Here is a 144,179-nt window from a genome sequence, read left to right on the forward strand (position 1 = left end):
ACAGACCAACTAACCAACCAACCAACCAACCAACCAACCAACCCAATTTCTGCTTCTATTTAAAAGTTTAATTTTTTTTTAAAGCAAAATATATTTCCACGAACAGCGAGTGTGCTGGCTTGTGTCAGCGCCTCCCTCGCCTCCCCCGCCTGCCCCCCGGGCGCAGGCAGCCCCGACACACCCCTTACGCCTCTCTTTATTCTCAATTGTATGAAACTTTGGCCATCTTCACCACTTAAAAAAGCTTTTTATTAAAAATAAAACAGAAACCTGCTCAATGCTAAGTTTAAAATCTTTTCCTCGTGCCCTGCCCGGCCCCGCTCTGACACCCGTTAGAAAGGCCACGCATGGGCTCGAGGGATCGCACAGAGGCTCCCAAGTGCCGATGTCGCTCCCACAGCGTCCCTGGGGCGGCCGGGCGGGCTGTGGGGCGCGGGCAGCCGCCGACGCGGCGCTGCGGGGCACGAGGCCGGGGCTGGTGGGGCCGGGGGTCCCAGCGGGTCCGGGGGGGCCCCCAGCCCAGCCCAGCGCGGCCGGTGGGGCCGGGTGGCTGGGGGCACGGGTCCCAGCACTGGCCCCGGGGCAGCTGGGCTGCAAGAGGAGGAGGCAACCTCGCACTGAAAGTCTCTAGAAACATTTAGAAAAAAATACAAGGAAATTAATTTATAAAACCTTTTAGTGGGTGGGAAGGAGGAGGGGGGAAGAAGGAGAGAGAAATTGCACTATGACCAAGCAATATAATTAAAAAACCGAAACAAAACAAGACAAAACAAAAGGATTTCCAAAAGAGACCTTGCGGAATTTGACAGATAAAGCTAGTGTTAAATTGTTAACTTGTATCACATAGAGAATCAAAAACAAAACAAACAAAAAAATTTCTATATGATACAGACAGAGTAACATACAACAGTTAAATGGCAAAAAATATATATATATATATTTCATAGAATTACAAACAAGATAAAATAATGGAAAACAAAAACTGTACAACTTTAGAATTTAAAAAATGTTCATCTCAAACACGGGGAGAAATACAAGAACTTTTGTTAAAAGAAAACAGTTTGTTAAAACAGCAAACGCTTTTTGTGTACTTGTTTCCATTTTTGACACCTTATGCTACAACTGGGTACTGGTAGGAATATTAGATGGTACTCTCTTTAGTATCGTCTACTTAAAAAACAATTAAAAAAGGAATTTGCACTGTGCATTAGCCTAGTTAGAAATATGTACAACAGTTCAGGATCTAGTCTTTCATTGAACTAAAAACAAAAATCCGTAAAAACAAAAGCGTCCCGCTAGAAAATGAACCCCACGTTCGTCTCTCGAATGCTCCAGTCTCTTGCAGAGTCGACGAGCGGCTTCAGCACGGGGAGGAGAAGCCCAGAGGTGGCGGGAGGAACCTGCGTTCACAGTCTTCGAAGTTCCCTTTCGAAGCAGGAGGAGGATGAAGATGATGGGGAGAAGGCTCTCACACTTTCAGGGCAGAGGAAACGGGGGTGGGGGGTGGGGGGGGAGGAGATTGTTTCTGTTGACATTTGGCTACGGAAGTGAAACAGCAAGCATCTATTTGTCTCCAAAATCTACGTTTTAGCAGCACAAAGTTTTCCTTTCAAAGTCCGGACCGTAAGAGATGCGTGCGTGCGTGCGTCTGCGTGTTCCCACAAGCAGGGGTAGGGAGCTGGACGGGGACACCAGTGCCTGGCAGGCTCCTCGCCTGCCCACACGTGGCTCTGAGCCTCGCCGCTCCGCCTGCCTACCACGGGAGAGAACTTGGAAAGAGAAACCTGCCTTTTGGTGCGCTGGGTTTTCGCTAAGAGTTGTCTCTCTGCTTGCAGAAGAAGCACAGATAACAACCTGGGTACTTTTTTTATTCTTTATTTAAACTTAGACTTGTTTGTTTAAATCAGAAACAAATTCTCAAGTAAAAAGAATCCTTTTTGCTCATTCTGCACCAGTGGTGAAAGGGTATGTCTTTGGATTTTATTTAAAGCATGACTTTTCTTTAGAGAAAAAAAATGTAACAAAAACTTTTTTTAAAAGAAGGAACAGAGTGCAGCCTAATTACACAAACAGAAACAAATGCTTATAGTTTAGGAACAGAGTCTTTGAAGCATTTACAAAATGAGGAAAAGAAGAGGGCAAGAAAAAAAAAAGGAAAAATGGAAATTAAGAAAGAGATAAGTGCACAAGGGTAACAGACATAGGTAAATCGTATGTATACGCCTTAAAAAGTTTCAAACCCCCAACAAAAAATATTCTGCAAGGGATCCTACTGACCCCCCAAACCCTTTGAACTTCTTTCTTTAGTTTTTATAAAATAATTATGCAACCACCCTCTAAGAAATGAAGGTAGCGACCATAAGTGGAAGATTACAGGATGGGGGAATGGGGAGTAAAGGTACAAAGGGGAGAAAAGCTTAGGCGAGTCAATGGATTGCAATCTATCTGGCTAGGAATGAACAAGACAACATCAAATGAGAAGCCGTCAGCTGGACCATACAAAAGCTAAATGTACACAAAAGGGTTTTTTCTTTTAAATCTACCATACTGCTTCAGTTCATTTCCAATGCAACAATCTACTCAACACCAAAAATGGTCATATCTATCATAAATACAGAAAGTCAGTTGTTTTAAAACTTATTTTTTAAGCTCCGAGTCCTCAACACTCTTTGTGTGGGTTTTTTTTTTTCTGAAAAGTGGGAGTGCTTAACTTTTCCCCTTGAAATTGGCTTCAGCAGAAAAGCTACCCTTAAAATCCCCGAAAAGCTAAAGCAGTTCACATTGTTTTTCTCTTGAATACTTTCTGCCCATTTTAAATTAAAAAAAAAAAAAAAAAAAAAAAAATCCTTTTCTGGAACGAAAACGAAACAAAACAAAACAAAAACCCCAAAACAAATGAAAGAAATTATATATATATATATATATATATAAAACAATGATTCTGAAAACAGAACAAAGTGTGAGCGATTGACCTGAGAATAAAAAGACATTACATTTCTTTTTTCTTTTAGCAAGCCATTGGTATCTGAATGCTAAGATAGCAAGAAATTTAAAACTGTAACAAGGTGGGCTGCTTTCCCATACAGTGCATGCCGGCCTCTGCTGTGCTATCGACGTGGGGCGTTATTGAAAAGGGGCAATATACAAGGGGCTCAAGCTCCGAAGACAGTAAGGAGGCAGCACGGGCTTTCGTCTCCCAGACCAACAGTACCTTCGAAAGGACAAATGTAACAGATTTTTTTTTTTCTTTTTTAAGTTTTATTTTATTAAAAGGAAAGGAAAAAAGAAATGTAAAACCCACCGGCATCGTTATATGGGAAAACAACCCACGCTTTTTCTTTTTTCTTTTTTCTTTTTTTGGTTAGAAGCTTTGGAATTGCAGTTAGTCTATTTTTGAAATTGGTTTGTTATTAACTTTTTTATTTAAATTCATTTTCATTGTTCATCTTCAAAGCTTACAATCTGAAGGTGTCCATTCCTACGCTAGCTAGACCACTGTCCTTAGGGCAGCCGGGGTCCCGGGGCCCCTCCGCCGGGCTCGCCGGTCCATCTGACTTTTGGCTAAGATCCGTGTCAGACTCCTCCGAATAGTCGTCTGTTGGCATCGAGGGCTGAACCCCTGAGGTGCTGCATGAACTTGAGGTAACCGTTGAAGATGAGGAGAGAGGAGGGAAAGGCGGCGGTGGCGGCTTCCCCGGCGGGGCACGGGGGGCCGCCGGGGGCCAGGGCTTTCTGGAGGCGTGGGGGGAAGCCGGGGGGGGCCGGGGGGGCGGGGGGCTGTCGTTTGAGTGAGCGGCCGACTGCGAGGTAGATGCGGTGCTGGGGTCGGGGGGGCAGGCAGAGTGAGGTAATAGACTGGGGTGCTCTTTGGCGTTTCTTGCTGCTCTTGTGATTGTTCGGTGTTTGTGCGGGGCTGACTCGAGATGCTGACTGAGGGCTTCGTCCCCACACACCGTGCTCTCGCACGCCACGCACTGGTACGAGCCGCTGCCCTGGCCGCTGCCGGTGGGCACATGAAGCACCATCTCTTGCAGGTTCGCCACGGACTGGCCGAAGAAGCAGAGGGACTTCAGGTGGTCGCTGGCCGCCTCCTGGTCGCCGAAGCCCGCCTGGCACTTGCGGCAAACCAGCTTGTACTGCACCTTGGGGACGATGAAGGGGTCGCAGAGGGAGTCCGCGCCCTTGCCTTCCGCTTCGGGCTCTTCTTGGGATTTGGGCAGGAGGGGGGACACCTCGTGGGGTGCGTTCTTCTGCTCTTCTTGCTTGGGGGGTTCTTTGGCAGGGTCTTTGTCCGGGGTGGCAGCCCCCGCAGGGACGGGGGTTTGGCTTCCTTTGGGCTGCTGCGCTTTCTGCTGCTGCTGCTGCTGCTGCTGCTGCTGCTGCTGCTGCGCCTGCCGCTGCTGCTGCTGCTGCAATGCCTCTTGCAGACTCTGCTGGTATTGCTGGTACTGCTGCAGCAGGGAGCCGGGGGACAGCCCCAGCAGTGCCTGCGACAGCGCGGGGCTGTAGGGGAAGAGCCCCTCCATGCCGTACATGGGCTGCAGGTACCCGCTCTGCAGGGCGCCAGGGATCTGCGGGGCGTAGTAGGGGGAAAAGCCGGGGACGAAGTAGGGAAGGAACTGGCTCGTCAGCAAGGTGGTGGGGTCCGAATTCAGGGCGGCCTGCAGCGCCTGGAGCTGGGCAGGCTCCACCGCATACTCCATGGTGGGCAGCGGGGCCGAGAGGGCGCCCGCCGGCGCCTCCCCCTTCTCCTTCTTGGGCCCTGGCAGGGGGTCCCCCTTCCCCTTGGGTGCCTTCTCCTTCTCTTTTGCCTTCTCGCTCTCCTTCTCCTTGCGCTGTGGCGGGGGCGGCTGCTGCGGCTGCGGCTGCGGCTGCGGGGTTGTTGCCGGCGGCTGCTGCGGGGCCACGGCCGCTGTGGCTTGTGCCGGGGTGGGTGAGCTCAGCGCGGCCGGGGGCTGCTTATTTGGTAATCCAGAGGTGGGGAGGCCGGGCGAAGGGACGCTTGTGCTGGGCAGGCCCATCAGGTTGGGTTTGGGAGAAGTTAAAGCTGCAAGAGGGAGGAGAGAGAGGTGAGGAGTCACTCAGTGCTGGGCAGGCAGAAATCACAAGGTGGGGTGACCCCGGGCCACCCTGCAACTGCCCCTGCACTGCCATCTCCTCTGCACAAGGGCAGCGACCGGCCTGAGCTCACGTGCCATGGCAGCGCAGGTCGGAAAGCCTGTCTGCCGCTCCTGCTTCCTCTGGGACAACCGCTCCTCTCCCCGTTCCCCGAGGCCCTGTGCTATGGGGACGTGCCTCGTCAGCCCCTGTCACCCGCGGCTGGCTTGGCCACGCTGCCTGGCAGCACCGAACGTGGTGTCTCTGCTGGGGACACATACCAGCCACCTGGGATGCTCAGCATAGCTGTTGTTTTACTGAACCCTCTGAAATTCCCGAATGATTAACAGTTGATGTCAGGGACAGGCACTTTTCCTATGTCTGCGCTAACTGGTCCTTTGGCCAAAGGACTCCAGCAGAAGGAAAGTGCTATGCCAAATGGCTGTAACGCTAAATACTGTCAATCTCGTTAAAATCTCCACAGATTAGAAAGCCCTGGTCATGGCAACTGAAGAGCACTGAACAGGCTAAATCTAAGTTATTTTGTCCTAATTAGGCTGATGTTACGAATCCACAAACCTCTGATGCAACCCCTTCCTTCCTTCCAATGTAAGAGGCTTTGGGTGCACAGCTTCTGAGTAGTTTCAGAGTTTATACGGTATTCAGACATGCCCCCAGGGCACGAACGTCGTGTTTTGGGTGGAATTAAAAGCGTCGTGATGCTTCCTCACAAAGGAGATGGATTAATGGTGGAATGTGAAGTCTGCCCATCTTCCCAACAGCAGGAATAGCCAGTAACAACACAGTCCCCCGGTGCCGATTTCTACTCTCACAGCTGATAGTAGTTGGGGGCAAGAGGAGTGTGGCTCCCGGAGTCACATCCATTACTCAGGTCCACTGCAGTTGGCAAACGTGCTCCTAAAAAGGAACGTTTTGCTTGGGAAGTCCCTCAGTGCCATTTGGGGAAAATAAAAATGAAACAAAGCTCTAACATTCTGCCGGCACAGCCCCGTACACTCCATGGCTCTGGAACCAGGAACCTGCTGCAGGATCCACCCCTGCCGCAAAACCGTTCAACAAAATCTAACCTTTCATTAACAAAGCCTGAGTTCTTACAGCTGCAACAGTAACTGCTCAAAGGCGGTCTGAGTATGAACAGTCGCAGAACTAGGAATCAGCCATGGAGGCACAGTAACTTTTATTTTAGGTTGTACCTCTTCTGTGATACATCCAGTGGGAGAGGAGAGGAGAAACTGCCCCTTTTGGGGATGATTTGGGACACAGTGGCAGCTTAAAGTCTTTTCCAGGAGGAAGCACGCCAGCAGGGAAATCGCTATGCGCAGGGCAGGTGGTGATTCCTGGCAGGGAAATCCAGCTGCTACAGGGCTCCTTTGCCTCGTGAAGGCAATGTAAAAGGGACTCAAACACAGCTAGGGGCTAGGGCCAACAGCTCTGTCTGAGCTGCAGCTGCCCCATTTATCCTGGTGAGGTCTTAAATCATCATAATCGATCCTGAGGAACAAGTGTAGGCATCCTCAACCATCTCATCCCTGCCGCTAGCAGGCAGCCCAATACACACCAGGTCCTTGGCCAGAGCAGATGGCAGGACCTGGGGCAGAGGCTGATGGAGGGAGCACAAGATGCAAATTCTGTGCAAAGACACACATGCTCCTCAGGCTTCCGGACACCAAGCCCCAGACTGCTGCCTGCACAGTTGCATCACAAGAGCCCGTCACTTAACCGTGCCCTGTGAAGTTGGTGTAGCCCAGAAGGAATCCATACTTCTCAACATACAGCACAGGAACCGCTTTCTTACAGCATCATGCTCTGAGTAGTAGCTGGCAGCTAAGGGGAGCAAAGCATTCTCCAAAACCTGGCTACGCTACACCCTGGTATAAACAGCTCATTTGTCTACAGTGCTGCATTCATCCACTGACGCTGGAAACCTGCACCCGGTGCTGGCCTCCCGAGCGAAGGGCAGGAGGCAGAGCCACCATGGATCTGCAGAGGCCAGCCTGGCAAAGAAGCCCCACAGGAGGGCTGGGAGGAGGGCAGCCAAGAGCTGGGAGAATTCAGTGATGGCTGATGCAAAGCCCTTCTGAAACCTGCATCTGCTCCTGATGCAGTATTGAGACAATAGTGATTTGTGAAGGTATGAAGTGAGCCGCCACGCAGCAGCCTTATAGATTTCAGATAAGGGCATATTATGGATAGATGCCATTGAAACCGATGTTCCCTAGTTGAACAGTCCCTGAGAGGTTCAAGCGCAGGAGCAGCGGCTAATTCATAACATTCCTGGATGCACAGCCTTATCTGCTTCGACAGGCTTTGAGCTGAGATGGCCTGACCTTTGGAGCTTTATCTAAAGGCCACAAATAGTCTGTTTGACTTTCTAAATAGCTTAGTCCTGTCTAGGCAGTCACTGATTGCTTTTAACATTCATGGTATGTAGCCCCATCTCCCCAGGACACACACTGGTCTTTGGAGGAAAATGAAAGCAACAATATAGATTGAAGTGCAAAAAAGTAATTTTAGATCTTGTTATAAATTTGGGGTACTAAGTAAACAGCACAGAGCTATCTGCGATAGGCTGACAATATAATTCGCCAAAGAGATCCTCTTGGCCTAGTTCTGGCCTCTGAAATGAGATCTTTGGTAAGAACAGAAGTATCGCATGAAAAAGTCCTGGCATGCAAAGATGCCCTTCAGGCAGGTAGCTAGGACTAGACTCAAGAGGCAGGAATGGGCAGCAGCCCCGAATGGAAGAATTTCTAACAGCAACTGTTTTTAAAAATGGCTTAATTACAATGACCTATCCTACAACTATAGTCAAGAACGATTGGCCTCAAGTTGCGCCAGGGGAGGTTTAGATTGGACGTGAGGAAAAATTTCTTTACTGAAAGAGTGGTGAAACATTGGAACAGGCTGCCCAGGGAAGTGGTTGAGTCACCATCCCTGGAGGTATTTAAAAGACGAGTAGATGAGGCACTTAGGGACATGGTTTAGTGGGTGGTGGTGTTGGGTCGACGGTTGGACTCGATGATCTTAGAGGTCTTTTCCAACCTCAATGATTCTATGATTCTATGATTTTACTTTCACTTTGGGGTCATGGGAATTGTTCTGTAACTATGCAAAAAAAGGCTTGCAGAGGCCCTAACTCCCAGCAGAAAGCTTTTCCAGATTCCAGGAAAACTTACTCTGATCTCTTCTGCTCTCTGACAGGACCTTCTGACATGGACATCAGCAACCATGCTACAAGTGATCCCCTCTGCTGCTCTCGTGGAAAAAAGGATCTTGACTCCAAGAGAGTGGATCATCTTTGGAAAGGCCAGAACCCAACAAATGCAGTGAGATTCAACTCTTTTTGTCAACAGAAGATATTTCAGAGACGAGCAGTAATGGAAAAAAAGGTGAACGCAGCCACTTCCAAGGGGAGAGAAAGATGCCTGTTTTGAGTCATGGGTCTCTAATGCTCTCTTTAGGGTGTTATATCCAATGTCACTCCAACCACACACAAACTTCAGGCGCTAGTGATGTGATTTACAGTGAGCAGCTCTGCAGCCAGCCCCCCCTGCGACTGTCAGATGAGCTGTTCAAGTTCCACATAGCTGCTCACACCAACTACTCTTTTTGTCTAAGGCTTTGATTTGCTTATCCAAAGATTTACCTCCCAGATGACAAAAGAAGATGGCAATTTTATTAACATGACACAACCATGTCACCTGGCAGCATCTGCACTGAGTTTTTCAATCTGTTGAAAGAGGAACTTCAGAGTCAGCCTGCTGAATAAAAGCATCAGAAAGTCTTTTTGGAGACTGACAGCACTCTGGTTTCGGATTAAGAAGCCAGGAAGATGCTCAGATCCTATCTAGGCTTCACACCATGGATTATAACTCATCATTAGCCAATTAGTTCAGTACAATAAGAGAAAGTTATCATTTCTGGGCACTGTCTAATAGCTGTAGACCTGTATTGCCACAGTGTAGAAAACAAAGGTGCACAGTGGCATATGGTGTAACTGTACCAGGCGTTACAGTGTCATGGGCTTTCCAGCCTCAGACAAACTCAGCCAGTTGCCGAGACAAGACACTGGAATCAGTTCTCGGGATATCTGTAGGTGTAGAGCAGCCCTGGTGAAAGTAACTTGAAGAGGGATCATCAGAAGTAGAGAAGTCTGCCAAGTGAAAGCAAGTCTCCTAGAGAACATCAATTACTCTGTCATGAGTGGCAGTTCAGACACAGGCACATCTCTGGGGTGCCATGGATGTAGCAGCAGTGAAATAAGGCCCTTAGAACAAGTTTTCTAGGTCACTGCTAGTCTACTGAGCAGTATCTTCCACTGCCAGTGTTTGCTACATATCTTATACTTTCCAGCTGTCCACCAGGTACAAGGGAAAGGAGCATCCTCAAAAAATGAAGTCCAATACCTGGGATTAGGCCACCCAAAGGACTGCCAAATTTCATTTTTATGTTAGGAAAAATCTTATTAAAATACAAAGTAGATTTGTCCCATGACTACACTGTTGTTTGTTGAGAAGGTATTTTCAGGTCGTGCCCAGCTATTGCTCAAAAACCAATCCACAGCTTCATCGGGATTTGTCCTGGAGGTCACCATAAGGACGTTACATAAAGGTGCTCCAGGTTTTTGTCACCAGTGCTACCAGGCACATCACACTTTTCCCTAGAAACAGTTCAGAATTATTGAAAACTTGGGATGGCATTACATAAACTGAATTTAATAACAAAAGGAGAGGTATAATGAACAATGCATTCAGCACATTAGTTCTCTTCCTGTTCCATTTGATAAATCCTCTATTTTCCATTTCCTTGAAGGTGCTTCAGAATTTTTAGTCTGTGCTAATGAAACAGAGGTATGCAGTGTGTCTAGACCTTGCCCTATTTCAGACTTTGCTAGAAAACCCGAGTTCAGGAATTAAAGATAAAAGACCTATTGCTTATTCACTGTCAAGTAAACATGCTCGACTGAAGGGCCGGGTATCCTATTATCATTCATTCTCAAGGGAACATCCGCTTGTGCTAAAGATGCGTCAAGTTAAGATGTGTCTCTGAGCAGTGTGATAATATCCATACCCACCTGTGTTGGATGGAGTGAAGCCTGGTAAGGATGGGCTGTTGAGGCCTGGGAGCAAGACTGGAGGGATGCCCTGTAGTGCTGGGTATGCAGCAGGAAGGTTAAGAGCTTGCAGAGGGGTGTTATCAAACATGCCCTGCTGTTGAGCTGCCAGACCAAGAACCTCATTAGCTTTTTTGATCCGGTCCAGCTCCTGCTGAGCCATCAACTGACGTACAGTAGCTGGGTCAAAATACTCCTTTTCCTTATCCAACTGGCTTCCAATGGTTTCTTTAACTTTGGAGATATGCTGTTGAGAGAAGATATGGTCACGTACAGACAGTCGAGCGCTGTACTTGATGCCACACAAAGTGCACTCTGTTTTGGGTCCCTCATAACTTGTTTGGTTTATACCAAAATGCTTGGCCATGCTGAGTTTGGACTTCTTCTCCTTTGCCCTAGCATTCTGGAACCAGACCTGAACAACTCTCTTTGGCAGTCCAATGTCATTGCCCAGGACCTCACACTCCAGCATGGTAGGTGTCCTGTAGTCATTAAAGCATGACTTAAGAACTTTTAGCTGGAGATTAGTCATCTGAGTGCGAAAGCGTTTCTGTCCGGGCCGATCCCCGCTCTCTCCAGACTTGCTGGCTGAACCACTTGCACCAGGGCTGGGTGAGCAGGGGTCTGCAAGGCTGGATGTTTCACTATAGTCCACAGTACCTTCATTATCGTACTCTTTGCTGTAAAAGCTGGGAGCTGGGCTGACCAGGCCAGAAGACAGCCGATCTTCATATTCAGACATTGCTATCATGGCAGCTTTTGTCAGACCTTCACTGGGTCCCGATGCTGATTTGGTTTCGGTTGCAATCCCTGTTGCACTATCGTTGTCTGCATTCCCTTCATCTCCTGTTGTAGTGTCTGTGATCGCAGTGTTGACAGAAGAGCAGTCATCATTGTCCAGCTTTGTTTGGTCAAAGCTCAGGTTAACCGAGGACATGGAGGGACTCTCGAAGTCTTCTATCCCTTCCACCTTAATGGAGGATGGACTCAGCAGAGTTCGAGGTGACAGTTCCATGCTCTTGTTCACTGGGGAAAGAGGAACACTCTGTCCATCACTGCTAGTTGGTGGCATGTGGGAAAAGCTTGCTCCATCAAAGATGTCTCCCTTCATTTGGAGTCCCCCATCACAATCTAAGAGCATTGCAGACAACGTCAAGTTGTATCCAGCTCTCTTGGCCTCATGCCAGTGACGGGATCGGATATGAGCTTCAAGAGCTGTCTTTGCTTTAAAGAGAGCTCGGCAGAAGGGGCACCGTCTATGGGCTTGGGCAGGCCCTACAGCTCTGAACTGCCCCTTCCTTTCCCGTGCACGGGTGTTCTGAAACCAAACTTGCACCACGCGTTTCTTCAAGCCCACTTCATGTGCAATGTGATCCAACATTTTCCGTGTTGGGTTGGAGTCAAGCAAGTATTTCTGGTAAAGAATTTCCAGCTGCTCTGGGGTAATGGTTGTCCTTAGACGTTTATCCCTTTGTGGTTCTTCTCCTCCAGTCCCACTGTCATTTTCTCCAGGGCTTGCACTGGCCTTTTCCTCCAGCTTTCTCTTCAGTGTGTTCATTGTGGATGTTGGAGTTGATGGTGAAGTGGCTGAGCTTGCTGGAATCTGTGGTAATGTTCCAGATAGCAGCTGGCTCGCAAGTAGTGGATTACTGGGATCAAAAAGCATGAACGGCATATCCAGCGTTCTGTCCAGGAATGGGGGGTGGATAAACTGGTTCTGTGCACTCAGAAAATGAAGCTGCTGATGCTCCTGCCAATGCTCAAAGGAAGGAAATGCCAGCTTACACTGGTCACACTGGTATGGGATTAGCTGAGGAGGTAGGTTTGCCAGCTGTTGAGGGGTGGATGTGTGAATGGGTTTGAGGGAGAGATGTGACAGCTGAGATGGACTTGGGCTTGACTGTGACAAGGAGCACTGAGGGGGCTGAGGAGGGGGAGGTGGCTGTTGCAGTGAAGAGGGGGAGGATAACTGTGAAATCTTTTGGTGTGCTGAACTTGTCTTTTGTTCTCCTTGGTCCTGTTGCTGCTGAGACTCTTGCTTTGGTTGCACTTGCTTCTCTTGCGTTTGGTTTTGCTGTGTACTTGGAGGTTCAGACTGCTTTGGTTTCTCATCTGTAGCTTCTACTTTAGAACTATAGGTGGAGGAATCATCTGCCTCTGCTGTGAGTTGCAGAAAAGCTGAGGAGGTTGCATTGGCTGAAGACGTAGGTGTGCTGTAAGCTTGCGAGGGCATTGGTGTGCTGCAGGAGGAACTGGTTGGAGTCAAGAGCTCCATTGCATCCATAGAGTCTTCATTCTGGCTATCATCCTGTCCATCCTCATCCTCATCTTTGTAACAAAGCTTTTTCTGGTGTTTAATGAGATCAAAAATGCGCTGAAAGACTAGACTGCACTTTTTGCATTGGTAGTTCAAGTTGCTTGTTCTAATATACCTGTCATTTGTAAGCTCCCGTCGTTCCCCGTCTTTGCCTTCTCCCTGATTCTCATAGTTTTTCCTAGCTTTTTGACGGGCATTCTGGAACCACACCACTATAACACGCGTTGGGAGGTTCAGCAAGTTAGAAAGCTGCTCAAATTCATCATCCTTTGGATAAGCATTGGCATCAAAGAAGTCCTGCAGGACTCTGAGTTGGTAGTCAGTAAAGCGTGTCCGGGAGGACCGCTTGCTTCCCCAGTACTCCTGCTTTTGAGGTTCTGGAGAAGGAGGCCGTGAGTCTATCTTCAGTTCTTCCAGGCTGGTAATGGGAGGATTACTAAAGTTGTATGGGGAATCCTTGTTGCGCTGGCGTTCTTTGAAAAGAGTGTTTCTGAACCAGTGCTTGATCACTTTCTGAGGCAATCCAGATTTGTCCGCCATCTCTTTGATCTGTTCCTCACTTGGGGAATTGTTAATGTCAAAATACTGCCGAAGGACTCTGAGTTGGTCGTCGGTGATTCGCGTCCGTGGCCTCTTGTTCTGCTGCTGCTGGAGAAGGCTAGGGTTGAGCTGATGCTGGTACAACTGGGCCAAGTCGGCAGGCAGAGGGTCTACGGGACCAAGCTGGGGCGGCAGCTGAGCAGGTAATGTTTGTAGTGGCATGGTTTGCATCATAAGTGGTGAAAAGATGGGGAGCTCCATTGGCATGGAGAGCTGGGTGAGTGGCACAGACGGCTGGGCTGGTGCGATTGTAGGAGAGGTAATTGGTGGGGCTGAAGTAGGAATGGTAGGAGTAGAAGCCGGCTGAGGAGGTGCTGGAGGGAGCGGAGGTGGGGGAGGTGGAGGTGGTGGCGGTGGCTCTGGGGTCTGAGGCCGTAGTGGGTACAGTTTGTCATAGTGTTCTCTGTATTGTTTGGCAAATCTCTCTAACTGCTTAAAGGGAAAGTAATGTTGGTGAACATGCTCTTGGTGGCTCTTCAGGATGAGGATGTTTGAAAAGAACTTGCCACATGTATCACACTCAAGCTTTTCCAAGTTCTCACCTTGCTCTGTCTTCCCATTTTTCTTCTGCACCTTCTGCTTGTTCTCGTTATACTGAATGACAAGCTCAAAGCCAAAGTTTTCCAGCAAGGCTTTTGTGGCATTCCCTCTTGCATCAGAGGCAATACGCGGAGGCAGTAAGGAGGGCTCCGAACTACTGCCTGGTACAAAGTCCTTCTTCTCTTTGGGCTTTAAGTTATCAGGCAGAGACTCCTTAGATGCTACATTATTGTCTCCCCTCTCTGCACTTTCCCTTTCCCGTGGGGTTTCTTTTTCTTTCTCCTTCACTACGGGTTTATTCTTCTTCTCAGGGTGCTGGCTCTGCTGTATAAGGACGGAGTGAGGTTGTGACAAGGACAGCTGACCTTGCTGCTGCTGTAAGAGCTGGGGATGGCTCTGTTGAGGGAGCTGAACTTGAGCCTTCAGGTCCTCCAGCAAACTTGGACCTGTACCAGTCAATGTCAACGCACCACTGGTGACAGGCAAGCTAACTTCTGGATTGAGCTGGAACTCGGCACTGGGGATGTAGAAAGGAAACAAAAGATGCTGCTGTTGCTGAAGCTGCAGAAGGGTCTCCGTGGTCATCGGAAAGTGCGGCAAAAGTGCTGGGTTGAACAGCTGAGACTGCAGGAGAGCAGCTTGCTGCTGCAGTTCTTGTTGCAGATGGGCCTGGACTTGGGCCTGTGCCTGTGCCAAGGTTTGAGCTTGCTGCTGCTGCTGTTGCTGCTGCTGTTGCTGCTGCTGCTGCTGCCTGGATGCAATCATGTCTGCCAGCTTCTTTCGGTTTACCTCTTTGGGCTCTGAAGGGGAGGAGATATTAGTGCTTACAGGGTTACCTAAAGGAGGAATTCCCACATTGTCACTGGATACCTGGTTGAGCAGGCTGGGAATGGGAGTTGTGCCTGAATTACTTGTGTTGGTGGTTGTAAAAGTATTACTGTTGCTAGTGCTCACTGGACTTGGCGTGGATGAACCCAAAGAGAGACTGCTGCTGCTGCTGTTGCCAGCTCCGTTACTACTGCTGCTGCCCCCAGCCGCCTCCAGCTTGGCAGCGCGAGCCTTGGTTTGGTGCAGGACAGACCTCATGTGGATCTCCAAGGTTGAGCTCTGACTGTAGGCCACGTTGCAGGTGTTACACTTAAAAGGTTTGTTGTCTGGGCTGCTGGTAGGTTCGGGCTGCCCAGTAGCAGACTCTTGGAGGGCTCTTTTCAGTTTATGCAGATGAGAAACTGAATTGTAATGGACCAGGAGAATGTTCTTTTGCGTGAAAGACTCCTTGCAGACTGTGCACTTGTAAGGGCGAGACGGATCTAGGAATTTCTCCATAGTGAAGTTAGGGCCCTTCCTGAAGGGTAAGGCCCTTTTCGGTTCTGAGCCAGAGTCCTCTTGCACCGACCCTGAATCGCTACCTGTTGGGCTCTGCTTATCTTCCAAGTCGCTCTCCTCCTCCTTATCTTCCTCGACTATTATAGTGTGGTCTTCTGCAAGCGAAGGATCGCCCATAGCGAGGAGGTCCCCGTTGACCAAGAGACCACCATACAGCTGCTGAATGTCGGCCTCGCTCAGCTCCAGATGGCTGGTTTCCAGGTGCTTCTTCAGGGCCTGGAAGGTTCGGAAGCTGCGCTGGCAGAGGCAGCACATTGTGGCCGCTCGGATGACATGGTACTGGGAATGGAGCTGCAGCTTCTCAATGGTTTTGAATGCCAGGCTGCACTGGTTACAACGGTACTTGTAGACGTGGCGATCGGATACCGGCAGTTGAGGCCGCTTTGCATGAACTTCATTGAAGTGTGTCTGCAGGGCTGCCGAGCTCTTGAACACCTGGTTGCAGCCCTTCTTCCAGCAGAGGAAGCCGGAGTCCTCCCTGGCAGAGCTCTGATCAGCCGGAACAGGCTTGGGATCTCCACTGTGCTCTGCAGTTTCCGATGGCAAAAGACTCTTTCCTGAGTCCTCAGAGATCTCTGTGAAAACAAAATTAGAGCAAACCTGAAAATTACACCAGCACGCAAGAGCAGATCAACACCCTCTTTTTGTCCCTAATACACCTGTGTTTTTTTTCTCTGCAAGATGATAGGTATTTATAACATTTCTCCTCTATCTTAATTCATTTATTTTAATAGCAGCCCATTACCCTCATCATGGCCCATTGCATAAACCTACACAATTTACTTTCTTGCCCACTTTGAATATCTGGAAATTATTCACACACACACGTTCCCTTAGTGCATTTACCACCTTTAATTCTTCCTTTTAAGTGAAGGCCATTCAGCCACCTGTCTGTCTTTGCTGTTTTTCTTTGATGTCCTGCCTATTTTCCAGTAAGAAGGTTCATCAAACTAAACGTAGTATTTGAGTCTTGGTCCTATCAAAGCTAGAAGCAACAGGAACGAAATTCAGGTCCTGCTGGCAGCAGCTCAAAGGGTGCTGTTTGAGGGAGGATGGGAGAAGAAGGAACAAGCACTCAGTGCACTGCCACTTTTCCAAGGTCTAAGAGCACAGTCCTGCCGGAAAAGACAGCGTGATATCGGTAGAGGCCAAAAAAAGGGATCCCGTTGCCCAGGGCAGCATTAGCTACCCTGACTGTGCCAGTGCTGCCCCACCAGCATCACTGCCTTGGGGCCATCTGCCTGAAAGGAAACGATGGCTGTCTTCATTCCCAGATTCCTTACAGATCTTCCAGGAGGGCACAGAAGAAAGACTGGCATTGCTTCCCTGCCAGGTTTGAGATCAGACACTTCTGCCCATGCAGAACGATTCTTGGGATGCTCTCACATCACACGACAAAGCCAGGACCAAACAGCCATGGCTTTACAGCCATGCCTTCATAACACAGCATGGCAATGAAAAAGGTTGAGGAGATTTGGGCCGGATAAGGACCACAGCAGCTCAAAGCTCCCCGAACTGTATGCCCAGTGTCTGTACTTGAGCTATGATGGCAGCAGAGCAAGTACAGCAGAGGTGGCAGCACAGTCTGAGGACAGCAGCTGCAACCTTTGGCATTTCTCTACCAACCCCCTCAGCCCTATACCACCTCTGCTTTCACCGCTCACATCTGGTCTTCTCCTTTGCAAGGATTCAACACCATTTCCACATGAACCACCACACTGGTGAGCTGTGCTCCTCAGCTCTAGCTGCCCTGCTCTGCCCTGCCATGGGCACACCCGGGGCACCAGCCTGTTTGTGGCACAGATGAAGGCAGACGGCCCTGCTGAGCACCATCCGACTGTGGTTCTCAGGAGACAGCTGGGCACATGGAGCTCACCCGGGCAGAGATGTCCCCAGACACAGTCCCTGACCAGGTGATGGGAGCTTGGGGAGTGGTGGGACCTGTGGACCTCATTGACCCTCACTCACCAGGCTGCTTCCCCAGCTCCTCTGTGACAGAGTTTCCGTCTTTCTCTGGAGCGGCTGCCGGGAGAAACATGCTGCTGGGCATCATCACCTCAGGTGTTGTCACCTGGAGACAGAGAGGGAAGGACGTGGGGAGAAGAAAAACACAGGAAAATATTTTAAACATCTTCAGTGGCAAAATTAGACACCAGTATTGTAAAGTCAGGGGCGTCACTTTTCATAGCTCACTGAAGACTCATGTTTATTAGACAAAGCTCACATCAGTCAAAAGTGTTTCTACAGTTACATTCTGGACATAATTAGCAGTGCACACTTGAAGAATAATCTTATTATTAATATTTTTCCTTTATGTAGAATTCAGACTTTGATCACTGACAATGTTTTGTCATGGGCTGTGAAACTTCTTGTGCAACCAATTAGGTAGATAAGTTGAAAGGCCCACCTTAAGCTGCTGAAAACATAATAAGGCCCCTAATTAAATCATACCTCGTAAAGTACACTGTAATCTTGAACTAGGGAGCATTGCAGCACTGTTTTCAAAGTGTATCGATGCAGGAAAAGGAGGGGCATGAGAAAGAAAAGTACAAATAAGGAGAGAGGTGATAAAGGAAAGGATGAATAAGGAAAGACTAAAAAGACAGCAAATTGTCTGTGAAATGAAAAGCTTTTGGTAACCCTTTCCTTGCTCTGACTAATGTGTTCCTTCGCCTCTCTTCAAGTGTTTGTCTAGACCCTGTACCATCATAACCAGTGCAGTGCTTGAACACCAACATTTTTAAAGAGCTGGAGAGTTTGCGTGCTTCAACTAGAGATGGTCTTTGAAATAGTCACATGCATATGCTCATCTTTTTCTGGAAAACCGTGTTTCTTTGGATGTATCTGGTCACACACAGAACATACAAACTACCTCACTAGCAGTTTGCACGTGGTTGGCATCAGACGCAGGACAACAAATACCCTTCTGAAAGTCCAGAGTCAGTATCTCACACCACCTGAATAGCTGCCCCACAGCCCTTCTCCGCAGAGCAGCAACTGGAAAGACAGACCCGTATTACCATCACCATCTCTGCTGTATTCCAGTGCATGGCTGCCAGCCCTGGCTAGATGCCTGTGGCAAGCGAAGACACCTCTACAGCTCCAAGCACCTGCACGCTTCATCCCACTGATGCTCAGGAAGCATTTCCCTTTCACCAGGGCCGTGGTACTTGAAGGAACAGAAACCACCACTGACTTGCAATGCTTGTGGTGCTCCCAGCCTCTGACTGCTGAGAAAGTGAGGCATAAATAAACACTCCTAGACAGGTATGTTTCCTAGCAAAACAAGTCTCTCCATCCTTCTGTCAGATACGAAGAGGGCATTTGAACCTTGGATTTCAGAAGAGAGTGAGTGAGGCTGTTATCTGCATGCAGTGTAGCTTGCTTTCTGCAAAGTCAAAGACTGCAAGGCTCTGATTGAACCACATGAGATATTAGCAAATCCGTAGTGAAGCTGAAGGTAAACCTATGTGCAGGACATGAAATCTTCCTTATCTACACACATGTCAAATCCAAGCAAACACAGACTAGGCATTGGCTTTACTAAATGAATGGAAGCAAAAACAGTCCATGAAAAACCTCAGAAACAAATGTTCGCATTGGAGTGGCTGCAGACATCTGAACCGCGCCGGGGAGGGATGCTGAGCTCCCTCCCTTTACTGGGACGGCCGGTGCATGGAGGTGAGCGCTGGGTCCCACAGACGTCTGCAGGAAAGGCAGCTGACACTGATAAATCACCAGGAGGGAAGCTGAGCACACCAAATTCATTCCACTTTTTACTCTAAGCGGGAGCATCTGACGGCTGTGGGTGGCAGGTCAGAAGACGTGAAAGGTCACTGGTTAATTCCTGGTAGCTGGACTTGGAGGAGGGGGATGAGCAGGGACGTGGAGGAGGGAAGGCAAGAAGGAGCCGTCCCTCTCAGCTTTATCAGCAGGGAGAGCGCTTTCCTAGGATCTTTAGGAATTATGAAAAATAAATCATGAGAAATTAAAAAAAACCCCAACAGAGTAGAAAAAGAATAAAATTATCTAACACCTCAGCTGCACATCATTATAGAAAACTGTGAGCTTTTTATACGCATTACAGTAAGGCAGCCATCCCCACTACCACACTCAGTACGACGGATCAGTAATTGTTTTCATACACTTTAATTAGAAAAACTCAGATGGCTATGAATAATAATGGAAAAGAGAGACTTTTGCACTTGAAAGGTTGAAGTCAATCAAGTGTGAATGACGGCAAAAAAGAAAAAAAAAAGACACCAATTCATCAGGCCTCTGTTGTCTCGCCGCGTCTTTAATCATAATTCCTGATTGGGATTCAAGAAGGCAGTAAGCAGCGGTTCTTTGTCTGCCTTCACCTTCCGTCAATTAACTCTCCCCGAAATATAATCATCAACCTCACATGCTCCTCTGCATCTTAATCTGGGTCTCCAAATGAGTAAGTCCTGCCCTATATGTGTTTAAGTAATTACCTTTATCTACCTGCATCTCCATAGCCACAGTTCTCACCCTACTTCTACCTCTCCCTCCGCAATAAAAAAAAAAGAAAAAAAAAAGGGGGGGGGGGGGAGAAAAAAAAAAGGCTGTGGTACATTAAATTGCTACAGGCACAAAATCCCAAAAGGCAAACAGAAAAAAGCTTGGAGAAAAGTGCAGGAAACTAGAAATTCTGGATATGGATGTGGGGCAGCTGCAGGCAGTCCAGAGAGCCACACAGGGCTGGTCCTGGGAAGCAAAACCTTGAAAATAAGGCACTAGTCTTGCTTCAGCAACTGGACCCGCTTTAGTCCTCTACCTGTTTAGCACCATTCAGGCTTCTCCGGAAAGCGCCACCCGTTTCCTATGCCATTTTCCAGGGCAGGACTACTCTGTCTCTTCATCCCCATGGACTACCCCCTGAGCAGGTAGCAAAGATAAAAATAGTGAAAATAGACTGCACCTCTCAAATAATTTTGCATTTACACTGAATTCCAGACTGCCCATTTTGAGCTATTTGTCCTTTTACACTGCAGACCCGTCCGAGGATATACCATTTCCTTGTACGTGCAGAAAATGCCTCACACATTGCGGTTCCTTTTAGTATAAACAAATAGTGGTAGTACCAAGGGGGCAGGAAGGTTTAGCGGGCCACGGCCACCCGACAGATAAACAAGGAGCAGTGCTCTACGACACAGCATTTTCTACTTCAGATGTATTTAAATGGCATTAACTGTTCTGGTGATAGAGAAGAATGTGTTTATCTTGAGCACAGCCTGTGTTAGTGCGTGCAGTCGTTAAATGCTCTCTACCTCCCTCTCACCTGAGCAGGCAACACCTGGCATGTAATCCTGGCATCCACCCTCAGCTCTGCTCAATGCCTCTATCTCCCTGTTTAAATGCCTCTTCAACACCAGCTGTTTCACAATGGCAACAAGTCAGTCAATTTGAACCGTTATTAAAAACACAACCCTACAGATGTAAGCCCGACAAACATGATTTGTCTTCTCCCTTTCCTTCTGTACATACTTGTTTTGCTCTGTCTAACATTAAACTGTATCCCCTTCGCAGCTGCAGCTGTGATCTTCTGGCCCACAAGCCACCAGCAAAGCCTTCCAGCTTGGAAACACCACTCTGTCACACCAGATCCACCTCTGCTCACAGCCCTGAGAGCGCCCGTCCCCCCGCTGCTCCTACGTCCAAGGTCTCCTCCAGGTTGCTCTCCCAACGTTATTGCACAGAAGGCAAACAGTCTGCTTGACCCGTGTCGCTCTTGACCTTTCTGTCCAAACAAAACCGGGAGGTGGGGAAGGATCAGCAGCTCACTCCTACCCGCTCCTTCCGACAGCCTGGCATTCGGGTACCAATACATGGATCAGGTTCTGTTTATCGGTACTTCAATGACTAGAGTCAGTGTCTCCAAGAAAACCCCTAATGCTGGGGCAGGCACTCAGGGCGCACCCTTCGCTCTGACTGCCCCGTCCCGCTCAGTGGGGCACGGAACTTGCTTGGGTAAAGAGTGAAGGAGGGGGAAGTTTGGGCCAGAGACTGTGGCAGACCCTCCTGCGCTCCACTTTGAAACATCTCCCCTGTGGTCTGTACTGGAGATGGGAACACCGTCCGGAGAACTTCCCTCTAGAGCAGACTGCAGAGAAGCCAGTTATCTGCCTTAGAAGACAGAAAGTTGTTGGGACAAGCCTCTCTGCTTCCAAAGACCCTCCCTTTCGGATGACATTCAGATCCCCTTAAGCAGATAAAATTTCTTTATGATGACGAGATCCACTGACATGCATGGGCACCCCAATTCGATGGCTATTTCTATAGACAATGTGGTCCAGTGAGTGACTGGTACAAAAAACCCATGGGCTGACATGTCACGTCTCCTGCCTCCCTGCCCTATGAGTATCCTCAGCAAATCGCACATGCCCTGACACCTACAGACCTGCCACTGGTGTGGAGAACAACCTGCACGTCCACTCCTCACCGGTGACAACGTTACAGCAGTGACAAGTGTGGCTCCTGCCACTACTGGATCTACTGGATTTTTAAGACGATGAACTGCAGAGCCGCTTATCAGCACAGGCCGGAGGCTCAGAGCTGCAACACCCCTCCTGCGCTGGCCCTGGCAGTGTGACACAAGCATATTCTTGGCACGTCCAAAAAATTAATCTTGGATAGCATGAATAGCCAGCTCCGCTTGTGCACTGGATCTGCCTGCTCTGACTTTCCTCCGGACCAAGTGACCAAACGTGTGGACAGTCTATGAAGTTCCTCCCTAAATGCCCCAAAATGCTGAAATCATGCGGCTTTGAAAAGAAAATCTCTACAAGGCGTCTGAGGAGATACATTACTATCCCTATGTCCATGCAACCAGGGGGAAATACACATGCAATGCAAGGTTCCCGAACCAGACAAAGGAGGTAATTTCCATTACAAAGAGAGAGAGAGGGTGCTGGAGTGAAAAGCTTCATTAGACTCAGAGAGGCAAAGCGATGGCAGTATACCAAGGTCACTTCTAATTTAGACCATCTAATTGGCAAACATGGCTCCAAATGGCTATCATCTCACAGGGCTCAGAATTAATGAAGCCCGATTATTTTCATTACCTTCATCCGAGATGGAGAATGAGACACAGAGTGCAAGGGAAAGGGGGGAGTGAGAGGGGGCAAGAAGGAGGGAAGAGAGAAAAATTGAATGACAGCAGAAGGGAGAGAGCAATAAGAAAAGACAATAGGAAAGAGGGGAAAAAATGTAAAGATAGCAAAAAGGAGAAGTGAGGATAGCAGGGACAGGCAAGAATTGCTCTTAGAGCAAGGGAGAAAAGAAAAAGATGGAAAGACGGCTGAAACACCGGGAAGGCGCCCTAAACCAAGGAAGAGAAAACTGACAACAGAAATGACGGGAGAGGAATGTGCAGAAGGATAAAGCCGGCCGCAGGAGGAGGGAGAGCTGCCCGCTCCCGGAGGCTCTCGGGAAGCCGTCCCTTCTCCCGGCTTGAGCCCATCAGTCTTGTCAATCGACTGTGCAGGCGAACTGCACTTCACCCTCATTAAGGGGCTCTCTGCTGAAGCGGTGCAGGCCCAAGATTAGCAAAGAGGCTGTTACGTGGAAAGATGGCGATTAGACCCGCTTAGAGCGGCTGAAATGCCATGTAAAATGAACTTGGCCACATTTGTTCACCAGCCTTGTGGAAGGGAAGCCTCAGGAGATGGGGGGGTGGTGGGAGCCCCTGCCCCTGCCCCACGGGGGCTTCCTCGGCCCCCATGCCGCGCGGGGATGCGGTGCGCGCTCCTCTCCGCTCAGCCTGTGGCTGCAGCCCTGCCAGCCCCTGTCCCAGAGCCTGGGCCGGTGGGGAGGACCTGGGTGTCCCGTGGGACAGCCAGCCAGGCTGCTCGCTGATATGAAAAGGAGGGGGCATGAAACAGCCAGCTCTGAGATGCTAAGCACAAGCAAGCAGCCGTTACTATGGCAACAGACATATTAGACACTGCAGGTTCCTGAAAGGCGTCTGATAAGGTATTATTAACTGGAGCCTCCTCCAAACGCTGAGCGCAAAGACACTGTGTCAAAAGGGACCTGGCTCCCATTTACTGGACTGCAATTCCCTCGCGGTGGCACCAAGACTCAATTCACGCGTCAGACTGAGACGGGAATCTTAGCTAGAATGAGCAAAATTAGGAACCTTTGATGCTGCCACATTCTGCACAAGCCATACTGATTTCTCAAAATATTTGTCATTTAATGCAAAAAAAGAACTGCCTTCTTGACCCACATGCTATTTGACTTGAAGCAGGAGAGGCAATCTTCCTCCCCAGACATATCTCTGGGTACCAAAGGAAACAGCTGCCCAGGGTCAGTGGCAATGGCAAGGTGGAAAAACCAGAAACAAGCAAGAGGGTGTGCTTCACGGCTAAGCCAGTCTCCACGGTTCTCAGCAGAAGTCCTGTGCTCTGCAGCAGAGGGATGAGGCCCTGCTCCAGCACAGCAGATGCGCTCACCTAAGGGGACTGTCCTCCACAGTACTGCAGTTGCTTTGGCCACGTCCTGTGCAGGGTGTCCCAAGATCCTTAATGAGTGGCTTCTGCCAGTCTCCCTGTATCCTGGAGGACACAGACCTGCTCAGGCCAAGAGGATGGACCAGCCCAACTGCACCTGTTCCAGACTGCGTGTTCTGCCGACAGCCCAGCTCAGAAATGAACCACTTCACATCAGTGTAACAGATACCCTTAGCAAACTGGTAACGGTTGCTGGCTTAAGAAAGGGGTTCAGCTTCTGCTCACTGCTCTTATAAAGTCAAAATGTCTTCCATCAGTTTAGTTAGAAGCTAACAAGATTGGTTCAAGTCCTCAGAAGGTATTTACACACTTAAGCACCATCAATCAAAATGTATGCCGGTCGCAGAGACCGAGGTCTTTGTGACGGGACAGCTCCTCAACCCAGGTGCACGAGTGGTCGGCAGAGCAGAGCTACGCCCTGCTAGAGCCTGCAGGCACGGCCAGCTTCGCAGCCTTAGTGAACCGCTGGTGCTCCTTTTCCCTTCCTCTCTATATTTTGTTATTCAGAGATTGCTGGGACCTTCAGCCTGGTGGGATTTTTAATGGGTTTTACAATGCGGCGCCTACTTGGGGCAGATGTGGTTCTCATGGGCGGTCAGAAGCATTGGTCCGAGAATGGCCACCGCGAGCCTTTGCAGCCTGCCAGGGCGGAGGACGCACCTTCGGCTCCTGCGGAGCCCAACGGGGCCAAGAGAGAGGGCAGAAAAATGAGAGGACAGGTAGCTGGTAAAGCAAAGAGGGAAGATAAAAAGCATAAAGGCGTTTGAGAAGGAGCCACAAGAGGACTGGAAGGGTGATAGAAAGAGAAGATGAGAGAACTGTAAGAGAAAAGCTGGGCAACGCTGCATGTGCTTGCTCAGATGATGTCACAGGAGGGGAGTTGATAAAGAACATGAGTATTACGACAAACACCATATTATTCGCCTCCATTGTCAGGAATCGGCAAATAAGGGAGAAAACAAGCAGAAATGGGGTGCAAGAAAAAAAAATCACGAAGAACTGACAGGAATCAAAATAAACACTTGTTTTATATACTTGGCGACAAGTTCTTAAATGCAGACACAACCTTGCCTTGAAGATTATACGAAAGAAATAACAGTGTAGAAATCTGATGATACATCCCATTCGTGAATTTAGAAGGGTTTTTGAAAATGTGCCTTATTAATTCTACCTGTATCTTAAACTGACACTAGCAAATGGAAAGGCGCACTCATGTGAAACCTATGAAAAGGGAATTCATGAAAGAATCATTCTGGGACTCAAAATGTTATTTACTGAAGCAGGTGCCTGAGTGCTGGGGAGTGGGGTAAGCCTTTATGAGCATTTTTGCGCCGCAACAGCATGTACAAGTCCCGCAGAAGAGGTCCAGCAGCTGCACACACGACCATGTGTATGCCAGCAGCAGAGAGAGACTCTGGGTCAGCAGCTCTGGGGTAAAGCAAGCCAGAGCACAAACCCAGGTCTCACAAATGAGAACTTGAACACTGCGCTGTTAATTTACTACTTCTCACCAAGCACTAGCTCTCCAGTTAAGACGAATTTCAATTCCTCGGAGATGGTGTTGGAGGAGGATTCCCATGCTAGGTGCTAAAGCAAGGATACAGGGCAGAACAAAAGCCTGGTGCAAATGTGTGTGCTGAACCACAATCTGCTGTCTGAATTTTCTGCTCCCAATCAGAATATTGCAATAGCAATCACAACCCATACACAGGCACGATGTCATTTGACAAACAGCTGGAGAAGCGGAGTCATTACAAGTTTTGAGCTCTACGTGAAGACAGTTGACTTTATCTAGCAAACTTTCACTCCACACTTCAGTGGCTAACTTCCTATTTCAGAGAATTTTAACTGCCTATGCTTAAATTTTAATTTAAAACCAGGCATTTCAAAACATCTTAAAAACAGCACTTGAAACAGTAGTTCTAGTTTTCAACGTTCCCATAAGGTTCCACCTCCCTTGGGCTAACAGCAGTGCACCCCTTGCTTGTTCAGGTTACCCTGAAAAAAGGGAATTGTTGCACAACAAAAGCATTGTAATTTTGAATGGAGCGACTCCTCACAGAAGTAACAGATACAACTTATCTCATACAACCACAACAATGATCCTCATTAAGTGAACGAAGCGCAGAACATGGGCAGCACAATAGGACTGTCTCCTCTCCACGAGATGAGACCGCCAAGGGAAGTTACGCTATTGGTTCTTAAAATCATATTTTAAGCAGAAACCTGATATCTAATTTCCCGTAATGTTACCTTAATCACCATGGCTGTCCTTCTTGGGAAGTGCTCATCAACACACGAGCACTTTCTCTCTGCAACAGGAGCAGCACAGCACATCAGCTACTGTATCTTCCAGAAGCTTCTGTGCAAAATACGATCCCATGCAATGACCTCAGCAGGTAAAGGAAATCGTATTTATTCTAATCTCTTCACAGGGAAATTACTCAATGCTGCAACATTGCCAGTTTCCACAGTGCTCAAGCATGACCAAGATAGTCTCTGCAGACAAACCATGCAGGGATGGGAAAAACCTAAATGACAGAGCCCCGACAGATGAAGGAGCTGTCCACTACAGCAAAGTTAGCCCGCGCAGGTCAGGCCATCCCTTTACTCTTCATCTTTGCTAGGAAGGCAGCAGACGTGCTTGACTACGCAGCCACTTACCGTCATGATGAGTTTCTCAACACAGTCAGGTGACACACTGTGCAGATGGGTGAGGTGCAGCTGCAAATGGATCTTGTTGTTCAGCATGTCCTGGCAGAGCGGGCAGCGGAGCATAGGCTGCACTGAGTGCTGGGTCATGGCGTGCACCCGCAGTCGATTCACGTCTGTGTTACTGTACTTGCAATATGGACACTGATACATCTGCAGAGCAAGACAAATGAATCATGCAATTGTTACAGCTGCTGCTTTCCTCTTTCCTTACAGCTAGACTTTAATAATTTGATGCCTTCTCCTACCACCAGTTATCGCCTTTCATCCTCCTTCTCCTATTTTATTTTTTGCTTTTGGCACATATGAAACAAATTACCTGCTTGTAGATGCACAAAAAGCTGGGTTCTTCCTCTTCCTTACCTGCTCTGATTTGGTCTCCTCTGAAGTTTTTGACCATTTAAAGGAGAGAGGTGACTCAGAGCTGCTGGGAAACGATATTCGTTTAGAGGATGCTGGAGGCTCTGTCAGCTCCTTCTCTGCCTGGCTGGCTGGTGCTGCAACAGAAAGAGATTTATATCAGGACATCCCCAAAGACGCTTAAATTGGACAAAGACAGTATTTCCATTTCCACTGCTGCTGTTTCTTGAAACACATGCCAAGGCGTTGGAGGAGGATGAGTTTGTGGACTAACTTACATCCTACAAAGCCTGGCCAAAAAAAGTTCATTCTTGATTATCTTCCATAGTAAGGGAGCTGTGTCATTTACAGTTAGAAGCAGAGAAATCTCAGCTATTTCTGTGGGCTGCTTACAACCTCTTAGGTGCAGGAGAGTCTTGTCCTGTGTTTATGCCGGACACACAAATGCTCGGCCAGACGTGAAGGCCAATGTGTCATCTCCGCGAGCGGTTGGACTGACTCGACAAAGCAGAACTCATACTCCTAGCTCACCGAGGACGTTTTGCATATGAACACTCTGGAATACGTTTGCCTTGGAGACGGCTGGAAGCTGTGGTCCTCAACCCAACTGACTTGCACTCTGTGCTGGAAGCAACGGCACACTGCCAGGACGGCACCGGCCACCTCAGCCTATGCGCCTCAGCGAAGAGCATCTGAGGGTACTTCCCAGCAAGCGGTCCCACCAAAATTACGATGGCAGACCGGCAGCAGGACCCAGCCTACAGTCAGTGCTGGGACGGGACCCGGACAATCTCACACTGTAACAAGCTGAGGAAAGGTGATCTTATTTCAGCAAAACAGAAAAAGGCAAATGAGCCCAGAAGTCAACAGCAAAACACTCCGCAAGTTGAGGCACTCCAAGAAGCATATCCCTGACCTTTACCCCTCCCCCGAACCCTGGCAGCCTGCAGTACATAAATTTGTGGGACATCTATTATTTAAAAACTGTAAGGACAAGTATATTATACACAGCCCCCGTCTCCTCCTCCCCGAACACACATTCATAACAGTACTTTAATCTGTCTCGAATCGACTTCAAACCCATTTCGCCCTTAATGGGAGTTATTCATTTTCACTTGAAAGGTAATATATGACAGCTGGATATTTAATATGATGGATCGGCTGCCGATTAACAAGGCACTGTAGCATTCTTAGACTGGTCCCCCCATACTCTTCCCCTTGTCTCTGATTCTCTTTGTGAACCCGCTGTTATCTGCTCCTTGTTTCAGAAGATGCTGTTAGAGTATGATCCAGGTAAACTGCTTCCTTCTCAAAGATCCTTCCATCCACTGACATGAGCAGTATTTCGAAAGGTACCACATCACAGTAAGAAATACAATCCCCATTTCTAATCGCCTTCCCTGCCAGACCCCACCTCTAAGCGTTCAGCTAAACAGAGGCAAAGTAACTTCCAGGAGAGGGAAAACAGGTATTGCAAACAGATTACAATACTGCCAGAGGGAGGCAGGGATCAGAAGAGCTCTGGTGCTACTAAATTTCTCCTGGTAGACTTGGCCATGCTAAAGCCTGCTTAGAAGTGATTTCCTTCCCTGTAGCGCTGCCCTGCCGCACGCCTGGTATTTCAGTCCTGGCTGGTTGCACAGCCTCCATGCATGGATGTAAAGGCCAGGCTGTATCTGAAACCAAAACCATAGGACCTCACTGTGCTGCCAGCTCTGTTACAACGTCCAAACCTAGAGTTTCTTTGTTTAAAACAAGCCTGCAGTGTCAGGGCTGACTTACGGACACCAACGCAGATCCCACTCTGCCCCCTGCGCAGAACAATGGGCTGCTTTTCAGGTCAATCTGCTGGCTGAACCCGAGACTCTCCCTGGGGTTCAGAACTGGAAAGTCATGAAAGATGTCTACAGGACCAAAGCTGGTCTCCTTTACTTCCTACTAATAAAATGTGCTTGGAGCATGAGAAACACGGCACCACCCCAGACCCGCCTGCGCTGCTCCTCTGCTGAGGAAAGCGGTCCCTCCTGGTGGGTTTGGGGAGGCAGAGACCACCACTGAGAGCCAGTACCGTGGTGGGTGGAGGACCACCCTGCCTTAAAATGCCCTGCCCGAGCTTTGTGTGATGTGAGTGGCCCCAATAAGGAGGCTAATTGCTGTTGACATTGTCCACTCCTCGGTGTGACCTCGGACATTGAAGCATCAGCCCCAATCAGGCAGTCAAGCATTGGGACCACCGTCCTGAGACCCCAGGTCTGCCAGCACGTTCACGCAGCCATGCGAGCTCTGCTCCAGCCCTGTCCTGGGCTAGGACAACAACGCCAGCCATGACTTTGGGTCCCCTTAGACTTCTCTGCCCTGGATGGTGACTGTGTCTCCTGCGTGGTCCGGGCAGGGTCTCTCAAGGCTCTGTACCTGTCAACTGCCGCTTCAAACCTTTGGGTGTCATCTGCTCTGCAAAACTACCAACAAGCGCTGCCACGAACCGTGCTGGCACCACGAGCCTGCAAGAGGGGCAGGGGACACGAGGGACGAAAAGGGATGACTGGAGAAACCTCTGCTCATGTATATGGGTCACCTTTCCAAATAAAGGATGACAATGCTTTCAGTTTTGGCAACAGAGTGAGAACCATGAAATACCTACCGAATTGCATTAATAAACCCAGGTGAGCTCTGGACACTTACAAAACCCCTGGTGTCCCCGCCGGCGATGGGATCTGCACTGGCACAGCAAGGCACGAGGAGCTCGGGGAGCCCCTGGTCCTCACCCTCTGCCACCGACTTCACTGTGTACCGCTTCTAGCAGCTCACCAATGTGATGTTTTTCAGATGCAGTGACTAAATTCAGCAACCCAACTGTCAACTACCCCGCAGCTGCTGAACACTAGCTGTAACCTTTGGAGTCACGACAGGGTATTTTCTCATTTCCTTTCTACTGGGAAGCAGCCTGCTTAGAATTAGGGAAAAGTAAAAGGTAATTAAAATTTACTTTTACTTACCATCTCCAAAGTGCCCAATTTTATTAAATGGACTTGATCCAACCCATAACTTTAATCCTTCAAAACCAGAACTATTTATGATTGTCCAGACCCCAGAATAACTGGTTTGTTGCAGAATTCTGAAAAACACATACTGAATGTTTGTTCTAAGTAGTATTTTTTGAGTTGACAGCTCACGTGCGAATTTTAACACCGAGACCGAAGTTTATTGTTGATAAACAGCCAAACACACATAGTGACACATTCAGTCCACATCACAGATCAGAGGAATTAAGAACTCTCTTCTGCCTGGAGAAATGAGGACACGCAGCTTGGTGCCTGCCTGCAGAGCTCTCCAGCAGCTGCGCGGGACCTTCGTGTCTGCGCGGAGTCTGCGAAATGACAAAAGGGCCTCGGCCCCAAACGGCAGCTCGGCACCAGAGAAGGTGGAGCACAACATCTGTGCCCTAACCACGTCCAAGACCATGCTCTAGAGGTATGGGCCTTGCAGAAAAGAAAAGGAATCTGGGTTTAAAGTACGATGTACAACTATGTATCATTAGTATTTTTATTATTTTGACTCTTCAGATGGATTTAGTTCAGATTTGCCGACCTTAGAGAAAAATCTGCATTTCTCAACAAATGTACCTGAAAGCCAAGTGCAACGGTACGGTGTTGCTGCAGGTGTGCTGGCCCACCACAGCACTTCTCAGAGACCTACTTGTCTTCTTGCTCTTCCTTGGCAGCTTCTGCTTTTCAGAGGAGGAGGAGAAATCCTCCCAGGCGTTACTTCAGAGGTGAGATGGGATGCTTCCTCGGAAGTGGGGATCCTTTCCTTTGCTAGGTCCAGGGGCAAAACCAGCAAGGGTCCCCAAAGCTGCCTGCTCTCCATCCCGGTGGGAAAGGAGTCGCCACACCGCCTCCCAGCCATCAGATTCTTTTAGCTAAAGTACCACTGACAGCCCCTTCATCTAAACTTCCATCTCCCAACCCAGCAACATAATGGAGAAGCCAATTAAATGATTATTAATTCATGCTGCTTTCCGTAAGCCAGAGGTTCTCATCTCCCTGCATTCCGTAAACCAGCTTGCCACTTGCCCTAGAAATTTACAGTGGGGTTTCTGCTATCTCCATTGATTTAAAAAACAACACCCACCCTGCCCCCCAGCCTACTGAAAAAAATCCCTTCCTACTAAGTTCAGCAGCCCGCCTGGGAAAAAGTTTTCAGTGGGACCAGGGAACTGTGTTTTCACTGCCCGATGGAAAATAAAATTCCATATTTGGTGGTGCCTCCCTCCTTAAACCTCCCCTGACGTTTTCTTGGAGCAATTACTCAGCATCACGAGCCCTTGGACCAGACCGACCTGCCTGCTGTGCTTGCACAGCCCTGCGGCTGGAAACGCCCACGATGGCAGCCGCCACTCCTGCAAGGGTCTCGCAGAGGAGCATCCTTAAAACGGCTGTGGTTTTCCTCCTGAAATTCTGAGACTGGAGCTGACTGTTTTATCTGTTTTCGTGCTCACGCAGCCTTCACTGCGGGTGATGGGCAAGGCCAGGCCCTGTGGTCCAGACCTACCTGCGCAGTTCCATCAACAGCAACTCAGGAGCCCAAAAAAACGGCGCACAAAGTTTCGGTCTCGGCCTCTCTGGCAGACCGTTGCTATCGCGCATAAACACACAATTTGTATTAATACAGCAAGAATAACTCTGAGAAGGTAACTCCACCGAGAGACTGCGGTGACACAAAAGCGGTGAGAGCCCCGCTCAGGCCTCCCCAAAAGGGCACCTGGGCGTTCAACCCTGTTACAGCGCTGCCCGTTTGTTACCTCGTGTCTTAATAACGTATGGTTGAATGTTTCCTTCTGAAACACTGTCTGTTTACATTCCTTATTCCCTGAAGGTACCATTCGTTCTAATAAGATGTTGTAGCCATACTAACAGGCCTGTATATTGCCTGTTGCTCTACAGTATTTTTTCAACTCTGTATTTGATAAATAATGGGATCGCATGATAGACAGAAGTAAATACACAGAGATTTGCAAGCACACTTTTGTACCCAGACCTTTATTGCTGCCTTTCAGAAATGTGGCCCTGAAAATGGTCAAATAATTTGTTTTTCTAATGCTGTGTCATACTTTCCAGCCTGCAGTGAGTATGAACAACTGAATTACTATTAAATATTCATATTACAGTACCCAAAAGCCCCAGCCGCCACCAGACTTTTCTGCCACGCTCTGTACAAACACCCAGAAAATGTTACAGAGATACGCCAGGCAGATCAAGGGGCACGTGGAGGCAGCGCTTTGCTTGCCATCATGAGCACCACAGATCTTCCCCGCGGCCCTGCAGATCAGCTCATCTCCTGTCGGCTCCTGAAGGAGGCCCTGTGACCTGCCGGGAGCCGTGCTGCTCCCTGCGCAGTGCTCTAAGGCGGTGCTGCGCTGTGGACCAAGAGCAAAGGCACCGGGGGGAGAGAAAATGACCCGCGCAGGCTGGGTGAGAGATCCTGGAGCAATGGCACAAAGTTATGGATCAGTCCCAAAGGTTATGAGAATCCCGACTCTGACCCAGGGAGCAGGAAAGTTGGCGAGCAACGCGGCCACAGGCAGCCCTGCCACACCGGCACGCTGGGATGAGGGTCCAGGTGCTCACAGACACGTACGTGGCAGCGACAGTAGCAGAAGCTGACACTGGCACACGAGTAGCAAAACACTCCAGCAAACGTACCCGAAAGAAAAGGCCTGGACCGAAGCCAGGAGGCTTCCCTGCCCTGGGAGCGACAGCTCCCTCTTTGCCCCTCTGAGTTAAATGGAGACCTGCGCCAGGCAGAAGGAAAGACAGGGTACGTAGAAAATCGTCCCATCTTGTGCCCAGCATGACCCACGTTTGCGAAGTGGTACCCTAAAGCACTGCACCTTTTCTTCCAGCAATGATGTCTAAGATTATATCTTCAGAACTGTGGGAAATCTTGGGGTTTTTTAAATTACAAAGTGGCTGAAAGGAAACAAGCAATAATCTTTTATATTTGCCTATTTCATATGGTTCTTGAACCAGCTATTTATTCAAGTGAATAAATATTTCAACTAACCTATGATGAGAGTCCATATCAACTAATTTATTAAATCAGCGTGTTGAGCTTGGGAGATGGTCTAAACAACAGTAATTCTGCTAACTCCTCAAAACCAGCAAGGAGAGATCACCACCACTGCCGGGCAGCACATAGCTACCTGGTGAGCAGAAAGTACCGGTGAGGAAAGAGCGAACACAGAGAGTGGAGATAGCAGAGACGTCAGCAGAGACCCACTTGCCGAAGAACATGCATTAAAAGTATCTGAAAACAGCAAAGCAGCTGTTGGACAGGCTCCGCTGCAGCACAGCAGCTTCAGACACCAGCAAAGCAATTCACCCAGCAGTGCCACCGAGACGGCCCCTCTGCGCTCCCGCACATCCTAGAAAGCAGGGGCTGCCGCACGGGCGGGTTTTAGTATGTGTTATCACTGCTGGGGAGGGAGCAACTGGGTTTTACGGTGGTGAACACGACATGCACGTGCTTTCAAGATCAGCAACTGGCAAAGGCAGCCGAGAGCCGGCAGGGAGCCGTGCAGGCAGGGAGGGCCGGCTCCGTTTTGGGGGCGTGCAGGACCATTTCTCCCAGCTAGAAGTCAACAATTGTTCAACTTGGGCCAGATCGGTAATTTTGCTGCTTTTTATTTTTTAGTAGCCATACTTCACTAGTATAAACAGAAAAAGAAAGTTCAAAAAAGAGTCATAAAAACAATCAAGCCGATCGCAAGGAAGAATCAAATACACTGTGCACATGACTGGGCTCAACAGCCCCACCAGAGCGGAGAGGGCCAGGACGGGGCGAGCATGGCAGAACCAGGCCAGGACGCTGCGCAGAGGGTGACCGGGGATGCTCTGGGGCCACGGCTTGGAGCAGCGCCCTCGGCCGGCCAGCTCCAGCCAACAGGCAGAGCTCAGGAAGAATCCCACGGCCTGCCCCGGGGAAGGGCCGATGGGCCTTTGGGGTCCTCCCAGAGCCACTGCTGGGCCATCGCCTCCCCTTCGCCCCCAGAGACCAGAAACCCAGCACCTGCGGATGCCGCCCGGAAGCCAGGCGCACGCCCCGCTCTGAGCTCAGCCTCCCCGGCGAGCCGTGGCACGGAGGCACCCGACCTGGCTGTTTTCCTGGGCTTGAGCTGGCGCCCGGGAGCCTTTTGTGCTTCGTAAATCCTCAGGAAAAAAGCACAATTACAGCCAGCCTTCCCATCCCCTCTCTGAGCTTTCTTTCACACAGAAGCCAGGGTCGAGAGCCGCTCCATCGCGCCCCTTGTCCCCTTCCTCCCAGCCCACTCCCGCCCTCGTCTTTACTCTGGTCCACAGAATATCCCAGCCATTAAGCGCTCAACAAATGCCATATATTAAGAAAAACAGAAAAAAGCGGCAGCGGGGGGAGGGGCAGTAATAGATTTCCGTCAGGATGTGCCTGACCTGTTTTTTTCAATTTCAGTAATTAGAAAGGCAGTGGGCCTGTAGGAATTATTCATAAACTGCAGGAGCTGTGCAGTATACATTTATGTTAAACATGTCAAATCCGATTGAAATCATGCCTGCCAGCACCATACTCCATAAACACACTTTTCTGCAACAATTTCCCAGCTCTCGGCAGCCCATTAATACCTCCTTTAATAGCAATCTACCACGGATTCGAATCAGGGACGCTCCATTGCACTAATTGCTCTGTGTTAGGTGAGCATCATGGATTTAAAAAAAAAAAAAATCATTAAAAAAAATAAAAGCCCTTCAGGCTAGTCCTCTAGAAATATTTCATTTCAATCTATATTTTAAGTAGAGTTTGTTTCTTGTTTTTGTGGAAAAAAATCTGATATTCTGTATCTATACAACCGACAGTGCATTAAGAAAGTCTCTTTCATAGCTGGGTCACTGCAGATGAAGTGCTTCTCTCTGGTCAGAAAATACATATAAGCCCCACCCCAAATCTCAAAAGTCTCGTACTGATCTACCCTGCTCCGATTCAGGCTTTAGCTGGAAACCAATGTGTTGAATATTAATCATTTACATCCTGCCTTAAAAGTGGAGTTGGGAATAGCCATGATTTCTTTCCTCCTTGCTGGTATGCTTGTGATAAATCTCACGTTAGTCATGATGAGATAATTTCTAAAGCTCAGCCATCAGGCAAAGAGCATCTCCCTTCTCCAGCACGGAGGTGGACAACTCTGGAGCAGGAGGGGAGCAGGCAGGGCAGAGGTAGCTCCGGTGCGAGGGGGCTGCACTGAACGGCGCTTGGGAGCTGCTTAATCCCACTGCCGGAGAGAGGGGAAAAAGCGAAAACCAACAGGTCCCATCTAGAAACAGGGAACATCAGCCCTTTTCTCTCCACGCAGTATTTTAGGAGTCACACAACAGTGTTAGTGCCTATGAAGCACCGCTGCCTGTTAGGAGTTGAGGGGAACAGAGGCAGTGCGAGCACTGCTGAAAGCAGACGGCGCTGCCGCTTTCCAGAAATCTTTTAGGAGCCACAAAGCCGTATGAGAAAATCAAGGTAAAATGAATCCTTATTTGGGATGGAGTTTTCCACATGTATATTTTAATTGAAAGTATTACCTAAAAAATGTTTCTGCTTTAAGATTATTCTGTTTTAAAATAAATAAAAACCCCAAATCAATAAATTTACTTTGCAGCTGAGACATTTTGACAAATTTACAATGAAAGCAGAGAGCTTTTTCCTTTCAGTGCTAACACCGACACCGGTGCAGCCTGCCACATGCGGACGCATGTACCGTAGAGCAGTCGAACAACCCTGACTCATCACTCGCGTGTCTGTGCAGAGGGAGCTTGGCAGACATACTCGACATTTTTTTAGAGATCTCACAAATCTTGAAGAAAGGGGAAGAAATAATCACCCAGTGCGCGGTTAAGAAACTGAGGCACAAAAAGTGAGTAAATTGCTAAGGAATGTAATGATCAAATTGCAGCATGATGAACAGAAAACAGGTCTATCAACCTCCACTTCAACACACTATTTATTGGCTTTGAGCCTGCACTTCTTTCTCACCTATCTCCCACTTTCACAGAATTGCAGGCCTCAGAGGCACCTCCGAAGGTCAGCGGGTCCATCCAAAGCAGGATAAACTGTGCCTACTTCATTCCCGACAGAAGCTCATCTTCTTGAAAGACCTCTGAGGAACCTTCCCAGAAAATCTACTCCAGTACTTCAAAAGCTGTACCAGGATAATTTTTTATTTATTTATTATCTAACCTCAATCTTTCTCCCTTCAATTTAAACCCATTACTTCTTGTTGTCTATATCCTGAACATGGAAAACAAATTATTTCCTTCCTTTCAGAAGCATTTTATGCACAAGAAGACTTATCTTGTCCTCCCCTTTGGTCTTCTCTTTTTGGGTCAAATAAGTCCTTTCATTCCATTTTCTCCTCACAGCTGACGCTATGCAGACCATGCTCTCTTCTGGGTTGTTCATGCTGTTTGGGCTTTCTGAAATTGCTCCTCAACTTTCTTGACACCCCAAGCTCAGAAATGGACACAATCTTCCAGAGGAAGCTTTCCAGCACTGCAGAAACGCACCCATTCCATAATATCTTCACCTACACCATAATGCTTGAGCTTCATTTTGAGACTGTCCTGAAAAGCAGCATCAAAAGTCTTCCTAAGGAGATGATACGAGATACTGACTGCAAGCAAGACCTTCTTCACACAGAAGGAAATTGGGTCGTGTTGACATGATTTGTTCCTGACAAATCTGTGTCGACTGTTGCTCATCTCATTATCTTCCCGTCAGTACTTACAAACAGTTGTTTGGTCAATTCCCAGGAAAATCTGGGGCAAACAGAGCTGGCAGGTGTGCGGTTCCCCAGCTACTCCTTTAGTCAAAGATAAGCACCATGTCTGTCCCCTCATGGTACCTCCCCCGTTTTCTGTAAATTCACAAGAGATGGCAGCTGACAGGTCTGAGGATGCTCCAGTCACTTTCTCAAAGCACCCAGGTATGAAGCAGCAGGTCATGGATGTGACAACATTTAGCTTAACTAAGTACTCTGCAGCCTGTTCCTTCACAGTCGGAGGACGAGCTCTCCCCATAGCGCCGCTGACATGGGCTGCTCTGGTCTCGCATGCAGTCAATCTGTTTAGTGAAGACGAATGCAAAGAAGGCTTTATGCTCTTTAGCTTTCTTGACATCGTGGCTGATAGCCTTCCCACTGGGCTGAGCTGCAGACCAGCTTTTTTCTTGCAGTCTTCTCTTACAGCAAGTGAGTGCTTCTTTGATATCACCCGTTTCCCTCCCTGGTAACACCTGAATTTGTACCGTGGTGTTTTGATATTCCTGTACGTGCAGACACTGCTCTTCTGTGGTTGTCATGAATAACCTCACCTAGTTTCCATTCCTTTCCATGTCTGTGGTCCAGAAGGACATGGCAACGTAGCCATGTTCCTCAAGGGAGCTTGAAAGCAGAAACAATACAAGACCGAGGTGTGGTACCTGTTTTACATATCCACTCTACATAAACAGTGGATAACATTTTTTTTTGCTTTAAAGTTCAGGGGTAATGTTGTTACATGTTTGAAAGCAGGACCTGAATTCAACAACAGCACATGCATACATCTTGCTGAGGCTGTACTCTTCAGCCTTGCAGCGGCTCTGGACAAGGCTCGTCCAGAGCTCTGTGGGCTTATGTACATATTCTGCATTTTCCTTTGTGTGTTTTCCTTTGAAGACTCAATGAAGATGTCCATTTCTTATCTGCTGTTTGACTGACAAACATCAAAAATGGGTTAGGAATTTCACTGGCAGGATGAAGAAATAAAGCCACCCAAATTTAGAGTTTCTAGATAGTAAAAGTTTTAAAAAGTAGGTTCTTCATTTTTCCTTACATGTTTTAACATATAAAAATAATCTTTTCACATAGATCAGCTTTTGTAAGTGCTTCAGGTTTGGACAAAGGGCCCTACTTACTCTTTAAGAGATTTAGTAAATATACAATACTTACATCTTTCTGTGACACTTCATGAAGTGTGCTTTTGCTTAGGATCACACAATCCCACGCAACAAGAGACTAAAAATTACCTACAGCCAAGCAAAATCTGCATCTCTGGGTTGAAGAATGGGTCTGTGATGGGGAATGACATACAGAGCAACCTCAGCAAGTGCAGTCTAGACTGAGAACATGAGCTTCAACAAGCATTGAAGCGCAGCTTGCTTTCTTCACCAGTTTGGACACATCTTCCAATGGTTGAGATTAAAACTGTATTGAGGTGAAAGACCACATTTCATCCTTTTGAAGACTGTGTAACCCGAAATATCTCTTTGGCTGTGGCTCACTAAGAGGCAACCACAAACACAGCAGGAGAAGGCTGCCTGGAAGAAGGATCTCTGCAGACTGAGAGAGGCATCGTACCAAGCAACCATCAGTCTGCAAACTGACTGGGCTACCGTTCAGAAACAGAAACGGGGAGTCAGAACTGCTCTGTCCTGTGTCAAGGAAAATTAGTACCGCCTCCAGTGCCTCCATTTCCACACCTACGCTGAAGCGGTCAGCAAGTGCCAGCTGAGGAGGGGAACGGCCCTCTCCAGAGGACGACAATCTTGCAGCTGCTTTCTGCTCAAAGGCAAGGAATATTTAAAAGATTCCTCCCACTCACCTCTGCAAGATAGCAACCATCTTCTGGGAAAGACAGAGTAACCTAATACCTTCATAATTAATCCATCTAAGGATTTTGCAAAGAGAAACCTTTCAGATTCCACTGCAACAATGTAAGTATTGTTGCACATCTGCAGTTTCTGTTTCAGGATGTCATGGCTCCAGCAGAAACTGAGCAGTTAACAGAGCGCAAGCACAGGGTCTGCCTCTCTGCTCTGCCTTTCTGTGTCAAAACCTTGCTACCAGAGCCAGGACCATGATGAAAAAGCAGGCTAACAGTCTCTCAAGCCTTAACAACATAGGGTGGGGTTTCACGATACGCTTAATCCACCCTAAGTGCTGGCTGCTGCCAGAAGAGGCAGTCCCCTTCTCCCTCCTCCCCTCGCAGCTGCCGATTCCCGCCTGGGTCAGGTCCAGTACCACTGAGCACAGGGGAGCTCCGACCCACTGCCCCAGTGCGAGCCCAGGGCTGGGAGGGGGGACGCATGACCGATCACGGCTCAAACTATGCGAGTGTGTCATGAAGCTACACCCAAAGACTTCACAGAGGACGACACTTATGTCGTGCTGACAGTGCTGCGTGGCGCAGTCATTTAAGGAAAGAGTTTTGCAGACCGCTGCTCTGCAACTTCCCACTTTCCTTTCATGGATTTAAAGAAAAAGAGGGACCAAAACCCACCTGTCCATTTACTCTGGTCCTTGTCCCCTCCACTCTCTTGCTCCTTGGCAGGCTCTTCAGCATCACCGGCCGTTTCATTGGGCCCTTCCACATCCTCAATGGATTCTTCTGAAACAAGAGAAGCAGAAAGTGTAACATAAAAACAGAAGTCAAAACAGAAAAGCAAGTAACTGCCATTGAGCAAGAGCAACAGCCAACGCTGAAGCACAAGTGTTGAGTGGCGGATATCAATGTCACCCACCGTTCTCCCAACACTACCTGCTAGCTGGTCACGAAAGAAACTACAGAGGAAAAAAGTGAGAGATGAAGACAAAATGAAGAATCTTGCCCACTTCTACCACTTAGAGCTATTGATGTCCCCTGCGGTGTAATGTACAGTAAAACATTTGCCTGGTATGAGAAGGTTCTACTCAACCACGCCATAGTTTAGAGAAGCGTCAGGGACTGACCGGAGCCTCCAGCACCTTCAGCCTCAGCCTTCCTCCTCATCCCCATCTCAAGTTCTTCGGACCGAATGGCACCGTGTAATACTGACCCTGGTCACTGAGACCCCCAAGTTCACCGCAGAAACACCACCACTCGCTTCTGCTCAGACAAAGCAAGGAGCAAGCAGCACTGTCTTCTAAGGACATGGCCCTGACACAAGGGATGGGAGGAAGCTGCTGGGGGTCTTATTTTCATCCCAGTCATGGGAAGAGTTTGAGTGCACAGGCAGTATCATACAGGTGCAAAAGCATAAAGGGGAAAAAAATACTCAGTGAAGTGAAGCGTTGAAAGCTCAGAACAAAACACAAAGTGTCACTGCCCCACCCGTTAACCAAAACACTGGCGTGCGGGGGCCAGCGGCACGGAGCGTGTCGACACAGTGCAGTGCAGCTCCACGCAGAGGCACCCTTGTCAGGTGGGATACTGCGAGCAAGATAGCTGCAGCTGCCAGACCGCTTACACCAGGGTGCAACAGCTACATTACCATCTGATATCTTAGGTATTTATATATAGTGCGTGCAGGTCGACAGCTACCATGTAATTGACGGGGGCTACATCAACACTGGGAAGAAAGGGTACTTTTAAGCCATTATATCCTGTTTTAGGCAGGATAGTTCATAATTTTAACTTGCATTATATGGCCATGGTAAATCCTAGGCTATCCCAAGGTTTTATCTGAACTACCTAACCAGTTAAAGCACCACCCCCCATCCTCCCCCTAACAAAGACAGGGCTAGAAATCAGGGTTAAAAATATATATTAGGAGATTGCAGATACTCAGCAGTGCCCTTTGAGAATGTGACAACTTAAATTGGGGAGGAACTTGTAAAAGCATCCAGAGATCAGCACTGAGATTAAGTGCAAGCTCTACCCCTTTTTCACTCCTTTAAAAGCTGGAAACTCTTGAGAGCTGCAGGGATCCCAGTGGTCTTTGCCTGGGAAAACAGGACCCCAGAGCAAGAGGTGTGATGGGTGGCATCGCTAGGCAAAGGCACCTAACACGTGGGAAGACACAAATTACTGATGCAGGGGTGAGACGAGCAGTCTGTCATGTGAGATGAGTGCTGAAGTTTGCTGGAGAGAAGGGCTGTGAACTCAGCAGCTGGATTCACGTTTCAGAAATCAAAATTCCACAATTTTTCCCACTGTGGGGAAAAAACAACAAACCACCCCCAGCCCCCAGACCAGCTTGCTGCCTTCAAAATGCTGCTACGCAGGGCGAGACAGCTAGCAGACTTTAGCCGGTTTTGCTGAAAACCTTCGTTGAGGGGCTTCTATTATTCTACTCAAACTTTCATTTTAACCTCCCTCTGGGCACCCGGCTCGCTCTCTCGGCTCAGGCGCTCCCTCGGCGCCGGCTCCCCGGGCCCCCCGGACAGCCCGCGCCGGCAGAGGCGGGCGGGGAGCCGGCCCCCACCGCAGCCCACCGCCCGCCGCCCCGGCCGGGCTCGGGAGCGGGCGCCGCTCCGGCCTGGGGGCGGCCCCCCCGGCCCCGCTCAGGGGGGCGGCCCCGGGCCTCTCCGTCCCGGCCCGGCCGAACAACAAAGGGTGCGCGGCGCGCCGGCACTCCCGGCTGCGACCCGGAGGTGTCAGCATCGGCATGGGAGGAAGAGGAAGGACGAGCCGGCTGCCGGGCTCAGACGCTGTCTGGGCTCTAACCTGAGCATGTGGAAATAATACACGTCTTCAAGTGCACTGTCTGGTTCGAGGGGAATAAAATAGGACATTCATAAGCAGTTACACCATCTGTCTTTATACCATCATCATCATCAACAAGGGAAAAAATAGCTCTTTAAAATGGATGAAAGCCCAGGCTGACAGTAACCGGAAAAATGTGAGCTATGAATACCAATAACGGTCAAAAATGATTAAAAAACAAGGCTACAAATGGCAAATCCTCCTGCCCCGCCGGGCCTGCAGCCCCTCGCGCTCGCAGGCACAAGCCTGTCCCACCGCCAGCCCCGGCCGAGCCCCCGGCAGACCCTTGCACCAAGCATCCACTGAACCCCGACCCTGGAAATGGCTTCTCTCTGAGGACAAGATCTGCCTCCTTGGCTCAAACACCTCTGCGCCGGGCAGGCAGGCTGCAAAAAGCATATGCATGCTTCAAACCCTTCTCCTCCCCCCTCTGGTCTGAGCTGATTTTTTCTGAAGAGTTTTTTTTTAAAGCAGGATGGGAAGGGAGCAGAGTACAAGACGCATCTGCCCAAGGAGGCTCTGAATCAGCTGGGAAAGCCCCTGGTACCGTCCTGACTTGGCTCCTTGCTCCCGGGGCCTTTGCTGAAGACAATCCTCCTGCTCCCCTCCTGGGCACACCCTGGGAGCCCCCTGCACCTGCGGACCCCAGGGACGCAGCCACCTGGCGTGGAGACTGGAGGAAAGGGAAGTGTTAACTCTTGGCTGCCTTGTGATCCTCTTCCAGCAGACTTTTTTGGAAGGCTGGATGCAACTCTGCTCACTACACTCAGCCTAAATTGTCTCGCAGCCGTCAGTGTTTAAGCTGACCCCAGGGATGGTCGGGAGAGCGTCCTCAGCCACATCACTCCTCAGCTGGCTACATGCACTGCAGAGGGCTTTGAACCACTGAGAACCAGCCTCCAACAGACTGCACGCAGGGCACAAGCATGTGATCTGACCCAGCTTCTAACAATGAGATCCTCCAACACTGAAAATAAAATGCAGCAGAGCTCCTGTTCCCGAAAGATTTACACCCACACTCTCTGATGACAGCTCTGCAGCTTCTGAGTGGCACTGGCAGCTCCGAGGTGCGATGGCAGGTCTGGGTAGCAAACACATGTGAATGGCACCCAACCATCTATCCTCCTGCATTTCTTTGGGGCATCCTTCTGAGAGGACAGGGCCAGCATCACATCTGGTATGGAAAGGTCTGCTTTTCTCCTCAATCCGCTGCACACCCAACAAGGAGCTTTTGAGCTTCCATTTTAATTGTCTGCAAATCCTGGTGTCATGTTGTTTCCATGCTGTGTTCAAGCAGAGCTGAGCACTGTCTTTTACTTAATGTCCAAAGAGTCCCATAGGACAGACCTGCAGCTGAGTGTGAAAACTACCTCGTGTGACCAGCTCCCAAAGGCTGAATGAGCAAGATGTAGGGAATTTACTTCCAAGCCACCATGGCCCTTTTGTTACTGTTTGACCATACCTCCTTGAGGCTGTACACACTGTTTGTTAGGACTCATTCACCTAACGGCTTGACTGTATTTTTCTTAAGGAGATTGATAAAAACTCCACCAGTCGTTTTGTACTTAAAAAGGTACTCAGCTTAAAACCATACATCCTAAGAAGTGTCCCAGTTGGGGCTGATATCCAGAGGGTGAGAAGTACCTGTAGTATTTCAGCAGTATACTGGGAGTCTCTGCAGGCCAAGGACTCTGACCAGGACTTTCAGAGAGCGTGGTGGGGGTGCTGAACCCAGAGGTGTGGAGATCTGCCATAGAGGATGTTTTGTAAGAGGCAATGGGGTTGACTCCCGACCTAGGAACCTTAGTAAGGCGGTCTGGAAGGCCAGAGATGCTATTGCAGCCCATGCCCAGAGGATGTAGGTGCTCGACTGGTGTCTTTGGTTTCCAGAAAGTCCAAGTACACAGGGTTTATGAGCTCACAAAGGTGCAAGAGCTGTTGCTGTGGGATTTGCATGGAGGGGATCGTGTCCCATTCAAATACAAACAACACAACCTGCCCATGGGTCCCCGTGCCAGAGTGCCATCCACGAGGCCATGATGCTTTATTAATGAATTTTCTTAAAGGAATTTTCCAACTGCCAGGGTTCAGGTCGATACCAAGAGCGAGCAAGTGTAACTGCGGGGCACCTGGAGTCCAAGGAGCCTGCTCTTCCATCGTACAAAATCTGCCCCATGCAAAATCCTAGGAAGAGTCTTTTCTTCCTTCACGAATAAATAATTTTAGACAGTGGCATTTCCTTTTAATTTAAAATTAAAACATTCACTATTGGGGGGGGGGGAAGAGAGGGAGAAGAGTCTGGAAAATCATGAGTATCTGACATCTGCAGATGTCAGGGAATTTCTGACTCAGTTACACACTGAAAAATGTGCCTGAATCCCCGCACTCCGTCGCACAGGACCACGCTGCCACATTTCTGCCCCTCTCAAAACCCAGAAAGTTTGAGGGTTGGAGAAGTCAGCAAATCCCAGCTGGATCCAGGCCAGCTTAAACAGCCCAAGACCTCTCACCTCTCCTTCTCTCAGTTGGATTTTCCTTAACAACCCCAGATCTCTTATCCGAAGGGATAAGAGACATTTCAGGGGTGGCAGAAATGTAGGGATGGGAGAGAAAGAGCGTGCACTTGCCTCCCCACCCTCCGGCAGGCTCAAGAGCTGAGAAACATTAGCTGTCATGAACCACAATCAAATCAGGTTTGAAATATTTAGCAGTGGCTTGGAAAATGCGGTGGTGCAGCTCTGACAGGCGAGATGTGCAGACACCCATTTTCCATTATAATGGAAATATCAAGCCTGTTCTGAATATGTATAACCTAGAAAAATGTATTGATTTTTCATTCGGCATTAAAAAAATGAAATACCCTGCAGCTGTCAAAAGCCTTTTGTTAAAAGCTCATCTTTCCTGGAATGAGGTTTACCAGAAACAAGTTTTAATTGTACACAGGGTCTCTCCTTTGAAACAAAAAGAATCCCTGATGCTCCCTTTTTCACGTTAAGTAGCCAAAAAAGCCCACAGAAAGACAGGATTGAGACCTGGCTGACTTCTGCAATCTGACGCTGTCAGGAGAGGTGACAGCGATGGCCTGTGTGCAGTCAGCTGCATGGCTGCACACGCACAGACACGCGTGCCAGCACTGCCATGCCGGCTCCCTGCGAGCTGCTGGCTGGCGAGGGGCAGCTTCCCCTGCTGACGCAGGGGTCACACCACCGGCCTGCGGCCCAGCGTGTTTCAGAAGTTCAACTGCTTTAAACTAGTTTAAAAGTGAGGTCCCAGGGCCCTGGGAGGAGATATGCCGTGATCTGGGTCCTTATTGAAGCAGAAGGGGCTTCAGGTGGTCCACGGGGGGTTGATGCCCTCCTGGACCCCGGGAAACCCATGAGGAGCTCAGCTGCTCCCAAGCTGTGCCAGGGCCCCTGGGCATAGTCTGGTGCTGCTTGTCCTAACAGCAGCTTTTGTTCAGCTGTCCCCAAAACTGCGCCCACGTGGGATTATGATGCTGACTCAGAAAGGGTCGCTCACCCCCAGCTCACCCTGACGGGGAAGAGGCATGGGGAGGGTGGTCCCACCTTGCACCATGCCCACAGGCCAGGCCCACTTGGCTGTGGGAACAGAGCAAACGCAGAGCCTGGGAAGGAGGTCTAACATCAACCGGTGCCCCCGGTGCAGAAGGAAACGTGCTTCCCCGGAGCCTGGCCGACCTGCTGCTGCTGCAGCACCGCGCGCGAGGTGGCGTCTCCCCACAGGGCTCAAAGCGGGCACCCTTACCGGGCATCCCGCAGAAGCTGTAGCAGGAGGCAGTGCACTACCCCCAGCCACAGCCAAACCTTTGCTGCAGCAGCAGCGTACATCTATCCCCGTTCCCACTGGGCGCCGCTCAAAAGGCTGCGGCGTCTCCAAACTGTTGGCGATGGTCGTTGAGTGCTGTTGGGCTCCAGTCCCACAGCCAGGGGTACTGTTCTTGTTTGGGGCATGCAAAGCTTCCCAAGCCAGAGGAGCAAACGGTGGTTTGTCTTCTGTTTTTTTCTCCCCCACTTGCATTTCTGAACACTCACTCTGCCAGGGTATGTGTTTAGCACACACGGCTGCAGGTGAGCAGCCACGTGTGCTGCTGAGGCTGTCGGTAGCCCACAACGGAACGGAGCGATGGCAAACCCCACCACTGCCTGCCCTTCAAGTTGCTGAAATCTGAGTGAGAGCACAGCCTTGGAACAGTTTTGTGGAAGAAGAGAAGCTGGCAAGGGTCAGGACACAAAGCAACACCCTGGAAACAATTCGACTGTTTGTTTGTGACCAGCCCAACAGAAAAATATGTTTTCCACCTCTCCCTGACTTGCAGACTATTTGCATTTGAAGGTGAGACAATCCATCCACATGGAAATGTAGGTAAATCCATTTTCAGAGTTTTTTTTGCCGTCCTGTATTTCTCACCCAGCTCAAGCTTGTCTGGGGCACATCTCCTAAGGTAACCTTGGCTACCAGGCAGTCACTGCCCTTGCAGCTCAGATTCAGGATGCATATATATGCACAAATACACTCTGTGCTAGCTCCTAACTGGATTATTCTACATAAACTTGTTTATTCCTATTGTTTTCCTGAAAGGAAAAGCAGGACTTCAAGCAGTGAAAAGAAAGCACCAGGCACAGGTTATGAGAGGAATGCCATGGAGCTCCAGCCCTGATGCAAAAGCTAGTGAGGAGTCCCGTCATCTGACAAAAAGCTGCAGAAAAACAATAATAATCCTACATATATCTTGGATTAATGACACTTATTTCCAAGATGGCCCTGTTTCAGAGCATGGTCAGAGCATATCTGTGCTGCTGCTTTCATTGACAAAAAAGAAAATGCTGACTATGAACATGCCCCCAGCTGATAAAGCCATCCTCAGTTGCCTATCTTCTCAAGGCAGGGAAAGTTTATCTCGTGTTTGTGCAGTTAACTATAGAGGCAAGTGTTCAGATAAATAAAACAAGAAATTCAACAGCAAAAGAACTGTTTGTGAACTTTTAGCTTCCATTCCTTTGCTTTCTGCTCCAAAGAAAAAATTCAGAATTTTTGGCCAGTTTCCCTGAACAGATCTGAAAATCCTACAACAGTATCCAGGTCTCTGGTTATCTCCAAACAAGCTTCTTGCTCAACAAAAACAAGATGACCCTCTACCAGACGTTAGCATCTTTTCTTCTTAAATATGAATGCTTTTACTAATACGGTTATTATTTTTGCATTCAGTCACTTTATCTGATTTACCAGCTCCAGCCAGAGGCCCCACTTCTGGGCCCCACACGGCTGAGGAGCACCCACGGTCAGGGGGCAGGCGGGGAGGACTGATAAAATCATGAAACCTTTGACTTTGTGCTTTTGGTAACAAAATGTAGCAGCACTAGGAAAGAGAATAATGTTATCAAAACCAGATAATTAGAAGAAAAAACAATTTCTGTCTTAAAAAAATAGAAGCCAGTGATGGTGAAACCTTCCACTGTCTTTTTTAAAGAAGAGAAGAGTAAGACACCAAGCAGAAAGTCGAAGCCTGTCTGTGCGGCAGCACGCAGTCACTGCTGTCAGCTTTATGGGTGCAGAAGTCCCATCTGCTTTAATGGGTCCGGATCTCAGACATGCAGGGAACGAGCTTGGGAAAGGCCCCGAATGCTCTGGAGACCTTCACCTCCCTGGAAAGTTGGGCAGAGCCTTGCCCCACAGAAAATGCCGTTATCAGAAAACAGCTCTGCATGAACAAGCCAGCTATGAGCTGGTCCCATCTCACAGTTGCTGACCAAGGGCCAGGTTGATCCGGCAAATGAAGATGGAGCCGGGGATTTGGGCAGCGCGTTACATGTGCTCAGGGCTCCTCGCAGTGTCATAGAATCATAGAATCATTAAGGTTGGAAAAGACCTCTAAGATCATCGAGTCCAACCATCAACCCAACACCACCATGCCCACTAAACCATGTCCCTACGCGCCTCATCTACACGTCTTTTAAATACTTCCAGGGATGGGGACTCCACCACTTCCCTGGGCAGCCTGGTCCAATGTTTCACCACTCTTTCAGTACAGAAATTTTTCCTCACGTCCAATCTAAACCTCCCCTGGCGCAACTTGAAGCCGTTTCCTCTCGTCCTATCGCTTGTTACTTGGGAGAAGAGACCGACCCCCACCTCGCTACAACCTCCTTTCAGGTAGTTGTAGAGAGCCATGAGGTCTCCCCTCAGCCTCCTCTTCTCCAGGCTAAACAACCCCAGTTCCCTCAGCTGCTCCTCATAAGACTTGTTCTCCAGACCCCTCACCAGCCTCGTTGCCCTTCTCTGGACATGCTCCAGCACCTCGACGTCCTTCTTGTAGTGAGGGGCCCAAAACTGAACACAGTATTCGAGGTGCGGCCTCACCAGGGCCGAGTACAGGGGCATGATCACTGCCCTGCTCCTGCTGGCCACACTATTTCTGATACAGGCCAGGATGCCATTGGCCTTCTTGGCCACCTGGGCACACTGCCGGCTCATGTTCAGCCGGCTGTCAACCAGCACCCCCAGGTCCTTTTCCGACAGGCAGCTTTCCAGCCACTCTTCCCCAAGCCTGTAGTGTTGCATGGGGTTGTTGTGGCCGAAGTGCAGGACCCGGCAGTGTCGGTTCCTCATGCACCTTCCAAGGGGCTCGGCAGCACCGTGGCTTTCACTAGAGATACCTCCGGATGATGCTGGTATCTCCACGCAAAGAGATGAAGTCCAACAACCCCTTCCCTGAGATGGCACCGACTTCTCCCTGTCCCTGGGGACAAGGCTGTCCATTGTTTTTGTAAACTGGGCTAAATTTTAAGTCAATGGAACCCAACAGGGATTTGCCCCCTTGAATTTCAGCAGAACTAGAAAGGTTGCTGTTATTTTCACACATGAAATGTAAAAAAAAAGGCAAATTCCTTGAGCATGTTTGTAGTGGAGCGTGATGTGATTGTGTTGTCATTTATGGGAAATAATCGCAAGCCCATCTCTCCCTTTCTCCCCATTTTCCAGTCCAAATAACCATGAAAAATTACACTTCAATGTCAGGAGGACAACAAAGGAGGGGCTTTCTCCTGCGGCTTGACGGCTTTTCAGCCCCCCCTTCTTTGGACAAAAACTACCTTCAATTCTATTTCATTTTAAACGTGATCTAACAAATGCATCTTGACAAGTTCCTTTCTTTTTTTCTTTTAAACAGTATTTTGCACAGTTTAACCTAGCTCCAAACCGGAATCAGCTGGAAAGGAGACTCATGCAAAAACACAAACACAGATCGAACGGCAAAACAAAAGAAAACCCATCTCCAGCTTCAGGTCTGCAGGGAGAGGACAGCACGGTCTCCAACGTGGAGACCCGCAGGAGGAGGGTTAGGAGGCAAAGAGGACCAGCGGGGAGGAAGAGGCTGGAGGAGATGGGGTGGCAGAGGTGACAAGGCAGGAGCGCAGCAAAGGCTGTTGGGGGACGGGGAGCACGGTGCCCAGCCCAAGTTTTGTGAATGGGCCCTGGCCCAGTGCAGATGACTCTCCACCCCACAGGTGCCCTTTCAGGGACAGATGCCCCGGGTGCTGCTAGGGAGCCTCGGGACAGCTTCTTCCGCGGCCACCTCCCCAGCCAGCCCGCAGCCGGTACTTCAACACTGCGCTATTCTCATCAGTTATTTGCCCCTCTGAAGAGGTCTGCTCCCCACAAGCCACCCTGCCCCACTGCCCACTTCTCATCCTCCCTGGTCTCACCCCTCCTCTCCGCCCGCTCACCTCCCTCCTCGCACCTCCTCCCCAGCAGCCGCCCCCTCCCCTGGCTCAGTTTCCCTTAGCTAAAAACACACAGTAAAACCGCTGAAGCAGAAAACAGCGGGTTTTTAGAGACGTGACAGGAGGATGCCAATGGTGCTGACCTGTCCCAGGCACCCTGCAAACTCAGCGGCGCAGCATCGCCTGGGCCAGGCTTGGCCGTGCTGGGAAGCAGCTTTGGTGACCTGCTGCAACACAAGTGCGCGTTTTCAGAGAGGCCAAGACGCTTCAGGAAATCCACATTCCACCTTTCAGAAAATGCACCGGTGCCATGCATCCGCACGTCCTCAGCCGGCAACGCAAGCGGAGCGAGGTGTTCAAAGTAAGAGGTGCTTTGTGCTGAGTATGAATAAGCTCACTCCGGAGAAACTTTTTGGATTCACAAACAAAACCAGTGCTAAAGCCAAGCTGAAGTTAAAGCTAACTTCAGCAACTCTGGGACAAGGTACATCTCGAGAATATCGTAACTATAACAAAAATGAGCTATAATTAATTCATGCTTAGCCTTAAGGGTTGGATATGCACAGGAGTGCTCCCAACAACCTTAACTCTGCCCTGTAACATCATCATAAACCATACTTAAATCAAACACTAAAATGTTCCTTTTCTGGTTAGTTTTTTTAATATACAACTCCTACAGCTCCTACTCTGTTCTCACTCTCCATGGTATCGCTTCCAGGAAAAGTTAATTAATGTGTTGCTGACCCTCTTTCTCCCCCTTCCCAAGCATTTCCCAACCTCAGCATGTTTGGAGTTCTTTTAAGCTTAGCTAAAAACTTAGGAAAGCCATAATTATAGTGCCCTGGTTTAGGGACAATTAAAATATTCTTGCAACACATTGCACCATAAGGTACAGACACAGAGAAAGGGCAGCTAAGGAAGACTGGTGGGGCTGACACGGCAGCAGGGGAGCACAACCAGCTTGCAGCTTGGCGGCTGTGGTGTGGGGGTCTGCGGCAGATCAGCATTCCTTGTCCCTGGTGAGGAAAGTTTTTTGTTACGAATTAATGGGAAAAAATGATCAATGGTTCTAAGCAAATGTCTCTGAGGACAGTCTGCACACGCAGTGAGTCCAAATGGGTCTGAAGTATGCGCCCTGGTCGGTCCATTCTTGACTAGATTGCAGTAATGTCGGCTGAGGTGTCACGTTGCCGGGCTCCTCCTGGAGCTTATTTCTAGGAGCTAACAATATATATGAACATGGGAAATCATAAATGGCCATAAATAATATGTATAATAAAAAATAAAAGAGGATCACCCCGGGGCGTGCTGCTGCCTGCGAGGCAGAGCAGGTCGTGGAAGCAAGGGAGGGAGTTGGCAGGGCTGCTTGGACCACCGGAGTCAGGGCACAAAAGGGGTTACTTTCTGCTGAAGCAGCTGAGAAGTGCAACTGTGCTGCAGAGGTGAGACATGCAGCTGGTGCTTGCCAAAGACATTTCTGCAGAGAGCCTTGCGGGCTTTTAAGGGGACTTCAAAGCAAAAAGTTGAGGAGCATCCCCTGGGACCCCTGAGAAGGATAGAGCAGATATACCCAGCAGGTCTAGATAGAGACAACACTGACTCCAGCCAGCTGAGGGGTTCTCGACACTTTGGTCACGAGAAGTGCGCTACCTCCACAGGTTAACCAGACATAAAAATCAGCCTAATATGAAATTGCAATACCAAAGCTTCTTGGTGCGAATGGCTGTGGTCTCACCTCTCTGTTGAAGGACAGAGGTCATGGCAGCAAGGCAGCCCCTCAAATGCAGAGCTTTGTTTTCAGCCGTGCCAGTTGACAGCCCTCGAGCCATCCTCTCCATGCCTTCACCCCTCCGCTGTCCCCCTACACCAGCCACCATTCAGCCACAAGCAGACCTCTCTGATACCAAACACAATTTGGGTTGGTACAGAAGAGGGAGTAGATAACATTTGCGAGCTCTCGTATGTACAGCAAACACCTGCTGACGAGAACAGGCAGCGGAGACACAGAAAACTCACAGTTCTACAGCCTTGGAGCTGTCCTTGAGGACACACTTGAGGAGCCCCACATCACCCACCAAGGCAGAAATGGCCACATCGTAGAGCTGAGCTGCCCCTTCCCCGGGTTTGGGTTAGTGGCACTGGCAGAATGTCAGTAATTGCTTTTCCCCTTGTACTAACAAGCTTTCAGCAGCAGATTTCAGCTTCCTGGAGCCAACAGGCCCTTTTTCTCCACCTCTCTTGGCTTCGAGTAATTGAAAGCGACTGCAATCTCAGCCCTGGCTCTCCGGTGTTCAGCTGCACCAGGGAGGTCAGAGAATGTCAAGTGAAGCCTTTCCATTCACCTCCCCACCACCGGCGCTGCATTAACGGAGGCAGCCTGCTCCACAGCCCAGAGGAACGGGCAAAATTACGGGGGCTGCTAACAGCCAAGGAAATCCGAACACAGTTTCTCTGCAGCAGGGAGGGAGGGCTACCCGTCACGTCTCTGCACTGCATCTGAACTGCAGCGCCCTGCTGACCCCTGGACTTTTTTTTTTTCTTTTCATTTAAAACAGGAGATGGGTTTCTTTTCAAAGAAACTATATATTCATCCTTAATTTTTTTGCAGCAAGACAAAACACTTTCCCCTATGATGCCCATGTCCCCTGTCATACATCAGGGAAGGATCTTTCACTCGCCATCAAATCTAAGATAAAGATGGAGGGTGCTGAATGGCTGCTCTAACTCCTGAGTGAAACGCAGAGGACCAAGGAAAAGAGAAGAGCACAGAGCGGCTCCTAAGGAGACACTGAAGGTACTCGTGGCTAACAAGCTGCCTGGCCTGCCGCCAAGCAGTTAGGCAGCACTGGGCCAGTAATGGCCGGTGGGCTGGGAGGACGGAGCCTTTTGGTCACCCTGGGACACTCCTCAGTGCCTGCAGTCCCCGTGCTCGGCTTCCTCAAATGCTAACGAGGGCGCACCGAGTGCTCCAGGGATTCGAAATGCTCCTGAAACCTGGACCAAGACGCACGCACAGGTGGCGGCTCCAGCAGAGGCCTGTGATAAGAATTTATTTCTCTCAATTACGAGCGCTTGTCCCCAGTCTCAGTTCATCAGCTCAGCGCAGCCGAGTCAATGAAAGCTCAGTAATGCGCTAATCAGATGCACAGCGACTTCCCGGAGCCGCTGGCTGCGCACGAGTGGCCGGCGCCACTCTGAAAACAAGCGGCAACTTTGGGAAGCAGGTTCCCAGCCCTGCCCACCCCTCCGCTCCTGAACCGTGTGCGACTCCGGGTTTATGGCCAATTCAGACACAGTTTCCCTGCAGGGTCTGAGGTGTCGCCTCTACTCCCCACCACTGGCACACGTGCTCAGGAGCGGGCAGACGAAGCAGCGCCATCCATACACTTTGTTTCTACTGCCCACGCACATCCCTCTTTAAAGAAAGGCTTCCAAGGGTGCTTTATATATTTTCAGATTAAGTTTTTGGTTTTTTATTTGAGCTTGACCTGAAATATTTGTTCCCTTCAACCCAAGACCATTCTGAAGTAACTGTGAATGTCCCAAGTAGACAGAGAAGGAATCTAAATATTGCCCTCAAAAAGCAAATATAGGACAAAAATGCCAGAAAAAAATCACTGATGAGATCTCTTCTGGTGTCCCCCCCAAAAAACCAACACTCCTGCTTTTAGAAGCCCACATTTAAAGTAAGTGCAACAGGCTGCACATCACAGAGGAGGAGGGATGGAGGGACGAAGTTGGACGCGGCTGTGAACTCCCCCAGGCCCAAGTGCCCGGGAGGCATGGCTGCTTCGCCATCACTGCGGGGTGCCGCTGCCCCTGGACTTCGTTTGCTTGGTTTAAAATAAACAAATAAACAAAAGCACTTACCCTAGTTCCCCTTCCAAAGTGAACCATAGGAAAAGGCTGTTAATTTGATGCTATGACCCCAGTCTGGCACATGCTGCCCCCACCCCGGCATCGCCGGCACAGCTGCCACCACAACCGCAAGCACGAAGCAGTTACCGAACTTCCCAAGCATTAACCCCTCCCAGAGAGCGGCGCGGGAGGATGCTCTCCCACTGCAGCCTGCTCAAGAGCTCTATTGATCCAACACACACTTGGTGCTTTCGAAGTTGTTTATGATCAATATGCAAATTGCCCATGGCATTGATCTGGTATTAATTTTCAATTAGGGAATCCACAAGGGGTCTCCCAGGGTCAATATCTAACAGTGCAAGGTAACTCCACAGCGGAATAGTGGGACCGATGCTGCCCAGCGCCTCTGGGGCTGCTCCTGCACCTCCTGCCCAGATCCCTCTGGACACCCTGGACACTGCTGCCTCCTGGAGAGGGGCCAGCGCCCGTGCAGCCTCCTGAGGCCCCTCTCCCACCCTCAGTCTCGCAGGGGCACGTCCCCCCACCCACCCTCTGCCACAGGTGTTTTGCCTCCCTGCACACAGGTCAGTACCTCGCAACCTCTGAGATACTGAAGGCAGCACCGCAGGCAGGGCTGCCCTCAAAAACCCCTGGCTGGAGGAGTTTTGTCTTACAGCAATTCGTGGCCCTTTACCGATGAGGCAGCCCAGCTCCAAATTGCGTGCTGCCCTCCCTAGGGCGCTGCTGTCCCCTGGCTGCGGAAGGGGACGGCCCGAGCAGCTGGCAGCAGCTGCTGGAACCCTGCTCACAGCACTGCGCCTCTGCGGGGGATCCTGCTGCAAACCAGGTCACTTCACAAGCGCTAGTGACACCAGCAGCAATGCAGACAAACAGCTGGCGGTTAGCAACTTAAGGCAACCCCGTTGCAACTGGTTTTAGACAACAGCCGTCAACACACACACCGTGTTTTCTGCACTAGCGCAATTATTAATACAGATGGTGCGGAGAAAGTGTAACACAGCAGCGTGCACAACAGCTCCTGCAAGCTGGACGGAAGAGTTCAGTGTCTAGGCAGAGCATGCAAGCAGCTTTCCAACAACACAGAGCAGGGAACCAAACGCTGCATTCTGCCATCTGGACACAAGCTATGTAAACCCGCACATCTCCAGAAAACATGTTAGAAGTGGAAAAGATCCTCATACGTACTACGCGAAGGTTAAAAAAGAAAAGAAAGAAATCATTGAAAGTGCCTCATAAATCTAGAGAAATGCATCCCTTCCCAGAAAAAGGGACCCATCCCATCAGCCATCCTCCCAACTTTCTTCCTCCCAACTTTCTTCCTCTCAGGGAGGCCCAGAGGGAGCAGTTTGTTTCTCTGAACGCCACGGTCACACCGGAGACGCGATGCCCTCTTTGCACCGGATGGCCGGTCTGCGCACACCCACGGCTCTGCCACTCACTGTGCTAACCAGCACATTAGCTACCCAGGCTAATTGGTTTATGGATAACATTAATTACCATGTTGCTCATTAATGGATGAAATCTTTATTGGTTCCATTGATCAGCGGGACTTGTTAGCTGGCCTCCTAACCAATGGCGGATGTAACAAGCTCTCTTATTGGCATATCAATTAATGCAATCAATTTCTGGCCAGCGGCTGCCATTCGCTTCCCTGCTTGTTAGACTGTGGAAGACAGAGTCATGTCAAGTAAGCATTTATTTAAAGGGTTTCTAATTCTTCTTGAGCTGACTTCCCAGCAGGCTTTCTGCCACACAAGGGTTTTCTGCCTCCAGAGACCTTCCCCTTTCCTCCCGTTGCAGAATCAGATCTATAACAGTCACTGCAAACTAAATAATTTCTGTAAAAATATTTATCGAGTTATGCAAGTAGGACAGCTAAAGGTGTCAGATTACGAAGTCAGACTGTACGACTACCCCAATTTAACACATCGGAGAGACGGGCAAGAGTACGAACCCACTCCCAAAGGACCGGCAGGGGCTCAAGAGCCATGCCAGAAAGCCTCCCTGCACATGGATTAATTTTAATTACAGGGTCAGTTCCCCACAATTAGCATGGTTTTGTCAGAGAACAATAAGCCCTTAATATTTCTGCCCTACCCCACCTTCCAGAGCGAAGCTGGACCATTTCACATCTTTATGCAGTCTTGTCACATGGTCTGCAGGCATCCACATCCCAGCTGGCGCCTGCCTCCGTTTTGTCAACCTCAACCTGGAAAAGGAGAGCAGGACTTGCGCTGCTCAAGTGCAGAATTAGCTGATGCTGGGAAATAGATGGAGGGTATTATGTGGTCTTGCATGAGTTCGGCAGTCTTGGCTGCAATGCTACATGCAGTACTGGGGGTAATACAACACGCCCCCCTGCCCAAATCTTTGGGGGAAGAAAGGCATATAAAGAACACAGGATATGAACCTCCCCTGGACAGAAACTGAAGAGATCAGCCCTGCTTTCCTGAGAAAGGTGTCAAAGGGGACAACCCGATATAAGAGTACAAAACTGGTTGTGGTCTGAAGACGACTTGAGAGAGATCTGCCGAGCCATTTCTCCCATGAGCAAGAAGGGACTTTCAGCTAACTTTACAGGAGGCAAATGATGTTCACAAGGAGTAAGAGCCCCTACTCTAACTTACAGAGACTTTGTCCTCTCCGTTTTCCATTTGGTCTATTCGCCAAACAGATTTCAACAGCGGAACACATTCAGAAAGAGCTCAAACCCCATCCTACCTGGATTTAGTTTTCCTTTGCCTGTGAGAGGCCATGCTTGGCAGTGACTGATTTCAGCATCCAGCTGCTGAATTTCCAGCTGATGCGACTGGACAGCTAGGGGTTATCCTGTACGCCCACCACATGACGGGATCCTGTAGCCCAGGAGGATGATGGTGCTTTCAGACATCAGCTCGCTGCCAGAGAGGATAACAGGGGGCTCGAAGATGTGCCACATCAACTGCCTTGATGCAGTAGGTTTTGTTTTCCTTTGGAGCAGCATTTGCACTGTACCAGTAAGCCTCGTAACATTCCTGCAGCCAGATGGAAATATCAGCATGCTGCTCAATGCTCCTGACCTCCGTCCCTCTCCCCAGCTGCTGACCTCCTCGGTTCTGCCTGTGCAGCTGTGTAAACGCAGGAAACCCAACGGCTAATGGATCCGCAAGACCTCGCAGGTGAAACAAACACTTTTTCCTATAGAATTAGACTTGGTAATTAGATTGTGGAAATCACTGTCACAGGATGTTGCTGTGGCCAAGAATTCAGCAATATTCACAAAAGGGATTAGATAATTAAGGTTAATGAGAATATCTAGAGATATAATTGCTAAATCTAACAAAAGAATTTAGAAAAAATATAAACCTACAAGCTTTAAAAGGGCACACACAAACTGCCTTCTTGCGGCGAGGGTTTACATGGGCACTCGCCCTGGCAGCAGGCGAGCTTGTAGCTGATGGCTAGGGGCTCTTCTCTCTCCTTGGTTCTCCAGCACGCCATCACCTCCCGGTCCCTCTCAGGCCAGCTGTGCACACACCCCCGACCTGCTCTAGGTGTCTTGGAGCCTCCACAGCTCTGGGGACACCACTGGGTGACAGCTCACAGCCTAAGGGGTGAGGCCATGGCGCTGCAGCACGTCTCTAGCAGGGTCCCCGGCCGCCATGCCACCAGCAGCCCCACACTCCCCACCTGTGCAGCTCAGCACCCTGCCTGCACTCCCCGCAGCAGGGCCCACGGGCAGGGCGCACGTCAGGCAGGCAGGACTGTGGGAGGAGCGGCACGGGACCACGCGAGACATGGTCACCATGGCAGGGAAGCATGAGGACGACGAGCAGCCACAGAGGAGACACGGCAAGTCAAGAAACAAAACCCGAGCATGCAGCTGCATGAACGCATGAGATGTGCAGGAGCTGCTCGCTGCGGGCACGGTGCTGTTCTGCTGTGCGAATCCTATCCACCCGTCACACCACCCGCGGGAGTAGTGCTGGCAGGACATGAGGGGTGCGATGCAGTGTGCCAGGCTGGCAGCTCCACCGGGTTGCTGGGACGATCCACCAGCACGTGGTAGCCCTGCATGCCCACGGCAATCCTTCCCGGACTAATCCCCACTCCGGATCTTCACCCAGGTGATTATGTAGCAAGGATCTTCCCCGCCAAACACAATAATAAATCAAACCTTATCAGAGCTGAACTATAAATCTGTGAAGACTCCGATAATTTCTAGCCATGGGAATAACACCACAAAAGTACTTTTTAAACTAATTACTCAGATTCCGAAGTGCTGCCCTAATGAGCCTTCCTTCTGCCCAGAACTTACTAAGAGAAAAAAATCTACCTTCAGTGCAGTAATTGCTGCTTTCCCCTTCAAACTTCTAACTGGAGATCAATGCTGCATTTTAAGACTCATTGATTTACAATTAGCCTGGCTTTCCTGCTAAAGTGTTTTTAAAGCAGAGTTTACTTTTATTTTATTTTGAAATCTCAAAGATCTGGTTCTTGGATTTTACATCCTCGTGAGAGGTGTGCTGGAAAATAAAAGACGAAGGAAGGCACACATCTGAACGAAGAAAGGAAAACGGGGTTTTTGTTAGGCTGAGACTAGAAGAAAGAAAAGAGACTCTTAAATATTTAAGGGATAAACATGAAAAAAGGAAAGATGGAGGGACGGAACCAAAGCTAAATGAAAGGTAGAGAAAGTGGAAACACGGAAATGTAAATGCAAAGAGAAGGAAAAATGAATTGCAGGCTAAGAAAGCAGAGTCACTGTCAGCAGATCAGAAAGCTCTTACTGCCCTGCTGTTTATTAGCATCCTTGGGAAAAAAAAGCAGCAGCTTTGTGCATCTTTGCAAAACAAAGTGCTAGTTAAAAATAGTGTGTACAGCAGGGACAGTGCGCTAACATGAGGGTCCTGGCAGCTCTTGCATTTGTACAATCTGTCCCACGAGGAGAGCAGAAGTAAGTGAAGCAATTAAGAATTCCATGCTGATTGCTTCAAACGTGTTTTTCTATGCCATAAAGATAATAGCATCCCGGATACATCTGCCTCCTCTCTCCTGCCTCTTCCCGTCCCAACATCAGCTACTTTGCATCCCTTCCCCTGGAATCCTGGCTCTTGAGGAGCTGGAACACTGGAACAGGCTCACAGAGGCTGGGGAGTCTCCATCCTTGGGAGATACTTCAGACCCCAGTGGAGACGGTCCTGGCCAACCACTGTAGCTGGCCTGGCTTTGAGTGAGGGGTTGGACTAGGCGACCTCCAGAGGTCCCTGCCAACCTCCGCTGCTCTAGGAGTCTCCGACTGTTTCAGAGCTTCACAGCAGCACTCGGTTCTGAATCATTTTTGTGTCATTTCTGCAGGAAATGAGCTACGCCGGACAAACCACTTCAGCGCTCCTCGTCCCTCCTTCGCCTCCTACTTCTTCCTCCAAAATAAACATTTGAAAGGTCTTCTAGGATTAGCATGAGCAGCGACACGACAGGAGCCAGACTGAGGAGCAGGGAGGCAAAGAAAATTGCCTGCAAGGGTTTACAATTTTGGAGCTGCCATAGAGGTCTAGCCTGCCATTTCGTTTGCTGCTCTCATAAATTTTGTTCTTTACTACTCTTGGGTCCCAGGAGTCAGTGGCAGATGATGATCCTAGAGCGATGAAAGCAAATAAAGAAAATAGGAAAGCCAGTAACATCTCTCCTTTTTATATTGTATTTTACAGAAAGCTGCTTAGCCCCATTTCAAAGACTAATATGAAAAAAGTGCAATTAAATCCTCGAAAAACTGACAGATCAGCAAAACAAAACCACCCGGAGGAGAGCACGATTGAGCCTCATTAAGAAAGAGTTCAGTCTGTTTTTAAAACCTTTCTTAACACTTAGCTGGGTACCTCTCAGCAGCAACTGCTCCCAATGCGCCTGGCATAATTAGTGTCAGAACGGAAAGGAAAAAATCAACCTAGGAAACAGAAATTAAAACACCAGATTCAAGTGAGAGAAAAAGGTTCAGCTGTAGTGAAACCATCTAAAGAATTTAGAAACAATAACCCCTCCTCTCAGTCTGCAGCAAAGAGCTACAGTTCCACTCTATGCATAGACAAATACATGCCAATTAAAGAGAAAAGTGGCTGGGGCAAATTTGTGCTGTAAAATTTCTATCGCTAACCACTCCCAGTCCCCAAACAATATCTGCATGGCAGTCACATCCACCCGTGAGGTCAGGTTAATGACAGATGGACAGTAAATTACACTGACCTCGACAGCAATTATAACTATCACAGTTGACAATAAGGAAATTGAGATACAGGGACAAATTCTGTGCACTTTCAGTGGCCGGACCCTTTCGCAGGCTGTGCATGCAGACGCTTACACACGTACCCTACATGTTAAACTGCCAGCCTATAACAGGACACTATACAGCCAGATCTATTATTTTGCTGTGGGGGTGGGGATGAAACGCATGGGAGAGAGAAAAGATGGCAGAGAGATGAAGCCATTTTATTAAATCAGGCAAATTCTAATTTATTCTGGGGAGATGGAGGAGAGAAAATGGATTCACTCTCAGCATGCTCACTCTGTATCGTCTGATCCAATCCCTACCGCCTCGCTGGAGGGGGAGGGGGCCTTGGCATTCTGCAATTCTCCCACAATCTGAGAAAAAGATTAAAAAATAAGATGATTCTCATTTCAGGTTTTGCAGCAGCCATGGGGAAAAAGCTTTCCTGGGAATGCAAGATGCCAACCCCTGCTGTCAGCCGTGCCGGGCAGCGCACAGGGGTTCGCTTCTTGGTGACGTTAAATCGGCAGCACAAGGTCCAAGGCTCACCACAGCGCTTGCACCACGCAAGCAAACGCGTAGACAGAGATACACGCGTGGGAAGAACACCCTGTGGTGGTCCTGCTCTCTTTACCATTTTTGGTGTACACCAAAGCAGGCACCCTCAACAGTTTGTAGGATTATCACCATCGTTCTTCTTCGCCGGGTAAGAGACATTGAAATAAAAGTGTCATGTGGGCAGCACTGCAGAGGTTGGTGGAACCTCAGCTACCCATGGGCTCACATGCTAGTGCAGAGCACCACCCTAACACCACCACCAAGCACCACCACTGTGACACCACCACCAGCCTCAGCCAGCCGGTGCATCTGAGCACAGACGCTTTGTGCTTCGTGCTGCAGCATCAGCACTGCACTTCCACAGCCCTCAGCAGAAACTGGGGTCTGACACAACTGTGGACCTGGGAGCTGAGTCCCTCCGCTGCTCCAGCCAGTGCTTCGGGAGCCAAGGGAGGTCACCAGCACGAACGTGCAGCTGAGCGGGAAGCCACGGGCTTCTGCACCACTTGTGGCCGAGTGGCTCAGGTTATCTGAAATGACACACAGAACCTGGGGGCCGTCACGATGCTCACACACTGGGGAGGCTATCTGTCGTGACAGCCAGGTGGGGACAGCTCATGCAGAGATGTTTCCAAGTGGGGCTGATATCCGAGCTTTGTGTTTCATGGACGAGGGTGATGCGCACAGCTGCCTGACATGCAAAACAAAGCCAATAAAACTCTCTGCTCAAGAGAAGAAATGATACCAACCCACAGAAAAACAGAATGGTCCTTCACAGGTTTTGGAACAGGGACCAAGTGAAAACACGTAAGTTTGGTTAGAGTTTAACACCACTACCAAAAAGCAACACAGCTCCTGCTGCGGAGAACAGCAATCACTCGGATTCACGTTCCCCAGACGTTGTCCCAAAAGGAACAGATAACTGCAACACCCTTACTGCATTCACTCGGGGAGAGGATAATTTGGGACAGACAATGCAGATGCACCCTGGAGATATAAAGGTGAGATATTGTTGCACAAAGCTCCACAGGCACAAGAATATCTCCCATTTCAGAATTAACCAGAAAGAAACGAGAACAACATATAATTAATTACCAGTGGCCAAAGAAGTCCAGAAAAACAAACAGGACTTAAGGTGAATTAGAAGAATGCTAAAACTAGACAGGGCAGAATGTCCTGGGTCATCACGAGGCTATCTTTCCACATAGAAATCATTCTAGTTAAGCTTGCAATGATTAAATCAATATTCTATACAAAATCCTTCAGAAAACACCCCCTGCAGGAATCCCCCTCCCCCGAAACCTTCAACATTTGTCCAAGTTCAGAACAGAACAAGTACCGCACTCGCACATCACGCGGTGTCCTGGGGGTGAGAACACGGTCCCAGCACCCGAGCGGCCAAGGTAGCTACAAGGATGCTGCCACTGCAAAAGCAGTCAAACCCCGCCAGGCTCAGGGCTCCACTGAGCCCAGGCTCTAACCCACGAGGCTGAAGCCTTGCCCCTGGTGCTGGCAGGGCCCCGTCAGAGCTCCAGCCCCTGTCCCGTCACCATGCCCACCCGACCATCCCCAGGGCCAGGGCTCACGGGCAGCCAGGCGGCGCGAGCGAAGCGGCATCGGCTCAGAACTAATCTCTGTGCTGAGGTGAATTCCCACCCTGTGCCGCCCGAGAGGCCCCAGAGGTGCCGCGGGGCAGCCCCGGAGCCCGTCCTGGTGCCCCTGGAAGAGGGAGCAGCCGGGCAGGGAGGGAGAGCACTTGCACCGGCAGAGGGGAGAAGTGGGGCTGGCCGGGGGGCTCAGGAGGAAGCAGCTTTGCAGGAGGGAAAAGGCCTAAAGCATGGGGGAGAGGGGCTGAGCAGCAGCACCTGGAGCACAAATTCCTAACAGAAGAAATTCCTGTTTTGCATCCAACTCCAGCGCGGGCAGTGAAGCTGATTTTATGACTTATTTATTTATTTCGTCTTTGATGAACAGAAGGTTAATATAAGAACAACTCCTTGGCAAACCTTTAAGGGTAATTCAAGCGACACTGATGTGAATCAATGTTCCCTTTGTGAACGCATTACTTGGCAGAAACTGGCTTTTTGTAACCCCCTTAAACCTAGCTGGCAAAACAAAAAGAGAAAAAAAAACGTCCTTCAAACAAAAGGATGAGGTGAAAATAAAGAGAGAGTCGACTGCACTTTATTCTCTTTCATAGAAGCAAATGGATTTGGTGCTTTTTATACATTAATCAATCAATATCACTGACTGTACATCAGTGGTGCAGCCAAGTTATGAATGACCTTTCTGGCAAAGAGGACACTTTTAATGCTCATAAGACTGCTCATAGCTTAGCAACTTTCCGAATTTATGCCTGCATGATTACCCCTTGGAGGCAGGCGCCCGTTAGCGCTGCACTAGATATGACAAGGTTAGTCCTTGCCAATTTGTGCAGAAGAAAGGAAACTGTTGACTGTGCGCGCGCGCTTTGTTGATGCAGTTGGCTGCTGCCTTCCGGACGGCGGTGGACAGGCTCGCCCGACGCCAGGCAGCCACCTCGCCTGCCACGCTCCTTCGGACCAGGAGACTCAGCCAGGGTCCAAAGCTGGCTGTGGGCCAGCAGGTGAGAGCTGTCTTGTGCAAAAATTTCAGCGAAGAGAGGAAGAGACCTGAGCCCAAAGCAGCTTGCCCAAGGGCTGAAAGCAGCCGTGGGACCTGGAGAGCATTTCTGCCAGCGTACCGACAGGAGCCCGGAGGCAGCAAGAGGCACACGCGCACGTGCCAGGGCTGGATGGAGAACATCCTCCTTTCATCACTTCGCTGGCCATATAGAGCTGGAACTGCAACTTGCACCACTGGGAACAGCCTTCCATCTGATGTGTGCTTAACATGCCTCTTATTTCGGATTAATTACTTTTTGGGGCTAGAAGTAGATTTTTCTTCCTTGCCATAGCTCTCAATCCTTCCTCTCTAATGGTACCCAGTTTTGGAGGGCTTGACGCTCTACACCAGTGAGAGGCACCGCAAAGCCCCACTGCATCTTTCAAACAGCACATCCTTGATGTATGGATGTTTCCTGCCTTTTCAGCATTTTCCTATTTCTGCCATTTTAGAAGAACCCTGGTGATTCTGGTGAAAGCTCTTTTCCTTCCTTCCCTTTCACCAGTGCTGCCCCCTTGTGCGAGACAGTCTGAAACCGGCACCGTCCCTGGCCCCACAGCCCTGGGCACTGCACCCCATGCCACTGCTCTCCTCCTTGCACCTGCCAAGTGGCCATGGGGAATGGGGTGGCATGCTGCACCCCTCAGCGGCTGGCACCACAATAGCACGAGTGTAAACAGAAAGCTTAACACTGACCAAAAAACTCCAGGGAGGTGAGTCAGTCACTGCCATAACCTATTCATAACCGGTGGCTGGGGTTGTCACCTGGAGGTCTGGGCTGGCTGTTTGGGATTGCTTCCACCAGGGCACCCCACAAGTGGGGAAAGCGAGGGGTCCCTCATGCTCCCCAAGCACACAGCTAGGAGGAAGAGGATGGCATGGTGGGAGGCTGGTGCTCGGTGACCCTGGGGAGCTGCTGCTGTGCTCCTGACCTTGCACACACGTCCTCCCTTGCCATCAATCAGTGGGAAAAGTGAAATCCAGAGCAAAGCCAGCAGTGGCTGCTTGCTGCCAAGTGCCTCCAGGATCCGGCAGGAGTGCACCTGACACCTGGCTGCCCGGCAGCCATCCTCTTCTTCAGCCACCTTTGTAAGTGTAGGCAAAGACAACCTGGAAGCGATGCCTGGGGGGGCAGGGGCCCGCAGAGCGCTGGCAGGGCACAGACAGCACCTGGTGCCTTGCACCCAGCCCATGGCCACCCACGGGGACCTCTCTGAGCTGAGGTGGCCCAGGGCTCCTGCTGCTTCTGGGGGCATGGCAGAGGAGAGCAGCCGGACCCCCTTTCCCCTGCTGCTGGCCGCGGCCCCGCTCTGCCGTGGCTGATGCTGCACGGGGCTGCTGCGTGCTCGGGATCCCCCAACGGGTCTATGCCAGCGCCCTCCGCAGCTCACGCCCGCACTCCCATTGTTACAGGGCATTGTTGGTACCCCTCTGTCCCCTAACCAGGGGCTCGCCATCCTCCCCACATCACTGCCTTCTCACCACACTGCTTGAGGCCATGGAAGAGGGACTGTCTGGTGAAGGGGTTACGGGGGGGCACAACCCGTCTCCTACTCCCCGAATCTCATCAGACCCATGACGGCTGGTAAGGTGCTGGCTCAGGGAATGAGGCACAGCAGGGAAAGGTCTGCTTACTCCGTATCGCCCACATGCCTGCTTCCCTTCGCTCGGCATCCAGGCTGCGACCTCTAACCCCTTCCAGACTGGAACAAAATAAACTCCAAGCAATCCTCCACACCACACACACACACATGCATGCACAAAAGGGGAGGAAAAAAAAAGAATAGGAGGAGAAAAGTGAGTAGGTGATGTGGAAAGGAGAGGTGGCTGCACAAGTGAAGTGGAACGGACAGGCACTGTGCGCTGCCAGATTGCCTGCCTGCCTGCAAAGGCCAAAATTAATGCCATTGTTTTGCCACAAAGGAGGCAGCAAAGTAGCAGCGGAGGCCAGAGAACAATCCTAAACACCAAGCCCTAATTCACCCTTCATAACAATAAAAAGGAGGATGGAAAAGGCCAGAATGCTTCAGCTTAATTGGTAACCAAATGAGAGCGCAGTTCCCAGAAAAGGAGCAGAAGCGTCTGCCTTGCATGAATACCAGCAAATCAGAAAAGCAAAGAAAAACGCTCGCAAGTCACGCTCAGTCCATCTTCACTTTCTGTCCCTTTGAGCCTGAGGGTGAGCAATAGCAGGGGCAGCGCAGGGGCCCCGCACGCACCATTCCAGAAGAAAGGCGAGATTTAAGGGCTCGGGGTCCAACACAGGACCAGGGAGGGCATTAAGTGGGGATGTACGTGGTGCATCGTGCCAGCTTTGGGAAAGGCCAGGACATCCCTGCAGGCAGACCAAAGGAAACCTACATCTGACACACTGTATGGGAAAGAAACAACACCTTAGGACACGTGTGGAACAGGACAAAAAAATTAAACACTATCATTCATTTAATAAAGTGGCCACAGATGAATGAAAAGGCTGAAAAGAGGGGTAGGAAGAGGTATCTACACAGAAAAGGAGGAGATTAGGGCTGCTTGGTCTGAAAAGAAATAAGGTGGCCTTGACAGGAGCATCCAAATGAAGGTTGGTTCAAGGGAGTTGGACCAATACTGCTCCTCTCATCCTCCAGTCTCTGGAGGACTGACAATGAACATGGAAAAAAATGCAAATTTGAAGCAAATACGGATAATACTTTCTCATACAGCTCCCAATTAACCTTTGGAACTTGTGGCCTCAAGAAATCATTGAGGTCAAAACAAAATATATGGCAAGGGCATCAAGATGTACAACTTAGAAAAGCAAACTGACTATTTGGAAGAAATAGAAACCCTCTTGCTTAAGGGCATGAACTAAATTTTAGTAGGAATAAGGATGAGACCTTTATATGAGGTAGGTTATTATTTGTTTACGGGTCCCCAAATTTCCTTCTGAAGCAGCTAGAGCAAGACATTGGCGTTGGCAGGCATGTTATTAAACAATCTCAAGTTTTTAGTGGAAAAATAAATGCGTGTGGTAGCTCCTTCTTAGGCAGTTCTGAGCACTTTAATGCCATCACTAGAGGATCAATAGGCCTTACAGAAAGAAAAGGAAGCAAGTATATTTGAGAAATACAGGCAAATACCTGACCACTAGCAAGTACACAGGAGAGTGTTCTCCTGACGTGCACGTCGAAGTACACTTAACGGCAGTGAAAACGCTGGAGTGGGTCAGGCCAGGGGCTACTTCTAGCCCTGTGCCAGCTGCTGTAAAACCTTGTTTCACAAATCATCCCGTTGATAATATACAATCTCATTTTGCCTATGGCTCTTAAAGAAAAACAAAATCAATTTCAGAAACCAAGCTCTGTATCTCTTGCAATAAGTCTATAATCCTAACAAACGAGCTGCAGGATGAGAATACTTTCCGTTTTCATAATGCCTCCTGTGAACAAAGATCTCAAAGCACTTTTTCGTTTAGGTCAGACACTCTCCTTCTCCGGTCCTGCCAGTTAGATAAAGACCATCAGACATGTGCTCCTGCAGCAGAATGAAGTATGAGAGAATCAGGACAGGGAAAAGCCAGAAACAAACAGCAAAGGAATTGATATTCCAGGGATATTCCCTGAAGGGAGGAAAGGTGCAGGACGTTCTCTTCCAGCATTGAGCGTGCCCCTGCGGACTTGCATCAGCTTTTATAAACAAATGGTTCTCTTGTACGGGGCAATGAAGCCTAACACTGTAATCCAAAATCGGCATGTTCAGTTGCAACAAGCTTCAAACTCACCTTCCAAACAGGAAGGCACATTAGCGTGCTGATGCTACAGGTCTGAGTGTGCAAGCTCTGGAAAAGCTCTCCCATGCTTGCTTTCTCTCTTTGGAACTGCTTTGGCTGACCAGTTGTGAGAGAAGCCTGCTCTGGTCGCAGCAAGAAGTGGTATGGCTGAGAGTACTCTCCTTGCAGGTTTGGCACTTGGAAGGACAATTTTCTGTCTCTGAAGACCTGAAGAAAAGACCACAAGAAGGGACTCTACCTCTCCCTTCCAAGGATCAAAAAGCACGTGGCAAACGTCAAGGAATTCAGTTTCACAACCACCTTGAAGAGTAAGCAGATATTCTTCTTGTTCCATGGATGAAACCCTAAATCGAGAAGTAACATGTTTCTATCGATCCACGTCAGAACTGTAAAGTTGTCCAGTTTTCTGGAGTTTCAGTCCCATTTTTTAACACCTCTGAGAACTGCTGAAACAAATTAGCAACATTTTTATAATCTGTAAGTCAAAAATGTTTAAAACATTGAGGACAAAGCTAATGTGTGCTTAGTATCTTTGCTAATCCAAGGCTCAGAGGTTGCTTCTGACCCTGACTTACATCCTCCATAGGCTCATGCAGTGACCTTTCCATTACTGTTGCATTAAATGTCTGGACAGGAGTTCTCATTGACAGCGAGAAGCAAATGTAACTTTGCCCATCTCAGAAAAAACATAGGCAGGTTCTGCTACAACCAGTGGTGCAAAAGCACCACAGGAGGAGGTATGAAGGGATCTTGTCCTGCAATTTCCTCTCTTGATGAAAAGACGGAGCTGGAGACCAGAAATCCAGTGTAAATGTCCTGTGTGAGGAACAGAACAGTTCCATAAAAGCATTCTTTGCATCCATCCGAACCATGTAGTTTACTCTTTTGCAGAAAGTGTGGATTTGCTTTCTCCAGGACGCACTGTCACAGCCCAGGACACCTGGTACTGCCTCAGCCAGTCTCAGGGTGAGCTCTCTGTTTAGACTAGCTCAGACATCCTTTTAAAAGAACTTTTTTATATAGAAAGTGCAACATTATCAGGAGAAAGGGAAAAATACAGAATTACAGCTACACTGAGGGAGACTCCATCCAGTCTGTGTATATACCTCTCAAGAAACACAAACCATCCCACATCCTCTTTCCCTGTTCTTCTTACACTGCAACGAAACTGTAGAAGGAAAATAAGCTTGGCATTTCTGCCTAGGAGCATCCTGCCAAACTGGACAGTATGAACTATCAGTTACAGGGTGAGACCTTCAGAGGCAGGTCTGGGCCCCCTTGAGATGGCAAGCTCTTGTCCACCACCCTCCTGATGCCCTGCTGATGCTTTCTCCAGAAAGGAAACTGCGGTCCTTGGCCAGGACTGGTGCTATCGCAACACTTTTTTGGTGTTAGCATCAGAGAGGAGTCAACCCTGTTTCTGACCCTGAACAGCAGCAGTCAGGAACACAGTCACAAGTCTGGAGAAGATGCCTGGCTTCAAGCACAACTTCCTTTTTTATCCCCATCACAGAAATCAGCCAGAAAGGCCCATTACTGATGACATGTGCAGATGGGCAGGAAACAGCTGAGCGGAAGGGACTCCTGGAAACTCTGCCACCTCACAGGGGTGCTGCCGTGACACAAAACCCACGTCTGCAGCCAAGGCAAACCCAGGGAAATCCCAGGGAAACGGTCTCAGCCTCTGATGCTCCTTAAGGATGAGCCTGTATGACCGAGTGGAGACAAAACCGGCAGCGCACCGCACTCCCAAGCCTACCAAGCACTCTTCAAGAGTTGTTAGGCAAGACTCCAGGCTGCCCACCACAGAGATACCAAAATTAAGTGTGGGTGGAGCTCTGTCAGCTGCAGCAAACCCTGAAGTACCATCTGGCAGACTGGGGTCCTGCTCACATTTCCTACCTCTCCTCCTGGCATGGGCCCAGCACTCTTCTGTGCTGGGGCTGCACAACTGGGCTGGGAAGGTCTGTCTGGTCGCCATGCCATGCAAGACACCGGGATGCTGCAATGGGGCACGGCTGCACCTCCACACGAGAAGCAGAGCAAAACCCACAAAGCATGAGCAGCGCTGACGGACCAGGCTGGAGGTTTGTTCTGTTTTGCGCAGAGTCCGGCGAGGCAGTTGGTTTGAAGCAGAGTTCTCGTTCTGTATCAGTAATTACGCCCAGGAATCAGCAACTGCCAAGCCCAGCTGCTGGACCTTGCCATACAGCAGCTCCTCAGCCAGGGCTTGTGCATGAAGCCTGGCAGGCAGTTTTCCCTCTCATGGCCCCTCCTCACCCTACTCCACTGTTTACTTATAAACAAGTTAAACATCCTTGTTGCCTTTGAACACAAAGCCTGTGCCCAGTTGAACATGACTGAACTTTTCTTTCTGCCACTGTCCCCACCTAATGTGTTATTGGGCAAATTAGTAGGAAAGAAGGTATCAAGGTATCAGCAATTCTCCGTGCTGGAGCTCCAGCCTCTTTCAGCTCAGGTCAACAGCAGAACAGAAAGAGAGACTCCGAGCTAATACACCAACAAAAGCATGCAAGTGAGGCAAGTCTCTAAACTCATTAACCTGTTAACACAGAAGGTGGCATGTTCATTCCAGATATATTTAATTTGAAGCCCAGTAGTGTAGAAAGGGAGAAAACAGCAGTGCAGCAATGGCTAGTACAGTCAAACCTGTAGGAAAGATACTGGAGATGAGCTGCTACCATGCAATACTATGGAGATGAACATCATAAATTAGGGTTGACAGTGGAGGAACAGTTGCTGGAGCATGTGTGTCTAAGTATTTGGAAGGCTTCTGTTTCTCCTTACCACCAGAATGTCAAAGCAGAGGGCTAAGTCAGACACAGCACCTGAGCAAGCGTGAGGTTTGGACGGAAGCAGCACGGTTGTGCTGACAAGACTTTAAACATGAGATGAATTTGCTGCTAATATGAATCCTGTGTCGCTCACACTGACTTCTAAGCCTTCTCCAACACATCTTGAAACAGGGCTGCAGTATCTACTGCTGCTCAACCTGCAATGTGTTCAAGGCTTTACTGATTCACCCCAAAAAGGGAGAGCCCTTCAGTCTTGAATGTAACCAGCACCACTGCAACAACCACCTTGAAGTCCTCAAGAGAAGAGTTCTCTATTCTAAAACTGGAAGGGAGAGAGGGGAATAGAGAAATAGGGAGGAGAAGCAGAAGGTGCAGCTGGCACCGGCAGCAGAGCTGTTGGTGACCAAACTCAGTACCAAGGGCAAGACCGCAGGGACAGGGATGCAACTCTTCTGTCCCAAAGGAAATAGCAGCTGCTTGAGCTCAGGAGAGGCGCTGCGCTCTGACAACCTGGTTTCAGTCTGGCTCCAGACTTTGTTTTGATGGGGAGAAAAAAAGTAGAGTAGGAGAGGGACCAGGAGCTTCCCAGCGTTTTACTACAGCATCTGGTGATGTTTTCCCCTTTACTTTTCTTAAGTGGAAAGGGCTTTAAGATGCAGCCGAACAAGAAAAACATTCTGGAACAAGTCAGCCGTCAGAGCTTCCTCTCTTTCTGCTTAATGAAAGCCATGAGCTCCCAGTGACAAGTGTCTGCTGGGGCTAGATGGGGAGTTTATGAGATTCCTGCCACGTTTCAGTGATATTACAGAGTGCCTTTGGTCTGCCTTCCCCAGCCCAGCTATCTAACCACTTCCTTCCCGCCAGGCGCCTCCCATTAGAGAGTTTCATTAAGCGAATGCTTGGGGGTTTGTGTAGATTTCTGTTACCCCCCTGCTTTACCAGGGGCACATGAAAAAAGTCACGATAAACATTAATAAAAACAAAATTAAAACGATTAAACCTTTCATATCCTTTAGAGATTATCTATTCACTGCTGGTTGGTCAAAACAGAGCTAAGGCACAACTGCTTTTTACTTTAAACTCAAAACCAACCCAAAAAAATAAATAACAAAGGAAATCTGCCTCTGCCAGATATTAAAGGGGAACCAACTTTATTCCTGCATTCTGTGAAGCCAGACCTCAACAGTCCCATGGTGTCCTGTATGCACAAAGACAGAAAGATGCTGCTGAGATGGGAATAGCATTCTCCAAAATTTGGGCGGGGGAAAGGACGCAAGGAGGGAACAGTTACAAATTATGCTGCAGAATAATACTGGGACAGAGAAGTCCCCTTATGTGGACTTAGAAGTCCCCTAAAGGGACTGACTTTCTTAAAGCATGTGGCTCTTCTCATGTCTTCAGACCTTCCAAAGGAGCTAACTGTGTACTGCAACCCCGACCCACAGCTGCGAGATGTACATTTGCCGGATTTTGATAATCATTAAAGCAATATGAAACTAAAGCAGAACCAAAAGTTTCCACCCGCTTCTCTGTCCAGCTGCTAAGGAGAGAGCTTGCTATCCGCCCAGCCTCTGGACATCCTCCAGAGGAGACCCTCTGCAGAAATACCGCGACTCCCACCAGGAACTGGCTGGAAAGGTAAAAGGTCCTTAAGCCATTCAATCCACAAAAAAATGAAAAAATTCCAAGGTTCAGCAGAACAACAAAGGGGAGAGCAACAAGCTGTCCTCCTGCTTTAAATGAACACACATGACGTGAGATCTTGGAAAACAAGACGATAATCCTGCATGTGGGGGTATTTGGTGGGGTTGGCAGAGAGATCAGAAATGCTGCAGTAAAGGGGAACTGCGAGTTTGATCAGCTTAACATACATATTGCCAAGAGCTGTTTTCCTCTTCGTTGCTATTTCACGTATGTTATTGCACCGTGGGTGAATGTTTTCTCAAAACAGGACAATAGCTTGTCTTACTCCCTATGTCTGAGGATGAGATGACAGAAACGGATTTCCTCTTCAGACAACAAAGCTGTTGCACACCCCCAGCTGTAGGAAACGGCCCCCGGCAGAAAGCTGGGTGCATGCAACAAGGCACCCAACGGCCTTCCTGGCCCCCTCTCAAGTACCTGCTGTGACTGGGCTGCTGCAACGCACACCGAGCACCTCTTCGACGATTCATGTACTGATGATTTGGTTGGATTTACATGCAACACTTTGGAAACAAAGACTGAGCAGGCTGCTGCCTTCAGGGGGTTACAGGTAATGTATTGGGAAAAGACAATATTGGGTTGCGGGGAGCGAGAGAGGAGGTAAAAAGCCTGAGAGAAGCTAATGAAGCTGGGCAGCATTTGATGTTTGCACACAGGAGCTCAGATTGTCATTTGGGTTGGCAGATTATTAAATGTGTCAATCAAGGACAAGCCTGGAAATGGCAAGGGGAAGCATGTGAAACGAGGTTAGCTGTTAAACACCAGAGGAAGGAATCTCGTTTTGAGGAGGAGAGGGTGACTGGCAGCAGCACAAGACCAGAGAAGCTTCTCCAGCCGTAAGAGGCAGGGGCAGTGGGAGGAGATGGCATGCAGAACATAATTTTGGAACTCTTGCATGCACCAGGTGGGAAATTTTACACCAAATCCCTCAGCGTGCACCTTGCACACTGCTATTCCCTAGCCCTCTGCAAGGGCCACACGTTCCAGCCAGATAAATCTGTGCATCACCAGCAGAGCTAGAGCTGTAGCGTGCTTTTGGTTGGTAGATGCTATAGTATAAACTCTGTATACTGTTCTCCTGCAGACACGGTACAAGTAATCTGCTTTGGGAAGTTTTTAATTGTTGTGTGCAATTAAGTCCCATGGAAAAGTGGAGAGTGGCTTACAAAAGCAAACTAATTATTCCTTTCTGAAATCCTCCATTACCTCTGTCAGATGTAGGAGAGCAACACGCATGTTTCTCCAGCATTAGCAATGACCACATTTTCTTTAATTGAGACCAAGTGGAGGACATCAGATCTTAATAAACTTGAGTTATTTCAAGCAGGGAGAAATATTATTTGGCATTACCCATTTTCATTTCAAAAGTCTTAAAGTTCCACTGGAAGTACGGAGCCTGCAATCATGAAAAATCTACTTCAAAGGAACGTCTCACATCCCTGTTGTAACAAATTACATTAATAATTACTCCATGCTTGATGATTGTGAATGAGAAATGCCCTGCATGGTTGCCCACTCTTCAAGGCGGGAAAATAACAGGACGGTTCCCCTCACAGGAGATTTCTGTGGAAGATCCCCTTCCCCTTTCTCCACCGTTTGTTTCACTTCATTTTACAGTTGGGCCGATCACAATTCCTAAGGCCAGGGCACAGCCACCAAGGGAAGGGAGGAACTGGAGAGCCTGGACAGGAGAGAGAGGAATTCAGACAGCAACACCTCCACCTCGAGGAAGAAGATAACGCATGCTGCGGGACTTCCAAGTCACAAATTTAAACTGACAAATGTGGCTGACATCAAGCCTTCCTTCGGCTAAATAGAAACTTTTTGTCTAAGAGAAACCTTTTCATACTGCAAACCACATCCTGAGTGTTTCATGAACAAATCTGCTCCCGATCACATGGGAACTTGCTTCCGTTCCCATTTACCATCACCTCTCTCCTGACGGCGATGCCTTCGCATCCCTGGTGCAGCTACAAAACTGCTTTTAAGAAAGAGGAACATTAGCAAAGTGTTTCATATGACTCAGAGTGAAAACAGAGGTGCAAGCACCATATGAGCATCCAGCTGTCTGCAAGCACCACAGGCAGAGCCAAGCTGAGTTTGGTAACTACTATTTTTAAACCACATGGGGTTTTCTCATCTGGCAACTGCTCTAGCTATACCTCAGTTCTGTTTACATACTTGGTTTCATTAAAAATTCACATCCTGATTTCAGTCTACAGTTTGCAGCCCTTCAGAAGGTCGAATACTGAAGTACAAGGAAGACGTGGATGGACAGTGCATCCGCCTCTGCCCAGGGGACAGAGAGAGGGGAAAAGCGGGAGCCACAGGGTATCCTCCCCTCCCAGGGAGCTCTGGGAGCCAGCAGCTTTCAAGGCGTTACCAGAATAGAGCTCTACAGTAAAGGTATTCCTCTAAATAATTGGAATCAACCTGTTTGGAGCAGGGAGAGTGGCCAGCCCCTTGCTGTTTGCTGGCAGAGCGAGCGGCATGGATGCTCCAGCAAGGCCGGGCACGGGAAGACGGGCAGGCAGCGATCCTCCTGCTGACACCCGCTCCAGCCCCTTTCCTGCCCAAACAAAGGGGCTTTTGACTGCACTTGGTCGAGTTTAGCAACGGCTTCCAGAGAGTCTGCCCTCACTCTTCACACGCGAGGGCCCCAACAATGACTTTGTGTGTTGGAAGAAGATGGCTGCTAAGGATTTGGCAGAGATTAGCAGGATTGCTGAAACAGTATGTCCACCATAGGGGATTGGTTCTCTGCGGTGCAATGGGGAGACTGCGACATCCCCTTGAGGTAGGCATCCAGCAAAATAATTCTTCAAAAACTACGAGTGGTATCTCTGGCTGGCTTAGCCTGGTCTTGGGGGAACACTCCCATCTCCACAAGGACAAAGAGGTTTCCCAGAAGTATATGGTGCTAAGAAAAAAAATTTAGAGCCGCACTGAATAGAAGATATTCTTTTACTTTATTTTTAGCCTTCCTACAGATTTTCACAGTAAGGATACAAAGCTTTGTAAAATAGTCTATAGGATGACTCACAGAGTTGAGAAATGGTCAGCATTTCCCACTAAATATTACATGACTTTTCCACAAGTCATCTTATTCGTCCCACAAAGCTCTGTAATGGCCTCCAGCACAACTGTAAAGATCAACAAATTTGACTTTTTTGGGCTCACTTGCCACATTTTTTGTTGTTGTTTTTTCAAAAGCATTCTCAACAATCCCACAGATTGTGTCCAGACTGCGGTACTCAAACTGCCTTGGAAAAGGAGAAGGAGAAAGGCGCACACCTTTTCCTTGCTGTGCTCTGCTCCCTCCTTGGACAACGTGGGGTGGTCTCAGCCTCAGCTGCTCATGCCTCAGGGCAGGAACCTCTCCTCCAGCCACGGAGGCACTGCACAGCTTGCTTGTACTAACACAACTTCTTGGCCACGCAAATTGTCCTCTGCATTTACATCTGCTAAAATCTCTGCTTCCCTTCAAAGATGCCAACAAATTCAGGACTCATATGAGAGGATGATCAAAATGAAACTCCTGGGCATCATAAAACTCTAGGTGGTCTCTTGCCTCAGCTCCACCTGACCCTTCTGGATCTAGTTATTCTCCTGTGGAACCCACGCATGAAGTGTTTCCGCCTGAGGGACCTCAGCTCAGGTCAAGCTTACCGCAAGCAATAGGACTTGCTCCTGACTCGAGGAGTGTGGCAGACCCTGACCTGTGCAGCTGCATGAAACAGCAGTCCTGGGCCAGGGATGCCCAGGACTCCGGTGCAGGTGAGGAACGTGGACACCTGATGGACACCTGATGGACTTCTGTCCTACACAGTGGGAAGAGTGGGCAAACCCTCTCTGCTCCTCCCACTGGTGGACAGCTACGGAAAGGGAGAGCAGATGGAAATGGAACACAGGAAGAGTCAGAGAAATAGGTAAGGGAGGAAACAGATTAATCATGAACAGCACTTGCCTAAAGAGAAACAGGCTCAGCAGCTGTGGCTGTAACAAATCCACACCCGTGTGGATGGCATGTGAAGAGCGATGCAACAGGGTGAGCAAGGGGCTGCATACGCCCCTGTGCAACATGCGCTGGAGACGAAGCAGCAGTCCCACTCTGGACCGGCTACTCTGCACATGGCTGTCTGAATTATAAAACGAGCTGCCTGTACTCGATGCCTTCTAGAAGGAAACACTTTCAAAGCCAGAATGAAAATTTGGTGCAGGTTGTTTCACTCTTATTTCTATCATTATCTAATGAGTCATAAGTGCATCCATCCCTACATCTTGAGAACGTTTTGTTTTTTATTATGGGTTTGGGTTTTTTTTTTCCCTCTAAACCCCCATCATTAAAAATCAATTAGCTTATGGGTAACGTTATACAGATGCTTCTGCAGCGAGGGGCTGACATCTGCAGTGGCAGCAGCCCAGATACTACAGCAATAGATGTCCAAAAATACCCCACAGAGGAAAATAAACCCCCACCCCGAAAGCTGTATTCTTTCTGATCAACAAAACAGCTGAACGTCCAGCCTGGGCCCACTTCCCTGTCTCCTGCATAATTAGCACACTTCTCAGAGCAAGCAGAAAAGTTTAATTGTCTTTAATTATCCAGTTCAAGGAGGATTGGCTTTCTTGCCTGATGTCCATATAATTTCCCTGCCAACGACTTCATCATCCCTTTACTGGAAGTGGAGTGTAGCTTCTAAAGCTCTCTTCCATAAAAGACACAAAAGTTTCAGTGAAGGCTGTGTTGCTGGCACAAGCAGAGACAAAGGTCCTTGTGTCTACAAGGCTGTTGCTTAGGCTGCTGCATGTGTTTTCTGCGGGGTGGGAGGGAATGAGTTGCAACTAATGCGCAATCAAGAACCATCACAATTACAAATGTAAATGAACAGGCAATTGGCACTGACCTTTGTAGATTGTTAGAGGACTAATTAAGGTATGATCAGACACTCTCTTCCAACAGATTGAGATGCATCTATACAAGCAAATATCTACACACCGCCCCAGAGACAGCAATGCTTTTTCCTACATGCTTGCACACACCAGCGAGTACGTACACAGACAGACACGGCGTTTAACCCCGGCACCTGCTCTCTGCCACAGAGCAAACAGGACAGAGTGGGAAGGGGAACAAGGCAACTCCACTCACTTGGTCTATGCAGTCCCACTTAACAGTAGGGTTAGTAACAAGGCTACAGTATGAGGGCTGAGCTACCTTTCATTACTGCAACCAGCAGTTTTATGTAAAGCTGGGGATGAAGAGATTGGCACAAACTGGATTAAGTTAGGGAAAGAAAAAAGAGAACCTTTCAGCATTTCTAGCAAAACCACAAAGGTCTCCAGCGGCAGCAGGAGCGATTGTGGCTGCCATGTGCTGGCACCTCGCCTTGGGTCACAGCTGGCCCAGGGGTCTGCCCTGGAAGCAGCAGCAGCTGACTGGACCCCACCATCCCCCGGAAACTCGGGACCCCTTACAATGTGATCCCTTGTGCCTGCTTGCTCTTGGTCACAGCACACCAGACCGAAGAGCGAGGAGAGGGGTGACGTTTCACACAACTGCTGAGGCAAACCAGCAGCTGACCAGCCAGACCAGCAAGAAAACAGACCAGCACAAGAAGGGAACCTTTTTCTGCCAGCTCAGTCCTGCCCTGAGCACTTGCAGTTCTACAGGGAAACAAGACAGGCGCTAGTCAAGGTCCTGCTCAGGGTCTTGGCCTCATCCTTGCCCACTGGGTTTCGAGCATCTCCCAGGACGGGGATCCCACTACACCCCCAGGCAGCCAGTCCAGGGCTGGGCCACCCTCCCAGGGAGGAGTTTTGCAGAAGGTAGAAAAGCTGTGAGGACTGAAATGTTTTAAGAGTCCTCAGAAAGAGCAGTGATAACAAAAGGGGACTCACTTTGGAAAAAAAAGCAAGCTGATACTGTATTTGTAGGGAAACGGAATTCAAAACAAATATAATTAACTAGAAGGGGAGAGGGAATCACAGCGATGATTACCAGGGAGTAACAGCAGCATCAAAACAAACCACTGCACTTGTAATGCAGCAAACCAGCAAAAAAAACACTATCCCTTTGGGCCCCCTGACAGAGACATGTCACAGATCAGAAAAGCATTTTCTGGTCAAGGTGTCTGAAGCACAGGGAAGACTTTCTTGTGTTATCCGTTCTCACCAGAGACTCTTATCAAAAGGCAGTGAGGAAAGTCCACCTAGCCCTCAGAAAAAAACAAAAAAACAAACGGGGATACAGTAGAGAAAGCATCGTATTATACAGGAGGAAGAAATGCAGAGAGCCAGCTGCAAACCCCAAGTGCAGCCCTGTCATGAAGGAAGAGTGTTTCCCAGGCTGGCAGCATTGTGCTGGGAAGACCCGTCAGCAAAGCCTCACTGAGCAGCACGCACTGCTCTCCTGAACGGGTGTACCAGCCAAATATACCAGAAAAGTTCAAAACCAAGAAAAAACAAACATGTCAGAAGAGTGAACTTAAGCCTAGGTATGTGCGTATTCCTGCTACACATCTGACACCCAAAACTACATAAAAATAACAACAGAGAGATAAATAATAAATAACAGCAGCATTTTATAAAGCTGGAAGTTTAAACATCACAGAAAAAAGGGAAGGATCAGCCTGTTCAAGGCAGATCTTTTTATGCGTGAAGAAATTATACTGAATAAATCAAAGCCGAGAAACAAATTATTGTTGTGCCCTGCAATAGGCTGACCTTGCCTGCCGCAAGGAACACCCCCGGGCGCCGGGCGGTGCCCTCGCCTGCCCTGACGCCCGGGAGCGGAGGCACCAGCCCGAGCATCCCCTGGCACCCACCAGGGCTGCCCGGCTCCGGCTTGCGGTATCCCGACGTGCCTTCCCTTCGGATATGTCCTCAGCCCCGCCTGGAGCTTGGGGCTATGGGGCCACCCTGTGTTATATTCCAGTTGATGTTCTGACACTGTCAGAATAAACGGGAGACAAAAGCATCCATTCTCCCCCACAGGGGTACTGCAGCTTCTCACCCAAATCCAACTCCCGTCACTGTGGGGAAACCGGACCAGCGCCTTGTGCCTGCGGCCGCCAGTGCACTGGCAAGGTGTGCCTGCTCAGTCTTGCTCAACAATGGGCTGGAAGAGTGTTTGAAATGAATTATCTCAGGTCAAAGCGACCTGCAAAACAGATCAGAGGTTCCCCCCTTGGCATTCTAGAAAGTCTTATTCTTACTTGTATTTTTAATCTTTGAAATAAAATATGATTAAAAAATTCTTAGTGTCTTGTTTGCTGTCAGTTTTTGTTGAAGAACCAACAAGCTTAAAGGAAATTATCTCAAGCCATTTTAAAAAGTAAAATATTTTTAAACTGAGATTTCCTTTCAGTGACTTTTCAAGCCTTTTAGGTAAAAAAAATTAGATTTTTTTTAAATGGTCAACAAATCCTTTCCCTTCTCAGCTAGTCAGCTTCTGCACTCTCAGTACCTGCAATGTCATAATCCTGGCGGACGTACAGGGAAAAGATAAGGTTTCTAAAGTAAAAGACAAAGTAAACAAAAATTTCTAAAGTAAACAAAGATTTTCAAGATTGTTCTGTATATCACAAAAGGGCACAGATGGTTTCTTCTCTCTGTTCATTTTGCTTTTAAGAAAACTCACAAACCATACAACACTGGTCAACATATCCTTTCGAAATCTGAATGTTTTTCTACAGCAGAGCATCGCAAGAGAAGCAGAACGGCTGTAAGAGCTGCTGTCCCCTCCGGGATGGTGCAGCAACCACAGCATGCTTTCACTGTCACCGTGACCTTTGGGAAAGCATATTCCATGCCCTTGACTCCACTGGGCTGCCAAGTTCACAGATCGGTCACTTTTTTCCATGAGACTGAATTTAACTCTTAATGAAAAATCTCCCATTTTACTTTTCAGGTATTTTGCAAGTATTTCAGATTCTTGTTACTAACATGCATAACAGCAACGCAACTCAGGTCTTCATTCAAGAGACATTTCTAAGGCCCACACATATTCTCCTCCAGCTGGTGCTGCTTTCCTTTCTCAACGCCTTTAAGCTAAGATCACTTTCCTTGTCTCTATGTGCATTAATTGCAGAATGACAGTTCCTCAGAGCACTTTTCTGTAAGATTTAGCCATTTCAACACCAGTCATTGAGGAAAGTCCTGGCTGAAGCTGAGATGAGGGTTATGAAGGCTTTCATGGGCATCCCCCCAGCTCCAGCATCTTCACATCCCTTACAGCACATGCATGAGCTGACTCGGGCAGGCTCTCCTCCTCCTCCCTCCGAAGAGGGCTTAATGAGATCTCACTTTTTCCTAACATAAAAAACTTCTTAACCCTTTAAATGATTAAACAAAGTACAATTTCTCTTTTGCCCAGCCTAACTGTCCCCTTTAAGGCACATCTTCTCTTGCTAGATTCACAGCTGTAATCCCTTTCCTATTATCTGTCCTCTCTGTATGAGCAAATGCCCCATCCAAGCCCTTCACTTTATCCACCTCATCATGAGGAGACATGGAAAACAGACACACACTCGCCCCTTCTCCTGCCCACCCCTCTCAACCAGCTCCTCCTGCTGATCCAATGTGGCTGAAATACTAGAAATCAATGAACAAGCTTGGACAGGTTCGCACTGGTGCTCAGGACATCGCTTGACACATTGCAAAATACCTACAAAAAGTATAGTACACTAGTTTGTTAGAGTTGTCCAAATGTGACAGTATCTTTAGATGCTCGCACAATATTCCACTGTTTAAGACACTAACCGGAACAAACATACACACTTCTACATGTCGAACTTGCATTTAGTCCCACTGGAACAGGGGGGACCACTTACAAGTACAAAACGAAGCATGTGCCTAAGTATTTGGTGCTTCAGAGCCACCACCCACAAGCCCTGTGAGGCAGAGCTGGATGCTGCAGGTACAACAGAGATCTTGTCCTACCTCGGGGCAGCCGGGACTTCCGTAACTTATTACTGATAAGCGATACGCGTCATCCCCACAGCAGGGAAGAGAAACAAGAAAGTCACCGAGCTTGACACGAAACTGCACAGAGGTTCTGATGCTGCTAGTCAAATCCTGTGACGCAGAGGAGCCAAAAGCCCGACCCTGTTCATGCAAGGGAGGCAGCACTCACCAGCCTCAGCAGCTGGACACTTCCGGATGGTGAAGATCTGTCCCAGGTCTTCCTCTTCTTCAGGGAGACCTTTCTGGAGGCGCTGCAGCTTACGTAGACTTTCACTCCGCTGGTGTTTCATGGAGCGCACGTGCTGGATAAGGTTCAGCTTGGCCTTGGTGGAGTAGTTACAGAGGACACAGTGATAATAGCAGCTTTCACCCTCAACCCCGCTCTCGTGATGCTGAAGGTGCTGTGAAGAACAAAGTAGAGAGATATGAATTTCCTGTATCATCTCCAGTCTCCCTGGGTTAGTCCACCGTAAATTGCTAAAAGCTGCCTGGGAATTAAGTAAGAAACCACATTTTGACAAAGACACAGTAAGATCAAGCCTGTTTATTCTCAAGGCACCATGCACTCTCCTGCTTAGAAGCAAGAAAAAAAATACACACTGAAACGAGCACAGAAGCAAAAATTGAGATAGGCAAGATCATCTCCTTCAGTGAAAGAAAATACCAGATCCAACATTAACAACTATTCATGACCTATGCATAGCTAATTCTTTCATATTTAAAGCTTATCCCGGGAGGGGATCCAACTTCATGCCAAACAGATAAAATAAAATTTGATAAATTCTCATTGAAAACTAAGAAGAATAAAACCAAAGCAATCCTAGAACACAATGAACCCATTAGATGGAGAGGTCCTGGAAACAGCGTATGGAAGCGGAGCACAGAGCGTGTGCCATCCTATCCATCATCCAGCGCTCTGTTCCCTGGCATCTAGGTTTTACTGCCTCGGATCTGGAAGAAAGCAGCAGCCTGGCCTAGAAGACGGCTGTAACAGCGATCCAGACTGAAAAGCCAATGGTGAGCATGCAGCAAGAGGTTAGCACTTGGGAAAAAAAAAATCTTGTCACCCTCTGAAGCTGTGCTATCGCAGCCAATATAGCTAATTCGAGAGTATTATACCTTGATTATTTGACAAAATCTATCAATCGTCTGGCACAGAGTCCATGCCGCTAGGGAAACAAATAGCTATTTTATGTCATGGATCCCAAGGATGCGGCAATTAGTTCTTAAAACCAGAGAGAAGAATTTGCTGCTTACAGCTATGTCAGCTGCCACAGCAGAGCCGCTCTCTGTTCAGTTTGGGCAGCGGCAGGGCTGAGTCTTCACAGTAACCTTCCCAATTCCCACAGTAAGGGCTTATCACAGGTTGAGGAAAAACGGATACCAAAGTCAAATGACACGAAAGACTCCTCAGTGAAGGCCATTTGGTGTTTCCACCACCCACCTACATTTCAGCTAAGCAATAATCTGTGCCAGCGCCTACCATCCAACCTCAAGACCTCTTTTTGTCTTCTGGGTCATCTCATGAAACTCCTTCCTCGCCACGCACTTCACCCAAGGCACATAAGTAAGGTGATTTGGACGTGATCTCAAGGTTTGTCAATCAAAAATATTGCCTACGTGCAGCCAGGACCTTCTGGTAAAAATTCTGACGTGTATTATCTCAGTTACAGCTAAGATAAGATTAAAGACACATATTACCCAGCGCTGTGTGCTTAGCTAACACGGAAGGAGAGCCCTCTGAGTCTAGGAATGATTAAAAATAGAATAGGAGCTGATGCTGAGGCTTCTGATTGGAAGGGTGAGGGAAGAAAATAAATGTATTCTAGATCTGGCTAATTAGACTAGCCTCTTTTGGGATCATGATGTATTTAATTAAATTCACTGTAATATTTGAAGAATCCACTAGGGCTCTAATCCCACTGGTGCCCTCAAAAGATTTTTTGCTGTTTTCCCTCGTAAGAACTTCTTCTCATTTCTATTGTTTGCATGCATTACCCTCTTCCTGAGCCAGAAAAAGAGAAATGGCTTAAGACATAAAAAGCTAAGGTTAGCAAGCCAGTCGCAAGAGCCACGCAACCGGCTCGCATGGCCCAGCTTAACCAGCCTTGCTCTGCCCTGTTTAGATGCGACCTCTGCAATAAAATCTCCCTGCCACCCCATCTCGCTGCAGGCTGGGGGTCTTGCTCCAGGAGATGCCCAGCAAGCCCCTTCTCCTGTCAGTCGAGAGGCGTGTCGGGGAAGCCCCTGTCCTACAAACACCGCGTTCAAGCTCAGAAAGTGCCAACGGGCTCAGTATCAGCTTCTGCGAGAAGGCAGAGGAAACCCCTAGTGAGCAATTAGAGAAAAATCTGGTCACCGGTTCAAGGAAATACTAAGGACATGGTATCTGTGGGAACCAGAGGCACAGTCTGTACTGCTCTCATTTAAAAGGGGATTTTGGGAAAACATTTGTTTTAAACAGTTCAATAAATGTGTCTTATTTTCTGCTCTTCTTTTGCTCCCACTCCATGCATGTTCAAATATCCCTCGTGCTTGGGTCAGCTTCACCTGCCTGTCGTGCTGGAGGAGTCAAGACCTGAGGGTGCCAACACCACCAAGTCCACCCCGGACACAGCGCGACATCGCATGCCTACCTCTGATTCACGTCAGTCTTCCAACGGAGGAAAGGAGCAGGCCAGAATAAGACAACATGACGGACGAGCAAGTAACTAGCTGTGAGTTGCTGGAAGTGATGAAATGCCGGACAAGTGTAGTTATTGTCCATCATACTGTTAAGTTTTCCCCTTGTGAGAATTTATCCGTATCACAGAAAACAAATTCAAAATATTAAAGCAGAACCTTGTTTGAAGACAAATCAACTTGAAAATCAAAGGAATATATTGTTCCTAGGAAAACCAACCAACTTCTGTCAGAGAACATTGATTTCTGCTAGTCTGGGGGGGTGTTTGCTCCCTCCCTCTCAACAATAGGAAACTTCCAACATCTGGTTCTTCACGCATGGCATGCAAAATATTGATCAGGTTTAGTCAAAGCTCCACTTTAAATCAGAAACAGACAGAGGAACGTTCTGATGGAAACCATACGGCTCACGAGTACAGCTTCCCAGGGGGACGCGGGCTGTTCCTGTACATACACTAACTGCAGCACAACACTGTGCTGCTCACAACACCTATTCCTACACACAAATCAAACCAAATCCAGCCCATCTTTCATTCAGGAAGTGCTCGGGTCTCTGGACAAAGCTGCGCTCTTGCTCCGTGGCGCAGTGATTAGCGCAGGAAGATCCTGCTCAGAGACCTCGTCTCCTCCATTTGCCGTAACACCTGCACCGCCTGCGCCTGACCTTCACCACAGACCTTCCCTGTGGAACATCAGTCCCTCACTGGCTACAAACACTCCAGGTTTGGTAATTTTGTCTCAACATCAAGAGCTATCCACTGCAGCTCTGCCCCGCAAGCCCCAGGGCGATCTCCCCCAGGCACAGCCACACCGGAGTGGGACGGCAAACAAACCTCCTGGGCGAGGGAACAACCATCGGGGAGAGCTGCTGCCACGCAGACAGCCCAGCCCCATGGAGGATGCACCACCAGCCACCACCCCACCAGCTGCCGGCAGCAGCCAGAGCCTCTCCTTTAGCTTCTGACAAGGAAAATGTTATTTTGGGGTGACTCTGTACCAAACCGCACTCGCCAGGCAGCCGTGCTCGTGCCAGCAGTCAGGATGGATTCAGCCCTGCCCCACAGGACTGCCCAATGAGCGTTTCGGGTCGGTTTAGGGAGTATTGCATATTGACCTCCCCCGTCCTCTGGGTTTGGCTAGAAGAAGTCGGCACGTTGGGAGGGTCTGAACACGAAGACAGTTTAAATAAGCAAGAGAAAAATTATAACTTGAGCTTATACACACCGCAGAGCGCTGGGGGCCAGCAGACAGCAATCAATTCCTTTGGGGTGCACACTGTGCACAGCCCCTGGCCCCCCAAACAGGAGAGGAGGGAGAGGGAGGCGACTGCACACAGGCAGCGTTAACGCCAGCACTGCCCACAGCCCGTCAGCGCAGCCATCAGCAAGCGCAGGAGAAAGGCAGGAGTAGGGGGTACAGAGGGTGCGGGCGCAGACCAGCAAGGGCTGGAGAGGCGCCTGTGCGAGCACAAGCGAGCACGCGTGCGCTGGGATGAGCTGACCCATGCTGGACTGACGGACTGACTTTCCAGCCCTTGCTCTCTTAACATCTGGCTTAGAATTGTTTTTGTCTAATAAATAATAGCATAATAAATGTTCACAGTGTATGACTATGGAAATCTAATTTTTAAACAAAGGAATGACGCTATATTCAGTTTTTCTTTCCACCTCCATCCTTCACATACCCTGAACTTTGTTTATTTTACCATCTATCTTTTCCCCATCTAACACTGCCTCACCCACAGTATTTTTCAATAATCATGGAATTTAATGCGACAGCTGTATTAATCTGTCTGACTGCAGGCAGTCCTCCTCACCCCCCCATGCCATGTACTCAGACTACGCTCTTCGGAGATGAGACTGTTGTAACTAGGACTGAGGATCCGTGTTGCTACTATTACACAAGTAATGAATACCTGCTGAATACCTTTGCAGGTGTTACTATAGTTAATGTTCACCATTTAATCTGATTTCTAAAAACTTTTGTATGTCTTTTAAATTTTAAAAGATGTTAAATCTGTACCTGCTGAAAACCTCTTCTGTATTAAGTTTATTACAGCCACTGTGTAAAAAGCCCAATTCCTACTGTAACGTGAACAGATAATCCTCCCTATAGTGCTCTGTTGCCAGAAGGCACAATGTTATTTTCCAAACCCCATTTGCTATGTTTAGTGGGTCAGATACTGTTCTGGGGGACATCTGAACTGTAACCCTAGCTCACTAGGGAGACACAATAACCACTTTGAACTATCTCGTGCTTTTGATGTTTATTATTCATTAGAAAAAAGGCCCAATTTCTATGCAATCTTAACTTCATCTTGTACAAAGCTTCCCCTTTGGAAGGCCCTAAAAGCTGCTCAGGATGAACCCACGCTGACACCAGTGGGAGTCTCACACGCCCTTGGTCTGCAAGCCGTAAGACCAACCATCTCTGCAAGTGGTGAGATCCCATCTCCATCCTCAGGAAGTCTTGATGGTACAAAAAGCAGTAGAACATTTGAGAAAACTCTCTACAGGCTCGAGGATGGCCCCCTGTTCTTCAGACCTCAAAATGACAACAAGTAGTAGAAAGAAACTCCATAACTGCCCCCAACGACAAGCAGCCTGTGCTCTCCTGCTCCCCTCTCTGCTGTGCAAGGACTTCCTCCACATATCAAGGTGTCTGTAGGTAGGAAAAGCAGGTGAAGTAACAGGCCTGGGGGCCAAAACCCAAAGTAGGAAAATAATCTCATGAACTCTACGCAGCAAACAGAGAACCAACACTAACAAAAAGAAAACCCTGCTTCACCACCAGCTGGCTAACAGGATCACCGGCCGCAGCAGTGACCTGGACCCTAAAACAGCTGATCTGAGATCTGTGCAAGAGTGCTAGCGGGGACAGTCAAAGTGAGTCCACCGCCCCCTTGTTTACACAAACATCCTTTCTGCTTATATGGATAATTGATCAATAGCCTGGAGAAATCTTTTCCAAATCACTTTTGATCACACTCTCCAGCTGGCTCTCACATTACAGGACAATCCTGCCACAAAATCAGAGGCCACTCAACTACCGAGAGCTTCTTTAAGAGAAAGTTTTCAGTCTTGAACATCTTTGGAGGAGGTTTTTTCCCACACTTAACACTCTTCTTACCACTGAACTCAGCACAATGTCTACTCTGTTAGAATGGGTAAAAGTAGTAGTGATTTAAAAGAATTGACAGATGCAGCTGAGGAAGAAGGAGCCAAAAAACTGCTAGAGGGTTACAAAAGCCACGGAAGGGAGCACCACTGCAGACTTGCACCGCTCTTACTTCTTCTTGCGAGCACCTATTGCTGACCAGCATCTGTGATGAGACCCAGAGCCAGCAGGACCCCTGTTAAGCCCACGGTGGCACACAGAACCAGGGGAGCACTGCAGAGGTTACATGAGATTTTGAACCATACAAGGTTACCGTGAAAGCCAACACCAGCACCCACTTCCATGTTCAGGAGGAGGTGCTGGAGGCACGCCAGCCCTATGAGCACATACTCAGCACAGAAGGATGCCCAGGGATTGACTCTTCCTCAGGGTGAAGTCAGACACGGGTAATTAGTAACAGGCTTTGTAGGAAACACTTCACATGCCAGCAAGAACCATGCCTGTGACAATGCACTCCTGGGGAGCTAGACGAGACGCGACCCTTACACCAGAGCTGGAGGGGAGGCTACAGGTCGCCATGGAAAGGGACCAGACCCTGCAGCAGACCTCAGAAGCCTCGTAAGCATCTCTTGGCCCCCATGTGCCTCTGATCTGCTGCACGAGATAAATCACACAATCCTGGAAGAGAAGAATCTGAATTTTTAATGAAAGTCATGTGGATGCAGCTGTCTGATCCCGGTCTGTTCCAAGTACTCCATAAAAGTCAGAGCTGGCCCATCCGTCTTGCTCTCCTTTCACACCTGCAGCCCCGGCTGGAATTTCCTGGAGCTGACGGAGACGCGGGGCAGACGCGGCAGGCAGCAAGAACACATGCTGGCTACGTGATGGAAAGGGCTGGTGTGCTTGCAGCCACCCCCCAGCCCAGATGTTTTGAAAGGAGGAAAAAACTGATTCTCCATACAGCAGGTTCAAAAGATGAACTTACGCTCTTTTGTATTCCACCAACATCCTGCAATTGTTTACTGCTTCTGAAGAAGTAGCGTTACAAAACCCTTCCCTCCTTCCAGCCTCTCCGGCTCCTTGCGTAACAGCTCCTTCGCGCAGCTTGCAGACTGTGGAGTTCAGACTCACATGCCCACAACATTTTGCAGTTTAGCTTGTGGTAACTCGAACGGCCTAATGGTGAGCATCACTCCCCCACCTCCAGCTAAAGCTTCCTCAGTATCGCCCAAGCCCTTAAAAACACCACCACAAGACGAGGACAAGGAGACTTTGCACAGCAAATCTGGATTTTGATTTACTTTTTAGTTTCTGATCTTTATTTTTCTTTCCAAAAGGCTGGAAATGTAGCACTCCCTCCTGCCAAAGAGGCTGAGATACTTGATGCAAGTCCCCAAGTCACACAGAAAGGCTTGAAGAACAGCACCAACCGCCCCAATTAACAGCCAGTCCCTACACCCCCCCTTCTGAATCTGTATTTTCCGTGCCCTCCAACCCTGCCTGGCATTAAGTGAACACCCCCGGTATCGTGACGGGGCTGACGCAGACACTGCGAGCCCCATGCAGGCGTGGAGTTGCCGAGCAGAACTGAGCGTGGCTGTGCAGAGCCCCCGACCGTCGCACCACGAGCCCCCAGCCGCAATGCTGTAAAGCAGGAAGGAAGCAAGACCAAGGACTTTCCTCAAAAAAGAGCCCAGCAGCAACACACAGGGCAGCTGCGCAGAGACCTGCCGTACCTGGGGAAAGGTAAATAATAATGCACGAGGCACAAAAATTCTCGGCAGCTCCAAGTAACAGCTGATCCCCCTTGCAGCAGGGGAAAGGAGCCGTCCCCACGGGGTCCCACCCATGCAGAGGATATGGACCACACATGCTCTCCCCACTGGCCACAAGGCTGGTGCTTGCCATGCTGAAACGCTTTTGGGTTCCCCCATAAATGACCCCAAAAGCCACCCAACAAACCGGGTTTGCTCCACCAGCCCTTGAAGTCTCATTAAAAGCCAAATATTGCTCAGCCTAAAGATGGAGAGCTCAGCATGGATTTTACTGAACGTTAAATCAACCAGCAAGCGTAGCCAGCAAACTCTGTGGCACTTTAACTTTAAATAATGCAATAATTATTGAATTTCCTTTTTATAACCGAAGTGCTGGAATGTAAACAATGGGGCTGTAATTGCAGGAAGGGGGGATCAATAGAGGCAATCGTTTTCAGCCATGTTAATTGTAAATACAATTGCTCCAAGATGTCAGCCTCGTTCTTCTCGCTCCCAGAATCATCCTAACGGATGACAGAGTCCAACTTTCCCATTACAGCTGTTCGTTCCTTTAAGAGGTTCTCAATCAGGTCTGATCAATCTGTCAAGATAATGCATGGAGTAAGTAAGACTCTTCCAAACACAAGCTCCCAATCAATAGCCTGGACCTGCTTAATGAGGAGGGGCTAAAGCCCAGAGGGAGGCAACAGTCCCAGCTTCTGCTCGGCTCTGGCAGCTAACTTCTTCATGGGGCCTTGCTAAGCCAATCAGCTCTTAACGAGGACATTGTTTATGCAGGCTGTGATGAGCAGCATCCCCACATATTCACAGTCCCCCAGGGACAGTGGGCAAAAACCGACAGAGATTAATAGAAAACAAGAGCCAAGAAAGGTTGAACTTGTATTCACACCCTCCCCTTTTTAATTGTGCAACAGACCTCAAAGTACTAATTAATCATTCATTAGAAAAAATCCCTAAAGATGAAAATCTGTGTGGGACCACTGAAAGTATAAGAGCATCACTAAGATTCCTCCCATACACTCAAGGAGGAACAAAGTCCATGGTAAAGCCCGTGCTTGCCCAGCTGTGCCAGCCATCCCCTTCCAACCCAGGAGAGGCACCGACAGCCAGAGGAAGCACGATGGCATGCCAACTGGAAACCTCCCAGAGGGAGGGAGGAGATGTGAAGGGAGTTACGGTAGCAGTTGGAGATGCCATTCTCCATCTGTATTATTTAATTCTAGTAGCACACGGGTATCCCTTTGTACAGCTGGACACTATGCTATATGCTTGCTGAGCAGAGATGGCTGAGCAGCCAAGAAAGAGAGAAAAGAGAAAGGTCTCACTGCACCTGGGCTCCTCCCTACAGCTGTGAAACTTTCTTTTCTCCCACCGCTGCATTACAAGAGCTGCAGTCACAACAGATCTACGCTTGGGCAACTGCAACTTTCGAGAATTTTCCAGATCCCTGAAATCTTCACAGCTCTCTCCAGGGAGGCACAGGCGTAAGCACTGCTATATGTGGAGATGAATACAGGAGTGTGTGTATTGATCTTGCTAATTATAGTGATAAAAACAAAGCACAATTGAGAGTACATTTCCTATCAGCTGTTCTGAAAAGTGCTGCCCTCAACCTTGCGTGCTCGTGCTCCGGCCGTGGCTCCCACTGCAGGACCCACGACAGCCCTGCGAGTCTGCATGGACATCTCCTGCTACTCACTTGTGCACCTCTGACAAACATGAACCCAATAAACTTCACATGAAGCGTACTCTCCTGTTACAAATGAGGGTTGTGAGGGATGTTAACTGTGAGCTGAGCTTCACACAGCACTTTCTGCAGAGCAGCACAGCGGTTTGGTGACGGTGAGGTTCCTCTGGAGCCTTGCAAGTTAACCAAAACCTGAACTGATGACATTTTGCTCCTCAGAAAAATGTACAGTTTTGTCACTTCATATTTTCCATGGATGTTGTCATCCCTGGAGAAATACGACAGAAAAGCTGTACTTTATTTTTAAAAGCAGTGCCTGCAAAGTACTGTACAGACAGCAACAGGATGAAGTTGTAAGAACAGCAAGAAAATTTTTGCCACAACTCAGCAACGTCACTGAGGAGGAGGTCAGGTCTTGCAGTTCACTCCTTTCTCAGTGCTGGGGACAGCCAAGAGCCAAGGAATTCAGGGAGCCTTATCTTTCCCAGGGTTAGGAAAAGAAATGGGAAAAGAACAGCTGAACATGAAGACAAGACAGTAACCAAAAGCAGGCTCAATGATCCCACTTCCCAGTCATTTTTCTTTTTCAACATATTTTGTACATATACTTGAAAATAATAAGTTCAGTGTGAGTTGTTAAGCTGTGAACACTCAGGTGAACTAGAGCAGCCTGTGAATATAGAAAAGCACCGGATAAAAGGCAAATTATATAATAAAAAGGGCTGGGGGGGAACCTGGAAAGACTACAGGATAAAAATCTGTTGCCCATATTGTAATTATATGGCTGTTGAATGATTGAAAAAGGCTTTCCGTAACACAGAACAAGACTAGGACTATCCGTACAGGTGATGTATTATTTCCTCCAGCAGCGATAGCAATGATCCATATGTTACGCTGCGAGGGATCTCTGAGGAGGCTCTGCTTGTTTGAAGGCACAGCACGTAACAAACACTTGGTCTTGTATTGTTAATGCCGGCTCAGACTTAAAACAACTACCCAAAACCCTCTCTGTATGTGTGGAGCCTGCTATAAGAATTTAAATTAAAATGGTATTTTTTTGCCCACATTAAGTCTTTTGGAAAAGAAACCACCACTCTCTGAAGGAAAAGGTTGAGGACTGTTTTGCACCCGCTGTGTTCCTCACCATGGCCCGAAGCCGAGAGGCATCCGTGTCTGCTGGGGAGCGGCACAAGGAAACGCCTGCAAAGAGGGAAGTGGCTCTGATGAGAAGTGGCTCCATTTATGTTGAGCGCAGCCGGCTCTCGGCACACAGAAGGACGGACAAGAGGCTGGACGCCCCTCCAGCGAGCCCTCACCAGTCCTTTCACATTCTGGCTTGGCTCCAGGTGCTCCAGCGACTGCAGGTTCTAACCTGTGCAGCAAGTTAGAGGAACGCCATGGAAGTGAGGTCCTTTCAGAGGTGCTGCAGGGACAGGTGGGACAGGAGGGTGCCAGCGCCGCTAGCCCACCGGCAGCGCTCCTGTGGACACGTGCGCAGCAAGGGACCATTGTAATAATGCTCCATAAAACCATGTGGGAAATTGAACCAGCCACAGAAAACCACACTGAGTTCACGTTATTTAATAAAATACTACAGACACAGATTAACTTCCCTTGCCCAGTATTTATTGTTTCATCTATCTCTAGAGAAGTTACAAGCGCTATGATAGACTGAAGATTTCCTTGTTTTCATATAGCTTCTTTATAACTTCCTACAGCAATGTACCACATTGAATCCCAACAGATAACCATACAATAACAACAATACACAAGACAATTTTTTAATCCTCTCCATAAATCGAAGAATATAAATATCGAAGAGATGGATGACACAACCTCCCCTCACAGAAGCCAACAAGGATGCATTTAGGAACAACAGACCAAGCTCATTCTTTGTCCACAGTCCTCACAGAGAAACATTTGTGAGAAATTATTTCTTTTTCCAACCAGCTAGAGGACTCCATGCAACCTTGGCCAATGGAGGCCCAAACTCTGTCCTCCTGCCTCGCCACAACACCCCTGCAACACAGAAACACATACCCCTAGACACGAAGCCATCAGCCCTTCCAAACTCCACCTGCTGTGGCGTATGGTGGTACCTCCTCAGCAGGCAGGTCATCAGGATCAACATCAGCCTCTGCTCTGCTCCCTTCTCTGGCATCCCACACAGTATCAGCCTTCTCTTCATCCAATGCCCCTGACGGAGCTGGGCTTACAGGGTCAGCCCAGGACACAGACAAGTCCTGGACAAAAACAAGGCACTGTCTGCACTCTGGGGCACGTTAAGAGCTGCTACAATAAAAGGAAAGCTAGACAGCGGCAGCAGTGGTGGTGTAGCTGTGACAGTCAGAAGGCGCGGGTGATGCAAGGATTTTCAAGAGCAGGTCATATGGGAGGAGGGAGAACCAAAGGAAGGTGCAATGAATTAGTATGACAGAGAACGGAAGCGGAAAGAGGAAATACATAATATTCCAAGAGACCTGAGTCTTGAAGGTGAAATGAAGACCGGTAGACCGAGACTAAGCCAGTGAAGCCTTCCCAGTAGAACAGCCCTTCTCCAGAGGTGTAGGCTGCAGGGCTGGGCACCAAGCTGAGCAGCCAAGATTACAACCTTTGGTGCAGTTGCTGTGCTGCAGTATACCCAAAACACAAGGACAGGAGCTCCATCTGATTTCAGACAAGCGTGGTGAAGGTAAGTTCATTAAGTGTCTGTGAAACACACAAACAGAACACAGAGCACCACAGAAATGCCCATGAGAAAATAAATAATTCTTCATTCAGTGAAAGCTTTGGATTGTATTAGACAAAGCCTGAGGCAATATAATGAAAGAGGAAGATAAAAAGAAACAGAATAATTACTCATTCACAGAATGAGGCAAGAATCCTACTGGAAAAATATGTATGGAAATATTTATAATTAAAAACCATAATAATGCCTGCACACAACGGGCTGAATTAAGGCAACCTGAAGTTTGATATTTTTCATGTTTAAGACAGTTGTGAGGGCTTCCATGAACTGAATGGACACTAATGTGTCTTAAGAATTGTGTATATAAATTCAGGCAATTGCTCCATGCCCCACACCACAGAGCAACTACTCTGTGAGGAAAGCCGCCAAGTTCTTGGTGAGGAGAAGCCTTCCAACTACAGACTCTTCCAAACTGGAGAGGAAGACCTCCTCAGTCCTTGAACAGGCAACGATTCCTGGCACACATTCTCAGGCCTGGTTTCCACCAGAAAGGACATGTCAATGACCCATAACAATTTACAGCAGCAGAACTGTTTGGCTCGTGTATTACATACACATCCTCCAAGCAGTTTGCAGTCTATGAATGGATTGGGTTTGCTGCTCTAACTTCATCTGCAACAGGCTCTTAGCTTGAAAGACTGCCAGGAATAGGGGCAATGTTTCTCCATAATCCCAACAGACACTGGTATGGTAAGTGCAAACCTGCACTAAGACACCCTGAGAGGCTGGGGCTGCCACAGCCTCCTATCCTTGTTGCAGACTTTTCCAAGCCTCTCAGTAGAAAAGGTCAGTATTTTGCACTAGCAGTAGATCTTCTGCTTTTTATTCCATCATCATGTGCTGACACCCACACAAGACACTGTCCTTATCAGAAGGGCAGAAACTAAACAACCTGCATTTCACTGCCACAAAAATAAGAGCGGGCACGGCTGTCCAGAGCTGGGGAGCAGCCAGGGGATGTTGACAGATCTGGCAGCACTGTTGGTACAACCGACTTAGCACCATGCAAATGGAAAAATTAACCTGAAACAAAAGGGACAGCCCGAGATACCTGCTGCCCCTTCCCTAGCTGTCAGTCTTCATTCCTAAGCAATTTAAGCCCAAGGAAAGACGTCAAGGCATGCAAGAAGAGCAGGAACGGGGGACGGGGGCTCAGGGTCAGAGCATCCTACTCGCTCTTCCGTGCTTGTCCTTGCACCCACACTGGCTGCAGACTCTGCACACAGGCTGGGGCTTTGTCTGAAGGACAAAACGGCTTTGTGCAGCTCTGAAAATAAACTGAATTTGCAGCTAAGAACCTTTAACTAGCCAATATGCTCCAGTCTTGATGATGAATATAAAACAACCCAAAGTTTCCTTCAAATCAATTAGAAATCCCCCATGTGATAGTCTTTTCCTTCCCCCATTCTTTTTCCTTATCAGTTTCATGGTAACATGAAAACACACCAAGGAAACTCCCAGCAAAAGCTTTGCCAGTGTAAAGATAAGCTGTAAGGGCTTATTTGACATTAAAATGTTATGGGGATATGTTGTGTTTAACCCCGAGATGTGCATCCTGAATTAAAGAATTGCTGAGACAACTGGGAAACACACGGGCAAGGCTTCAAGACTACTGCAGCCCAGGGGTGCGGTGGACCCTAACATGCTGAAAACTTGGGTCTCCAGTTAAATGAACAACACACTTTTATGCGTCATCCCTAGTTTTATGGCCTCGCTATAGGATAGAGTTAAGTAAGCCTTACAGTGAGATTTCAGTTCAATCTTTTTACCTCATCCATGAGAAATTAAACAACTAATATGATGACGGTTGGCAAGCACCTGCACATGAAACTTCCCAGAGTAAAGGTTTCTTTTATCTTTAGGAAAAGCCAAAGCAAAATCCAGTGCTCACAACCTGAACCTAAATAAATGCAGACATGAAATGGTGCATGTATTTTGAACAAGGTCAGTAGTTAACTCTTCAAACAAAAGGATACAGCAAGTTATCCCTTACCTAGGACTTTCTAATGAGATTTTTATAACTGAAAGCAGAAGTTTGAGACATAATTCGAAGTACAAGGTAAGATACCATAGCTTCTCTTAAGGTCAGACTGTAATGGTCCCTCCTGTTTTTTTTTTAAAAAAAAAGACACACCACACCCCCCCCCAATTGTTTTGCTATCCAGCTCATGGCTCACACAGCACTGAGCATGACACAAACAGTGAGGAGGGGTTTCAGTGCCTGGACCTGTTTAGATTCCTACTGAACATGAAGCTCTAGCTTCCCGAGTTCATATGGTGCTTTTAACACTGATGGCAATGTTTGTGTAAAATTTCCTATGTGTATCTTAAACCTAATTCAATTGTAGTATACTTCTGTAGAGGGATCTACAAGAGACCAGAATTGGTCTGAATATTAATTGCAGCTATTCCCTCCAAGATAGACTACAAAAATCGAAAATACGAAGCTTGTAGAAGTATACTGAAGCAAAGAGAATAAAACCTGAAATGATAAATGTCTCTGCTCTTTCATGCTCCCTTTGTTCAAGTGTATCTGCATCCACTTGTGTTTGCCGTATACAGCTACGGAAACTTCTGGGAAAAGCCAGGGACAGTATTTATTGGTTTTAGCAATTCTGGATCTGCAATCCACAATGTAAAGTCTGTAGAGACATACACAGGGTAAATGATAAATACTATGAAGGTAGCACTAATCAGCATTAAGAGTACTTACTGACTACTGCAATTCAGAAATAAAATGGAAGCAGCAAAATCTTTTTTGGGAGCAGTGTCCACTCACGGCAGAGAAGTGTGAAGAGATGACAGATTTCTAAATCCTATTTATCAAATTGCATGTGTAACTCCATTTACTCCAGTAGCCCTAAGATTCTCATTTCTGTGACCATGTGGGATTAACTTCTTTGCAAGGATACTTGCTCGGGGTTAGTGTATGCTATCAAGAGGCCAGTATGCAGGTTTCATGTCTTGCTAATCCACTTGCCCAGCCCAGAGTTAGACATTTTAATAGGTCTATCTAGGCAATGCAGTGCATAGACCAGAAAACCCAGGTAAGTCAAAACCAAAGAGGTATGAAAACAATAAAAGCAAGGTTCCTACTTTGTGGCACTAGCGGGAAACACGCACAAGTAGACAGAAACTGTCTGTAACACAGATCCCATGACATGAAAACATCATCTACAGAATGACTCCAAAGTCTTTAAATCTCTCCCACCTATGGTCAAAGTATGCTCAATAACCAGCTCTGGGACAGCGGTCTTCTCCAAGGGACTTCTAGCAGACCACATGCATCAGCCTCTGCTCCATTTCTAGCAATGCAGCTGGTGGTCAAGAGCCAAAACTATACAACAGTACTGTCCTTCGTGCCTCCTCCTATGGGCATCAATCCTGGGTTCATCAGCATTTACCACAAGCAGGTGCACTCTGCAACCACCCACAGAAGTACAAACACGGTCCTAACGTGACATACCTGTATGCAACACCCGCAGAGTTATGAAACAGTCCCACGAATGCTGTGGGCGTTACAATTTAAATCTGCAGTTCTCAAATTGGGACACCCTCAGGCTTTTTGCTGGAGAGGATGCAAGTCATACTTGAAGGCAGGAAGGCATTAGTCATCCCAGGAGAACTCCCAGCTATTCTTCACTCCTTTGCTTACCCTGCCTAAGGATCCTCCTTCCTCTGGCACATAAATGAAGACTACAACAACTCTTTGAGCCAGTTTCAAAAAAAGAAAGGATGGCTGATCCAAAAAGTTAGGACCTGCTGAATTAGGGGTTTCTCTGCAGCACAGGCTGAGGGATGGGAGGACAGCCAGACGGGGACAGGGCTGCAAGGAGACCCAGCAGGAACCCAGACAAGGGGACAGGACCTGGCTGCCTGGAGCATGACCCCAGGTGGCACCCAGAGGCTTTGCCACAGTGCGAACCATCATCCACAGCGCCATGCCGTTCGGCTATTTGACGTGATCCTGTCTTGGCCTCCTCATCCACACAAGCCCTTCCTACTTCTTCCTTCACTGTTCTGCTACTTTTAGCTAAATCCACCTCCCAAAAAGTTTTTGGCATGACTGTGCAGCTCCTCCCCTACCGGCACTCTCTTTTTCGCTCCTGACCGAGGAGCCGATCTGCACCCTGACAGCAATTGCTGGCACGAGATCAGGCTAGTGCCAAGTCTTTGCATGGCACCAGCACCTGCTTCTGCAGCTGGCCCGGAGACACCAACAATGGGGAGTGGAGAAGCCCCTCACCCCTTGCAGATGCAGACAGCTCTCGCCCCATCGAGGGGCAGGGAAGCAGTGCCATGCAGAGGGTCCCCAGACTGAGGGAGGCTGGAGGATGCACCGGGACCCCACACGCTGCCAGCGAGTGCCCTGCCAGGGGGTGTCCGGGCTGCCCAAACCTGCAGTGCATGGGGAGCCCCGCCAGACATGAGTGCTCCAAGGCAGCCATCACTGCACGTGCCTTGAACTCCAGCGGCAGAGCTGTGAGACGCCGTGCCAGGCACGCTCGCTGCCGAGAGAGACGAGCGCTGTGCTCCTTCCCCACCAAAAACCCCGAGGCCTCCTGCGTGTATGCTAACCACAACCCTTTGAGAGGCTCGTGTATTTACAAACTGAGGCATGTTGAAATCAAAGGGGATACCATATGACATAATTCACATTAAAATGTCAACAGGCTGACAATTTATAGAGTCAATTCACCGAAGGTGGGGAGAACTAAGACACAGTAATTGTTTAATTCCCGCTTAAACCAACAGCAGCTTTACCTTCAAACGCGGTACAATGTGCAGGGCCTTTCAGGCGTGCTGTCAGCCAAGTGATGCCAGCGGCTGGCACTCGGCCAGGAATTAGATAACAGCGTTAACTATTTATAAGCACTTCTCACCAGCAGCGAGCGGGGCGTGGGGCTGGGGAAGGCGGGATGCTGCTGGGAGAAACGCAGCTCCAGCCCACCCCACAGCAAATATTTGCTGTCAGCACAAGGACAACCTGTTTTTCAGGAAGGCAGAGTCCCTCTCGTTAGGGCACTCCAGGCGCAGCCCCGAGCCTCTGCAGCCCTGGGTCCCACTGCCGCACCTCACTGAGGCATGGCACACCTCCTCGGGAGGAGACAACGCCGGGCTGAGTGCTCTGTGGGCACCAGCTAATGAACCTGCTTGCACAGCACCTGGCACCGAGCGGCCCTGACCCCGGCTGGGACCTGCAAACACCACGGCAGTGAAACAAGGGAGCTATGAAGTGCTCCAGCCATAAATTACTTAAGGGCACACATGAACTTTTTACCCCAGGTACATCGCAGCAGCTTTGCCCATATCAAATATATTGCGTAGTTTTGTGAGACACGACATCTGGGCTACCTCAGCTCGCTGACATCCCTTGCCCACAGACAGACTGCTAGTGACATGTCTTGTAACCTGCAATAATGCATAAGGAAGGCACAAGAGAGAAATGTGCACCACTGGGAAAAATTTTACCTGGATAAACCACAGCCAATAAATTTTCCATAAATGCCAGCTAATGCTGTCCCTTTGAGAGCAATGGGAAGGGACTGTGTGGACTCGAGAGTCCTCTGCACAGACTTGCTGTCTGTACATAAACAGTAACACCTCATTCTCTCTTCTACCTCATTAACTGAAACGCATTAAAACAAGTGTGCATTGGGAGCAGAAAATGAGACTGTTAAACCAAGCTGATATAATCCTCATCAGCTGTGGGAAATGAGAACACATCCATTACGCTGAATCAAGTGCGCCAACTGTGATTTACCGATAATGTTAAGACCCCAAGAAAGCTGCTCTTCCCCCCTTGACTGTATCTCTCCTCCTTCTGTCACACTAGGCCGTTCAATCCGCCGTCTTCAAGACTGTCTTGTGTGTTATATCCAGAGCGCTGGGGTTGCTTCTCCATTCCAGCAGCCACCCTTCAGGCACAGTGCTGTGGGCCTTGGTCCAGCACTGCAGACAGCATTGTACAAGTCTCCTGTCCCTAAAAGGTATCTGGTCAGTAAGAAGTCCTCTGACTCCACTAGTATGAAAGTGGAATAAAAGCCCAAGCCAGCAGAGCACACACCCAGAAGACGGGACATTTCAGAATCACAATCTCAAACTGGGACATTCGCATGCAGAGTGACAGTGTTTGACAACGGCAGGGTTTACCTTGAGTGATGGACATGCTGCTGAGGTGTTCGCACCTTGCCTTAACGTTACCAGCCTGAAGAACAGCACTAAGGGGAGAAAATACCGCAGCGCCTATGTATAAAACCACCAGCACTAACAACATTGCATCATTACAGGTGTCCCCTACCCCCCCAGTTTGGTGATCAAACGCAGCAGGAGACTGAATTGGGGGAGTCTCAGCGGAGGTGACAAGAGCTGTCACGCAGTGACCACTGACCTTCAGTAGCAAGGGACCAGCTCCACACAAGAGTAAGGAACTGCTCCATTCTCCTGGGGGGCAACGAGGACACGTCCCCGCCCTTACGAGCAAAGACTTGCTTGAGATGTTGGAGAAACGCTCATTTTTGTCTGTTCCAGGGAACCAGAGTAAGAGAACCCTCCCGATGGCACAGGAGGTGCTGGCTGCAGGAACCGGACAGACCACATTCACATCAGACAGGCGAGCGGCTTCAGGCCTTCCACCAGCCTTGGGTTTGAACTGCTGACCTTCCCGGAGCGGCTCAGGTTTCCAAATTCTCTTTTTCTCGCACCAAGCAGCACTTCTGGTGCAGCAGAGGACCCTGACGCCTCTGCCTCACCTCTGTACTCTGAGCAAGAATGGAAACAACCACTTCAATACTCGCATCTGCTATTTCAGAGTTTTTAAACCAAACATAACTATTAAAAGGCATTTCTCTCCAAGTGCAATCTGTTTGGAGTGCAGTCTAGACTCGGCCCTCTGGGACTCGTTCTTCCATACGAACCTCGGGGAGCAAACAGGACACACCAGGGTCTAAACCGGCAGCTTCCAGCAGCCTGTGCAGGCATTTTGAACAGGGTCCATGAAGTCTGTTTAACCAGCATGATGTGTGCAACAGAATCACAAAGAAACAGGCATTTAAAGTGACATCTGTTGGATTAATTAGCTGTGTAATTAGCCTCCCCTCTGTGGAGATAGGCTTTGTTACTGCTGCTTGAAACTTCCCCAGGTGATTTTCTTTGTAACCATCGTTCTCCAAGCATGAGAAAGAGAGGAGTGGGTGGGACAGGATTGTAATGCCTGTTCAGAAAGAGAGGCAGGAATAAAGTCTCCAGGCCATTAGGCAGCTGAAGGGAAATAAATGGCAGCAGGTCAGAGGACCCTATCCACCACGTAAACGTGGTGAAACCCAAACAGGTCACATGCATCAATGCTTGCAAATTCTGTAACCGCGGGCAGCCCTGCACGAGGGATGAAAGGAAGGGATAAAATTAAAATTTTTACTTCTCCCCAATTAGATCAGAGCATCCTGGCCTCTGCCTCTTGCATCAGTTCCCCACTCTCTCCCCACCTCGTGAGCCCCTGAGCTGACAAGGGGGGAGTCAAAGCAGGCTCAAACAGCCATGCGACAAGGCAGCGACTGCATTTCTACCCGAGCCGCCACAGCGCGTTCTGCTGGGCAGAAAAAATCTGAACTAATGCTCAGGACAAAGAAGAAACCAGGATCCTGGGATTAACTGCACTCCACTGAATATTCAATGGCCAAATAAAGGTACCTCCTTAGAAAACCACCTCCCTGCTTCAAATGCAGAACAAGAGAGGGAGAGGGAGAGGGAAGGAAGGAATCAGGGCATTCATTTCTGGTGTCAGGAAAAAAGCAATATAACAATGGAGCTGTATGGCAACTCCAACATAAATCAAACTAGTACCTAAACAAGTTGATCCCAGCAGCTTTTCCATATTGTGCCACAACATCCAGACTTAATTCCTCACAGCTTGTGGCAAGGGGAAGGTTCAAAATACGGTAGTGGGAAGGCAGTTTTGGAGAATGACGATACAGCTCTGCAAAAAATCAACAGACTGCAATACCTGCTTATTATCTTCACTCTGCACAGACACACCAACTCCCTGCCAGAGCCACGTGAGCTGGAGTCTGCTCCTCGTAACACAGCACCAGCATGCTGGCTTACTGCGTCCCGGCAAAGGGATCTGCAAACTCCGCAAAGGTAGTAAGGGACAAACTTGTATCACTAAGCTTTTAAATAAATATTCACCTACCAGACAGCAGCAGCGTTTAAGGTGCTGCCACTATCCCCCCAGGCACTGGCACCCCCCAGGTACTGCCAAGCACAGCAGAGCACAGCCAGGCAGGCCCAGAGCTGCCCCGTGCCAGCTCCGGCCGTTCAGGCGACGGTGCCCACACGCCCAGCACACGCGGCCACGCGCTCCAGCAGCAGAACGGGACGGTACGCTCATGCTCTGCCCCGCAGCTCTGCAGTGTGGGTAGCAGTCTTTGGCAGAGAGACAAAGTAACCCGGAGACAAGTATCTTCAAACAGCCGCAATAAGGCTTACCAGAGCTTGTCCAACCGTACCCAAAGGCACAGCTTTCAGAGAACCTGTTGCACAAGTGTAACTTACAGCCTAATTTGAATTGCAGAACTTGATTGCACACACTACAGTGCAAGGCCAGAATTTTTAGGACTGGCAAGTAGGACCAAAAGAACATTACAATATTAAGTCAGATATTATGCATACGTTATTTATTGTAATTCAATGAATTTCATAGGAGATAGCAAACATAGAACCTCCCATGCTGCTTCCACAGTAATTTTAGGGACTTTAACTGTTAAAAAATTTTATTCAGAAATAGCTCAGTTATCTCAGGAGAGAAGACAACAAAGCGCCTTGTAGCCTGGTTGCACTAGCACAGCCTAACAGAAATCAGCAGTTCATGCCACATCACATGGAACAGGTTGGGGAAAGCACCTTATGGCCTCCTTCCCAGCTTGCAAATCAACCCATTGCTAGAGATGGCTGTTAACGAATGGCCATCCATTACTTAATAAGCTTGTTGTCAAAGAGCCTGCAGCTGCCCTGCTGTTACCTGGCCAGGACTGTTACTGTTACGGTGCTGAAAGCCTGGCTCTACCCCAACCAGGAAAAGGAATTAAAAGCATTTCCCAGGTCTTGGAGGCATACTACCCAAAGAGAAACATGACCGCCCAGATGGGAGCACAGGATCATCAGGCAGGGGAACCACTCGAGCACAGATTTCAGCAGACACTGGCAAGCAGGGGCTTACAAGCTTCGCACTGCAACTCCACTCACAGCTTCAGCCTTGTAAAAAACTGTCCCCCCCCATCTCCTCTACCTGCTTGCTCCAGCACTCTTACGCCCAGGCTTGTCCCAGTCCTACACGCTCGTCTTCAACCACACGCATTAGGCACCTGCAGGAACACTGGGATAAGACCCCGACAAACAGGCCTGTTACCTGTCTCGGACAAACCTCATTTCAGCTCTCCTGACTGGAGCTCCCCGTCACAGTACCACATCTGCAGGCAGGAGTAAGTGGACACACACTTCTGTGCCAGCCTGTGCTCACAGTGGCTGATCACCCGGAACAAAACTGCAGGTCTTTCGGATCCAGCCCGGCATCTCTGACACACACTCACCCTCCACGCTTTCTTCTGCAGAGCGGCAACCGCCCATCAGTACAGGAGGGACAGCAGGTCCCCGACAACTTACAGCAAGGTCTGCTAGAGCTTCTGTCAACAGCACTACATCAGAACAATGACCATAACCACCTTGTCCTCACCCTGAAAGTCTGTACAACAAGCATCATCCAAAATGGGAAAAATTCCTGCTTTGAAATGTAAATATTCATCCACGTGTTCCAAAATTACTGGGATAAAAAAAAAAGAACCATAAACACAGACAAAACTGGCATCACGCATGGGGAAAGGTCGTACAAGACTCACACTTATGCCTCATCAAAACGATGACATCTTGTTGTGAGAGAACAGCTGGGGTCCAGGTTTCTTACTCCCCAGCGCTCAGCCTCTCCCCACGAACCCACACATCATGGTGAACCAGAGAGAAACCAAGCCCAAACAGCTATCTGCAGTTGTTCACAAGTGACTGCTACAGAAGCTGTGAAAAACTGTCAATTTATGCAGATTAGGATAAAAGCTTGTCAAGGTGTTTTTCAGTTGTTTGCATTTTTTTCTTGGGTTTTGTTTGTTTGGTTGGTTTTTTTAACCCATACTCACAAACGTTTTGAATTTTAAATCCTGTTTGACAGAGAGCTTTTAGCTATATGTTTTGGCTAACTCCTAGCTCCTGCTGTGGTGATCACTTGCTCCTGTTCCAGTTGCAGTCTCCCTGATTTGTTACTCAAGTTGCTTTTACAGGGTGGTTTCTTCACTAAGCTGTTGGTTGCACATGGCTCGGTACTAACTGGAAAATTGTTGAAAGAAAAATCTAAGTGACTGAAGTCCATAAATAAAACATACAGCAAGCAGTGCTGTGTATTCTCAATAGTTTTGATTTCAACCCTTTCAAAAAGCAGTATAGAGAAAGTGTAAATTTTTTGATCCTATACTAATGAACTTTATTATTAAAAACCTAAAGGAAGGTAAAAACCTACTTTAATGCCAGGGTGATGTGATGGAGCAATCTGTCACTCAAAGAAACGTGCAGTCCCAAGAGGGAGGTTTCTGAAAGGGTTAAACGGATAGTGAGCTTTTTTTGTATTAAAATACTTGGCAATCCCAACAGGACGCAGAAGTAGAACCAGATCATAGGGGTTCATTCCTCCTGTAATTGGCTGTACTGTGAAAACCAGTTTTGTGTAGAAGCAAAGTACTGCTTGAATTTCTTTAAGCCTGGAAGAAGGCAGAGCGCACAGAGCTTGCTGAGAGGTGCTGCCGGGGCGACTGATCCCCCATCCAGGGAGCTGAGCCAGGAGCTCAGCCCGCCAGGCACATGGTCCAGCTCTGAAATCCCTCTCGACTCAGATTCACGATGTGTGCAGACCAGGGTGTAGTTCACAAAGTTTCTCCAGCTACAAGTTCAGCAAGGCTCAAAGTTCATTCCAGATTTCAGCACACTCTAGTCCTCAGAACCGCTTCAGTTCATAAGCTTATCTTTCATTATGAGTTTATCCAAGACTAGAGGATGGCAGATTTGAATTAAAGGTTTTGGAGACCAGCTTTAAAAACAACTTTGTGGGGACACTTAAATGGGTATTCACTTGCGAAGCTGCCGTTGGAATTTTAACTTAAGATCTTGTAGGAAATCAGCTAAAAGTCCCTTATACTCTATAATTTAAACAGGCTTCTGGCACAATTCGTGTTACTCATGAGTGTAATTCAGAGGTCTGATGCTGCATCTGTAGTTCAAAAGATAAACTTGCAAAAATAAACCCAAAACACACAGAAGGCAGACAGTGAGTAAATCAAAGGTTAATACAGCTCTAAATCCTCTGTAACAAGCACGACAGATTCTTTGTGGGCAACTTCACCCTAAGAACCTTAAAAGGCAGAGATCGAAGGAAGTTTTTAACAAAAATCAAAACCCAAACATGTTTCTTTTTGCCTGCATTAAATCATTTGGGTATTTCAAAGCTGAATCACACCAGCTACTCGCAGCTCCAGCAATGCCGAGCTGAGCTCTCTTGCACCCCTGCAGGGTCCGGAGGCGAGGCTGAAGCTGGGCTGGTTCCAGGGGCTGACAGCAGAGCCACCACTTGCTGGCAATAGCCAGGGGTAGAGTTTTCTGCAGACCTCTGTGTGACAGAAGACAGACCTCTACCAGCAGCTGCAGAAGGATGGACTACGCAGAATGTTTTCCAAACTTCTGGTAGACTGATTAAAATACATTGAGGAGAGAAACGCAAAAAACTTTCCACTTTAGTCTCTTGTATCTTGGAGCCAAAAGCCAAGAACTCCTTTTATTTGCTTCTCATTGGTGCCATTAATTTTCTGATTTTTTTTCTTTTTAAAGCTTGAAAACCCAAGATATTTCTTTGAAACTCTTTACCTGACAAAACATAGAGCTTTCTGACAATGAAGTCCTACAGGAAACATCTACTGTCAGCCAAATAGTGGGATGAAATGAGACTCGGCTCTACCTTACTGCAGAATTACGGCATGCTTAACTCATACAAATCCAAAAAGGAATAGTAACCAGATTTTAATAAACTAGCAATTTCTATTAGCAGTGAAATTTGTGAAAGGAAACAGGGCAGTTCTAAAACAATCCTTTTCTAGTATATAGTCGAAGCCTCCAGCTACCAGCTATTTGAGAATTTACTGAGCTGGAGCTTGTGTCTCGATGACCATCTAATGAGCACCGGTGTGCCAGCTCCTCACCTACCTGTCCTGCTCCTTTTTCAGTCCATCTGCATGTCTGCTCTCTACAACATCCCGTGGCAATAAGGTTCACAGGTAAATGATATGCTGTACAGAAAAAGTGGGATTTTTTCCATTTTAAACCACTGCTAATTGTACCAGATGCTCCTTATTTTTTGTGCTAGGAGGAAAAGGTGAGCAACTGCTGTCTATTCACCTCCTCTGCTCCATTCTGGATTCGTGTGTCAAGCTAACTCCAAAGTCTATTTATTGTCTTCAAACAAGTCATTCCAGCCAGCTATCATCCCTGCGACTTTCTCTGGGCTTCTAGTTTTTTAAATCCTTCCTAAAATGAGCTAAATTGAACACAATGTTCAATGATCAGGCAAATCAAGGATTTACACAGTTCCCATGTTTTATCCTTGCTTTTCTGCTTGCCACTGATTATTGAGTTAATGTTTTCAAAGAGATCGGGAATGATTCTACATCTCGCTTGAAGGAAGAGCAATTTTAACCCCCTTTTGCGCTTTTTTTTTTTTTTTTTTTTTTTTTTTGCATGATGGGGAGAGCAGGGAGAGAAGCCCAGACATCCATGTTAGGGCCGTCTGCCCTCCATTCCTCTAACACTGTGACACCAAATTTCATTTATCATTTCCTGTGAAAGCACTTACGTGTTGTAAAGTTCTTCTGCAACTGTCATCCAGCTTTACATCTAAGCGGTCTACATATTTTTACCTTACAGATTTTTAAGCTTGCTTTTTACTCCATTTTTTGATCACTTACAAACACAGAAAAAACCCATGTTATCTTTCTAATCTTTTTTCTCCATTGTGGAAAGCTAGTTTTTATTTTACTTTTTATTTCTCATCCTTCACCTCGTTATCAATTCACAGACCTCTACCCCCAGTGACAATAACAACATCTTTCCTTAAGAGCTGTTTGTGAAGAATCTTGGCAAAGACTCTCGGAAACCCACTCCCCATATGAACCAGCCCAGCCCTGCCCATAGGCTGGCTGACTCCTTCAAATAACTAGCAGTGCTGAGAGAACCTTCTCTTCCAAAGGTCTGTTTTTTCCCCTTTCTAATCCATATGCCTACTAAGACTCTTCTTATTACAATTTGTTGACTTAATGCTTTGTAGTTTCTGGCATATGTTACTCCCAGGAGTCTGCCATTTCATGTGCAGGTTCCCGCAGACCTCTTTGGTCCTGGTAACACCAGTGACTTCTTCCCTCACTGGTACCTCCGTCTGAGACCACCTCTTGGATTTATCCTATGTAAAGAGGTATCCTTCAGTTCTTCTCTGAAACATGGGCAAGAAGAATTCACTCCTCCTTCCCCTCCCCACACTGTGGTCCTTCTTCCCTTTTCCTTTTTCTACCTCCCCTTGAAATACTTTCCTGTTTAATCATGTTGGACTTTCTGTGGACTTTGGCAGGGCTTCCCCCCTGCTCCTTTTTCAACTTTTTCTCATGGGTAGTATACGTTTAATACAAGCACCTAATGTGGTTTTAAGTAAATCCTCTGTGACCTGCACACATCACACCCTTTTAATTTCTCTAACAGTAGCTCACCCATTTGCACGTAGTTTTAACTTCAAAGCTAGATACTATTATGGTAAATGCTCTTTTTGTCTGTTTCTATTATGGTGGGATATTGAATTTGAATGCATTATCATTATCATTCAGTAACTACATCTCACACAATATTCCAATTCATCATCTGGGATTAAAACCTTTTTGGGATTTTCCAACAAGTTTCTTCAAGTTGACACTCAGAGCCTCTAGAAGTTTAGTCACTGCATCACATGCTGCCATGACACTTTACCCCATTTGCAGAGTGGTAGCTAAAAAAAAGTGTCTTCTATTGCACTTTCTACATTGCAGGTTGTCGAATTTCCCCTAGCACATCACAGCCACCATCCTGGTCCGGTAGCTGGTGATACAGTCTTGTATACTCTTCTTAATTGTGTGATGTAAATCACTGCTGGGGATTCTATGGTATTTTACTAGAGTCAGGTAAGTTAATGCACACTGTCACCCCAACTCCTCTGTAACTCCTACATGTTCTGCACTCTCACGCTGCAGTGTCCTTGGGGTTATCTTCCTTTCCACCAGCTTTCTCAATTGCTATTTGACCAGTATCTTCATTTAAGACCAACAGCCCCAGCATAGCTCTTCGATTAACACCACACAGAACATATGCTTTTGATTTCGGTCTGTCTCATGTATTGTACTTAACTGGAACTGTAAAGCTTGGCTCCCAAACCCCAGCGCAGCTCAGCATCTTGCTGTAGTTACTCCAGCTCAGCCTCTCTGCTCTCAAGAGACGCACACGCTCCTGCTGTGCCTGCGGGAGAGGCAGGACGAGACACACGCTGCTCCGCAGCAGAACTGGGAACTCCCACCACCTTCTGCTGGGTTTGGAGCTGCACCTCCTGTTTTCCTCTTCATAGGTCATCTTCGTTTCTTTCCAAGTCAGCATAGATCCAGTTTCATCACCGCTAGTATCCCGAGTACTGATATTAAGGGGTCGTTTTCCTGCACACTCTGCATCTCCTAGTTAACAAAGAACCTCTATGCAGGGCATCACGTAACCCCAACCCTCTCCTTCAGACTCCCTATTCGCTAAAAAAGTTAACTCAGCACTTGGAAAGACTGAAAAGGAAGACACTGAATGAACTCATTGAATGCACTCATTTGGCAGTCTGGCCAGCAATGTGTTTCTTCAGTAGTTCTTTGTTTAAACTTCTTCTGAGTTGCAGGTTTTGAACTAGAGATTTTCAGGAAGTTGTAGGAAACGTCCAAACTTGGCTCTTGCTGGAGCAGATTAATTCCTTCTGGAAATTCCACCTGTGCAATAGACGCCAGGAACTCGTGCCCGACCTCTTCCAGATGTGGGGAACGCTGCTCTGCTTCAAGTCTGGTCTAGTCCTCTGCGGTCACGAGGAGACAAGACTTAGCTCCTGTTACAGTAAGCCTGCACTTGTCAAGAGTTTGCACAGTCTCTGCCTCTGCTTACAACCACCAGTGTAACTCAATCTCAGTCTCACTATATTCATCAGGCTGACCTAGCTAAGAGATGAAGGGTCTTCAAACCTGTCATCTACCTCAAGCCAGTACATCCACTTCAAAAATTTAAGCACACACATTTACAACAGTACTCTTGCTTTCCAGTAGTTTCTCAGAATATAAAAACGACCTACCGCACCAAGGAGGTAAGTAGCCATGGTGAGAAGCACAAGTACCGCATTCCCCCAGCAAGTGCAAGATAAAGGACAGGATTTCCAGTTTAGTTGCGGGATTTTAGGGGCACAGTAGGGATTCAGGGAGAAGGTAAGAATAAAGGAAAGATTACCAGACCCTTCCAGTTTCTTGTCGTAAGCAAGGACCCCACTGCAGCATCCCTGCCCCCTCATCACTGACATGGGAAGAGGTCTGATGCAAGCTATTGCAATGCGCAGGATGAAGATGGCAGCAGGAGACCAGACCTTCTCCTCCGGCACTGGAAACATTGCAGGAGAAGACTAAAAGGTTCACCAGACTACGGGTTAACATTGTCTCCAGATCACATTTTTTGGCAGCAAGTAGCACTAACAGAAGTGGCTCTTGGGCAATGCAAGCAGCCAATAACATGTGATTTAAGAGAAAAATGGCAAAAAAGCAGAATAAGGAGGATTGTGTGTGATAAGCCTAGTATGCGCTCTCACCCAGCAGCATCTGGAGAGGATTTTCTCCAGCAGGCAGGGAAGAACTCGATTACATCCAGTTAACTGTGCTCTAAACTGATTATGCATGTGCCAGGCTAATGGATTACATTAGCAAGAGGAAAAATAACATCCAATCAATCTCAATTTACTGCAGACCACACCAAGGCCTGAGAGAAGAGAAACCATTCTGTGAACTACCCCCACTCCCGCTGCATCTTTTCAGCTATCAAGAGACATGGCATTACAACCACTCTGAAGACTGGAAGAATTGCACCGAAGCTTGCTTGATCCATAGACAGGTTTTCTCATGAAGTCAAACACTGATTCCAGCTACACTGGAGTGAGACACTGTGAATCCAGGCATCCACTGTCCCCTGCTACAGGCTTTATACAGGCATACTAGAAAGCTAATATATGGACCATACAACAGACTTCATTACTCTGAAACGTGTTACTCTGTCTGGTGTTTCACCGCTTTCGCATCAGAAGCAATACAGGGCTCTAACAGCTCTGAGAACTGCCCAGGCCTCTTACAAACCTGAAAATGGACAATTCCTCTTTGCCTGTCTGAGGAAAGCATTTCAGGAATCTTTATTACAAGCATCTACGGCTGTCCCCCAGTCTGACTTTGGTGGGTTTTTTTTTTTTTCCCCTCTTTCTCTGTGCGCCCCCCCCCCCCGTGAGAGAATTCTAATGCCTTGATTGCTTCTTCCCCAGTAGAAACCACTGTAGATGAAGGGTCTAGAGAAAGAATTTTTAAACTTTTGCAATGTATATTTAAGAGAACAATATTATATGTTAAAACACATAATAGAGCTTTCAAACAATTCTTTTGTACCACAAATTGAATTCCACAGACAGAGGAGATTCAATTCATCAGCTGGCTTTTTAAAGTCTCACTGGGAATCTCCTGCCCCCAGTTTCCAAGCTGATTTTACTCTCTCAGGTTTCCTGCACATCTGAGAGCAGAGGCATATGTGTAGACCTGACCATTTTTAGAACCAGACTCTGCTGTGTTATGCTGGATCCCAGCTGATGATGGTAATAGCAATCGTCACAGCAGTCTTGGCCTCAATAGCGAGCTCAGCAGAAATGTATTCCTCCTCTGAGCAGTTCCCCATCAACTCCGGGCAGGTCCAACAACCATAGTTCAAGACAAACCTTCTATGATGCTCCTGGTTGTCTCTTTCCTCTCTGAATTTGCTGGAACTGCTCATTCGTAGGGAAAATCCAGTTTTGAAACCTAATGTGTCTGCACCATGACATAGGTGGGCTACTGTACAGTTCAATGTCAAGTTTTAAATTCCCATTACATAAAGAAAAATATTCAAAGAGATAATTAAGAAGCACAGAATACAGTCTGCATGTATATATATTTATATATAAAAATTCTCACTGCACTTCAGGGAAAGCAGGAAGAAAAGGATGAGGACAGAAAGAATATAAAAAAACTTGAGAGAAATGAGAAGACAATGAGTGGGATAGCATGTGTGAATGGAAGGTATGCGGCTGCTTAGATTTATGGCAATTCGTACCTGATTGTTCATACTAAAGCCATTATGGGATGATTAGAGAAAAAGGTGAAGCTTTAAGTCCAGTGAAAATCAATAGAAATGTCTGGAGCAATTCTGCTGCATGAGTGAAAGGACTATTTACTGTATCCGGAGCTCCTCTTGGGTTACAGCCCACAGGGTTCAGGCCAGCGAGGGGAGGGGGTTGTGAAGGAGAGAAGTAAGTCAGGAAAGAGAAGATGGTTATAAAGACAACACAAAATGGGGGGTGTGGTGGTGGAAGAGTACAGAAAACAAGATGGCAGTCATAGGCCAAATGCCGTAGATGAAAACCTGCAATGCCTCCAAATACAGTCCGTCCATATGCATGGTCAAAGCACATGCACGTGTATACAGGCTTCTCTTCCAGCCTTCTCCCTTTTCCAGCCTCAAGCAACACTTTGCTTACAGATCCCAGCATTAAGTACACAGAGCATAAAAGCATAGAGACAGAGGCCCTCTTCCTCCATCCCTCCCCACTCCACCCACCCAGCCTTCTCAATGCCAGGATGAACACACTTCTCTGACAACAGCAAAAGCCTTCAAGTGCTCATGAAGAATCTCGTATGGGTTAACAAACTGCGTTATGGAAAAGAGCCAACAAAAGTGTGACAAATACCATCTTGCACAATGTTTTCAACAGTGACTGTTGAATTTTTGTGCAAAAGTATCATTTAACACATAGGCAGTGCTATAAGACATGCAAGCCCCCATTAAAGCACCTTGACACGAACACCCATTGGCTTAAGGCTTTAACGGCCACAGTTGCTATCAGAACACAGGTTAAAGAGCTGTACCACACAAGTGAGACTGGGTCCCACTGGAGAGATTTGAGCAGCTCGTCTCCAAAGGATCGCAATCCACTGCGGTTCAATATAGATTTTCCTTTGTTCCAGCACTTGGGCAATGAAGGAAGATGAAGCAAAGCCAACCCTTACCTTATAGAGCTTCAGGCTGGCCTCATGCCTCGAGTTCACTGTGTGAAGACGCAGCTTCTCTAGACTGTTGGTGTAGTAGTCGCAAGCATTGCATTTCAGATGTACCGGATTCCCAATGGCCACACATTTCAGCCTCCACTCATTGGCCTTGCCACCCTCCTTGATATGTGCTACCAGCTGGTATTTCTGCACATGCTTGTCCGTCTTACAGTGGAGTTGGAAGTTTGCCTTGAGCTGTGTGTTGTAGCGGCACAACTTGCACTGGTATGAGTCCCCCATTACTGCCTTCCACTCATCTTCAGGGAGGCTACGGTCCACGTTCATGTGGAGGCCTAGCATGTCCAAATTATCTGTAGTGAACTTGTTGCACACAGCACACTGGAAGAGCTTCAGCGATGGGTCATTTGTTTGCGTGAAACTCTCACCCAAGTTCATTAGCTCCTCAGACACCAGCTGTCCGCCACCTAACCGCATGTCCAGGGGGATCTCTCCACCCACTGCACGAAGGAAAAAGGGGAGAAAGAGGTCAGAAAATCTGAATTCTTTACTTGCCGGAAGAGAAGCACAGAGCACAACATACACTGCTGTCAGTGCAACCCTTGCACCCAACCAAATGCACAGCAAAAACCAAGCACAGCTGTCCCTTTGCTTATTCCTCTGCGCTGCTAGTCAGCACCATATCTGAAGAAAAAAGCAATCGCAGCCAGCATGTAAGGCTGGGAAAGGACCACAATAGCCCTTGCTACCCACCCTCTGAAGGAGAAGCATCCAACCCTCTGCCCATGAAAGGTGTCAAGAAAAACCCTACAAAGTTTCAGAGAATGAAGAATTCCTTAGTACCGCACTGAAAGTCTCTGTGGCCATTTCAAGAACAGCGTAACACTTTATCCTGTTTTTTCTTGCCTACCTGGAGAAGCAAGAAATGTTACCTCATGCAGTACCTGAGCACAGTTCCTGCCAAATAAAAAAAGGTCAACAGTCACAAGTCCAAATGATGGGAGTATTACAGTTAGGTCACTGCACTGCCATCAGAAGCAGGCAACGATGCAGAATGTTGCAAGTACAAAAAACAATCTGAAAAGTGCCACTCCTGCACTATTAGATCTCATCTCTTGTCCAAGAGTTCAAAATGGTGGACAGTTTTCTAAAAACAGTGTTGACAGACGCTTTGTATGCCCAAGGAAAAGACAACCACTATTAATAACGAGAGTGCAAGAGCATGTCAAGGAAAGCCAGCAGGATGCTTACTGTCTTTGTGTCACATCTACTCTTCAAGCCAAGAGCTGAATTCTATTCACTTACAGTAAATGAATGCAGCAAGCTCTTATTTACATCAGAGCACTTTGAAGATGTGGACAGACAGACTTTCTTTTTCTAATATTAACTTTTTATGCCAAAGCACAGAGACCAACCACCAGTCTCTTCTTCGGACCTGTGCTCCACCTTGCTCTCCTTTTCCATTTTCAAGACGTTTACGCTCCTCCTGCAGCTTTTTGTTATTTTACCTTGATCTTACGTCATAGCTCAGCTTAACAATCTTATTAAAGGAGCCTTCAGGTCAACAGTTACTCAGTCAATCAAAAAGAGAGATTTTATTTCCTTAACTTTTAGTTTCCTATGTTTCAACCTGTTTGCTGAAAAGCAGCCAACACTGGGAAGACAAAGTTCAGGCAGAACCATACGAACTTTTCTGAAAGCTTGTAACCACAGTTGGTGCAGACCACAGCTTTGGGCAGTGTACATGCTAATATCTTTCCTGCAGAAATGCAATACCACAATGTTCATTACAGTCCTAAGCGGGATGAACTACAGCTTACAAGACAACCTGAATGCTGAGTCTGTCAGGGGTACAGCACTTCATTTTCATCAAGCATCTCTCGTACTCACACGGAGAGGAACTGGTTGGAGAGGGAAAAATCCCATCTGCATGCACTGCCAGGAACCTGTCTTTCCATCAAAGCAGTCAACAATCTTTTTTCTTGATCCACTCTATCCCTCCCTGCCATGGCAGACTGATACCCTCTGTACAGCTACTCCTGTGTACCTGCTCACTAAATATTTGAAGAGCAGGAAACCCACCACTTGCCTTCTATGGTCCGTATCTCCTAATCGTAGTGATTTTTCTAAGCATCCGTTTTAGGATATATCCTGAAATCCTCTCTTTAAATCAGTCTCTCCTGAACATTTCATGCAGTAAAAACCCAAAAGCAGACTCTTCTGAATTATTAATATTCTACTCAAATCCAGTTTTGGACTGAAGTGTAAAAATGGGAAAAATCTGCTTCGCTTCTGGCAAAGTTCATAGTGTGTGTATATGAGTCTAACGAGCTGAGTTCGTGTCAAGTGCTTATTGACATGGGAAGGGCCTGCCTCCGTAATCTTCAGCTTGAGATTTGCAACCATCAAGCGTACAATTCACAAATCACTCTCCAGGCGAGCTCATATACATTCAAGGCCTTGTCATGCACTTTAGGATGCTTCTGTTAAAATACTCCCAACTTCTCTCATGCCAACCGCCCTGTGCTTCAGTAAGTATGGGCTATGAGCTCCAAAAGGGCGCCTTCCAAGAAACCCACCACAGACGACGCTGTAACTTTATACACTACAAGCTATATTACAAATGACTGTCAATTACATCTGTTGGCAACTTGGAGCTATTGAAAATACACTAAAAAAGATTGTGTCCTTGACCTCCCAAAGATGCAAGCTGGGACACCCTAGGGGGAAAAAAAAAATTATTAATTTATAGTCACTTGAGTTCCTTCATTTTCTTTTTCATTTTTTTTAGTATCTTGTGTTGTTGTTCTCTCAAATGACTTTCATGTCCTTCTGGACTAATAATAAACTGTACTATGAATAGCTGAAGGAAAGGAGAACATGCATGAGACCAATGAACCAGTAATGGAGTGCATCAGTAGTAACTTGCAATCGATGGATGGACAAGGTTAGGGAGGGCAGAGTGCAGCACAGAAAAATTAGTTCAGAGCAAAGCAGGTAAAGTGGCAGATTTCTTTTCACATACTTTCTCAAGGCACTGTGAACAATCCTCAGCAGAAGCAAAGCAACATAGAGACAGCAGTAATTACAGTCAGTGTCTGCCACGCCTGAAGCGCCAGCTCTCACCCTACAGCGCTGCAAAGTTCAAACACACTGGGAAGCACGTGCACACTGCCAGCAGCTGCTGTTGGCCCTGGGCGACATAAGCACCACGAGGGAGGAACCTAACAGGACCTGACCCTCTATCCCCACTCTAAGTCTAATTCTTGGACTAGACTGTGTGGGGATAGGGTGTGTCCCCCACAGTGCCAACACGAACATGATGTCGAACAATGGTCGTTGCCAGGAAAAATGCATTTGGTAGTTCATTTTTAAGTGTTTTTGTCATCTGATGAGAGAAATAATCTTCTCTATAGCCATTCCCCTCCAGTTCAGTAATTCTCATCTGGTCAAGCCTCAAATCTTATATCTCACACTGGCACCAGAGGAATGGTTTCAGCTCAGTTTCTGCAGCAGAGGAACACCACCTCTTCCGCTGAATTCATCACAACTCTCAAAACTTGCTTACCTTTTCTTCTCAGGGCAACACAGCACGTAACAAACCAACTCAACATCCACCTTTGAGAGCACCAGCAGTTGATCAGACCTTCTCACAAAGCTACCCGCCAAACTACTCGCACCCCTTACCAAACCAAGGAAAAATCACTAGGAAACACTGTAGTAAGGATGCTTTCCACAATGAGAAGGAACATTTAATGCATGTCAGCAATAATCCGTTATCTACTGTTTTATTAGCTCCCTACTAAAACTCTTAGAAAAGGTACTAGAAAAGTAACGTATTTTCCGAGGATGAGAAAAATTGGTCTGGGGGAATGCAGAAGAGAGGTCTCCACTGTGTAGTCTCCATCCTTGACCACCACACAAAGGCAACTCACTGCATTGTGGCTGCACTACACAGCGGGCCGCAGAGACGGAAGGGATATGGCACGTAGCACCCAGTCTGTGCACGAGGGTTTTGCAGTAATGCAAACACAATCCCTCCCTTACACGTGGACACGGTGGAAAACCCTTCAGCCTCACCTAGAGATGGAGCCATCGTTGCCATGGGATTGGTGGGATCGAGCTGGAATCCACCCATCATGAACTGTGCATCTGAGGAAGTGCTGTCCATCTTCAAGTTGGGAAGGTTCATGTTCTGTGCCAGGTAGTACTGGTAGAGCTCAGCCTCGGCGGGGGACGGGAGGCTGCCGAGGCCCAGGTGCCGGTTGTGTTGGATTTGGGACATATTTTGCTGAAGCAGCATCATATTGTGCATGTGCTTCTCACTGGTCATGTGAATACGAAGGTTTCTAGCTACATTGGTCTCATAGTCGCACACCTCGCACCGCCACGTAGGTTTGGTTTTTGGTTTGGTGGGGGAGGGGGCCCCACAGGTGCTACCAATGTTGGCTGCTGCGGCCGCCGCGGCTGCCGCAGCCGCTGCCGCCGCCCCAGCGGTGTGACTGAAGACTTGCTCTCCCCCTCCGTTCTGCAGGTTTTGCATGTTGTTGAGATGCTTGTCGGACTGCATATGAATACTGAGGTTGCCTTTGGTAGTAGTGGAGTAGTTACAGACCTCGCAGCGGAACGGCTTGTAACCACAGGTGTAGCTCTCACCCCGTGCCAGCCGTGGGTGTGGCTGTCCACTTTTGCAGTAGACACAGGAGCCACCTGGCTCGGGATGTTTCTCCTTCATGTGTGCCTCAAGTGTCTGCTGGTACTTGTAGTGCCAATTGCACTTGGGACACTTGAGTGTCTTACATGAGTTGCGAGAATGCATCATAGTCATGTGGCCACCCAGCGACCGCGAGGAGCCCAGGACCGTGTCGCACTTTGGGCACTCCACGCCGCTCCCCGAGGGGCACTCCCCACCCCCAAGTTCACAGAGGGGGCCAGCATGCTGGTGATGGGAGACGTAGCTCCCGTCCTCGCCCTCCGTGCTCTCATTTGGTTCTGGTGCTGTGGCATTGTCTTTATTGGCACTTTCATCGATAAAGTCCAGCCTCCTGCTGCCCTCTGCCACGCTGGCTCCGCTGCCCTCATTGTTAAAGCTTAAGTGATTCCTCCTGTTTGCACCATCAAAGACAAAGGAAGAAGCAGAATTAGAACTAGTAGAAGCTGTGCCCCGCGACAGGGTCTGGAGCACGTTAGGCATTAAGGGAGAGTTAGAAATGCTTTGGTTTGAGAGAGCAAGGTCCTTTTTGCTGCTGCCGCCGCCTGCCACAGCCCCAGCATCCTCCTGGGGCCGGTCCTCCAGTTCGTCCTCCAACTCGCTCGGAAACAGTCCTTTGCAACCCTCATCATCCTCGTCTTCTTCCTCTTCCTCCTCCTCCTCTTCCTCCTCCTCCTCCTCCACATCCTCCTCCTCCTCCTCCTCCTCCACCTCCTCGACCGGCTCTGCCTTTTCTGAGAGGCTGTCCTGGTCACCCCCCTCTTGCTTCTCCCCCTCTGCCACCCCAGGGTCCTTCCCCTCTGAGGATTTGGTGGGATTGGAAGCCAGCGGGCCCAGGGGGACTGAGGTAATGGGAGTCTTCAGAGCCGAGCTGGTCAGCCCGCCCAGGTTGAGGAGTGCGCCAGGGGCCAGGACGCCCGCCGCCGGCGGCTCCGCTCCGCCGGCCGCCCCGGCCTGGAGGGCCTGCTCGCCTTCCATGCGAATGCCACTGAATTTACCATAAAAACTGTGTCCAGGGCCTATGAGGTTAGCTGCGGAAACGAGAGGGTGCTGAAAGGTTTTGTTTTTTGGTTCCAGAAAGCTGACAAGGGGTTCCTTGTCTTTGCCTATCCCTTGGATGATAGCGGAGATGTTCTTATTGCTAAGAATTTTCCGCTCCTCCTCACTCAGAGTCATTCTGTGGTCGTGCACCGCATGGGTCACGAACGAGCGGACATACCCAAAGGAGAGCTTGCACAAGAAACACATCAGGATGGGCTTCCTCTTCCCATAGAGCACAAAGCCATCGAATTTGGACAGGTCCACATTGTTGGGAACATCTTTGGATACGCAGGAGCTTTTGGCAGAACCGTCGCTGTTCAGGTAATCCTTGTTGCTTTTGTGTCGCACATCGAAGACGCGGAAGCTGTGCAGGACGGGGCTGATGCCCGCCAGGGCTGAGGTATTCGGGAAGGCCTGGTCTGAGCCCTCAAACCACTTCCCGAAGGATGAGGCTATGTGGAAGGTGTTGATGATCTGTGGGTAGACGGGAGCGGTGGCGGAGGGCTCTCCCTGCTTGGGCAGAGAGTTCGGGAGCAGCGAGGGGAGAGCCCCGCTGCCGCAAGTGCCCCCGCTCTGCACCAGCTGGCTGAGGCTCTCCACGATGTAGGCTGAGCCGTCCGGCTGGTAGACGATCTCACCAGCCAGGTTCTCCACGTCGCTCTCCTCCTCCCCATCCTCGCTGCTCTCGCTCCCGCTCTCCCCCCTCAGCGGCGGGGGCGGGCGGGCGCTGGTGCAGCGGTGCTCCATGTAGCTCTGCAGGCCAGCGAAGGAGGCGGTGCACTGGCCGCAGCTCACCTCCTTGCCGGCGGGCTCGGCGCCGGGGCCAGCTGCGGCGCTGCTCTCGGGGACGCGCTCGGGGAAAGGGACCCTCAGGCTGTCCAGGGGGCCGCGGCTCTCCGCCGCGGGCTGCTCCATGCTGCCGGCTGTGTCGGGGAGGTGGGCGCTGTTGAGATCAGTCCATTGCTGGTGCTGAGGGATGCCGCACCCATTGTCCTTCCCGGGGATGACGGGCGAGTCACAGCCTTCCATGGCAGGGCCGGCACGGAGCGCTCATTGCACCCGGTACGGCTTGGACCTGCAGGTGGGGAGAGAAGGACAAAGGCAGGTGAATCAGGGAGGAGAGACAGCTCTGGTAAAGACCCCCCACCACAAAGGCTGCTGACCCTGCTCTTTAGGACCAAACGGGAGGCTGTGAGAGCTGACGCCCCAAGAGGGGCTCCAGGAATGGGCAGCCTGGCCTCAGGTAATGCACCACTGGGAACGAGCAATGGAAATACGATGGAAGCAGGAACGCAAGAGGCAAATTGAAGGGAACTGGAAGGTGGTGAAAATCTCCCCCAACACCTTTCCTGAAGGGGGACAGGAAGATTGTAGGACCGGCACTGCTGCCCCCAAAGCCTTAAATCTTCAGAAAACAAACAAAAACCAAGCAAAAACGTAACAGAAAAGCTTTTGGCAGAAACAGAGTTAAGACACTACAACAGAACAGTGCTGGAGCTTTTAAACTTTGTAAGAATTGTACTCCATGGCTCCCTAAGACAGATGCTGTTATTTTCAAGTGATTCCCTTCTGTTAGCAGTTCAGGGAGCACAGAACCAGAGCTACCACATGTGCACCTCTGTGGCAGACCATGAGACCTAGAGCAACCCACGGAGATTTCGGAGTAACAGTGTTTGGTATGCACAGGAGATTTAATTGCTGTGTTCTGGACAGAGTTTAAACAGAGAGACATCAGGAGAGAAACCAAACAGGAAATTCCACATCTGACAAGGGTCCGTCCTGGGGATCAGAAAGCGGTCAGCCCACCACGCTCCAGGAAGCTCCCAGAGATCCTGCAGGGCACAGCCTCTGCACACAGATGACTTTCTATCATCCCCAGAGGCAAATGGCCAATGCAGGTCCTAGAGGAGAAGGAAGGACACCCTTCCCGTTATTTCTATTCCACCAAATACAACAAGACCTGGAGAACTCCCACTGACTGCCAGGCAGCCAGTGAGCATGGACGACATCCACAGCTCCCCGCCACCTCTACCCCGTTTGCTGCATCCCACCAGCATCCTAACGGTTTGGCGGGATGTGCCCTTCTAGAGGTTACAGACCTATGAGATTAGGTACTGCTACCATTAGGAGCTGGAGCACTGTAATGCAGACCACGATCAGCAGGAGATTGCCAGTTCAGCTGCAAACTTACCACGAATCCCGACTGCAAAGAAGCCTTTCTATAGTCTGCTTCCTATAGAGAGCTCCTGCACAAGCCACACGGGAGGAAACACCAGCAAAAATTAAAGCACTATTAAGTCATCTGTAAAAAGTAACTCTTAACCTGTGATCCACAGATTTCCTTAGATATACAGATACAAAACATCTACAGAAAACAACTGAGGAAAAACTGCACAAGCAGAGGCCAACTTCTCCATGTTTTCAATGGCATACAGGACTTTTTCCACAGTATTTTATCTTCTACCAACTAAACACAAGCACCACTTTGCTTGTCAGACTATTCCAAAACCGAATACATGCTTGGGGAGAGTTTTTGCTGATACTCAGTATAAGGGTTTGTGGGGCAGGGCAGGTTTTAGTTTAACAATATGCTGTTACTCTTAAACTGACTCAGTGGGATTTACTCTAAATAATATATTTAAAGTTATACAAATTATTTTAAGTCTTTCTTTAAACCTCTCTCATTTACGACAGCTTTCTCAAAGTTCTTACCTGAGCATCCTCCAAGTAGTTGCTGCTTCAGCTCATGAAATACTCCAAGCAGTACACAGTGCTGGAGCTCTGGCTAGACCAGACTATCAGACAGAACCCCCCCACACCCATTTGCACACAGCAGACTTTTGTACATACCAGCTGACACCTTGGGGGTTTAAGGTCTCTCCCTTCAAAGACTCCAGTCGCATCAGCAGCCTGCTGCCGCCCTTGGTCTCTTTCAACAGAGACTATTAGTGTTTTGACAACCTACACTGCTATCTAAACATTAAATATTACAATTGTAGTTTGAAAGTGTTTCCAGTACTCTCTAGCTCAATTTGAGTCCATGAGACATGGAAGACCCTTGCGAGCTCCTGCAGAGCAGCGTGCCTGCAACATAGCCAACAGCCCTTTCCCCAGCGCATCCACCTGCCTGGCACACGCTGCACACAACTGTGCCAGCGCCTGGGGACTCACTGTGGCACAGACATGCAGCTGGTACTTGAACAACTGGAGAAAGAGAAGAAAAGGTATAAAAAGAACTGAAAATTTGCCAGAGATGACCTGATCAGTTGCAAAGCAGGTGACATGCCACAGCAGCACTGAATGAAGTACCTGAATTCGTTCAAGCAAAAGAAAATGGAGCGACATTCAACGTTATCTCTTTTTTTTCTGGTTTCATTACCTACCAGTTTATTTTTCCTTACTACATGAAGCCATCCATACTTTTTCTGATTTGCCTTACGTGTTCATATTTTCCCTTTATACTGTTTCCTATGTAATTATGTATATGTAATGACAGATGCATGTACTTATATGCATGTCAGATGCACGTACGTTTATACGCCTCTTCTTCCAAGTGCCTCTTCATCCACAACAATGGAAATTTAGAATTTCTGTGATATTATACACTAACATTAATAACATTATGTTAGAATAGACATGATCCCTCTAGGTGAGAAGAGGATTCTCTCTCCCCTATCCTCCAAATACTGCAGTTCCTTTTGGGGGTTACTCCTGCACACTCTTTGGGAATACAATCCCTAATGCTTTTGCCTAGTAGTTATTTTACAGCTTCTGATGCCCTTTCCCCTGCCCTGGCGAGCCTCCCGCTGCAAAGGAAAGAAAGCTCTCCCCGCTAGCACCAGAAAGCACTCCAGCAGTTAGAGGGAGCAGGGAGATGTGTCTTCTGTCTGCCTTCACCTCTGCTTCAGCAGTAACGCTCCCCTACACCCAAACATTACTCCTGGGATGTGGGAAGCAGAAGTGGAACAGGACAAAAGCAAGTCAAATCTCTCACACTGCTGACCACCAGATTGGGATCCTGGGCATACCTGTTTGAAGGTATCTGGGCACGTTTTTGTCCTATTTTACTTCTGGTGAAGCTTGAGAAAAAGTATTTACAACTACCTGTGAAGGTAGAAAGTAACATTTCTCAAAGCAAGTGTGGCAAGGATGCCTACGGAAGGACACGGAGGCGCAATGGTGTAATGATCCAAAGCATTCACACACTGTACTACCTTACAGCATTTCCGATCCCCACCTTCCTTGGACCCTATGCCATATGCAGCTGTCTTTGCGGTTGCACGGGGAATAAACAGTGATTTGATCTGCAATAAAAATAACCTGGTGCACTGAGTGGAATAAGAAAGAAGAGTACCATAATCCTTTTGCCAAAAGGCTCAGTCTTCTTAATCAGCCAGCTTTGCTTACCTTAGCTAAAATGACACTTCAGCACTGCATTGTAAGAGCTCTTACTTGCACCAGCTCTCTCCCACTGAACGTTTGTCCTTAGCTACGTGTTTTCTTTAAATTGATACCAGATCCTTCTGTGTTGAGGCTGCATATTCACCTTCCCACAACATAACATTCTCTCTCCCTCTCAATGCTACCTTTTGCATTGACAACTGCAATCCAAATTAAATGAAAACCAATTCATATTGGGTGAAAAAAATGAGTAAAATAGGAAACTCCATAAGCCTCGTACTTCTGCCAAGAAGAGTTTTGGGAATATCTATGCAGACTTCAAAATGCAATGTGGAACAACAGCACCCCACAAATGCTTTTAGACAAAAAGCATTCAGTTTGCCAGATCCCCAGGAAACACACCTAGATGAGATACAGCATGAATCTGAGCATCTCCATTACCAAGAACTCTTGATTGGCATGAAGATGCCTGACTGACAGTTGGGCCAAAAGGGTTAGCAGGGCTGATGGGGCGGGAGGGTTAACAGCCTGATTGTAAAATCAATGTAATAAATGCTTGGTAAGTTACAGGAACATGCGGGAAGAGGAGGCCGCGATTGATAAAGGACTGCGGCTTTGATGCTGCACTGGGGACTTGTTTATTGACAAGAAAGCCAATCTCTTCTCCCAGCCAGGCCAGGCAAACCTGAAAGCGCTTACCAATTAATTGGTGGGCTTTTCTGCCTTGGGTTGCTTTAACATCTCTCCCCCCACTCACTCCAAGTTAACCAGCTCAGGAGGTGCTACCCCGAAGGAATCTTCTCTCCTCTCCCTTTCCTCGAGATGGAGGAGCCCTTCCAGGGCAGATGGAAAAACCCACAGCTGAAACATGGCCTGCCGAGAGCCCCTGGACACAGGCCAGGCCCCTACGCAAACCCAAGCTTTTCTTGCCTGTTCAGTTCATCACCAGAGCTATTCCTGAAGAACGACGCTGAGGGAGGAAGAGGCACAGAAATATTTGTTTCTATTCACACAGGAACTGCAGATATCATCCCTTTAAACTGAAAAGAGCAATTTCCTCATTAAAACAAACCAGACTTTAAGCAGGAGTACGATGTAGTTATTAGTTTGCTATTACGGGCCCTGCATCTTCCTCCATCCCAGACCACCCTTAAGTGACCCGCACGGGACCAGGAGAGCCTGCGAGGACAGACCAAATGACGCACGCTCCACACCTCCCATCTTCTCCCTACCCCCCGCCCTCTCTGCTCTGTTTATCAGCCAGTCAATAAGAAAAGGTAGTTCTTACTTAAGGAGACAGAAGTCAACTCGTCAGGTCGATCAGCACTCTGTCTGTAAACATGGTTTCCCGTAAAATCAATGAACTCCAGTTACAGAGAGAACAGCCTGAGCGCCGGAGACTCCCTGCGCTCCCACTGCCCCAGCAGCAGGGAAGGGCTCTCCCTGGTCTCTTCTCCAGCCTCGTGTCCCACCGCTGCTCCACGCAGCTCCTGCTGCTCCCACTGCTGTGCTCACCATGCCTCCGGCACACAGCCCACCCAAGCCCCTGCTCCTTCCCTGCAGCATCGCTGCATCTTGCAGCCCCTCCAAGCAGATTTAGGACCTGGCTAGAGGAGTATGGACACTGAGGGGCAGGGAGCACTCCATCAGGGCAGGAGCAGCAGCCACGGTGGTCCGGAGCTGAGCTACATCTGGACAGCACAGCGCAACCAAAAGCACTGCACTGCGTGCCCCACACTTTCATCAAGAGTTTCTGCTAACCACGGCTGGTGGTTTGCAGCCACGCTCTGTCCAGAACACAAGTGGAGTCAATCCCCGCATCTCCCCCCATCACCTTCTTACAGCCCCCGGCCCCATCCTCACAGGGACAGACGTGCCATCTTACAGCAACGCTTCCACCGCCAAGGAGCAACACCCTCTGCTCCCCCGGCAAGCCGGGGGCTCCTGGGGCAGCCCCCAGCCCGTGACACCAGGCTGCTTCCTCCCCCCCAGGGACATGCGGCAGCAGCACGGGCAGCAGGGACCGGAGCGGGAGGGAGGAGGGGTTCCTGCTGTTGCCCAGGCTTCCCGAGAATTAAATATGAACAGCCGTGCTGTGTAATTTTAAATTGTTAATTAGCACAGGGTTAATTAGGCGGCCCTTTCACAAGAGGCTGTTTGGCAGTAAACCAAGACTGGAAGCAATGAAGAAGGAGGAAAACAAAAGGAGAAAGAGACAGTGAGAAACTGTTCCCTCAGCTAATGACCCACATGGCACCATGAAAAAAAGGGTGCTGAGGACAGGGAAAAGATACAAGCAGATGCATTACATCCATGGCCATTACCCTGGAAGATACCCAGGGAGGCACCCCTCCCCCTGCCTATTCCCACAGCCGCACAGTGGAGAGAAGTGCTCAACCCTGTAATGAGCAGGGTCTGCTCCTTCAGAGCATCCTGGCAAGCAGCAGAGGCTCACAAACTCCAGCCAGCTCTTACGCTTTTTGCCATGGCTCCACAAAAGATGAGGCTCACGCAAACGCTCACAGTCAGCAACTGAACTTGAGTGGTTCCTGTTGGAGAAAACCGCACAACGACCTCTAAACTTTGTAAATACACACCTACCTGTTGTGCCAACAGATGCTCTATAAATCAATACCATAAATACAGGCTGAGAGACTACCCTAGATTAGCTCCAGCACAGGTGCTGGTGATTCAGAGGGGAAGCGGAAAGGGACAGAGGCAAGAGGACAAAGACAGCGTAAGGACTAAAGGCAGGCTTAGATGCTCTGGGCACACCCCTCCTTACACGCTCAGCTTGACCTTTATAATATCCTCAAAAGGACAGAACCTGGCAAGTTCAGGTCAGCCAAGAAGCTCCTGTCTCAGGAATGGCACTTAATGACATTTGTTCCAGCCTAAAAACCAGGGATGGACGAACCAAAGGTAACTGAGCACCCAAGTTAAACTTCATGATCCCTAGGACCAGGTATGTTCAAAGCTCCCAAGAGCAGGAAGTCTGGGACGGGGGATGCAAGGCAATTACCAAGTCCATCTGGAGCGGTGACACAACGAACTCGGAGCATCAGAGCTTTCTGTGTCGCTTCCCCACACCTGGCATGCTACAAAGCACTCTCATAACACTTAGGAAATTATATATGGAAAGACATGATAAAAATCATTACCTAGGATCGAGAATTCAAAAACTAAGGAAGAACAAAATATATGTTGCCAAAGCAACTTTAATTTTGCTCCTTTATGCATATGCATTATGATACTGTCTTTAATTACATGATCACACACTGCCTCGCTTAGTAAGCGGGATGGTCACATAAGAGGGTAAAATAAGGTTGCATGAGCATGTTGTCACTTTGTGAGATTTATACAGCAGCTGTTATCACACAAATATGTAGAAAGTCACTTCCTAGAATAGAAAGATCTTTTTAAATTTCCTAAGCAACAAGGGCTGGATATTCAAGCTTGGTAGCAATACAGAGATAGCTTCAATTCCCAGTTTCATAAAATGCTTTTATCTTCTAACTTAAACGGAAGAAATGGATTCCAGCTCTCTCCCATTCATTAAGGTGCCAGAAAGTAGTAAGAATACCTGCCAGCCTAAGGAAAGTGTTGAGGATTCTGCAACAGGACTTGAAATATTAGGATAAAATGGTACTTATGAGCCAAAATTTAAGCATAATAGCGAATGCGGATGCACGGCTTGAAGAACGATTTCTGGTTGGGGGTTTCCATCAACATTTTACAATGTCAGTGCCTTGGGATTCCTCTTATGCAATTCCTAACACAAAAAAAAAAACCCAAACAACCTGAAAATACTGATATTTGCCAAGTTCAACATTTTAAAGAAGAAATTATAAATTAATTTTCCTCTTTCACATAGCAAGTCACATCTTGCACCTTTCCAAGCGAGACCAAGTTGTGTTTTGGCACACACCTGATCACAGTGGAGTTGCCTCATCAACAAACGTGGTTTGCTGAGTATTCATAACGAGATATCTGTCTTGCCAAATCCTGAACAAGCTCTACATCTAGCCGCCTTCCTCTTCTGCGGTTAGACTTTACCAACCAAAAGCCCAAGCTCAGTTTTGACTTCTCCTAGAGTTTCTCTGCAGACACTGCTCAGTGCCAGACTGTTGTTTCCAGCTGGACACATGGCCACGTCCAACGCCATTGCACCAGGAGTGGAATTAGCAAGCCAGACCTGCCTGCTGGTGGGAGAAGCATCCAACCAACATTGACCCATGGGTTCCAACACCTGTTGACAAGACTCCCGGGGCTGCAAGTCCTTGCGAACCTGTTTGTTATCCTGGCAAAGCCAAGAATTCATAGAATCATAGAATCATTTAGGTTGGAAAGCACCCTTAAGATCATTGAGTCCAACCGTTAACCTAACACTGCCAGGTTCACCGCTAAACCATGTCCGTAAGTGCCATGTCTACACATCTTCTAAATACCTCCAGGGACAGTGACTCAACCACTTCCCTGCGCAGCCTGTTCCAATGTTTGACAACCCTTTTGGTGAATTCACATGCCTCTGTGGAAGCCCCTGTGAACACTGCATGTTCTCCCTTCTGAGGGATTCTAGCCAATGGATCTTGAAGGGTACAAGGTCCCAGAAGAGGATGAGGTAGCACACAGTGGTTTACAGAAAGGAAAGATCCATCAGGCACCTCAAAAGGACAGGACAGTCTTCTCCCAGCAGGAAGACAACCACATGGAGGGCTTGCCTTTGGCAGCCAACAGCGCTCCAGAACGGGCATGCTGACAACACAAACAAGCGCTGCACTGCGCACGCTCATTAACAGGACAGAAAATGCAAGCACTCTGTTACACACAGGCTCACATGCATAGGCACAGCCAGTTCCTCAGATCTTCACAGGATCATTAGCATAAACAGCTTTTCAAGCAGCAGGAAGCAAAGGAAACGCTGAACAAAACAGGACTGAAATCTGTTGGGCTCAAGCACTTGGCATGAAACTAAGAGAAAGGGTCTCCTTGAAAAGGTGAACCTTCTATATTATCCACATTTTTTCCTCTGTCCTTCACACCAGCTAAAATTGAGCCAATGAGAGCAATACAAAATTCAGGCAGCTTTTCAGAAAACATTTTGTTATGAACTATTATTCCAAGTTTGCTGATCCCTTTGAGCCAGCTACTGTACTACACACGAAAATATTTATATAATCATCAACCCACTGCCATTGAGAACAGAGTAATCCAGAGGAGTGCCAGAGGGTTTTAAGTGAGCAGCTGGGGAAAAGAGCGTTTATTCCTCCAGACAGACTCTTTGCACTGAAAGTATTTTGTGGCAGAGGTAACCTAGCTTAAGTCGCATTTCTCTCTACAAAACAAAGTAAAGCACTTGCTTAATTCATAAGTGACATGACATTTACACGCTCCCAGGACACGGAGCTTGTTTTCAGGTCCTGCACGAACCTCTCCTCTTGTGTAGGACACCACAGAAATTTCAGATTTTGTTTCCACATTAGTTTGTTTCAAAACATCGCACATTCCACGATTCTGCAGTTGCGCAATTCACCCCTTTGCTCTGAAAACCCAACATTTCTTGTCAAATGCTGTTTCCAGCCTACGTTGCTGCATGAATAACTACATTTGCATCTGGTTCGCATTTTCAGCGCACTGTTGTTGACCTAACTCTGAAACTAACCAAAGAGCTGTCGAGGACAAACTGCCTTGCTCCATAGCACAGACTCCGCGGTCCCCCAAGTCCCCCCATAACCTTAGTGCCTCGGGAAAAGGGCCTTACTGTTCCTCCCTTTTGCCACAGTCTGAAGCTTGCCCTTTCCCCCTCCTTCATTTTTACCCTAGCAGCCTGTCCAGTAGCTTGTACCAGTAAGAGCTGCCACAGCTCTGTTTGGGCCACCTGGTCCCTACTACGAAGGGCAGTTACATCCATAAGACCTTGCACTAGGCAACACCTACACCCATCTAACCCACAGAGAGAAGTCCTGAATTGTTCCAAGTTTCAAACACCATAAAGACACATATGAACAAACTAAAGATGGTATTTAAATTGCCAGAGCGCTGTTCCTGAATCCAAGAAGAAAGTGCAGCATTTATAGCAAGACTACAGGACGCAAGCCACAGCAGCAACTCCTGAAAGTGAGGGATTCCAGCTGGCTTTTGCAGCTCTGCTGATGGTTCATCCACCCCCCATCTTCCAGTTACTTGATGGGCTGAGTGGCCCCTCCCAGTCAGAAACACTTGAGGCCTGTCAGTCTGACCTCGGTGCCGAGGAATGTTATGGAGCAGATCATCTTGAGTGCCATCACGTGGCACGTACAGGACAAGCAGGTGATCAGGCCCAGTCAGCATGGGTTTATGAAAGGCAGGTCCTGCTTGACTAATCTTACCTCCCTTCTGTGACAAGGTGACCCGCTCAGTGGATGAGGGAAAGGCTGTGGATGTGGTCTACCTAGACTTTAGTAAAGCCTTTGACACCGTTCCCCACAGCATTCTCCTGGAGAAACTGGCTGCTCATGGCTTGGACGGGTGTACTCTTCACTGGGTAAAAAACTGGCTGGACGGCTGGGCCTAGAGAGTTGTGGTGAAAGGAGTTAAATCTAGTTGGCGGCCGGTCACGAGTGGTGTTCCCCAGGGCTCAGTACTGGGGCCAGTTCTGTTCAATATCTTTATCAGTGATCTGGACGAGGGGATTGAGTGCACCCTCAGTAAGTCTGCAGATGACAGGGACCTGGACAAGCTCGAGAAGTGGGCCTGTGTGAACCTCATGAGGTTCAACAAGGCCAAGTGCAAGGTCCTGCACCTGGGTTGGGGCAACCCCCGGTCTCAATACAGGCTGGGGGATGAAGGGATTGAGAGCAGCCCTGCCGAGAAGGACTTGGGGGTACTGGTGGATGAAAAGCTGGACATGAGCCAGCAACGTGCGCTCGCAGCCCAGAAGGCCAACCATATCCTGGGCTGCATCAAAAGAAGCGTGGCCAGCAGGTCGAGGGAGGTGATTCTGCCCCTCTACTCTGCTCTGGTGAGCCCCCCCCTGCAGTACTGTGTCCAGCTCTGGAGCCCTCGGCATAAGAAAGACACGGACCTGTTGGAGCGGGTCCAGAGGAGGGTCGCAAAAATGATCAGGGGAATGGAACACCTCTCCTATGAAGAAAGGCTGGGAGAGTTGGGGTTGTCAGCCTAGAGAAGAGAAGGCTTCGGGGAGACCTTATTGCAGCCTATCAGTACTTAAAGGGGGCTTATAAAAAAAGATGGTGGCAGACTTTTTAGCAAGGCCTGTTGCGACAGGACAAGGGGGAGTGGCTTTAAACTAAAGGGGCGGTAGATTTAGACTAGATATAAGGAAGAACCAGGGGAGGTTTAGAATCATAGAATCATTAAGGTTAGAAGAGACCTCTAAGATCATCGAGTCCAACCATCAACCCAACACCACCATGCCCACTAAACCATGTCCCTAAGTGCCTCATCTACACGTCTTTTAAATACCTCCAGGGATGGGGACTCAACCACTTCCCTGGGCAGCCTGTTCCAATGTTTAACCACTCTTTCAGTAAAGAAATTTTTCCTCACGTCCAATCTAAACCTCCCCTGGCGCAACTTGAGGCCATTTCCTCTCGTCCTATCGCTTGTTACTTGGGAGAAGAGACCGACCCCACCTCGCTACAACCTCCTTGCAGGTGGTTGTAGAGAACGATAAGGTCTCCCCTCAGCCTCCTCTTCTCCAGGCTAAACAGCCCCAGTTCCCTCAGCCGCTCCTCATCAGACTTGTTCTCCAGACCCTTCACCAGCTTCGTTGCCCTTCTCTGGACATGCTCCAGCACCTCGACGTCCTTCTTGTAGTGAGGGGCCCAAAACTGAACACAGTATTCGAGGTGCGGCCTCACCAGGGCCAAGTACAGGGGCACGATCGCTTCCCTACTCCTACTGGCCACACTATTTCTGATACAGGCCAGGATGCCATTGGCCGCCTTGGCCGCCTGGGCACACTGCCGGCTCATGTTCAGCCAGCTGTCGACCAGCACCCCCAGGTCCTTTTCTGACAGGCAGCTTTCCAGCCACTCTTCCCCAACTCTTTAGGTTGGATATTGGGAAAAATTTCTTCACCAAAAGGGTTGTCAAGCATTGAACAGGCTGCCCAGGGAAGTGGTTGAGTCACCATTCCTGGAGGTATTTAAAAGACGTGCAGATGTGGTGCTTAGGCACATGGTTTAGTGGTGGACTTGGCAGTGCTAGGTTAACGGTTGGACTTGATGATCTTAAAGGTCTTTTCCAACCTAAACGATTCTATGATTCTATGATTTGCACTGCTACTCCGAGAGCCAACTCTTAATAAACCACCACTGCTAAGCTTCAACCAGCCCTGCAACATGACTTCAGGAGCAGACACAGCCAACCTTAGATGGCCCAGCCTGAAAAGCTAATGCTCTGCTGTTAGACTGCGCTCTCCGAGCAATGTTGTTCACATGCAGGCTCACATGCTTGGGGAAGAAGTCCTGCCAACGCTTTTCCTTTCTACTGATTTACCCAAACATGTGCGTTCCAGACTAGTGTCAAGGGCCAAGCAGAGGGTAAGAGTTAGATTCATAAGTCATGCAGATCTCCTCTGCCAGGGCTCAGATCCAGTCCTTGTTAGGAAACAGACACGCTGCCTGGTCCCAGGCTCAGTCGCTCTTACCCACCCTTCAGGAAAGCCAATGCTTTGGACAAGGAGAGCAGGCTCAGCGGCGTTAGGTCATTCACTAGGCATTCTGCTTGCTACTTAGACAAACACCATGGCTGTCTGATACGTTAGTTCCGAATTACACACTGGTGTTGCAAAGCCCCATTGCAAAGGTCACCAGGATGTGTGCTCAGATCGGCTATTAGTGTTTTGGTATGGAGTAAATTTTACTGGTCACAGTTTTATTGTTGGAAGATAACCTAAAAAACCCAGAACCCTGAAACAGGTGAAGAAACCTGCCAGTATGGTTAGGAAACCTTCCCATTTGGAGTGCCTTTTAGGCAAATTTTAGCAGATCCAAGGAGTCCCATGCTCCTGTAAACAGAGCATCTGCACACTCGTCTGCTACCAAAACAGTGCCCTGCTCTAGACTTCAGATACAGTCTAAGCATTTTCTTTATCTGGTCAAAATAAACCCTTCTGATTGCAGCAACCAACAGGGGTCAATTACTACACACCGCTCGGCGGCTCAAAGTCTCAAGTTCATGCTCTCCTAGTCCCCAGTATGCAGCCAGTCTATCAGCTGCTACATCCCTGATACACTTTAGAACAAACACATCTCCTGTGAAAGTTTAACCATCCCACAAAGGACAGCTGACACAGATTCAGATAAATATGGGTTTCAAAGCATGTGCCCGGTGGATCTGTACAGACTCCCGAACTTAGCAAGGACTGCACTGCGGCACACCTGGGAGGGATGCAGGCACCTCTGGACATGGGGAAGGAAGTTGCTACACACACTTCTCCAGACCTCCAGGACTGAAAGCGTTACTCTGCTGCTTGGCCTCTTGCTAATTGTGGGTTTTATTTTTATTTCCTATTACCCTCTTGCACGCCTGATGAGATTATCTTACCGGAACTGACACAGCTGGAGGCTGTAGCCATACATGGAGCCTCTCAGGAGGCAATGCAATTTTATTTTCATTGATCAGAAATCAGCAGGGCAGTAAATGATGGGAAATTCCATTAGGAGAAATACTGGGCCACAAGACCCAACTATCTAGGTACACCCAAATCCCAGAAAGTCCCGTCTTCCCTTAAAGTCCCATCTGGATGCTGACATAGAGAGTCATCTTTCTTCTTCCCAAAATGGAGTAAGCTACTAACCTGATATTCTTAATTGCTGACTGCTCTGCCGGAAGCGGAGGCAATGCTGTCAAAACACCCCCAAGGGTTCACTTAGCTGAAACAAAGTCTTTGGTACAGGCAGCAGCGTGCGGCTCCCCCAGCTCAGCCTGGCAGACTGCTGTGGGGTCAGTGGAGTTTCACAGCACATGCCCAAGTGCACAGCCGCAGCCTTTGTTCTCACAGACCAGGCAGGTGAGAGAGGTGCCGGCACGCCAGTGCATCAGCCAGTTCTCAGGCAGTCCCACAGCAGACTCAAAAGAAGCAGAGGAGACGTCCAGTGCATGCTCCCACTCCAGTCCCATTTGGAACCCAGGTTCCCAGGGAAGCATTACAACTTCTCTGCAGAGGGAGCAGCCTTCCTTCTTCAAGGGCAGGGGTCTCAGGGCATGCAATACTCAGGGGAAACCCCTTCTGACAAAGCACTACACAACATTGTCACAAGCCCAAACTCATTTGAGCCTACACCGAGAACCACGTTTCAATCCTTCTTTTTTAAAATACTACGCACATAGAATATGTGCTCAATTCCACGTTCCTGGATTAAAACCCTACCATCAAGCCTCTCTGATTAAAAGTTGGGTTTGACCTGTCCTGTTAGTTTCTGCACATGCCTACGTTGAAAGCCAAGTCCTTTGCCTCCTGCAGCAGTGCCATCAGTAGAGCATGGGTTAACAGAAGCTGACCACAGCACAGTTGTTAAGGTAATCAATACCAGTGAGATACTAAAGCAGCATAAGCCACATTATTGATTGCCAAGCAGATGATAAAACTGTTTATTATGATAATTGCAGGGTGCCTGCAAGATGCTCCTAGTGCTGTCTTGAGCTTTTTACAAAAGTAAGAATTGCCAGAGCATAATCTTCTGTCTGAAGCCCCTCTGAACCTTGGTGAGAGTCCTCCACGCTGCTGTGCCAAAGCAGTAACCCCGAGCCACCTTCACCTCCAAGCTACTGCTTGGATGGAGAAGGTCACGTTACTAGACATAGTTCAGGGACTATTTATCACGCATACACCCCATATCGCAGTCTCACTCTTACACACACCCCTATGCTCACCTTTCACTGGAGCATCCCCTTCCAGGGAAGCCAGAGCTCAAATACCAACACTTGTAACTTCAGTTCCAGATCCTCCTTCTGATCAGCTGAAAATCAGAACTCCTCAACTTCCCACTCCAAAACATTTTCTTCAGTATTTCAATTGCTTTTTTCTCTACTCTGGACTTTCTACAATTTTCTACATCCTTTTTAGAAGGTTTAACAGAATTTTTCCCTTCAGGGCCTAAATTATTGTGCAGTGCGTTAAGAATTCTTTTTTAGAAGACTGAACTCCAGATATACTAGATTTGGGAGATCCACCTCTGCGTACCACTGGGTATATGTGCATGCAGGCCATACCTCAAAACAGGTGACACAGAGCAACTTGTCACCCTGCCACTGGATGCCTGCAAGATGAGCAACTGATCTACCAGCATAAAGCAAGACAACAATTTGATTCTGAACTTGCTTCAAATACCAAAAAGTTTCTCTTGAATTAAATGTAGTAACAGGCATCAACAGGCCTTCAGAAGATAAGCAAAACACAAACTGCCAGATTATATCTACTCTGGCAAAAGCATCTATTACTTCTCCATCAACAGAAGCAGGAATGGAAACTATAACATAACTGGGCTCCACGTTGCCACCACTGCCAAATGACAGCTGAAAATGAGTTTACCAAGGGCTGAAGCTCCAGGGTTCTGTCCGCAGCTCTACAGGCACTAATTATGGAGTATGGGTCCCATTATCTCCCAGTATGGACAAGGATCTGACAGCTTCATCTCAGTATTAACCTGAAGGACCATATGCTATGGACTACAGGCAGCACTCGGTGCAAACTCCACCATTTTGGCCGGCTGCTTTCATGCAATCTGGGTCACTTTCTCTAAGTAATCACAGTTGACATTTGCAAAATAAACTTTACACCAGTCAAAGCAATCTTACTATGGGCTGGCCTCAACCCGGATTAGACCATAGATGGTGCTTCTGACTAATGCCCTTTCTTCCTCTTCCTTCTCCTCTTTGTGCCTTCTCTCATCAGCATCCAAATGACCTCCCTGCTCCCTGGTGCCTCGCCTCCAGTCCCCCCGTTCCCTAGTGCCTCCCCCCCTTTAAAAGGCTGCCACCTCCTCCACAAGCGTAGTCAGCAAAGGATTCTCAAGCCAAGTTCTTCTTCAGGGTGAAAGACAAAACCTTACACATCCTCACAACACTCTCACCCTTCCATTGCTGAACCAACCCCTTTTTTCCAGGCTGGTCCTTCCCGTGCACATCTGTATCACAGGAGACTGGCGAGTGCAGTGTTTTACCTCTCCAGCTCATTTGCAGAGCTGTTAAAAGGTTCATGATGGAATTGTCAATGTGATTGAAACCGGCACTCCAATGAGCAAACACGTCACACCACACAACCGCTGCCTTAGAGATTTGGACATGAGCTTCTAGAACTCGTCCGCTCTCACCCCAAAACACTAGTGGTGATAGGCTGCAGAGTCTCACAAAACTCAGCACAGAGGCCTCGGACAGCTGGGGCTGCTCTTTCAGACTCTCATCAGTAATTCTGAATATAAGCAAGATGAAAACAATCCTTTCTTATTAAAATCTAGCAAAGGGGAGGAGACCTCCCTCCTTATCACCCTTAGGAAGGGCCAGCCTCCACCTTTCCCTTCCCGCCAGGACCAGAAGGAGCAGAAGAGTCAACTGCAGCCAGTGCCAAGCACCAGCGCATCAGGTTCTCCAAGACAAGGGACCCTTTGTTGTTCCTAGAAAATCTGCTGTCATTTGCAGCCAACCCCAGCTCCACATCTGCAAGCCTTCTGAAAGCTGACTTCTCCGTCTGAAGCACTAACATATGCAGCTCAACTCTATATGTAAGGCTTCTTGTTTTACACAAACTTCTCAGCCATGCAGCGAGCAAAGCGCCAGTGTTACACGACAGCTAGCTCATTGCAAGACACGGTCCATGGAGCCAGAGCCCTGCAGGGTTCTCACTGGGAGATGAGCCAAGCATCACTGACCATACTCACTAGGACACAGGGTGGAGGCACTTCCCCGAAGCCTTACTGGGATTTATTTTTTTTCCCCTCCTGTTCTAGAACAGTATTCCAGAAAATGATTCAGAGTCTTAAACAGTTTTGTTCTACTCCTCCATACAATGGGAGAAAATAGGGGACATTTCAACAACTGACAGAGCACCTGAACAGCTTAAGAAGTCAAGGAGGGACAAGTAACAAACACGAGGCAGTAAATCCTCCGATCACCTATGGAAAGCTCCACAGAATATATCAACTTTCTAACAGTGAGAAAGGCTGTTTTCTACAGCACAAGAGGACAATAATGGTCCTGAAGATGACTACTAAACAGCCAGCCCTTCCTTCAGACACCCACACTTTTCCACTAAGGCCTGGAAAGGTCACCACTTACAGTCAGCAAGACCAGGCAATGGGAGAGACAGATCAATCTTTTAAACACAAAACAAAAAAACCCCTAACACAGCAGCCAAAAAGGGTCGATGAGATTTCAAGTGGTCTTCTCTGTCTTCTGTGTTGTTAATACCTCTGTGCTCAGAAAGCTACCAAAGAAAGCCTCTTAAGCCAGAGAATACCTTAGCTGAATAACTCCAAGCTCCCCATGTAAACCGCTTCAGTACTAGGCACGGTAATTAGTGCTGTAACAGTAACTGCAGTTGCTAACCATGGTGGACCTAGATAACAAAGACTCCCCAGAAAAGATTGCTGGCGATTGTAACCTACATGCATAAGGCTCTGCTCATACAAAAACAGAACAAAAGACTCAAAACCATTTCAGTTAAATAACAGCACCTTCCCAATTCCCAGTAGTAATAAGCTACAGCTGAGTAAAAGGATAAAACAGCTCCAAGAGATGGGATTTTTTTTCCCAGCTGTTTTTTTCCCCTGCAAAACCCGTTGCTCCCAGGATGACTGCAGCAGTGATAGAGTCAAGCTATTGGAAGCCACTGGGACATGCAGAACTGTGAAGTACTCAACTGACTGCTGTGGATCAAGCGATGATGCTTGCAGCTCATTGCTTTCAGCATTATTTATCATTCATTCTGTAACAGTGTCTGAAGGCTCCAGCGATGCTGGACTACCCCGTGGTCAGCAGCAGCCTGCCTGCTACTCCACGTCCCAGGCTTATGGTGGTCCCAGCCTCAGCGCACCGACTCAGCTCCACCTTCATGCACTCACCCCTCCACGCTTGGCACTGAAAGGCAGCGCACATATCAGAGGTGGCAGCTCTGTCCAACCGATGCTTTGTACTGCACCTCCGCACTTTATCAAGAGCCATCCCCGTTAGTTAAAGCGGAATGAGCCACCCAGGATCCAGTCCTCTTCCCCAGTCCTCCTGGAAATGCAGCACTGAGGACACCAGCTTGCACTCCTCCTGCAGAGAAGCCAGGGACAGCAGGCTGGTGCCCCAATACCACTTACTTTTCTTGAAAACATCTGTTTTCATTATCACTATTAGTTTTAATTAGCACTTTACAGCAGCCTTAAGCCCTCCCAGCTGGAGGAAAGTTCTGCTCCTAAATGAACAATTAGAAGGTGCACTAAGGGAATTTTTTTCTCATCTTCAGAAATGACTTTCTCAGCAGAGCTAAAAGGCAAGCCACCTGGTTAAACGGAACTCCCTTGAAGGGGTATCTTCAGCCACTGCTCAAAGCCTGCAGGTCACCCCGGGATTCCTGCTGCATGAGCGGGCTGCTGAAGTCAGGAACTTGAAATACTGAACTTCAGCATTACTAATGAAGGGGCCTTAACACTTCTGCCCTGCATCACTTGCTGAACAGCCTCCTCTTCCTCACCTGGTCACAATAATTGCCCTGAGAAAAACCAAAGATTTTAATGCCCATCTCATTTGTGGAAGGCCCCTAACATAATTTAATTTGCTCAAGAGTTCAGGCCAAGTACAAACTGAAAAGACAGAGCCCTATCAAATGCATAAGAAAACAGGTCTGTATGAAGCATTAATTACTAGAAACATGGTCTCTTGATCAAGCGCTTCTCTGAAAAACCAGCAATGAGAAACATCAACAAAAAAGCCCAAGAGGCGGCCTCGGCCATTTTCAAGAAAGGAAAAAGAGAGGTGAAATGTTAGAAGGACGCTGTGGGAAAGGGCTGTCCCACAGGCCGCCACCACCTCCCCAGCACCGGTGCACGGCACAGCATCAACAGATTCAAGGCTTTAATTAGAAACAAGCCGTGAAGCTCCAAAACTTTTCAGTCAACACTGATCAAAACCACAGCTATCGCCTCCCTCTCTAGTTCAATCAGGGCTGATATTCTATCATCACGCTGCTCCCAAAGCACCCCAGACTTGGGCAGTCCTTTGGGAACCCACACCCTCGGCACCCCACTCCCACCCCAGGAGAGCAGAACCCGTAATGAAAGGTGACCAAGACGCTTCCCCCTCATCTTTCCCAAATGCAGTCCCTTCCTCGGATTATGGGACCAAAATTTTACAGTTCACATACACGATAAAGTCCAAAAGTCTCATGCACGTGAAAGGAACAGGTGAAGAACTAACAAAGTTAGAATGAGCAAAGTGATTCAGATTTAGTTGAAGATGTCCCTGCCCATGGCAGGGGGGTTGGACTAGATGACCTTTAAAGGTCCCTTCCAACCCAAACTGTTCTATGATTCTAAGTTACCAACACAATTATTAGCTTTCATTGCACTGTTACAATTGCACTGTCTGCTGAACCCAAGAGGCATGTTTTGTTCTCTCCCTCAGTTTCTTCATATCTCGTTAAGCTCCACCGAAGCAGAAGCTGCCCAACAACGGCCCAACATTTACCACAATTTGGATTTGTATTTGGAATACAAGACTTGCGTTAGAGAAACTGTTCCAGAACCATTTTGACAATCCTAAAGTCTACAGAATAGCAATGCTTAAAATAACACTAATATCATCATTTCCACTCAAATTTGTAATCCTTTAAATCACTCGGTTTCCCCTGCTCCCCTTCGCATTTTCTTCTTCCTCGCACTTTACAGCAACCTTCTCTTCTTCCCTTGCAGCCCTTTTCTGAGCACTGAGTTAAACCCCACATCGGTGAAATTCCTTGGTAGATGTGAAATAAACTTTATTTACTCATTTAACCTTTGTTCACACCTCCTGTCTGGGAAAGTTTACTTAACCTATAAAGGTAGGATATTATCTGCAGTTTGTAGCCTGCAGTAACGGACAGAAACACCAGCACCAGAAGATCTGTCGGCTTGTTTTGAAACCAGAGGAGTGCGGGAGCCTGCAGAACCAGACTGAGGGGAAGCCGAGCCCGTGTCCACCAGCGCTGCACTGGGTCCTGCACATGTGCTCTACCACCTCACCTGGGCCACTGCAAGCAGCAGCTCCCAGCTCTAAGCCCCTGCCCTCCCCACGTGCACCGTGGGGCACCTACACTTGAGAACAGCATTTTTTTCTCTCCAGCACTTGCAATCCAGTAAGGATACGCATGCCATTATTTTCACTGCCCAAAACTAGTGAAGGACGGTAAGACTAAAATACTCTAAAGCCTGGCACCAGTTACTCCACCCTGCTCTGCCAAAGCCGCTGCAGCCTGGCAGGTAAGCGTGCATCAGCCATGCCGAGCATCAGCGTTCCTCCCCATGACCCCACTGCCACCAACTGCAATGCCATGAGGAGTTGAGCAAGCCCACAAATAGAAGGATCCCCGCCTGGCTCAGTCCATCCCCTCACTTTGTATTCAAGTATTTATTCAGCTTTCCAACGTCTGTCTCTGGAGAAGGGGAAGCGAATGATTCCAGTGTCCAATGAGCCCAGATACCGATCAGACCACAACGCAACAAGGGGGAAAAAAGGAAACACAAAACAATTAATTCTTGGCTCCTTGTTTTAGCTCTAGGCAAGGGAAGGTGCATGGCAGAGCAAGAGGAGAATGGAACAGACGGAGGCTGGGACTTGCTCCAAGAGCCCCAGGGGCGACAGTGCTGGCTCCCAACCCCAGAAACATGGGGCTGCTCTCCAACAGGTGAGGGCTCAGTCAGCTGACGGAACAAAGAAAGCGTCTCAGGCAAGATTTCTTTTGACTTTTCCGTGCCCAGGCCAAATGGCGAGAAGCCCCTCAGAGAGAGAACGGGGCTAAGCTATCAAATAAATCCCACTCTTGCGACCAGGTCTGAATGCAGCTTCCTCCATGCCTCCCCTCCAAAAGGGCAACGCTTTCCCTGTGAGATAACTTACAAAAGAGCCTCACAACCGCAGGGGTTTATTCTGTTCTTGGTGGGGTTTGTGATCTATCCAGCTGAATGTTTTCCCCTCTGATAAGATGACAACATGGTCTGCGCACACCAAGACCTCCCTGCGCCACATGCCACCAGGGTCAGAACTGCCACGGTGGCAGTGGGAGGTGTTTGCCCAAGGCGACACAAAAAGCCTGGCTTGAACCCGTCAGTAAATCTGCAGGTTAACTGTCCAATACAGAAACATCTCGGTGATCTCACAAACTTCTGCCACTGAAAACACTTAAATCACTGCTTTTACAGCAACAGAAAAATCTCCATAAGATCAGCATTTTAAGGATGAACCATTTAGCAGCTTTCTAAAAGGCATCTGAGGAACACGCACATCCCCAGCAGCCACACCTCAGCTGGGACAACAGGAATTAAAACTGAAGAAAACAAAAAGAAAGAAAACAAGTAGAGAGGCATGCACTGAGCCTGAATCTGCAGAAAGTGAACTTAAGAGTCCTACAGGAAAGCTACCCTATACGTGTGGTAGAAGGGCAAGTGGATTACCTGTGCTCCCTTGTAAAACCAGCCTGTGATGGAAACCGACTCTATGGGATCTCCGAAGAACCCAGACCAATGCAGCTTAGACTAAAGCCCAACCTCTCCCAACATGACAGGCAGCTGCATAAACAAACCTGTGCAACACAGCATGCAAAAACCATTTTTTGGTTGATGAAAAAGTCAACTGAATATCTGAAATTAAAATGAAGCGTCAAAATAGAAATAATTTCTCACTCTTTAAAGAATTTCTCAAAGAAGAAAAATAAGCAAAACCACAAATAAGTAAAACTGTTTGGTGGAAAAGAAAGAAACCTGTTCAACAACTGAACTAATATATACACTGGTGTCAGCAAAGGAAGGAGCTGGAAGAGAACGACACGAGAAATCCCCCACTTCCACATCATAAGCAATCTGAACAGGAGGCTTGAAACCCAGTCTCCACTTCTAAAGGTAGCTTATTTCTTTCTCTTTGTCAAGGTTCAAAATAGAAAAGACATGTGAAACTCTTGCCTAAATCATACTTAACTGTTAGCTGTGCCCAGGGAGAATACAAGATCACTATGTATGTACAATAACCATGACCACTTCTGAAGGTAGCAGAAGTCAGACAGGTCACCTTTAGTAAATGGAAAAAAATAAAAATCTCTCAGTCATAAATTAGTCTGGAACAATGTGCAGCTTTTTCAAGCCTTGTAACTTCACTAGTGACGAGCGGTGCTCCTCAGGGGTCGGTATCGGGACCGGCGCTGTTAACATCTTTGTTGGCGATATGGACAGTAGGATCGAGTGCACCCTCAGCAAGTTTGCCGACGACACCAAGCTGTGTGGTGCAGTCGTCACGCTGGAGGGAAGGGATGCCACCCAGAGGGACCTTGACAGGCTTGAGAAGTGGGCCCATGCGAACCTCATGAAGTTCAACAAGGCCAAGTGCAAGGTCCTGCACATGGGTCGGGGTGATCCCAAGCACAAATACAGGCTGGGCAGAGAATGGATTGAGAGCAGCCCTGAGAGAAGGACTTGGGGGCGTTGGTGGATGAGAAACTCAACGTGACCTGGCAACGTGTGCTTGCAGCCCAGAAAGCCAACTGTATCCTGGGCTGCATCAAAAGCATGATCAGCAGCTTCAGGGAGGTGATTCTCCCCCTCTACTCCGCTTTCATGAGACCCCACCTGGAGCACTGCGTTCAGCTCTGAGGTCCCCAACATAAGAAGGGCATGGACCTGTTGGAGCGAGTCCAGAGGAGGGCCACGAAGAAGATCAGAGGGCTGGAGCACCTCTCCCATGAGGAAAGGCTGGGAGAGTTGGGGTTGTTCAGCCTGGAGAAGAGAAGGCTCCGGGGAGACCTCATAGCAGCCTTCCAGTACCTGAAGTGGGCCCATCAGAAAGCTGGTGACCATCAACCAGGAGAACTTCTGTGGAATGTGCTGCTCTGCAATAATTACCCAGGAACACCTCCCTGCTCAGGCACCTTCCTAGGAGCAACAGCGAAGAAATAGGACTTTTTCCAAAAATAAACAGTTCGGTTTTGAAGTGTAAAGACCAAAGAGAACAACTCCAGTACAGAGCCCAGAAGAGCTTTAAGAAGAAAAAACACCACAAAATAACTGATTTAATTTTACCATACAGACAAGATCAGTAGATCCCACTACTTATGAAGCCCAATTGCTCATCATGTAGAAAATCCTGGGTTAGTAGTAACAATACAGAAAGCAGCGATATGATTTTTCTGTAGAGAGGAAAAGGGGGCAATATACAAGAACAACACGAGCAGAAGTTCAAGAGAAAATTCAATATGGTGAATAGCAAGTGAGTTAAAAAGAGCCAGAATAGATGTTAAATAGAAAGCTGTTCCTTATTTTTCTTTCAAAATCAAAACCCCAAATGCAAAGCAATTTTTCTTTCAAAAGCAAAACCCTGATTGGGAAAGGCTTAATTAAGAAGGCCCTCTTCAAAGGTTTTTAGAAGAGACAACATGAAAAGAAGGGGGAAAAGAAAGGGTTTAAGCTACAGGAAGGTATTGCTCTTCATTACGACACTCCTCTTAGAGCCCCCCAACGCCCCTCTTGCAGCCTGTGGCCACCCAGGGCTGCAGGGGCTGAGGCCAGTCGACACTGTGCCGACACGCCGGCAGGATCTGACCCACCGAGGGAATGCGCCACGGTCACTCCAGCAGCAGTCTGGCAAGCTCTGCCCCATGCAGAAATGCCCCTGGACCACCTCAAAATGCACTCAGCCCAGAGAAGCCCTCGGCCAGCGCTGGCCTCCTGCAGCCGCCCCTCCGGAGCCCTCTGGACCACAGAAAAAGCTTTTGTCATAGAATCATAGAATATAGATAGAATTGTCTGTCACATCTTTTCCTTCTTTTCCTGTTCTCTCCCCCTAAGCAGAGTGAACCTGTCATAGCACTGGATTCAAAGCCAAAGTGTCCCTCATAACACCACCACCAAGAGGATGATACTTCAGCGAGACCTTTCAGAGACTGTTGGAAGTCCGAGAACATTTAGCAATATTCCTTGATCTTGCAGCCAAGCAGGTCCAAATCCCTAATGTAGAGAGGCTGCCAAGAAACCTCACCCGGGAAGCTTCATCTCATCACTCCTTTGAATGATGTACTTCTATGGCTCCTTCCTTTCTCCTGCTCTCCCCTCCGCCTAGCCGCAAGGCGGAGGTACCAGCTTCGCAAGTCAGACAAAGAATGAACTAATTTACAAAACATGTCTCTAATTTACAAACTCTCTTCCTCGCCCCCACATCCCTTCCCTACCAGGCAGGGAGAAGCAGCAGGCATCCTGCCATTTGCTTGCAGGCAAGGTTTTAACTACTTGGGTAAATGAGGATAAGGAGATACCTTCAGGAAGCAAGGCCTAAAGGAATCACTGTATCATCCAGCCTGGCCTCCTGCGCATCAACGGCTGAATGACTGCGGCTCTTCATCAGCTCTATCCAAGAGGATCAGTCCAGAAGGGAGGCTGAGAAGTAGTTTGCATACTTGTTCACAAGCCTGCACACTCCATCTATCAATAAAAATAGGAAATATACGATTTTCAAGCCACAGGTTATTACAGATATGTCCCTGTTAAAATGCTGAGGAATTTACAGATAAGCTTTCCCACTAAAAATGAAAAAAAACCCCCCAAAACCCCAAAACAACTGAGATGCATTTTAGTATCTTTTTTACATTACTCTATACATTAGTCAAAGACTGAACAAGAGTGCTAAAACAGTATGCATGCTGCATACTGTATCCAGCGTACTTCTCCCCCTCCACGAGCTCTCACCATGCCCGTACAAACCGAGCCATCGGCAAAGCTGAGGCAGTACACGCTGCTCGGCCCCGTCAGCAGGAGTTGCAGGTGAGCCCGGGCCAGCTCTGAAGGCTTCGGCTCAACGCCCTCCCGACACAGGAGCTCTGCTCCACTCTGGAGAAGTGGAGGAAGGAAAGGCCGGCGCTTTGCTTAAGTCCATTAGGAACATGAAGAAAAGCTGAACTTGAACCCAAGTCTCCAGCACCAAAAGTGCTTGGCAATTTTTCTCTCTCAGCTGAGCTCCTTCCCCCCCCACACGTGTGCTTTGGTAACAGCGATACAGTGGCTGCTTAGGAACGATGTCTCGGGGAAGGTCAAACCCCATATGCTTATGTGCTGGTATCTCTCCCCGACATACAGACATGGGGTACTTGCTGACCACCGGGCTCATCCTAAATGTCCTTCCCCTTATCCTCAATCTGATTCAGGTCCTTCCTTCTCAGTGATACCTTGAGCCAAACCACAGCACGAGGTAGCTGGAGCCTGGCCAGCCTGCATTCGATCTTTCAGCTCCAAGGGGACATAAAACCAGCCGTCAAATCTTTGAAACCTGTCCAACCCATGACAGTAGCATTTGGTAGACTACACAGCTCGTCTCTTGCCACAGAGGATGCAAGACCCTTTCCCGGGCGCTCTGCAGTCTGGACCTATGTACGCATCAATACACCATCTCTTCAGACCTCAACTGAATCTTTTCATTGCCCCTAACACTTAAAGGGATGTGATAAGTTAAAGACATCTTACAAATAACATTTACTCAACTCTGTTGCCTAAATCATTTCCTGATGTGGGCCACATTACTGTAGATAATCCTATGGATGACTCTCCATCCTATTTAAAATATCTCTGGTAGCAACAGCAAATGCTAGCATTAAAAGATACAGCTGGGAACAAGATATTCAATTAAAATCCAATTTTAACACACCACAGAAAGTGGGAATGAGAAGGAAGATGAAAACTAACCCTGCACGACTACATTTTTTCCAACGACTACAGTTCTGGAAAATAAATCACCTTATCGGTATTTTGCACTGAGGTGCACATTATCCATAAGATACATGCACAGCTTGGACCTTTGGGGATCCTTGATCAGCTAGTTATTTGGGTAAAGCAGCATGCCCTTCTCCCCCGCTGCTTGCCCCACGCATGGGCACGTGCCCTCAGTGCCCCCGGGGCTGTAGGAAGTTCCATGAATTTGCACAGCAAGAAGCAATGAGCATCACTGGCAGACCTCTAGCAACCGTGGAAGAGCTGCTCTTTGCAGTGGTCACACAAGATGCAAAGTTCGATGCTCTGAAAGCGGAGTTGCAAACCAGTTCCCTTTTCTAAAGAGGGGAGATGATCTCAGCTGCAGCCACTGTCCTGCACTTGAATTGCGAGACTCGAGGCCGTTGCACGCAGCCGTAGCCCTGCCCGAAAGCTGACGTGACAGCTCCGAATTCCCCAGAGAACCAAGGACGTAAGGGAATTTCCTGGGTGATACCACACAGCAGCAGTAATTGCAGTTCTTACCCTCTGGTCTTCTTCTGAAGCCACACACCAAGGCACTGAAGACCTGACCAAAAATTGGAATTCAAGGGTCCTCTGGGTCTCACAGCAGCCTCTTCAGGCAGGGAAATTGTGTGGCTGGCTGTGCTAGTCATAAAATAAGACGAGCTTTCTGGTAGCAGCCTGAGTCAGAGGACAACCCTTGGGGCAGTCCTGAGTCTAAGATCCTCTGATGAGGAAGAAGCTGATGTATTGTAGACTGTCAAATCACTGGTACTGGGGTCCAAGATGACATTGACTGATTTTCTTTTTAATCATAAGCTGCAGTTCCCAGAATGACCCGTCACAGCCACAGCTCAGACTACATATCAAGCACTGCTGGCGTTGTGAGCTTCTTGAAGAAATGAGACGTGGTACAAGTCAGAAGCTGGCATGCGTGCGCTGCAAGCAACACAAGGAACAGCAGCCAGCTTTAAAAGATTAAGGAGGTCCGGACACAAGGAAGCTGCTGACAAACCACCTCAGAAAGATGCAAGGCTGAAGGCACCAGAATACACAGCGGGACACCATCTGGCGACCCTGTGTAACAGAGATCGTGGACCATAAATGCAACAAAATTTCAGAAAAGTAGTAATAAAAAGTGAAAACGAAGCTAAAGGGAAGAGCAGGAAAAACTGTCAGAGCAAACCTACCACTGCCAGCCATGCAGAGGAGCTTCCCACTACCCACCCTACTTACTCACACACTGCCCTGCACACAGCAGGTGCTGAACGTGCCTAAAGAAACCCTCGGGGTAAAAGTTATTTTTGGCCCTGACCTCTTGCTGCTTTCCAGCCACCTCCAGCAGCGTGTTTGGGAGATCCTTACAGAGAAGGATGCCTGCTTTAGGAGGATTTGTGTTCATTCAAACGTTTCAGTTACAATTTCATTTCAGTTTCCATTATTCATTATACTAATTTACTTCTTGTTTAAAGTCTCGTTCAGATTTAAGTATGGAGAAAAGACAAATCTCACTCTCACTTTTAAGCCCAGGGTGCCACAGCACGGCACTCTGTCCACTTCCTCTCTTGCACACCGGCTTTCATTCTGCTGGCACCCACGGGCACTGCGAAGTGGGAGGAGGGCAGCAGGACAGCGCAGTGTCCCGGTGCTCTGCCCACGTCCCTCCCGGTCCAGCACGGAGCCTGCAGCTAGGGACAGGGCTACAGCTCTCTGCACTGGGGAGCCGGCGTCGCAGCTGGCGCTTCCCAAACCCGCTCCTAGGCAAAGCTTCCCAAAACGGCGTGGGAGGGAGCGCTGCTCTGCCCACCCCTGCCGCAGCCTCAGGCCAGCTCCTTCCCTCCAGGGCCAGTACTGGTGGATGTGGGCTGCCCCTCTGCCAACTGGGCATCTGATGCAGGTTTATAAACGTCATGCAATTCTGGCTTTTTAGGGCCGTATCCAGCCTATGTGTGTGACTCTGGCAGGTCCACAATTGTAGGCTGGTAAGTAACCCCTAACGACTTAAGGTTCAACTACTTTTTCAGAAATACCAGCCGAGTATGAGCCTTTCCAAACCTAAAACCAGCCCCAGTCCAGGACAACCCCACCTTTACTCAGGGTGACCGAATGGAAAGGAGGAG

At 48.4% G+C, this 144,179-nt stretch overlaps 1 protein-coding gene across 2 annotated transcripts; it reads right to left on the reverse strand.

Moving 5' to 3' along the window:
* Positions 1-2,983: 2,983 nt before the first annotated feature.
* Positions 2,984-116,766, reverse strand: ZFHX3 (zinc finger homeobox 3). Of its 2 annotated transcripts, none has more exons than XM_076348861.1 (9): positions 114,061-116,766; positions 109,984-110,480; positions 79,679-79,910; positions 39,013-39,120; positions 26,684-26,817; positions 26,273-26,473; positions 17,043-17,145; positions 10,193-15,649; positions 2,984-5,047 (listed from the first exon to the last, which is right to left on the reverse strand). In XM_076348861.1, the coding sequence occupies exons 1-9, from the start codon at positions 116,759-116,761 to the stop codon at positions 3,456-3,458; spliced, it is 11,025 nt and encodes a 3,674-aa protein (XP_076204976.1). In that variant the 5' UTR covers positions 116,762-116,766; the 3' UTR covers positions 2,984-3,455. The 2 variants fall into 2 exon arrangements, with proteins under 2 accessions (XP_076204976.1, XP_076204977.1); XM_076348862.1 differs by having other exon boundaries at positions 39,013-39,117; positions 114,061-115,239.
* Positions 116,767-144,179: the final 27,413 nt, after the last annotated feature.

The sequence above is a fragment of the Aptenodytes patagonicus genome, chromosome 11 (genome assembly GCF_965638725.1).
Source record: "Aptenodytes patagonicus chromosome 11, bAptPat1.pri.cur, whole genome shotgun sequence".
Taxonomy (NCBI): Eukaryota; Metazoa; Chordata; class Aves; order Sphenisciformes; family Spheniscidae; genus Aptenodytes; species Aptenodytes patagonicus.

What these genes read in the sequence shown, in the direction of transcription:
- ZFHX3 (XM_076348861.1), bottom strand. Translation starts at nt 116,761, where the DNA reads ATGGAAGGCTGTGACTCGCCCGTCATCCCCGGGAAGGACAATGGGTGC. An exon ending in GTGTCCAGCTGCTGAGGCTG is followed by an intron (nt 39,121 to 79,678) that starts GTGAGTGCTGCC and finishes CTCTTGTTTCAG; the next exon opens with AAGAATCCATTGAGGATGTG. An exon ending in GGAGCTGGGGAAGCAGCCTG is followed by an intron (nt 15,650 to 17,042) that starts GTGAGTGAGGGT and finishes TTGTTTTCACAG; the next exon opens with AGATCTCTGAGGACTCAGGA.